This window comes from Natator depressus, chromosome 26 (assembly GCF_965152275.1).
Source record: "Natator depressus isolate rNatDep1 chromosome 26, rNatDep2.hap1, whole genome shotgun sequence".
Taxonomy (NCBI): Eukaryota; Metazoa; Chordata; order Testudines; family Cheloniidae; genus Natator; species Natator depressus.
The window spans coordinates 15328219-15457666 of record NC_134259.1 but is presented as its reverse complement, the minus strand read 5'-3'; the positions used below and the strand labels follow the sequence as shown (position 1 = coordinate 15457666).

At 58.2% G+C, this 129448-nt stretch overlaps 5 protein-coding genes across 12 annotated transcripts; 3 read left to right on the top strand and 2 right to left on the bottom strand.

Annotated features, from left to right (window-relative positions):
- Positions 1-10088: 10088 nt before the first annotated feature.
- DDX56 (DEAD-box helicase 56) lies at positions 10089-19749 on the bottom strand. Of its 2 annotated transcripts, none has more exons than XM_074939891.1 (14): positions 19669-19749; positions 17792-17953; positions 17139-17299; positions 15710-15880; positions 15171-15261; positions 14649-14893; positions 14372-14491; positions 13817-13930; positions 13099-13193; positions 12743-12816; positions 12256-12345; positions 11771-11905; positions 11190-11290; positions 10089-10496 (listed from the first exon to the last, which is right to left on the bottom strand). In XM_074939891.1, exons 1-14 carry the CDS (start codon positions 19720-19722, stop codon positions 10433-10435), a joined length of 1677 nt encoding a protein of 558 aa, XP_074795992.1. In that variant the 5' UTR covers positions 19723-19749; the 3' UTR covers positions 10089-10432. The 2 variants fall into 2 exon arrangements, with proteins under 2 accessions (XP_074795992.1, XP_074795993.1); XM_074939892.1 differs by having other exon boundaries at positions 10091-10496; positions 11771-11876.
- Positions 19750-26118: 6369 nt separating this feature from the next.
- TMED4 (transmembrane p24 trafficking protein 4) lies at positions 26119-30031 on the bottom strand. The gene is made up of 5 exons (XM_074940005.1): positions 29713-30031; positions 29222-29322; positions 28791-28916; positions 28192-28338; positions 26119-27492 (listed from the first exon to the last, which is right to left on the bottom strand). The coding sequence occupies exons 1-5, from the start codon at positions 30029-30031 to the stop codon at positions 27343-27345; spliced, it is 843 nt and encodes a 280-aa protein (XP_074796106.1). The 3' UTR covers positions 26119-27342.
- A 17415-nt stretch (positions 30032-47446) lies between these two features.
- On the top strand, positions 47447-56199 carry LOC141978216 (interleukin-1 receptor antagonist protein-like). 2 transcript variants are annotated; one of them, XM_074940141.1, is made up of 5 exons: positions 47447-47829; positions 52711-52771; positions 53940-54028; positions 54558-54682; positions 54981-56199. In XM_074940141.1, exons 2-5 carry the CDS (start codon positions 52752-52754, stop codon positions 55188-55190), a joined length of 444 nt encoding a protein of 147 aa, XP_074796242.1. In that variant the 5' UTR covers positions 47447-47829; positions 52711-52751; the 3' UTR covers positions 55191-56199. The 2 variants fall into 2 exon arrangements, with proteins under 2 accessions (XP_074796242.1, XP_074796241.1); XM_074940140.1 differs by lacking the exon at positions 47447-47829 and adding an exon at positions 51369-51970.
- Positions 47846-79929, top strand: LOC141978215 (interleukin-36 receptor antagonist protein-like). 3 transcript variants are annotated; one of them, XM_074940139.1, is made up of 6 exons: positions 58954-58997; positions 70883-70928; positions 71447-71573; positions 76986-77183; positions 78056-78180; positions 78883-79929. In XM_074940139.1, exons 3-6 carry the CDS (start codon positions 71504-71506, stop codon positions 79090-79092), a joined length of 603 nt encoding a protein of 200 aa, XP_074796240.1. In that variant the 5' UTR covers positions 58954-58997; positions 70883-70928; positions 71447-71503; the 3' UTR covers positions 79093-79929. The 3 variants fall into 3 exon arrangements, with proteins under 3 accessions (XP_074796238.1, XP_074796239.1, XP_074796240.1); XM_074940137.1 differs by lacking the exons at positions 58954-58997; positions 70883-70928 and adding an exon at positions 47846-48537; XM_074940138.1 differs by lacking the exons at positions 58954-58997; positions 70883-70928 and adding an exon at positions 58033-58182.
- Positions 79930-90784: 10855 nt separating this feature from the next.
- Positions 90785-127976, top strand: PSD4 (pleckstrin and Sec7 domain containing 4). Of its 4 annotated transcripts, XM_074940192.1 has the most exons (17): positions 90785-91125; positions 94760-95030; positions 103411-104576; positions 109023-109101; positions 110256-110709; positions 117120-117299; positions 117568-117648; positions 118165-118277; positions 119047-119105; positions 120855-120944; positions 121823-121866; positions 122136-122302; positions 122780-122850; positions 123246-123391; positions 124019-124163; positions 125548-125691; positions 127289-127976. In XM_074940192.1, exons 3-17 carry the CDS (start codon positions 103569-103571, stop codon positions 127538-127540), a joined length of 3033 nt encoding a protein of 1010 aa, XP_074796293.1. In that variant the 5' UTR covers positions 90785-91125; positions 94760-95030; positions 103411-103568; the 3' UTR covers positions 127541-127976. The 4 variants fall into 4 exon arrangements, with proteins under 4 accessions (XP_074796293.1, XP_074796294.1, XP_074796296.1 ...); XM_074940193.1 differs by lacking the exon at positions 94760-95030; XM_074940195.1 differs by lacking the exons at positions 90785-91125; positions 94760-95030 and adding an exon at positions 97870-97936.
- Positions 127977-129448: the final 1472 nt, after the last annotated feature.

Sequence of the window (129448 nt, the reverse complement as noted above, 5' to 3'; positions counted from 1 at the left end):
CGCAGAGCCCCAGCCCGGCCGTCTCGTGGGGTCCCCGGCACACGGACGGCGTGTGAGCGACCTGATCGCACAGAGCACGTGGGCCCCTGCCCAGCCCCTGCGCCCGGCGCTGACAATCAGTCTCCCCGGGGGCCGAGCACCGTCCCGCAGAGCGTCCCGCAGAGCGTCCCGGGGCACCCGGAGCACCCAGCCAGACGCTTTGCACAGAGTCTAGCCTGTCATTTTGCTCTTCACTTAACAGCCAACCAGACAGATCACCTGGAACCCACCCCACGCAGGGCCCCACCTCGCCCCCCTTCCCTGGGCAGCGCAGGGGGGCCAGCTGTGGCCCCCTCCCCATGCAGCTCCTGCACGTGGCTGCACTCAGCGTGGGCAGGGGAGAATGGCTGAAGAGACCGAGGCCCGCCAGGGCCTGCCAGTCCAGGACAAGCCCCCAGGTGTCCTCCTTGTAGACGAGCACTTAAGTCAATGACTCTTTTGTTAGCCCTTTGCCACCGGCCTTCGGGGTCTCCGCAGGGTTGCCAGCTTTCTAACTACACAAAACCGAACCCCCTTTCCCCTCTCCCCACTCTGCCCCTCCTCCAAGGCCCTGCTCCTGCCCCGCCCCTTCGCTGAGGCCCCGCCCCTGCTCACTCCATCCCCCCTCCCTCTGTCACTCGCTCTCCCCACCCTCACTCACTTGCTCATTTTAACCGGGCTGGGGCGCAGGGTGGGGCCAGAAATGAGTTCAGGGTGCTGGAGGCAGGGGGTTGGGGTGTGGGGGGATGTGGCACAGGTGAGGGCTCTGGCTGGGGGTGCAGGCTCTGGGGGGGGGCAGGGATGAGGGGTTTGGGGTGCAGGAGGGATCTCTGGGCTGGGGCAGGGAGTTGGAGTGCGGGGCAGGGGGTGAGGGCTCTGGCTGGGGGTGCAGATTCTGGGGGGGGCAGGGATGAGGGGTTTGGGGTGCGGGAGGGATCTCTGGGCTGGAGCAGGGAGTTGGAGTGTGGGGCGGGGGGTGAGGGCTTTGGCTTGGGGTGCAGATTCTGGGGTGGGGCTGGAGATGAGGGGGTTGGGATGCAGGAGGGGGCTTTGGACTGGGATCAAGGGGTTTGGAGGGTGGGACAGGGATCAGGGCAGGGGCAGGGAGTTGGGGCATGGGAGGGGGTCAGGGGTGCAAGCTCCGGGTGGTGCTTACCTCAAGCAACTCCCGGAAGCAGTCCCTGCCCCCGCCCCCAGTTCCCGGCCAATGGGAGCTGTGGGGGCAGTGCTTGGGGCGGGGCCAGCGCTTGGGGCGGGGCCAGCATGTGGAGCCGCCTGACTGCCCCTACGCACAGGAGCCAGAGGCAGGACATGCCGCTGCTTCTGGAAGCTGCACAGTGCCACAGCAGGCAGGGAGCCTGCTTTAGACCCACCGCTGAACGGAGCCACCAGGGTCCCTTTTCGAGCGGATGTTCCTGGCAACCCTAGATCCCTGTCCAACATGGAGGCACCCCACCACATTCCCAACAGGGTTTGTAGCTTTGTGGGGATCCATATAATGTGTTCACAATGGCCCCTGTACAGGTGTGGGGTTGGGGGGGGCTGGTTTCTTGTACGGTGTGTGAGGCTATGGGGGGTTGGTTTGTTGTCTGACGGGTGGGTGTGGGGCTGCGGTGGGACCATGTTGGGGGTTGGGGGTTGGTTGCCCCTCTTGCCCCGGGCTGGTGCTGGTCTTTGGTTCATGTCCCTCCATAGGTGTAATGCACCGCTCTCCCCCCCCGTCAGCAGGGCCAGATTAGGACATTCTGAGGCTCTAAATTCTGTCAAGTGTAAGAGGGCCCATACTATTAAAAAAAAATTTAATTTGTTATTTTCACAGAAAGGACATTGAACACATAACACGAAGGCTTTATAGTTGCATATATACAAAGGCGAAGTTGTAAAAATAGAATAATAATCTAACTAAAACACGTCTTGCAATATTCCTGTTTGCATTATAAAAAATAGTTTCAAATTAACATTTTCATCTTAATTAGTAGATATGAAAACTTTATATCTACAGCAACACAAAAGCAATTAGTTACGCAGACCAGCTTACTTAATAGAAGCAGTACAACCCGCAGTATGTCTGTTTGCACATCACATTAATTTTAACACTGAAATTTAAAATATTTTCTTTTGTGATTCTGGGAAAGCAAAGTCATTGATGATGTCCTCAAATGATAAGCTATGGCATTTGTCACTTTTGATGGCTGTATTATAAAGAATCCTTATTGAGGTTGCAGGAACAAACCATCCCACTGTGGAGAAAGAATAGTAAATATGGCAGGCGACCAGCTTGGCTTAACAGTGAAGTCCTTGCTGATCTTAAACACAAAAAAGAAGCTTACAAGAAGGGGAAGACTGGACAAATGACCAGGGAGGAGTATAAAAATATTGCTCAGACATGCAGGAGTGAAATCAGGAAGGCCAAATCACAATTGGAGTTGCAGCTAGCAAGGGATGTTAAGAGTAACAAGAAGGGTTTCTACAGGTATGTTGGCAACAAGAAAAAGGTCAAGGAAAGTGTGGGCCCCTTACTGAATGAGGGTGGCAACCTAGTGACAGAGGATGTGGAAAAAGCTAATGTACTCAATGCTTTTTTCATCTCTGTGTTCACAACCAAGGTCAGCTCCCAGACTGCTGCACTGAGCAGCACAGCATGGGGAGGAGGTGACCAGCCCTCTGTGAAGGAAGAAGTGGTTCGGGACTATTTAGAAAAGCTGGACGAGCACAAGTCCATGGGGCCGGATGCGCTGCATCCGAGAGTGCTAAAGGAGTTGGTGGATGTGATTGCAGAGCCATTGGCCATTATCTTTGAAAACTCATGGCGATCGGGGGAGGTCCCGGACGACTGGAAAAAGGCTAATGTAGTGCCCATCTTTAAAAAAGGGAAGAAGGAGGATCCTGGGAACTACATGCCAGCCAGCCTCACCTCAGTCCCTGGAAAAATCATGGAGCAGGTCCTCAAGGAATCAATTCTGAAGCACTTAGAGGAAAGTGATCAGGAACAGTCAGCATGGATTCACCAAGGGCAAGTCATGCCTGACTAACCTAATTGCCTTCTATGACGAGATAACTGGCTCTGTGGATGAGGGGAAAGCAGTGGACGTGTTGTTCCTTGACTTTAGCAAAACTTTTGACACGGTTTCCCACAGTATTCTTGCCAGCAAGTTAAAGAAGTATGGGCTGGATGAATGGACTATAAGGTGGATAGAAAGCGGCTAGATCGTCGGGCTCAACGGGTAGTGATCAATGGCTCCATGTCTAGTTGGCAGCCGGTATCAAGCAGAGTGCCCTAAGGGTTGATCCTGGGGCCAGTTTTGTTCAATATCTTCATAAATGATCTGGAGGATGGTGTGGATTGCACCCTCAGTAAGTTTGCGGATGACACTAAACTGGGAGGAGAGGTAGATATGCTGGAGGGGAGGGATAGGATACAGAGGGACCTAGACAAATTAGAGGATTGGGCCAAAAGAAATCTGATGAGGTTCAACAAGGACAAGTGCAGAGTCCTGCACTTAGGACAGAAGAATCCCATGCACCGCTACAGACTAGGGACCGAGTGGCTCGGCAGCAGTTCTGCAGAAAAGGACCTAGGGGTGACAGTGGACGAGAAGCTGGATATGAGTCAACAGTGGGCCCGTGTTGCCAAGAAGGCCAATGGCATTTTGGGATGTATAAGTAGGGGCATTGCCAGCAGAGCGAGGGACGTGATCGTTCCCCTCTATTGGACATTGGTGAGGCCTCATCTGGAGTACTGTGTCCAGTTTTGGGCCCCACACTACAAGAAGGATGTGGAAAAATTGGAAAGAGTCCAGCGGAGGGCAACAAAAATGATTAGAGGACTGGAGCACATGACTCATGAGGAGAGGCTGAGGGAACTGGGATTGTTTAGTCTGCGGAAGAGAAGAGTGAGGGGGGATTTGATAGCTGCTTTCAACTACCTGAAAGGGGGTTCCAAAGAGGATGGATCTAGACTGTTCTCAGTGGTAGCTGATGACAGAACAAGGAGTACTGGTCTCAAGTTGCAGTGGGGGAGGTTTAGGTTGGATATTAGGAAAAACTTTTTCACTAGGAGGGTGGTGAAGCACTGGAATGGGTTCCCTAGGGAGGTGGTGGAATCTCCTTCCTTAGAGGTTTTTAAGGTCAGGCTTGACTAAGCCCTGGCTGGGATGCTTTAGTTGGGGATTGGTCCTGCTTTGAGCAGGGGGTTGGACTAGATGACCTCCTGAGGTCCCTTCCAACCCTGATACTCTATGATTCTATGATGCACAGAATGCTTAGGACAGATAGCTTTTCTTGCAGCATTGTTGTCCACAGTTCATTCTTGATATATTTCAGTTGCAAAATGACCTTTCTTCTGAGTAGTTTACCATTAGACTAAAAGAAGCTGCAAAATCGCTTCCAAAAACCAGTAAAAAATTTTATATTATAAATGTTGAGATTCATATATCTATACAACAAATAATATTTTTGTTAATATATATATTATGCTGAAAACCTGTGTTACTTTACCAGGATATTTCTGTGAAAGTTAGTTCTATTTTGTTTATGTTCTCACAGGAAAACAAGAGAGGTTATATGATTTTTTTACACCATGAATAAATGAAAAAACGTTTGATTAATTTTGTTAGGGAAATACAAAGTTTATCCAGACTATATAAAATATATTTACAAATGTTTATTCCGATTCATTTTTGCTAAGAAACAATGAATTGTTGGGATTTTTCTTGCCATACTATAAAGATACAATGTATTATGCATATGGTATGTGATTTGTAAGTCTATATATTAATTTTTACATAGCATACCACCCATAATAAAATATTATCTTGTGCGCTCCAAACCCATCGAGCAGAATATCCGAGTCTTTTTTCTAGGCAGACATCTCTCTTTGCGTTCGCTTCTCTGTCCTCTGTCTCCCCCAGGGCCACTAATCAATCTCGAGCGAACTGCTCGGACACACAGAGTGACAACAAGCAATATGTGAAAGAGAAAGAATGTACCAGAAAGAAGACTGGTAATCTCTTGACAGGCATTGAGAAAGTCAGGAAAATCTAGCCTATACTCAAGCAAATATAATCAATATTTAATAGCCTGTAAATCATATATGCACATAGTTTGAAATAACTTGCTCACCAAGTGCTCAGAATATTTTGATATAGATGTATATCTGCCTTCTCTTCTCTCAAAACCTTCTATTTATCCTTTCATCAGCACTCTCTGATATTTATTGGGAAGGTTCCCGAAACTGACGGAGGAAAGCCAACACAAATGTATCCTCCTCAAGATCCACTCGACCATAGTTCATCAGACGATCACCTGCAAACTCAATCATGTGAAGCATGGATAGCGCATGGAGCAGAAAGCGGTGTGCTCACTAAAATACTGTGGCAGGGTCAGGCCAGATGGCTACAGGAGAGTAATCCTATTGGGATCCGGGAAGTGGGCGGGCAAAGCCTGCCCACTGCTAAAGGATCCCCCCACAGCCTAAGAGGGGGGTCCACAGGACCTGGAAAACCAAATAATTACAGAGGACAACTAATGAACAACAGGGACAGGAGTGCGGTCAAAGGGTCAAACGAAGGGAACCGGATGGGGACCCCGAGCAGAGAACCCCGGACAGCGCCCACTGCTCCTCAAAGAAGTCAAGGGAGTCAGTGGATGCTGCCCAGAGGAACTCTGCCCGGAGGCGTGAACAGACGGAGGATTGGAAATAGGCCCCACAGTCACAGCTACAGGAAAGTGATAGAAGGTAGATATATTAGCCCCAGATTAAGCTGATCCCTTTTCCTTGAGTAAGATAATGGGCTGTTCCAGAACAATCAGGAAGTTGCTGGAACCAATTAAGGCAGGCTAATTAGGACACCTGGAGCCAATTAAGAAGCTACCAGAATCAATTAGGACAGGCAGGCTAATCAGGGTACCTGGTTTTAAAAAGGACCTCACTTCAGTTTGTAGTGTGTGGGAGGAGCTGGGAGCAAGAAGCTGAGAGTGAGAAGGCATACTGCTGGAGGACTGAGAAGTACAAGCATCTTCAGACATCAGGAGGAAGATCCTGTGGTGAGGGTAAAGAAGGTGTTGGGAGGAGGCCATGGGGAAGTAGTCCAGGGAGTTGTAGCTGTCACGCAACTGTTCCAGGAGCCACTGTAGACCGCTGCGATCCACAGGGCCCTGGGCTGGAACCTGGAGTAGAGGACGGGCCCGGGTTTCCCCCCATCCCCTATTTGATATAAGAGGAGTTGATCTAGACTCTAGGTCCCACCAGAGGGGAAGGTCTCCGGCCTGTCCCCCGACCCATTAGGTGGGCCAACAGAGACTGCGGGGATTGTCCTCCTCCCTTTCCCCATGCTGGCCAGCGATGAGGTTAGCTGAGTGAACGGCAGGTTTGTGCCACTAACAAAAGGAGCCAAACTGAGGGCGGCCGTAAACCTCTGAGGCGAGCAAATCCGCCAGAAAGCACAGAACCACCAAGACAGAGGAGGAACTTTGTCACAACACACAATGGTCCCTATGTACAGATCAGAAGAGGAAAGAATATGCTAATAGTTAAGAAAACGAAGAAAAACAGGAGCGAGGGCACTATACAACTGAGTGTGCTGGACCATAAGCAAAAGATGGTGGCCTTCTGGCTATTACCAGCCAAGAGGGATGCTGTATGTGACATCACTCTTAGGACAAATCCCATCCAACTAGGAGCGTGGCAGGATTGCTTCACACACGGCCATCTCCAACCGCACATTTTCCCCGATTTTATTGGCAGGGGGGTCATTTATTTATTTAAATAAGTTCTGAAGGCGCGGTCAGAATTTTACCCGTAGCAGCTGGCCAACAAAACGCTGCCTTGGGAGACTGACAGCAGACTTACTCCTAGACATACTAATTTTACAAGTGCAATTATGGCTTTTTTCTCAGCCCTGGCCTCCCTCCTCTCAGTAATGAACAATTAGTGAAGGGTGAGGGTAGTGTAAGGGTATTTGTGTAGCCATTGTGTACATTTTGTCATATTTGCACAAAAATGCATTGAGAGAATCTTCTCTTCCCCTATGTCCTTTAGTTATCACCCAATTTTCATGAAATTGGAGATAGAGTCAGATTTTTCTTTTTTAGAGGTCCCAAGCTGTAGTTCAGTCAGTTTATGCATTAATCTGGCGCTGCGTGTCAGGGACTGCGGGTGCCCTCTGCCCCATCCTGTTATCACCCAGCTAACCAACGCCTATGGCCTTGGAGCACAGTCCCAGGCCCCAATAAGGCTGATGCAGCAGCAGATACGGGGAGCCTGGTCGATGTGCCAAGGACACCGCTTGCTCTGTCAGGCAGCCTGTGAATATACAGACAAGGGCCCTGGGCAACCCAGACCCCGCCCTGCTGTTCCCCAGGCAACCCTGACCGCACCCACCCATCCCCCAGGTAACGGGAACTTGCCCTCCTGTCCCCCAGGCAACCCTGACCCCATCCTCCTGTTCCCCAGGTAACAGGACCCCCTTCTGTCCCTCAGGCGACTCCAACCCCACCTTTGTGCCCCCAGCACACTTGCCCCCCCACCCCCACAAGACCTGTTGCTGTCTGGGATCTACCAGTCACCCCAAGCTGCAATATGGACGCAGAAAGCCCCATAGATCGGTTGAGCCCTGCCCAGCGCATGCAGCATGGCCCCAGCCTGAGCCCCGGGTGTGTGGGGCTGAGCCAGGCCATGAAGCCAGCGCACCCCTGAGCATGGGCTTTCCCTTGTCAGGCAGAGGGCCCTGGAGGAGGCTCACAGGTGGTGAGCTGGGTCCTGCCCCCATGGACACCCCCAGCGCAGGGCAGGGCCCAGTTCCAGGTAGCAGAGCTCTGGCTTTCTGGGCTGCAGTTGTACTGGCCACCCCGGTGAGACACCCTGACCACAGAACCCCCAGCAGGACAACGCCTTAACCTCGACCCCCAGCCCTGCCCAGCGATGAATGTGCCAGGGCCTGCTCAGGACATGAGCCTGCTGGGATCCCAGCCCGGACTGAGGGAGCCAGACAGGTGCCCCCGGCCTCTCTATCTAAACCAGGAGAGTGAAATAACCAGGCTCCCTTGGCAAAGTGGCCCTGGGGCATTAGCCCATGGGCCCTGTGGGCCTGGATTGATGCAAGGACTGCGGCCCTGTCAGCATGGGTGGAGACAGGCAGCAATAATTTCCCTGAAAGCAGCATGGCTGGGGGGGACAAAGAAAGGTCAGGCAGGGCAGATGGAACATCCCCCTGATGCCCCCCAATCTCCGTAACTGTTAGAGGTACCCACCTGTCCCTGGGGACACACTTTCAACGCAGTCAGAACAGCCCCCTGCACAAGCCAGAGAAATGAAGGGCTGAAAGGTTCAGTACTCTGATTGCCCCAAGAAATCCAGCCCAGGCCCAGTCCGCTGGCCTGCCATACAGGTGAGGAGAGTCTGGCTCGTTCCTTTAATCCCAGCTCTTGTTCTGCAGCAAGCAGGGAAGGGGAAGGCCTCGGTGTACTCAGCTGGCCTGCACCCTGGGCACTGAACAGAGGGGCCGGTCTTCTTGCTGACTGCTGGCTGTGTTGGGGGTGATGGCACCGACTGGCCCAGGGGAGATACAAGCAGCTGATGCGGTTTTTACTTTGAAAGGTGAAGACAACTTGCTCTAAAAGGTGGTGGTGGGCATCCTCTGGGGCCACAGAGAAGCACAATCCTTGGCCATAACTAAATGTGGAATCCCCCCCTACGGCTCACGGCTGCCTCCTCTGCCACCCCTACCCCTCCCCCGACACCAGGGTATGAAACCCGAGGCCACCGCACAAAGTGGGTTTGCCAAAGCCCCCAGTGCTGTATGCTGCTGGATGCTAGTCCAGCCCCAAGGACGCTGCCAGAGCAGGGTCCCTGGAGGGGGCAGCACACGCCTGGAGCCTGGCTCGGTTCGAAGCCAGGGCATGTCCCCCCCGTGTGAGTCCAAGCGAGTGGGCCAGAGAGCCTCACACCGTAACCAGGAGCCACTGCAGGCGATGGCTTAAAGTGGAACCTCTTGTCCCCAAGTCCGGGGGAACGGGACCTTCTGCCCAGTGCAGCCTGGCCCCTGCAGCAGGGCTTGCTGGGGCCAACACTAGCTGAGACTGAGCAACCATGGTCAGAAAGCTGGGTCCTCTGTATTAGCCCGCACCAGCTGCGGTCCCCACAGGCTGGGTAACTCTGGCCAGATGGCCCCTGGGGGTGATGCCGCACTCGCTTACTAACGGAGCCAAGGCCAGAGCCGCGGGGGCTAAGCAGAGCCAGGCGAGCCAGCGTGCGTGCCAAGGAGCCATCATTACAATTAGTGAGCGGCTGGACAGGATGAAACATGGAAATAGAGGCCTGATTCCCCAGCCTGCGGGGTGTTGGCCCTCACCCAACCCTGTGCCTGGGATGGAGCCAGTCCTGCCCATCCCTGGCTGTCAGAGGGAGAGGGGGGCCCGAGACACAGAGCTGGCACAGGTAGGAGCAGCCCTGCCCTGGGGACACAAGGCCAGCCCTGACCAGAGCCCCCTCCTTCCTGTAGCTGTAAGGCCAGGCCTTGAGTCAGCACCAAGGGGTTGGGGGGCACCAGCAGGGCAGTGCATGAACTTCCAGCTCCCCCGTGCCCAGGGAGAGGTGCCTGCTCCTCATTAACCCCTAGAACACTAGGGGAGCCCTCGCCCTTCACCTGCAGATGGCCAGTACCACCCCGTCGCTCTGGCAGAGGGAGCGCCAAGAGCAAGGGCAGCTGCCCAAACACCCTCCCTCGCTCGGCACCTCCCAGTACCAGGAGGAGCAGGGGTTCTGCTGGCCGTGGAAAAGACCACCCAGGCTGGGCTTTCCAGACATGGTTCCACCCTCTATGGCAGCATAGCAGCCATGGGATGAGCATGGGCACTCTCAGCTGGGCAGAGAGGCCAGCACTGCGCCAGGCCTGGCGAGACACCCCCGCAAAAGACACATCCAGCCCCCGCCATCCCAGCATCCCAGCCAGAGCAGGCCGGGGGCGAGGGGACAGAGCAGTTTCCCCTCCTCCATGCTGCTCAGAGCAACCCCCAGCTGTTCCCTGGCTGGTGCCTCCATGGGAGCAGTGGGTGGCCCAGCCCCAAGAGAGAGAACCAGCCAAGTGGAGCCAGCATTGAGCTTTACTGGGGTCAGCTGCCGTCCGCAACCCTTCGGCCCCAGCCCCCTTTCCCCACAGCCAGACTCAGGCTCCCGGGGGCTGGCACCGGGATGTGGCTGACGCCAGCAGTAGAAGATGCCCACGCCCAGCCACAGGTGCCCCAGAAGATCCCTGTTCGGAGAGCGGAGCCAGGCAGGGGCGCAGGGGGAGCACGTGTCTCCTCTCGGCCCAGCGGGGGCATCGGCCCCAGCCACACAGGACATTGTCTGTTCTGAGTCCAGCCAGGTGCTGTCACTGACGGGGGCCCACGGCTCAGGATGTCTCCCCTTTGCTGGCTAGGTGCCGGGGTCTCCTCCCCATGTACCGGAAGCTCCGCAGAGGGTTGCGCCCCCCCTGGGCCTAGGAGAGAAGCAGGGGGGGTTAGGGACAGCAGCTAGGAGTCGGGGGGGGGGGGGGGAGAGGGGGGCTCCACCTCCCTCCCACCACTGGCTGCGTCCCCTGCATTGGGGCCCCATTCCCAGGCAATGCAGTGGGGCTGGCTCCCCGGTGACCCCTGCTGGCTGGAGGCAGCTCTGCCTCCCTGGATCAAGAAGAACTTGGGCTGTTAGGACCCACTGGCTCCCAGAATCTCCTGCTGCCTTGGGGACCCCCCCCCCCGAATACTCCTCCACCTGCTACAATGTGGGTCCCCATGCCCAGCACATGGCGGTGCCAGGAACCGAGCCCCAAGGATAAGGCCCTCTCGGGCTGGGTGGGCACCATCACAGCCCCTCCCACTCCTGGGCCCGTGGGGCTCTGCCTTGGCCTCGACTCCATGCTGGGGGCCCTGTGGGAAACTGCCCCTCCAGCCATCACCCCCAGCATACAGGGCAGTGCCTGTTGAGGGCAGCAGGCAGGGTGCCCCCAGCTCCCATGCAGCGGGAAGGGGCACTGCAAAGCTCCATCCCACCTCAGACTGGCACTGCTGTGGCCAATCCCTCCCTCCAGTCCCGGGGCAGGGCTCGGAGTTCCCCTTGCGCACCCTCACACTCTCCCGACACGGCCGCCCCCAGTGCTCTTGGGCTCGGGGAGGAGCCCAGCCCGGACACCCACCTGGAAGCCCCCCCTGGGTCGGCTGCTGCTGGGGGCCAAGTGTTTCCGTCGTTTGCGCTTGTTGAGCAGGGGCTGGGCGATGGCACGCAGGGTGGGGGGCACTGCCAGCAGAGAAGACAGGTCAGGAACGGCGGCTGAGGCTGGCTGGGCCCTGAACTTGGAACTCCCTGCCCCATCCAGCGAGGCCAGGACGGAGCTGGGGGAACCCTACAGCCTGGATATCCCTGCTGCAGGGCCAGGCCCCCCCCAGTCCTGCCCCAAACTGGCAGGAGACTGTGCCCTGGGGCTAACAGCCCTCGCGCCCCACCCCAGATGGGCTGCATCTCGATGACGGGTCCCTTTATAACCAGCTCCCATGCCCCACCCCAGCGGAGCTGGGTAAGGGGTCGCTATACAACCAGGGCAAGGGGTCCCTATAAAGGGTCTGGAGGACCTTTGGGATCATGCTGGGTGAAAGGCACTAGAGAAGCAACAAGGGATCCCAGAAGTGCCCCTGTCCCTGCTCCCCTCTTCCCCCGGCTGGGAACCTGTGAGAACAGCCAGCCCCAGGCCTGGGCAAGCCCGCAGCGGGCGGCACTGACCCAGGTACTCGGGAACGTTGCGCAGGTGCGGTTTGATGATGGCTGGGTGCAGGGGCCGGTCGTGGCGCAGCAGCCGCAGGTCGTGGGGATTGTCCTCAAAGTACGTCTGCGGGGACACACTGAGTCTAGACCCAGCTGCAGAGACACAGGGCCCCTCTGAACTGCCCGCCCCAGGGTTCAGTGCACCCCGCCCAGAGCCTGTCACAGGAGTCAGTGCCCCCCAGGGGTTCCCTGCCCCCCCACCCCCTGCAGCTCACCCCACCCCAGGGGTTCCCTGCCCCCCCACCCCCTGCAGCTTACCCCACCCCACTCAATATGGGGCTAAGTGCCCACCCCCCAGGATAGAGACAAGGCCATGCCTAGGCACACCCCACTGCAGCCAGCCCGTCTGTGCACACTGGGGAGCCGACCCCTCAGAGCAGTGGGTTCACTCCCTGCAGAGGGAGGGGCCACATTCTGCTTCATTCCCAACCCCACCCACCCACCTTCAGCTTTTCCGAGTTGAGTAGCTCCTCCTTGATCTCCCGCAGCCGCGCCTCCTTGATGGCCTGCTTGGTGACAGAGCGCATGGCGTCCTGGGGAGAAGGGGGGGAGGTCAGAGCCCCCTGCACAGACAGCTCCCCCAGATCCCAACGCCTGCTCCTTCACCCACCCTTCTCCCCATGGCTCCCGCCCTCTGGTGGGACTTCAAGGCTGGAGTTGGGGTGTAGCTGTGCCAACCCCATGGGCCCTGGCAACTCCCCCAACCCCTGGCACCTGCTCCAAGCCCCCCTGCTCTGGCCAAGCTGCCTTGGGCCCCACTGTCCCTTCCCCGGCGCTGATATGGGGAGGGTCCCCCAGGTGTGGGGGGAGGCAGGGGGAGGGAAGGGGTGTTTCCCGCCCAGCCCCCGGCTACTTGGCAGGCTGGGCCCTGTTTTGAGCTGGTCTCTCTGCCCGTGCCCCTCTCCTGCCCGCCCGCCCCCCTCCACTGACCCGGCATCTGTAGCGGAGCCCCTCGACTTCCTCCATCCGGAACTGGTAGGGGCGCAGCACGGGCTCGGTGCTCTCTGTGGGGACAGAGGGGGCCTGTCAGGGCCAGGGACCCTGGCACCATGGCCCAGGAGGGGACCCACAGCCCCCGACACCCTGGGGAGCGGGGGAGGGGCTGGGGCAGGACTCAGCCGGTGTGGTAGATACAGGGAGATGCCCCCCCCACCCAGCCCCCACCTGGTAGCCGTGCCTGTCCCCAAGAATGGCAGCTCAAACCCTTTCCCAGCTGGGCAGCCAGTCGAGCTGCGTGCCCCGATCTCCCCACCCCTCATCGGGCCTCAGCCCCAGAGCTCACTGACCTCCTGCAAGAGCCTCCTCGATCTCGGCCAGCAAGGGGCACTCTGGGTGTGTCACGAAAGTCAGGGCTGTGCCAGGGTTGTCAGCGCGGGCTGTCCTGCAGGGGGCAGAGGGGAGAACGTCGGGGGGGTTCTCCTGCCAGGCCTAGGACCCAACAGCTCCCGCCTGCCCCACTGCGCAGAAGGGCCCTACCGCCCTGCCCCATGGGTAGGCAATCAGCCCCAGGGACAGGGACCCACGTGGGAGGTACCAAGGCCAGGGCTGTGCCCTCTCCATAGCACTGGCTAGGCTGGACCTGTCCCGGACTGGGCCCAGTTAGGCAGGTGTACTGGCCTCGCCGATGGGACGGGGCAGGGCCTGGGTCGCAGGAGACAGCCCTAGGGATTTCAAGAGGCCTCAGCACCGGCTCCCAGATCCCTGGGCCCCCTTGCTGTCTCCCCCAGCCCCACCTGACCCGAGAGCCTAGAGACAGAACACCCTGACTTGGGGGCTGGGGCTAGTGCGGCCCCAGTGAGCTCAGTGCCACCCAGGTGCCCTACACACGTGGGCACCACAGGAAGAGCCAGAGAAGCCCAGCCTGGTGCCTCTGGCAGGAGGCCCAGCTGTGGGAGAGTGCCCCTTGGGGACACCCTGGGGCTCCACAGCCAGGTAGCTGGGCGCTACCAGCCAATACGGACCAGAGCAGAACCTCCCACCCCTCCCCTCAGCCCGAGACCCTACCTGCCGGCCCGGTGGATGTAGGACTCAACCGAGGCGGGCGGGTCAAAGTTGATGACTGTGGCAACATTCTGGAAGTCGATGCCCCGTGCCACGCCGTACTCTGGGTCTTTGCCCCTGCAAGGGAAGGGGAAGGGGCACCTCAGGGCACAGCCAACCCACCAGCCCAAGCCCCAGCCTGCCCAACCAGAGACCCAGGAGAACAGCCCGCTAGACAGCTCCCTAGAGCTCTTCCTCCAGGGCAGGGCCGGGATCGCGGGGAGCGAGGGGCCCCGGCAGAGCTGGGGGTGGGCTGGGATGGCAGGGAGCTGCGGGTCAGGAGCAAGGGGTACTGGCAGAGCTGGGGGTGGGGCTGGATGGCAGAGGGCTGGGAGTGAGGGGCCCTGGCAGAGCTGGGGGGCAGAGCTCGGAATAAGGCAGGGGCAGCACGGCACAGTCAGATGCCCCCTGCTGGTGACAGAGGCTGTTGCTGCCGGGCCTGGCTACCATGGACACGGACCAAGAGTCTGGTCTCTGTTGCCAGTGCTGGCCAGCCCAGGGGTCCTGACGGGTCCTTACTTCTCTGACTTGGCGCCCTTCTTCCTCCTGGCCCGGACTGCAGGCTCCGCCAGCACCTGCTCGTCAGTGGCGACGATGTAGTCGTAGAAGCCCCGGTTGAACTGGCTGATGATGTGGCACCTGGAGTCCAAGCAAAGGCGCCAGTGAGAGCCGCAGGGACCAACCCCTGATCTATCCTGCCACAGTGGGCTGCCCCTCCCCAGGGCTCACTCCCAATCCCCCAGGGCTGCATGGGCCTCCCCTCCCCTCCCCTCCCGACTCCCCCCCGCCCCCTCACCGGGACTGCACGGGCAGCTCTGCGTTGAGCACGCAGGCCGGGATGCTGAACTGCTCCAGGAAGAGCTTGAGGCGGTAGCCGCGCTCCACAGTGCTGACGAAGAGGATGGCCTTGCCCCGCACCAGCCCCAGCTTGAGCAGTGCGTAGAGCAGCAGGAACTTGTCCTCCTCAGTCGCGCAGCGGATCTGGTACTGGCACAGCTGGGCTGCCTCCGGCAGCTGGGACTCCCGCAGCTTCAGGGTCACCTGCGGGCGGGGCAAGGTTTAGCGCTCAGCCCAAACCCTGCCCCTTGGGGAGGGGGCCCAGCCCTCACGCAGCAGTGGGGGATCTTACCCCCCCCCATCCCACAGACCCGCAGGATAACAGGCCAGGATGGTTGAGTGAGGAGCCCCCTGCCCCCCATAGGGATTTAACCCCTTGTGCAGCAGCCAGGCCGCAGAGCAGAGCTGCCCAAGGCAATGGGGGAAGACGCTGAACCGGCCTGGCGCCAGGCCAGCCGAGCCACCCCCGGGTCCCCCTTACTGGGTTGTGTAGCACCAGCTCCTTCAGCGCCTGCACCTCCTCGCTGAAGGTGGCCGACATCAGGAAGCTCTGGTAGATCTTGGGGAAGTGGCTGCCAAGGAACCAGAGACCAGCTCAGAGCCTCCTCCCGGCCCCAGAGTGACACCCCCTACGGGCTTCAGGAGGGGCTGGCCACCCTGCTGCCAAGGCCTCTGTTCACAGCCCACACAAGAGGGGCCTGAACCTCCCCCTCCCTACAACAGCAGTCGCTGTCTCCTGGCCTTGAGCCTTAGCCAGGACAAGGGAGCCTTGGCTGGGCCTTGTAGGCAGTACAGACCCTCAGCCAACAGGCAGCAAAGCAAATTTCCCTCCCCACAGCCCCCCCCAATCAACCCCACTCACTGGGACCCCCCCATCCCCCAGATCACATCCGTTCCCCAGGGACCCCCCGCCCCCAGAACACACCCACTCCCGAGGACCCCCAACCCCACAGAGCACATCCACTCCCCTGGGCCCCCTGGCTCAGGCTGGGGGCAGGCTGGCCAGCCCTAGCAGCTCACCACAACAGGCTCTTCAGATCCTCCTCAAAGCCAAAGGAGAAGAGTAGGTCAGCCTCGTCCAGGACCAGCACCTCCAGGGAGTGGCGCAGGCTCAGGCTGTGGCCCTGCAGATGAGCCAGGACCCGCGACGGCGTCCCCACCACCACGTCCGGCTTCTCCATCAGGATGGGCCTACCAGGGGCACAGAGCGAGCGTGAGGGGCTGGGCCACGCGGGGCTGGGGGTCACCACCAGGCCAGGTACACAGTGATTGCCAGCACCTCCTACGAGGGCGGGAGGGAATGGAACTACCCCCGGGAGGTAACCGGGAGGAAACGGTCACACAGCAAGTCTGGGACAGCCAGGAAAAAAACCCAGGAGTCCTGCTCCTTGTCCCCTACCCCAACCACTTTATCTCGCTGCCTGCCTGCAGGGTTCTAGTACAACAGCATTCCCCAGAGTGCAGCCAAGAGCCAGCCTGGGCACACACGCCCCCAGGCCAGGCCCCCGCACACACACGCCCCCGGGCTCTACCTCTTACAGTTGCAAAGAAAACCTTGTAGCCCAGGATTCCAGTGCAACTGGGACAGCATCTGCCTGGGTTCGCAGGGAGCCCGACCGGCCCCGCTCCTTTCCCCAAGGATGACACAGCTCCTAGGGCCTGTTCCCCACAGCTGGTCAGAGAGCAGGAGGGGCCGGAGCAGAAGAGGCCCCAGGCACTGGCAGCGTCTACCAGCTGGGGGTGGAGGTGGGTGGGTGGGGGGGTGAGAATGGGGTAACTGCCCCAGGGGCTCCGCTCTCAGGAGCTGCTGGCCAGTGATCCTCACTGAGCAGAGAGGCTGTGCTCCCAGCCCCGGGTCCCACCCCAAGTGGAGCTGGTCGATAGCCTGGGCTGGCCCAGCCAGGTCCATGCTGGTCCCGGTAGCCAGCCTGGCTCTGATCACAGCCGGGCTTAGCTAGTCACCGCACCGCAGAGCCCCTACCCCCGACCAGGGAGGTGTCCCCGAAACCCCTTCATGGGGAGTCCGTGAGCCTACAGAGCTCCCAGGGCTCCTGCCCAGGGGGAAGGGAAGGGAAGCACCCACATCAGGGCAGGAAAGGGCCAAACCACATGGAGAGCAGCTGCCCACAGCGGGGCCCCTGTCTGACGCATTGCCACTGGCTCACGTGGGCCGTCTAGTCTCTCCAGGGCAGCAGGGCCCCTGGGGTTGGGAGGGGACAATAGCTCCCCGTCGTGTATCCCCAGATATGCTCCAAGCCAGCCAGCCCGTTGGCTCCATGGTGGACCTGGGGTGCATCGGGTCCCACAAGTGACTGGCACTCAGGGCACAGGCTGCTCCCAGGGAGCAGGCAGCTTGGACCACTGATATGGGTGGGCACCAGGCCCCCCAACCCCACTCCCTTCCCCCTCCCATCCGCCCCAGCCTGCCCCTTCTCCCCGGGGCTCTCACCTCTGGGCAGACATGTCCACCTGCCCGGAGATGTCGGCGACACGGACATCACGGGAGCAGTACGCCATCAGCTGCCGGATCATCTGCAGCACCTGCTGGCCCAGCTCCTTGGTGGGCACCAGGACCAGCGCGCGCACGGCCTGCTCTGTCACCAAGGGGGACTGGAGGATAAGGGGCAGGGTCAGAAGCCAGCTGGGCACCTGCTGCCATACCCCGGTGCCCACGGCCTGCCATGTGCTCAGTGGGATGTCCCAGGTTATCGCGCTGGAGAAAATACAATGCCTGTGCCCCAGAGATGGACACTGCCTTGAGCCATTCCAGGGCAGCCCTCCTAGGAGCTACTGTCTCCTGTTACACAACAACTGCGTTGAGGCTTGAGAGGGCCCCAAGGCTGCTAGAGAGCCAGGTTCTGATCCGATGCACTTGGGCCCCCCATCCCTCCACTCGGGGCACCTTGGCATAAGCAGCAAAGGGGGCCCATGTGGGCTGAGAGGCAGAAGGGCCCCAGCTGCTCCCCCAGGGACTCAGGGTCCCACTGCCCAAGCCAGTGGGGTTCCTAACAGGATCAGGACCCAGTGCAGTGTGGGGCTGGCTGGCCCCTGGCTCGGAGACAGTCCCGAGAAGGGAGCCCTACCCCCGAGAGGCAGACGTACCATCTTCACTTGGAGCAAGTGCTGGATGAGGGGGATGGCATAGGCGGCCGTCTTCCCAGAGCCTGTCCTAGCCCGGGCTAGCAGGTCTTTGCCCTCCAGGGCCAGCGGAATGGCCTTCTCCTGGATCAGCGTGGGCTTGGCCCAGCCCAGCTCAGCAATGGCCTGTAGGGAGGGATGGAGGGAGCCTGGTAGGGACCCCAGAGAGCAGCCAAAACATCTGGGGCACAAGGAGGGGTGGCGCTGCAGGGCCCTTCCAGCCCCTCGGTGGGCTGCGACTAGAGCACTCGGTGCCCTGGGTTCTCCCCACTAGGGGTTGACGGCACGCGAGTAACCAAACTCTATGCCCAAGTCTTGGGGTCTCCGCCACCTGCCAAGGCCAGCGGCTGGCAGCCGAGATCACACGAAAGGGGAAGAGGGTCTAGTGGTTAGAGTGGGGGAGGGCTGGGAGCCGGGACTCCTGGGTTCTCTCCCCGGCCCGGGGGCGGGATCCTGGGGGACTCAAGTGGTTAGAGCCGGGGGGGGGGGGCGGGGGGGGGTTGGGAGCCAGGACTCCTGGGTTCTCTCCCCGGCCCGGGGGCGGGATCCTGGGGGACTCGAGTGGTTAGAGCCAGGACTCCTGGGTTCTCTCCCCGGCCCGGGGGCGGGATCCTGGGGGACTTGAGTGCTTAGAGCCGGGGGGGGAGTTGGGAGCCGGGACTCCTGGGTTCTCTGCGCGGCCCGGGGGCGGGATCCTGGGGGACTCGAGTGGTTAGAGCCGGGGGTGCGGGGGGGGTTGGGAGCCGGGACTCCTGGGTTCTCTCCCCGGCCCGGGGGCGGGATCCTGGGGGACTCGAGTGGTTAGAGCCGGGGGTGCGGGGGGGGGGTGGGAGCCGGGACTCCTGGATTCTCTCCCCGGCCCGGGGGCGGGATCCTGGGGGACTCGAGTGGTTAGAGCCGGGGGGGCGGGGGGGAGTTGGGAGCCGGGACTCCTGGGTTCTCTCCCCGGCCCGGGGGCGGGATCCTGGGGGACTCGAGTGCTTAGAGCCGGGGGGGGGAGTTGGGAGCCGGGACTCCTGGGTTCTCTGCGCGGCCCGGGGGCGGGATCCTGGGGGACTCGAGTGGTTAGAGCCGGGGGGGCGGGGGGGGGGTTGGGAGCCGGGACTCCTGGGTTCTCTCCCCGGCCCGGGGGCGGGATCCTGGGGGACTCGAGTGCTTAGAGCCGGGGGGGCGGGGGGGAGTTGGGAGCCGGGACTCCTGGGTTCTCTGCGCGGCCCGGGGGCGGGATCCTGGGGGACTCGAGTGGTTAGAGCCGGGGGGGGCGGAGGGGGGTTGGGAGCCGGGACTCCTGGGTTCTCTCCCCGGCCCGGGGGCGGGATCCTGGGGGACTCGAGTGGTTAGAGCCGGGGGTGCGGGGGGGGGTTGGGAGCCGGGACTCCTGGGTTCTCTCCCCGGCCCGGGGGCGGGATCCTGGGGGACTCGAGTGGTTAGGGGCGGGGGGGAGTTGGGAGCCGGGACTCCTGGGTTCTCTGCGCGGCCCGGGGGCGGGATCCTGGGGGACTCGAGTGGTTAGAGCCGGGGGGGCGGGGGGGAGTTGGGAGCCGGGACTCCTGGGTTCTCTGCGCGGCCCGGGGGCGGGATCCTGGGGGACTCGAGTGGTTAGAGCCGGGGGTGCGGGGGGGGTTGGGAGCCGGGACTCCTGGGTTCTCTCCCCGGCCCGGGGGCGGGATCCTGGGGGACTCGAGTGGTTAGAGCCGGGGGTGCGGGGGGGGGTGGGAGCCGGGACTCCTGGGTTCTCTCCCCGGCCCGGGGGCGGGATCCTGGGGGACTCGAGTGGTTAGGGGCGGGGGGGAGTTGGGAGCCGGGACTCCTGGGTTCTCTCCCCGGCCCGGGGGCGGTACCTGCAGCAGCCGCCCGTCCAGCCCCATGTGCGCGAAGCTCGACTCAGGCTCCATCTCCAGCCGGCGCGGCCCGCCCGCCCCCGACTCAGAGCGCATGCGCCGCTCGCCCTGCGGAAGCACCATAAAGGCGCAGCCACGAGACTAGCGCGCCCTCCCCTTCCGTCTGCTGCCCCCTAGGCAGGAAGAGAGTCCTGCACCCCGGGGGGCGGAGCCTGGGGGAGGGGGCAGGAGCAGAGCTTTGGAGAGCCCATGGCCAAGGAGGGGGAGCCTCCTGCTCTGACCCCTGGCCCCCACTCCCCTCCCAGAGCCAGGGAGAGAACCCAGGAGTCCCGGCTCCCAGCCCCCCCCACTCTAACCACTAGACCCTCCTCCCCTCCCAGCACTGGGATAGTAGGGCTTGGCCCTTCTTGGCCTCAGTCCCCAGAGCAGGGCTCAGGAGGCAAAAGGGCCATTAATGACCCTTTGGCTCAGGCTTTGAGATCCAGGGATGCTGGGTTCCACCCCCAAACACAGCTGGCTGGGGTGGCATCAAAGGCATTGCTGCAAGCAAGGGCCCGCCCAGGGAGAAACCACAGGATGGTGGCTGGTTCTGACGCCCGGCTCCACCCCAGCCATTCCCCCAGGGCTGGTTCCAACACCCAGCTCCACCTTAGCTGCTCCTCGGGGGTCTGTTCCAACACCCGGCTCCAACCCAGCTGCCCCCACCCCCGAGGCTAGTTCCAGCACAGCCACTCCTCACTCCAGTGTTGTCAACTCTCAGCAGTCTGGTGATACCTGATGTTTAGTAAAGCACCTGCTCATGGAGTCAGGTGATTGTGTGAGTACGTTTCTACCAGCCACGTTGGTAGAGAAAAACTGGGAAATGCCTTGCCTAACGGCTCAGAGATATGAGGGCGAAGAAAAATGCTCAGAGTTGGTTCTTTTGGTTAAGCTGGGGCCAGACTCATGGTTCTTAGGCACCAGGGGCTGACTCCAGGTGGATCCAGGCCATTTTACAACTAGTTTACTTGTTTCGTGGCAGTACCCAAATGCCATTAGAGATCAGGGCCCCCCACTGCTTTGTAGATTTCAAGGCCAGAAGGAACCAATGTGAGCAGCTAGGCTGACCCCCGCATAACCCAGGCCCTAAAACTACCCCGAATTAATTCCTGTTTGAAGTAGAGCAGATCTTGTAGAAACACATCCAGTCTGGATTTAAACGTTGCCGGTGATGGAGAATGCACCATGACCCTTAGGAAATTGTTCTAGTGGTTAATTATCCTATTCATTGAAAAGAAAAGGAGGACTTGTGGCACCTTAGAGACTAACCAATTTATTTGAGCATGAGCTTTCGTGAGCTACAGCTCACTTCATCGGATGCATACTGTGGAAACTGCAGAAGACATTACATACACAGAGACCATGAAACAACACCTCCTCCCACCCCACCCCCCTACATACCACACAGATTATGCTGACAGCTTGTGCCACACGCTCTCAAAGAAACTGCGGAATCACCTGATCAACATCCTCTACAGCAAACAGGGAAAGATTAAGAATGAGCTCTCAAAACTGGATACTCTCATAAAAAACCAACCTTCCACACAAACTTCCTCGTGGCTGGACTTTACTAAAACTAGACAAGCCATTTACAACACACACTTTGCTTCTCTACAAAAGAAAAAGGACACTAAACTTTCTAAACTACTACATGCCACAAGGGGCCACAGCAATGGTCCCCTCAACCCACCCAGCAATATTGTTAACCTATCCAACTATACTCTCAGCCCAGCAGAAGCAGCTGTCCTATCTCGGGGCCTCTCCTTCTGCCCTCCACCCCCATGAACATGATACAGTTCTGTGGTGACCTAGAATCCTATTTTCAACGTCTCCAACTCAAGGAATATTTCCAAAATACCTCTGAACAACATACTAATCCACAGAGGCCTCCCTACCAACATTACAAAAAGAAGGATTCTAGGTGGACTCCTCCTGAAGGTCGAAACAGCAGACTGGACTTCTACATAGAGTGCTTCCGCCGACGTGCACGGGCTGAAATTGTGGAAAAGCAGCATCACTTGCCCCATAACCTCAGCCGTGCGGAACACAAAGCCATCCACAGCCTCAGAAACAACTCTGACATCATAATCAAAAAGGCTGACAAAGGAGGTGCTGTTGTCATCATGAATAGGTCAGAATATGATCAAGAGGCTGCTCGGCAGCTCTCCAACACCACTTTCTACAAGCCATTACCCTCTGATCCCACTGAGAGTTACCAAAAGCATCTACAGCATTTGCTCAAGAAACTTCCTGAAAAAGCGCAAGATCAAATCCGCACAGACACACCCCTGGAACCCCGACCTGGGATATTCTATCTACTACCCAAGATCCATAAACCTGGAAATCCTGGGCTCCCCATCATCTCAGGCATTGGCACCCTGACAGCAGGATTGTCTGGCTATGTAGACTCCCTCCTCAGGCCCTACGCTACCAACACTCCCAGCTACCTTCGAGACACCACTGACTTCCTGAGGAAACTACAATCCATCGGTGATCTTCCTGATAACACCATCCTGGCCACTATGGATGTAGAAGCCCTCTACACCAACTTTCCACACAAAGATGGACTACAAGCCATCAAGAACACTATCCCCGATAATGTCACGGCTAACCTGGTGGCTGAACTTTGTGACTTTGTCCTTACCCATAACTATTTTACATTTGGGGACAATGTATACCTTCAGATCAGCGGCACTGCTATGGGTACCCGCATGGCCCCACAGTATGCCAATGTTTTTATGGCTGACTTAGAACAACGCTTCCTCAGCTCTCATCCCCTAACGCCCATACTCTACTTGCGCTATATTGATGACATCTTCATCATCTGGACCCATGGAAAAGAAGCCCTTGAGGAATTCCACCATGATTTCAACAATTTCCATCCCACCATCAACCTCAGCCTGGTCCAGTCCACACAAGAGATCCACTTCCTGGACTCTACAGTGCTAATAAACAATGGTCACATAAAAACCACCCTATACCGGAAACCTACTGACCGCTATTCCTACCTACATGCCTCCAGCTTTCACCCTGACCACACCACACAATCCATCGTCTACAGCCAAGCTCTGCGATACACCCTCAGACAGAGACAAACACCTACAAGATCTCTATCAAGCATTCTTACAACTACAATACCCACCTGCGGAAGAGAAGAAACAGATTGATAGAGCCAGAAGAGTTCCCAGAAGTCACCTACTACAGGACAGGCCTAACAAAGAAAATAACAGAACGCCACTAGCCGTCACCTTCAGCCCCCAACTAAAACTCCTCCAACGCATTATTAAGGATCTACAACCTATCCTGAAGGATGACCCAACACTCTCACAAATCTTGGGAGACAGGCCAGTCCTTGCCTACAGACAGCCCCCCAACCTGAAGCAAATACTCACCAACAACCACATACCACACAACAGAACCACTAACCCAGGAACCTATCCTTGCAACAAAGCCCGTTGCCAACTGTGCCCACATATCTATTCAGGGGACACCATCACAGGGCCTAATAACATCAGCCACACTATCAGAGGCTCGTTCACCTGCACATCCACCAATGTGATATATGCCATCATGTGCCAGCAATGCCCCTCTGCCATGTACATTGGTCAAACTGGACAGTCTCTACGTAAAAGAATAAATGGACACAAATCAGATGTCAAGAATTATAACATTCATAAACCAGTCGGAGAACACTTCAATCTCTCTGGTCACGCAATCACAGACATGAAGGTGGCTATCTTACAACAAAAAAACTTCAAATCCAGACTCCAGCGAGAAACTGCTGAATTGGAATTCATTTGCAAATTGCATACTATTAATTTAGGCTTAAATAGAGACTGGGAGTGGCTAAGTCATTATGCAAGGTAGCCTATTTCCCCTTGTTTTTTCCTACGCCCCCCCCCCCCCCCCAGACGTTCTGGTTAAACTTGGATTTATGCTGGAAATGGCCCACCTTGATTGTCATGCACATTGTGGGGAGAGTGGTCAGTTTGGATGAGCTATTGCCAGCAGGAAAGTGAGTTTGTGTGTGTATGGGGGTGGGGGGGCGAGAAAACCTGGATTTGTGCTGGAAATGGCCCACCTTGATTTTCATGCACGTTGTAAGGAGAGTGGTCACTTTGGATAGGCTATTACCAGCAGGAGAGTGAGTTTGTGTGTGTGGTTTTTGGAGGGGGGTAAGGGGGTGAGAGAACCTGGATTTGTGCAGGAAATGGCCCACCTTGATTATCATACACATTGTGAAGAGAGTGGTCACTTTGGATGGGCTATTACTAGCAGGAGAGTGAGTTGGGGGGGGGGGGGGGCAGAGGGTGAGAAAACCTGGATTTGTGCTGGAAATGGCCCAACTTGATGATCACTTTAGATAAGCTATTGCCAGTGGGGGGGTGGGGTGGGAGGAGGTGTTGTTTCATGGTCTCTGTGTATATAATGTCTTCTGCAGTTTCCACAGTATGCATCCGATGAAGTGAGCTGTAGCTCACGAAAGCTTATGCTCAAATAAATTGGTTAGTCTCTAAGGTGCCACAAGTACTCCTTTTCTTTTTGTGAATACAGGCTAACACGGCTGTTACTCTGAAACCTTTCATTAAAAACGTGCATCTTATTTCCAGTCTGAATTTGTCTAGCTTCAACTTCCAACCCTTGCACTGTTACATCTTTCCCTGCTAGATTGACAAGCCTCATTGAATTTGTTCCCCATGTAGATGCTTATAGACTATGATCCAATCACCCCTTAGCCTTCTCTTTGTTGAGCTAAATAGATTGAGCTCCTTGAGTCTATCATTACAAAGCAGGTTTTCTAATCCTTTAATCAATGTCTTGGCTCTTCTCTGATCCCGCTCCAATTAATCACCATCCTTCTTGAACTGCGGGCACCAGAACTGGGTGCTGGATTCCAGCAGCGCTTGCACCAGTGCTCTGTGCTCCAGATGTTTATGCATCCCAGGATCACATTAGCTCTTTTGGCCCCAGTGTCACTGGGAGCTCATGTTCAGCTGATTTTGCACCATGCCCCCCCCCAAGTCCTTTTCAGTCACTGCTTCCCAGGATGGAATCCCCTCTCACGTAAGTATGACCTGCATTCTTTGTTGCTAGATGTAGGACTTTATATTCACTCATATTAAAATGTGTATTGCTTGTGTCCAGCTTACCAAGCAATCCAGTTGGCTCTGTACCAGTGACCTGTCCTCTTCATTACTTACCACTCCCCCACCCTTTGGGGCACCTGCAAACTTCATCAGTGATTTTATTCTCTTTTCCAGGTCATTGATAAAAATATGAAACTGCCCAGGGCCAAGAACTGATCCCTGCAGGACCCCACAGGAAACACCAGTGATCCCCCACAAGGGGAGGATGTACTCTAGCATGTACCTCACCACGTACCCCCTTTGCTGTTCTTACTGTGCATCAGTTATGAGTGATTCACACTCGGGGTCACGGTGGCTGCGAGTGTATCTACATTCAGGGGTCATGTCCATAGGTGAGCACAGGCATCTCCCCTCTCTTCCCACATGCTTTGTGGGCCAGCTGTTGAGCTCAGACAGCTCCCGTTGTGACCCAAGACCTTCGTAATGGCACTGACAAGGGGGTTACAGGTATATCCTGACTGGTCTGTACATGCTGGTTCACCAACAGATGTCAGGTACAGTTTCATATGAAAGCTAGGGTCATGCAGTTCCTTAGCATCGGCATGAAATGTACGCCCAGATAGCCCCTAAGGAGTTATGTACATAGACTGAAAATATGTTCTCAGAGTCTGCAGCAAAGTACGAGTCACTGGCAGAGGTGAAAAGCAGGACTGGGATGTAATTAAAGCATTGGAAGCTAACGCAGTGGGTGCCCAGCTAAACACACTCAAACGTTAACAAACAGATGTGACCTCAACAGGAATGGAGCACGCAAGCCCGGTGGCAAGGGGAGATTATCCTGTCCATAAGCAAAGACAACTAACTTGGGGGGGATTTCTTGACGGCAAAGAACATTCCCCACCTGGGAAGTAAACAGACAGCACGATTACATTCATGAAAACTGGCTCAGCCAACCTTGGCCGAAATGCTGCAGAGGGCTTTGGGTGAGAGAAACTTCTCGAGAGAGGAAGTTAAGCTGGTGGGAGGCTCTAGAAAGCAGGTTATGACTGTGTTGCGTGTGTAACCATTTGCTCCTGTGTTCTTGTTCACTGTCACTTGAATCTCACATCTTTGAAAACAAGACCATCTTTACAAAACCTAGATCCATTTTCTTCACAGCATGTTGGGGTGGGGCTCGGTGCTAGGCACCGTACACATGGGCCTCCCCAAAGAATTTACTGGGGTTATTTTTCTAGGATCTCCCCCATTTCCCCACCAGTAGAAGCAGCCAGACAGAGAGCTCAGAAACCGGCCCCAGTCCAATAACCATCCCCCAGCACATGAGTTACCAGAAGAGGTTTTATTTCACTCCAAAATTGTAACAAAGAACATCTGTTATGAATTCTCCCTGCAGCACGGGGGCTGGGCCCAGACAGAACCAACCCAATTTGGTAGTACCATGGGGGAAGGAGAAAACAACAAACTGCATTTCAGATTTACTGCATCTTAACTATACCAGGGCAGCCCCACACCCATCTGCCTTCACCACCATAAATACCAAAAGGGAGGGGGGTGTCCACTGGCACCAGCCGCTTCCCCCTGCCATGCAACAAAGCTGGCAAAGCACCCACCACAATGTACTTCACCCCCTGAATAGATCCAGCTGAGGGAGGGTGCGTGGAGCCTGGGATCTCAGACAGAACTGAACAGGTCATGTGCCGGGGGCAAGACAGGACGATACAGCCTGGCATATGGCCGGCCCCAGAGGGCTAAATTCAGCTCTCCCTTCCTGAGCGCTCCTGGCCACAGTCAGAGCATCTCTGGTCTCCTATGGGGGACTGGAGCAGATGAAGGGGAGAGAGGAGGTGGGGTCTGGCCTCCCCTGCAGATAAGGGGCAGGGCACCAGGGGAAAAAAGAGGCCGGGCCACTGTCTTGGGCTGCAGTTATCAAAATAGATTCTGGTATAAAATAGCGGCTGCCCCTCACCTCTCCTCGCACCCGAGGGCTGAAACACACATGCTGGGTGCAGAGCCGCCGACCAAATGCACCTCACTCCCGAATGCCTCAGCTATCGACCACAGGCGGGATGAACCAGAGTGAAACAGGTGCCAGGTGGGTAAAGGACAGGGCAGCAGGGCCCCAGCAACTGGAGGGAGAGCAGCACCGATGGCACTCGTGTGCGAGGACAGAGCGGCCTCTGCCCAGGCTGGCATACCCCTGATGCCCTGTCAGTAGCAGGGCAGATCAGTGCCAAGCCCCCAGGAGGAGCTGCTAGCCCCAGCTGGCGAAGCACCAGAGGCACCTCCTGGAGTCAGCAAGACAGCCAGGATCTGGCCTCTTCCTGCCTGTCTGCTGGCAACACGGCAAGATGCCTGGTGGCCAGGCTGGCTAATCATGGCCCCCCAGGGGCTTGGGAGCACGGTGGTGTGACAGCCAGCAGGTACCCGTGCTTCCCAGTTCCAGTGCAATTCAGTGCCTACCTATGCCCAGAGGGGGAGGGGCAGCGAGGGGCATGCCAGTGTGGGGGAGAGTGGAGGGCGCTGCAGTGGTGATTGGAAAGGTAGGGGATTAAACCAGTTTCTTGGCCTCGAAGAAGCTCTTGAGGTGTCTCATTTGCCAGATGCCGGTGAGGATGAGGATGATGGTCTGGGCGATGGACCACCACAGCACCCGCTGGTTGGTGCTCTCACTGGTCATGCGGAACCGCTCCTCCCGGTACTGTGCAGGGAGCACATGGGAAGAGGAGTCAGAGCGGGTGGGGAATCCTCCTCAACCCCTGCCTCCCAGGCACAATGCCACCCCCTGTTGGCAGGCCCCCTCCATCTTGCCCTAAAGGGGATCACGACCCCTGCTACTGCGCAGCCAGTGTATGGCGCCCTCTTCACGTGCACAAGCAGGCATGCACCCACACTTACTGCCCCCCACCAATGGCTTCCAAACCGGGCAGGTCTCCCACACGCACACTTACATCCCCTGCCAACAGCTTCCAGATTAGGCAGGCACCAACCCACTCAGTCCCCAATGGTCCCAGGTGTGACACAGACCAGGATCAGGTGAAGCAGAGGGGGTGGCCATGGACATCCTCTGCCCAGCTGCCTCATGCCACCCCCACTCCTCACAAATCCCCCCTCACCCAGCCACAACCCGAAGCACATCTTGTATTGCCCCTTTGGCAGAACATGAGGCCAAGTGTGTGTTTTCAGCCTGTAGGTCCCCTGATGAGCCCTCTCTGCCACTGGGATGGCTTTCCTGCCACGGTTCCCTATCCCAGCCCTATGCCGATTCCAAGAATGCAAACCAGCACTCAGCAAGCAGGTCTTACAGCCCTGAACTCTTTGGAGAGGATTGAGGGGAGAATGGACAGTCACCTCAGTAACCCTCAAGAGCCCCACATCCACGTACCCCAGGGCCCCTTACCCTTTGGTAGTTCTGCTCCTTCTGGATCTGCTCCACTTGGTCCAGCAGCTGCCGGGCTCGGAGCTGCAGCTCTGTCAGCTTGTCCTTGGCTGCAATCTCGGGGTAGTTGTTGGTGTGCTCTCCAACCTGGATGTCCAGGTGCACGCGCTGCACATGGCACACATGGGGTCAGAGGCATGGGGCTCCCAGCAACACAGCACACGCGGTTACAGGTTAAGGCCCCAGAGAATCTGTCTTTCAGCTTCCACACACCCCCTGGCCCCCTCCCTCCAGCATCGGAGAGCACTTTACACATATCAGAGAGACCCACTTCACCTTCCCACAAGCAGTAGGCATTACCCCTGTGCTATAGCTGGAGAAACTGAGGCACAAAGAGGGCAGGCAATGGCCCATGGTGATCATCCTGGGAGAGAGTGGCAGAGCCAGGATTGGAGCCCAGGGATCCCAGTCAGGCACGTTAGGCAGACAGCCCTTCCTCTCGGCCAACAGGCAGTGTTCCAACTGCTTTCCCGGAAGAAACGGACAACCTGCACCCTAAGCCCTCCACCCCGCTGGGTTCAGAGGCAGAGATCGGGTGAAGCACTGGGGGATTCTCTTACCAGCTTGCCACCTGCGAAGAGCGCCATGCGCGTGGAGTTGGAGTGCAGGCAGATCTGGTGCTCGCCTGGGGTGTGCGAGGTGAAGGTGAAGCGGCCCTCTGAGCCATACTGCCGGGACAGAACTACCTGGAACCACCAGCGACAGAGCTGTGAGTGCCAAGCAAGACCCACCATCCCACCCCACAGTGCCAGCATGCTGCTGATCTCACTTTCCTAGGGCAAGGGAAACCCTGGGCCAGCAAAGCCTGCAGCCCCTGAGATCTGGCCCCAAAGGCCTTACCAAAGGGAGGCACCAGGATCTGGGCAGGAGAAAGGGAGAGGGCACACGAAGATGCCCCGGTGCAGGATAACTGGGCTCTGTCCAAAGCAGCAGGACGAGTCCAGGCAAGAGGCGCTGCCACCCCCAGCCCTGCGCCCACCGGCAGCATTACCTTTCCATCAGGATCCTTCACTTCCACGTGCATGCCCAGCCCCGGCGTGGAGGGCAGGAACGACTCCGACTGCTTGTCCCACAGCTGCGTGCGGTAATTCCCTGCACACCAGAGATGGGGATCAGGGCAGGGGGCTGCCGTCATACCCCTAGCTAGCCCTGACCCCACCCCCAACTCCCTTATCCTGCACTGCCCTGTGCTACTCCACCCCCACGGCCCTCTCACCCCCTGCTGCCCATCACGCCAACCACCCCACCCCACATCAAACCCAGCCCCCCGCCCACCTCCCCGCCTCGTGTCAAGCCCCCTGCCTCCCCCCGCCGGCTGGTCTCGCCCCCCTCCCCCATCGCCCCCCTCCCCCCGCCGGCTGGTCTCGCCCCCCCCTCCCCCATCGCCCTGCCTCCCCCCGCCCGCTGGTCTCGCCCCCCCCCATCGCCCTGCCTCCCCCCGCCGGCTGGTCTCGCCCCCCCCATCGCCCCGCCCCCCCTCACCGATCACCATGGTCTCGTCTGGGATCTCCTCGATGAAGCAGCGCTTCTCGGTCTCCCCAATGTGGAAGTAGAGCGCATGCGCCCCCCGGCCCGCCAGCTGCGCCAGCAGCACCAAGGCTGCCACTGTCCGCAGCATCCCGGGTACCCACTCCCCACCGCCGCCGACCATGGACAGCCCCGCTCCCTCTCCCGACCTACAGCGCATGCGCTGCCACGGCCCCCTGGGGATTGAGGACGACGCGCATGCGCAATCACTCAGATGCCCGGCCCTGGAGGAGAACTGCGCAAGCGCCATGCCTGGGAGAAGGGTTCTGAGCATGCGCAGCGTACAACCACCAGTCACGCACCCACACGCCACAGGTACGGGTGCGCGCGGGGATGCGGAGCGTCCTTCAGCTCCACCCCTAAACCTGTTGAGGGAGGGGGTCGCGCATGCGTATCAACTGTTAGCGCCTGAGTGTGGTGAGCATGCGTCCAGTAAGCTCGCTGCCTGGCGGGTTGGTTTAGTGGCTTTAGCCCCCTGCTCACAACGGGGGAGCTGCGGGTTCGAGGCTGGTGCCGTCGGCCAGGGCGCCTGGCTCCTGTCTGCAGGGCTCCTAGATCCCATACCGTCTCTGCTATTGCTCTGCAGCCTGCTAGCAGGGGAGCGCGGGGTCAGAGTTCAGGTGTTCCTGTTCTGGAAAGCTGCTTGTTGCTCACTGATTTTCCTGCTGTTTTCATACCCTGCCAGAGTCCACCCAGCTGGCCCAGGGTAGACTATTCCTGGACACTTGGAGCCAAACCAGAAGGGGGGTGGGGCTCCATTTTGGAAGCTCTTCCCAAGGTTTTATTGACTCAGGCAAAGCTGCTTGGCTGAGAAACTCTGATCTTGATCTCCCTGGCGAGGGGACGTTGACCAGGACCGGGGAGGGTGTGTGGCCCAGTTAAAGTCAACAGGGGCTGGTGCAGACTTGTGAAGTACACGTGGCCCAGGAGAGGCTCTGCTATAAATTCTGAATGGCCTAAATGCAGACGGGGTGGAATTACACAGGCACTAGCCTGGAAGGAACAAGAAGAGGACTAGCTTATAGGAAGCGCAGGGTTGGAACTGTACAGGCAGGAAATTGTCACATGGAGGTTGGGGGGTCCTGCAAAGGAATGGGTTCAATCCAGCATGGGTACTGCATGGCTAAGAGTCCACTAGGATCCGTGAGTGAGTTGGAAGATGTAGTTCACGGGAGGCAGTGGGGTGTCCAGTGCCTGACCTTGCAGCACTCAAACGAATGTTCAATTCAGGATGGCCACAAGGTGCTGTTGTTGTAGGTTTTAGATATGTGGACACAGATGTGACTACATGTCTCGAACGCCGGATCTCCCAAGTACTAGGGAGCAAATTAATCCCCCCCCACCCCCCCAGTGGACAACGAGGCCAAGATGACAGGCACAGTCACACAAATAGCTCATAAAAATCTTACAGAATATTTCCTCCTCTGTCACAAGTCAATCAGGGCCCAGCAGGCAGGATTAAAAGGATTGGCTGCATCTTCTAGGGGCCCATTCTGAGTGATGCTGGGACAGGATAGGCAGTATGTCTTCTGTCTTAACCCAAAACACCTGCCCTGGCCTGCTCAGAACCGAACCCTAACGGCACCTTAGTGGCCATCCTGAATTGAACATTCGTTTGAGTGCAATATTTGGCTTTGTTGCCTGAGCAAACCCAGTTTGTCTGGTGTGTCCCATTGATCCTATTGTCTTTCCTGCAGCAATAGCTCTCTCTAGCATTGGTCCTTCTTAATTGTCCTCTGGGCAGCTTATACCATGGTGAGAATGGCCAGATGGGGCGGTGGGAGTGTTCTGTGGTATGGAAGCTGTAAACATTGGGCGTCCCTACCTAGGTACGGCCATAAGGCAAGTGCAGTATATATTGGCACTGGTTTCACAGGCCGTGGTGATTCTGGTGTGGGTAACAAAGCCAGAGGACCCAGTTTATGCCGTTCACCTGTTTGCTGCTGTGGCACTATGGCGGGGGAAGAAACAAGACTGCATTCCCTAGCAGAGAGGGTCATGGAGGATCTCCATGCAAGCTTCTTGGAGATCTCTCAAGATGACCCAAGAGACAAAGGAATGAACAAAGCGCTTCACACAGCACCCCCTGTCTGGCTCAACAAGCCAAAGAACTGAAAAGTGGATGGGGACTCTACCGTGGGTCTCTGCCCGAGCACAGGACTCTGCAGATGTGGGCTGTGTAATCGGGCTGCCATCCTGCCCTTTTTGAATGTATTCCCTAACATTTCAGTGTAACATGAAACCCATAAAGCAATCTAAATGCAACACCTCTGTGATAAATGAAAAGGGATGGAGGGTAGCTCCCTTTTATGGACACCCAGCCAGCCAGTAGCTATAAAATCCCGCTTAGTAGCTGTTCTCTAATTGCTTTACCTGTAAAGGGTTAAAAAGTCTCCCTGCTATTCATAGGTAAAAGGAAGTGAGTGAGCACCTGGCCAAAAGAGCCAATGGAAAGGCTAGAACTTTTTAAAATGGAAACAAGACTCCCCTTTTGCTCTCCGGGGAGAGGTGGCCAGGGAGCAGCTATGCTGTAAGAAACTTAGACCAGGTATGAAAAAATCATAAGTATCATACCTAGAAACTACTCATTTAAAACCCCAAATATGTAAGGTTTCAGAGTAACAGCCGTGTTAGTCTGTATTCGCAAAAAGAAAAGGAGTACTTGTGGCACCTTAGAGACTAACCAATTTATTTGAGCATAAGCTTTCGTGAGCTACAGCTCACTTCATCGGATGCATACTGTGGAAAGTGTAGAAGATCTTTTTATATACACACAAAGCATGAAAAAATACCTGGCTATTACCAGCAGGAGAGTGGGGTGGGAGGAGGTATTTTTTCATGCTTTGTGTGTATTTAAAAAGATCTTCTACACTTTCCACAGTATGCATCCGATGAAGTGAGCTGTAGCTCACAAAAGCTTATGCTCAAATAAATTGGTTAGTCTCTAAGGTGCCACAAGTACTCCTTTTCTTTTTCCCAAATATGTAAGTAGATCAGGAAATGTTTAGGAAAACACGGTTAGGTTTATTCCTTTTATTTCGTTATGGCTTGTGGATTCCTCTGTGCTAACCCCAGGTGCTTTTGTTTTGCTTGTAGCCTTTAAGCTGGACCTCAAGAAAGCGATTCTTGATGCTTAATCCTTGTAGCTGTGTGACATTACTGACATAACCTGTGACCGTATAGATCATTGTTGCAACCACTGTTATATATTTGCAGCAAATATTGTACAAAGGCTGTCATATAAGGAGTATATGGAGAGGTTATGATTTGCTGATTATGATTATGCTATCTGTATGGTGTATCATTTTTGTAGTTGAAGTTATGAATATTAGCTATGTACTTGTAAATCAATTTGTTTTGATTCTAAGTAGCCTCAGTGAAGTATTTGGTCAGCTTCTTGAGAAGGGACTATTCTCAGTAAGTGCCCAATCAAGAAACACTTAACTGACAGTGGACTTTGGGAGACTCCAATCCACATCTGAGCTTTCATGGGAACATTCAAACTAACATGTAAACAATGGCGTTGGCCTGTAAACTGAGTCATGCATGGACATGTGACTTGCCCATGTGACTCCGAGCTCCATCTTTCTGCTGTAATTTTCCACAGTAAGAACAAAGAGGTGCCCTTCCACCTGGAAGAGACTATAAAAGGCAGCTGCCTCATCTCCATTTTGTCTTGAATCCTGCTTCATACCCTTGGAGGAAGCTTGCTACAAACTGAAGCTCTGAACAAAGGACTGAATGACCTATCCCAGCTGTGGATGTTCTCCAGAGACTTGATTTGAACCTGCAGTTTATTCCATCACTGCTACAAGCCTGAACCAAGAACTTTGCCATCACTGTATGTCATTGATTCCATGTAACCAATCCTAGCTCTCATCTCTATCTTTTTCCTTTTATGAATAAACCTTTAGATTTTAGATTCTAAAGGATGGGCAACCGCGTGATTTGTGGGTAAGATCTAACTTGTATATTGACCTGGGTCTGGGGCTTGGTCCTTTGGGATCTGGAGAACATTTTTCTTTTACTGGGGTATTGGTTTTCGTAACCATTCGTCCCCATAATGAGTGGCACCGGTGATAATACTGGGAAACTGGAGTGTCTAAGGGAATTGCTTGTATGACTTATGGTTGGCCAATGGGGTAAAACCAAAGTCTTCTCTGTCTGGCTGGTTTGGTTTGCCTTGGTGTGCAAAGGAACCCCAGCCTTGGGCTGTAACTGCCCTGCTCTCAGCAATTTGTCCTGAATTGGCACTCTCCGTTGGGTCCCACCAAGGGCAGCATTGTTACAGTGGCATAGTCCTGCTTGGCTCCACAGGTCAGTTAAGCTTTGGGTCAGAACCCCACACTATCCAAGTTGAATTTTGGAATTGAGAGTTTGGTTGGTTAAAGAGCACTTGCAGTGAGTGAGCAAAGAGCATATGAGGGCCTTGACAAAAAAGCCCTGGAAGATTTGTGTTCAGAAAAGGAGATAAGCTTTAAAAAGAAAGCTACAAATCAAGAACTGAGAGATCTGTTAATGGCCAGTCATCAGAAGGCAGGAGCACAGCCCTCACCTGATACTGCAGAAGCAATTAGAATGCAAAAGTCAGCAAATAAACTGCAACTTGAGCATGAACAGAAACCAGCGGACATTTGATTGCTGGAAAAGGAAAAGAATGCTGAATTAAAAAGAGAGGCTTCTGAGAGAGAGGAAGGACTCCTAGAGAGCGTATTGAGCTGCTCACTGCTGAGGAGACAGCTTACCAAATCATAGAACATCGGGGTTGGACTAGATGACCTCCTGAGGTCCTTTCCAACCCCCTGCTCAAAGCAGGACCAATCCCGAACTAAATCATCCCAGGCAGGGCTTTGTCAAGCCTGACCTTAAAAACCTCTAAGGAAGGAGATTCCACCACCTCCCTAGGTAACCCATTCCAGTGCTTCACCACCCTCCTAGTGAAAAAGTTTTTCCTAATATCCAACCTAAACCTCCCACACTGCAACTTGAGACCATTACTCCTTGTTTTGTCATCTGCCACCACTGAGAAGAGCTGAGCTCCATCCTCTTTGGAAACCCCTTTCAGGTAGTTGAAAACCGCTATCAAATCCCCCCTCATTCTTCTCTTCTTCAGACTAAACAATCCCAGTTCCCTCAGTCTCTCCTCATAAGTCATGTGCTTCAGCCTCCTAATCATTTTTGTTGCCCTCCGCTGGACTCTTTCCAATTTTTCCACATCCTTCTTGTAGTGTGGGGCCCAAAACTGGACACAGTACGCCAGATGAGGCCTCACCAATGTCGAATAGAGGGGAACGATCACATCCCTCGATCTGCTGGCAATGCCCCTACTTATACAGCCCAAAATGCCGTTAGCCTTCTTGGCAACAAGGGCCCACTGTTGACTCATATCCAGCTTCTTGTCCACCGTAACCCCTAGGTTCTTTTTCTGCAGAACTGCTGCCTAGCCACTCGGTCCCTAGTCTGTAGTGGTGCATGGGATTCTTCCATCCTAAGTGCAGGCCTCTGCACTTGTCCTTGTTGAACCTCATCAGATTTCTTTTGGCCCAATCCTCCAATTTGTCTAGGTCCCTCAGTATTCTATCCCTACCCTCCATCATATCTACCACTCCTCCCAGTTTAGTGTCATCTGCAAACTTGCTGAGGGTGCAATCCATGCCATCCTCCAGATCATTAATGATATTGAACAAAACCGGCCCCAGGACTGACCCTTGGGGCACTCCGCTTGATACCGGCTGCCAACTAGACAATGTAGAACTGATCAATGAAATTGTTTTTAATTGTTCACTTTATTAATATAACTTCATAAGCAAAGTTTTATGAATGAAACAACATTCATTCATAAAACCAGTTACCCCAATAACTGGCTAATTGAGTTTCACTTTCAATTCAGTTGCTGCTCAAATCACTTGAACTGTTTCAACATCAGAGGGGTAGCCGTGTTAGTCTGGATCTGTAAAAGAGGCAAAGAGTCCTGTGGTACCTTATAGACGAACAGGCTTATTGGAGAATACCCACTTCAAGCTTATGCTCCAATACGTCTGTTCGTCTGTAAGGTGCCACAGAACTCTTTGCTGCTGTTTCAACATTGTAACTTCTGCTCACTGTTTGCCATTCCTTACACTTGTCCATATTGTAACTCAAACTCCATTTTAACTTGTCCCAAACTCCATTTTAAAATGCTCACTCCATTTTGTAAACCCTGCTGCACCCTTCGTTTTGCAAAACCCAGCTGTAATCTGATTAGTGTAGTTTAGATGTGGGAATGAGGGATGGATGCATGATGGAATCAACCTCCAGCCCCAGCCTGTCCTGATGAAATAAGTGTAAACACCAACGGCTGAAGATGCAGACAACAGCCCTGACAAAGCAAGAAGAGTCCACCCTGAAAAGAAAAGGACAAAAGTACAACTGAAGAAACATCAAAGCTGAAAGTCATGTCTGCAATTGACGGATGATCAGTCACACCGACCCCAGAGGCAGCGTGACACAGCAAGACCTATAGACTCTGGATTCAAACTGAAGCCTAAAAAAAGGATGGATGAGATGGAAGACTTTGGAGGGTAACATTCTGCTGCCAACATGGAAGGGCATCGGTGCATGCCCCACAGAGACCCAGCCCTTCCTTGTGCCCGGCTTTCCTGGCCAGTTAGCCGCCACAAGCTACGAACCCAAGCCACGAACTCAAGCTACATTCAGGACTGGTAACTATACAGCAGCTGCAGAACATTTGGGTGTGTGTGTGTGTGTGTGTGTGTGTGTGTGTGTGTACATAGGTATTAGATATTAGTTATTGGCCATAAATCAAATTGTGTTATAATAAACGTGACGTCTTGTTTTGTCCCCTGAAACGATCCTGTGTAGTTTTGTCTGCATAACACATGGAGCCATTGATCGCTACCCTTTGAGCCCGATGACCTGGCCAGCTTTCTATCCACCTTGTAGTCCATTCACGCAGCCCATACTTCTTTAACTTGCTAGCAAGAATACTGTGGGAGACCATATCAAAAGCAGATGCAACAGAAGATTCACCAGATGCAACAGGAGACAGCCAGACTTCAGATCCAAGTATTGGAAGAGCAGAGAAAGTCCTCGTCACCTTGTACTCCGCTTCCCCACCATAACGAAAGAAACTGGGAAAGGATCTTTCCCATTTACAAAGATACTGAAGACACAGAGGAGTTTTTGTCTACCTTCGAACATCTGTGCACTCTGCATGGGATCCCAGATGAGCAGCAAATGCCTGTCCTGCTGACCAGATTGACTGACTGGAAAAGCCAGGGAAGTATTTAATTAATTGAGGGAACAAGAAGCCTTAGATTATGTGCTGTTTAAAGATTCTGTGTTAAGGCGATTCAAGGTCACTCCTGAGTCTTACAGGGTTAAGTTTAGAAATTTTAAAATGTCTCATGATTGTACTTTTGTAGAATGTGCTCATAAGCTGATGGGTTTTGTTAAAAAGTCGATTGTGGGAGCAAAGGAGCTTGGGAGTTTTGAAAAACTGCTGGATTTAATAATTTTAGAACAGTTCTTGGACATTGTTCCTGACCATGTGAGAGCAGCTGTGTGAGGGATAGGAACCCTGAGTCAGTCCTACAGGCTGTGGAATTTGCAGGTGCCCATACTCAAAACAGGGCTCGGGAAGGGTATAAACCCCAGGGGAAAATTAATGACCTCCCCACTTCAAGGGGAGGGAAGGATTTAAAAGTAAACCTGGCCCTGACTCTTATAAAGGAGCTCAAGGGGGCCCAGAGGGTAGGAACTCTCACCACAAGAATAAACAGGTTAAATGCTATCACTGTGGTGTGCTTGGCCACATGAGACCAGATTGCCCGACCAGCAGCCCCAAAAGCCACGGTAAATGCCAACTCCATTACTCTGAGAACCCAGGCTGAACCAAGCCACAACAGCACCACCTTGAGTCCAGGTGCAAGCACAGCAGTGACTAATGACAACCCCTTAGTCTCTAGTAGTATGGGAGGAGGTGGTGAGCTCACCAGTTATGTTAGGACTGAGGCATGGCAAGGGAGTGAGAGATTTATTAAGGAGGCAAAGGTCAATGGTGTTGAATGCATGGGATGGCGAGATACTGGCTCTGATGTGACTATAGTTAAGGGACATCTGGTGAAGCCAGAGGACATAGTGCCATTACCGTCCCATACTCCCCTGGCAACATCGGAGTACTCTGTGGACCTGCCGATGGCTAGAATCCATCTTGAGTGGGATGGCTTTACAGGGGATGTGAATGCTGCTGTCTGGGATTTAATTCCGGCTGATTGGTAGGAAATAACCTATTGAAGGTGCCTGTCTGAGTTAAGGTGGTAACCAGGTCACAAAGAGAGTTTGGGTCTGTGCAGATACCCTAACTGATGGCAGCGAGGGGGACTGCAAACAGACAGAGAGGGTCTCCCAGGATGGATCAGGTGAGGGTTTATCTGAGGTATCAGAGATGGTTCTGAATTCGAATGAAACCCAGAAGGAATTCATTATGGCCCAGCAGAGTGATGTATTACTAGAGAGAGCCAGGAATGATGCTCAAAGTCAGATCCCAGCTAGTGAAGAGAGAGGCAGGTTTTTCATGTAGGACGTGCTGTTGTATAGGGAGCCTCCTAGGGGAAGGAAGCATTCCCAAGCAGCAGTTCGCAAACAGCTTGTGGTACCTGAGAGTTATCGCAATGATTTGTTGAAGTTGGCTCATGATGGTCCATTTGCAGGACAGCTGGGTATAGGCAAAACACGTGACAGGCTAGAGCAAAATTTTCACTGGCCTCACCTCTTTAGATCAGTGAGAGAGTACTGCAGGAGCTGTGAACTGTGTCAGAAGCGTAAGGGGTTAAGGGGGCCTAGCAAGGTGCCCCTCCAGCCTCTGCCCATTATTGGGGAGGCTTTTGCCAGGGTGTCTGTGGATATTGTGGGACCACTCCCAAAACCTTCAAGGAATGGGAAAAAATACATCCTTGTATTGTTAGATTTTGCTACCAGATACCTTGAGGCTGTAGCATTGTCTAATATTGAGGCAGAGACAGTGGCAAGAGCCTTGTTCTCTATTTTTAGCAGGGTGGGTTTTCTCAAGGAAATATTGTCTGACTGTGGCTCTAATTTTATGTCTGTGGTTTTCAAGCAGTTGTGGGAGTTATGTGGGGTGAAGCACCTGAAAACTGCTCTTTACCACTCTCAGACTAATGGTCTGGTGGAAAGGTCCAATGGAACCCTGAAGTCAATGTTGAAAATGTGTATGGATAGATGCCAGAATGACTGGGATGTTATGCAGCCATATCTACTCTATGCATTGTGATAAACTCAGGACAGATGGCTGCAAGGGGAGGTGGGGTAGAAAACAGTCCCAGAAGGTTAAAAGGCCCTCCTCCCTATCAACTGGGGAGGGGTGACTACAGGTCAATCAGATTCACCTGAGAAGAGGGTTAACAGAGATCAGGTAGGATCAGCTGAGAGGGAATTAACCTGAGGTCAGTTAGGATCAGCTGATTCCAACTAAGGGCTGTGTCAAGGTTCCTTCCCCACTCTGAACTCTAGGGTACAGATGTGGGGACCTGCATGAAAACCTCCTAAGCTTACTTTTACCAGCTTAGGTTAAAACTTTCCCAAGGTACAAACTATTTTACCTTTTGCCCTTGGACTTTCGCTGCCACCACCAAACGTCTAACCGGGTTTATTATTGGGAAAGAGCCGTTTGGAAACGTCTTTCCCCCAAAAAATCCTCACCAAAACCTTGCACCCCCCTTCTGGGGAAGGCTTGATAAAAATCCTCACCAATTTGCATCGGTGACCACAGACCCAAACCCCTGGATCTTAAGAACAATGAAAAAGCAATCAGGTTCTTAAAAGAAGAATTTTAATAGAAGTAAAAAGAATCACCTCTGTAAAATCAGGATGGTAAATACCTTACAGGGTAATCAGATTCAAAACATAGAGAATCCCTCTAGGCAAAACCTTAAGTTACAAAAAGATACAAAGACAGGAATATCCATTCTATTCAGCACAGCTTATTTCCTCAGCCATTTAAAGAAATCATAATCTAACTCATATCTAGCTAGATTACTTACTAAGTTCTAAGACTCCATTCCTGTTCTGTCCCTGGCAAAAGCATCACACAGACAGACAGACCCTTTGTTTCTCCCTCCCTCCAGCATTGAAAATATCTTGTCTCCTCACTGGTCATTTTGGTCAGGTGCCAGCGAGGTTATCCTAGCTTCTTCACCCTTTACAGGTGAAAGGGTTTTTCCTCTGGCCAGGAGGGATTTTAAAGGTGTTTACCCTTCCCTTTATATTTTTGACAGGCTGCCTGAGACCTATTTAAACCTGCCCCTGATGGGAGAAGAGTGGGAGAGAGAGAAGGAGTCAAGTTGCCAGTAGGAACAGCAAGACAGCAAGCCCCACCATGGGGGAGAGAGGCTGCATTCCCTCCCATAAGGGAGAAAAACAAGCCCAAAAGACTGGCGGAGAGAAGGAACAGACTGCCCCTGTGCAGCCAAGAGGAACTATTTTACCCCAAGCCCATCTCACCAAGGCTAGAAACAGCTGAGTGAGTCCGGTGCCACCAAGAAGGTGCCTTGCCACAGCATACAGAAGCGTGCCCCAAGAGTCTATAGGGTTTGGGAGGCAGGTCTGGGGGCCCCTAGATCTGATTCGTGACTCATGGGAAGGAATGTTGAGAAGGCAGCGCAGCCAGGGGCTGAGTATGTGGCTCAGTTCAAGGAGAGTTTGCAGGAGACGACGAAGTTGGTTCAGCAGAATCTGAAGGAGAGCTAGGGTACTCAGAAAGCCTGGTATGACGGAGCTGCTAAGGAAAGAGCATTTGAAATAGGGGACATGGTGTTGGTGCTAGATCCTGTCGGGAAGAACATAGTGAAAGATGTTTGGACTGGACCCTTGGAGATAGTGGAAAGGATTAATGAGGGCACCTATGATGTGAGGAAACCCCAGGGCCGGGGAAGTGTGCAGACCGTGCGTGTGGACAAAAGGAAGGCCTACCATGAAAGGGAGGTAAATGTGAATGTGATTTGCTGTGCTGAGGAACAGGCAGTGTCCGTCCCTTTGACTGACGTGGTGGTGGAAAGCCAGGAGGAGACACCCCTTGAGAGCACTGAGATGGGAAAGGGTTTGACCGCCGCCCCCTCCCGCCCCAAAAGGAAGGAGTTGCTAATGATGTGGAAACACCACAAGCGAACATTCTCCAACAGGCCAGGGCTCACTGATAGGATGACATGCTCCATTCAGACAGTGGGTCCCCGCCCAGCTCCTAGCAGAGCTTACAGGGCCAAGGGAGAGATGCAGAGACCGATCCAGGAGGAGGTGGAAAGCATGTTAACAATGGGAGTAATCACCAAATCCAAGAGCCCCTGGGCTTCTCCCATTGTGATGGTGCCCAAAAGGATAAAACCATGAGATTTTGTGTGGATTATAGGAAGCTAAATCCTCTAACTCAGCCCGACCCTTACCCCACACCCAGAATAGAGGATCTATTAGATACACTGGGGAGGGGGGCGAAGTTTATAAGCACCCTGGACCTGACTAGGGGGTACTGGCAAATACCCCTAGATGCTGATGCAGGAGAAAAGTCTGCTCTCATAGAGGAATCTGGCCTGTATGAGTTCAAAGTGCTGCCTTTGGGATGTGAAATTCAGGGGCTACTTTCATGAGACTTATAAACAAGGTCCTACAGGGATTTGAATCTTTTGCAAGGGCCTATATAGACGACCTAGACATCTTCAGCAATTCATGGCAAGTTCATCTGAACCACATAGGGATTGTGTTGCACTGGCTCAGGGAGGCCAACCTAACCGTTAAAGTTTCTAAATGCAGAGTGGGAGCTGCTGAGGTGACCTACCTGGGGCACAGGGTGGGCAATGGGCAACTGTACCCTGAGCCTTTGAAGGTGGAGGCCATTAAAAATTGGCCTACCTCTAGAATTAAAAAGCAGGTCCAATCGTTCATTGGTCTGGCCAGCTATTACAGGAGGTTTGTAAAAGGATTCAGTGACATTGTTGCACCCATCGCAGACCTGATGAAAAAGGAAAAGCCAGACTGGGTGCAATGGATGGAGGCCTGTGAGCAGGGATTTCAAAGCATAAAGAGTGCTTTGGCCAAATTTTGCTGATGCCAGATGCTGACTCAGGCCACGTCTGATGCTACAGCACTGTAGGTGCTTCCTGCGGCAACAGAAGGGGTAATCCACCTCTCCACGCGTGTGCCAGCAGCTAGGCTGGTGGAAGTGTTCTTCTGTCGCCCGAGCCATATCTACAGCGGGGGTGAGATTGGCACAGCAGGGGAGTGCTGTGCTGTGGCACCCTAACTTTTAAGTGTAGACAAGGCCTTGGAGCATTGGGCCCGGAAAGAGCAGAACAGGGCTCCCGCAGGGGTCTGGCCTGCTGGACTCACGGTCAGAGATAGGGAACGCTGGCACCAAAGGTCCTGTGGTGGAGGCCGTGGCCCTGCCCCTGTGGAGCTGTGTGGATTCCTGAGCCCTGGTACACTAAACTGGTCACTCCCAAAACTGGTTACAGGCCTGGCATCAACCCTGTGAATTCAGCCGGCTGGCTCCCAGCCCCTCTAGTTACTGGAGGAATAATACTCATTGCTAGGGTTGCCAGGAGTCCAGCTTTAGACCGGAATGCCTGGTCGAAAAGGGACCTTGGTGGCTGTGGTCAGCAGCGCTGTCCGGGCCATTAAAGGTCCGGTCGGCGGCTCAGCAGGCCTAAGGCAGGCTCCCAGAAGCAGCAGCATGTCCCTGCTCCGGCTCCTGCACATAGGAGCAGCCAGGGGGCTCCGCATGCTGCCCCTGCCCCAAGCACCGCCCCTGCAGCTCCCCTTGGCCGGGAACCGCAGCCAAGGAGAGCTGTGGGGGCAGTGCCTGTGGGCAGGGCAGCGTGCAGAGCTGCCTGGCCGCGTCTCTGCATTGGAGACGGAGGGGGACATGCTGCTGCTTCCGCAAGCTGCTTGACGTAAGTGCCACCCAGAGCCTGCACCCCTGAGCCCCACCCGTGCCCCGACCCCGTGCCCCAGCCCTGATTCCCCCTCCTGCTCTCTGAACTCCTCTATTCCAGCCTGGAGCACACTTCTGCACCCTAAACCCCTCGTCCCCAGCCCCACCCCAGAGCCCTCACCCCCAGCCAGAGCCCTCACCTCCTCCCGCACCCCGGCCCCCTGAGCCAGCCCAGTGAAAATGAGCAAGTGAGTGAGGGTGGGGAATGCGAGCGACAGAGAAAAGGGGGAGTGGAGTGAGCTGGGGCGAGGCCTTGGGGCAGGGATGTTCGATTTTGTGCAAGTAGCCCAGGGGTGGCCAACCTGTGGCTCCGGAGCCCCATGCGGCTTTTCAGAAGTTAATAGGTGGCTCCTTGTCTAGGCACCGACTCCGGGGCTGGAGCTACAGGCGCCAACTTTCCAATGTGCGGGATAGTGCTCACTGCTCCACCCCTGGCTCTGCCACAGCCCTGCCCCCACTCCACCCCTTCCTGCCCCCTCCCCGAGCCTGCAGTGCCCTTGCTCCTCCTCCCCAGAGCCTCCTGCATGCCACGAAACAGCTGATCTGGAGGTGTGGGGTGGGAGAGGGAGGCGCTGATTGGTGGAACTGCTGGTGGGTGGGAGGCACTGGGAGCCGGGGGGAGTGGGAGCTGATGGGGGCTGCTGACATATTACTGTGGCTCTTTGGCAATGTATAGTGGTAAATTCTGGCTCCTTCTCCGGCTCAGGTTGGCCACCCCTGAAGTAGAAAGTTGGCAACCCTACTCATAGCTGATGCCCGATGTCCTTTCTGGGCAGATCTTGGAGGACTAAATTCACTGCTCTTTTCCACCAAAAGGACATCTCCTCCGGGCAGGGGGTGCCAAGGCAGCAGGGCCTCGCCAGCACCTGCTCTGCCCTGTTGCAATGTCACCTGGGCCCTCACAGCTTGTGTGATCCACCCACGTCCCAGGGTGGTTTACAAGACCCACTGAGGTTGCTGCCAGGCAGGTCCCCATGCAGCACACCAGGGCCGGGCTCTGTCACCAAACGAGCCTGAAATATTTATTAGATACAAAGGGAATTTCCTGGCCCACAACTCCGCTCCTCCTGTGTTGTGACTGGCCAGAGCTAGCCGTCGCCTGGAGAGAGGGGACTGAGACGGGGGCTGTTTAAAATGAAAGCTGAACTTAGCATGTCTGGAAAAACAATATTAAGGTTCCTAGTTACACAACCCTCGAACCCTGGGCGGGCTGGGAATGCCCCATTTGCGCCTGCAACACAAAGTCTGGATCTGGTGTTTCCCAGTCTTCACTAGCCCACCCTGCCTTCTGATGAGAAGGATACACTTCAACCTAGCTGGAAATAACCTCCAACGAGTGGCGAAATCGGATACTGCTCCTACTGCCCGGAGAGTTGTTTAAGAAACTAGCTGTTTCGCCCCAGAATGGCTTCACTCAGGAAACACCCGGGGGCAGTCTCCTAGGGGAGAAGTTGATTTGCATCCCTGCTGTAGCACGTACAGTCGGCAAGCTTCGCGGGTGACTCTGTGCTTTGCAACACAATAAAACCTCAGTCCTCTCTGCCTTGAAATCAGCAATGTTCCCTAGGCCTCCAATGTCTGGGGCACAGTCATAGTGACAGTCACGCCCCTGTGGCCTTGTGCAGGGCCTGACAAGACACTTCTCACAGGATGTGACGGGCGGATGCAGCAGTGACTGCTGTGGCAATCTCAGTTCCTGTGGGACCAGGCCAGCTCTTCCCCTTTGGGCAGGAGCAGCAGACAAGGCTCTGCATAAATAAGACATTCCTTTTGCATCTGTGTTGCTGGGGAATTGAGGGTTGGGTAGCAGGTTCCCAGCCGTTCTCCTGGGAACAGAGTAGCAGCCGTGTTAGTCTGTATTCACAAAAAGAAAAGGAGGACTTGTGGCACCTTAGAGACTAACACATTTATTTGAGCATAAGCTTTCGTGAGCGACAGCTCACTTCATCGGACGCATTCACGAAAGCTTGTGCTCAAATAAATGTGTTAGTCTCTAAGGTGCCACAAGTCCTCCTTTTCTTTCTCCTGGGAACATGTCACAATTCTAGATCTCAGGTCATTTATTCATAAGTCAAGGCAACGTTCTGAAATCGAGCCAGAGACTTGTACTGGCTCATCTCTCCTCCCTTCCCCACCCCGTCCCGCCACTTTTGATTCATCCCCCACTGGCTCTTTTCGGCCCTGCCTTGAATCATAGCCTCAATCCCATTTCCTTCCTCTGTGCCCCTGCCCAGGTCTGATTCATGGCCCCGCTCTGCTCGTGGCAGGGGGCCACTGCTGTCCAAACAAATCTTCCGCCTGCCCACTAGCGAAGGAGATTGCTCAGGCAGGGAGGAAGACTAGACATGGCATGGAGGGCTCGATCTTGTGCTCACAGATATCAGTGAGAGCTTTGACGCTAACAAATTGGCTGTCTGAAATTCCCAGGCCCCTTGTGCCCCTCACCCCTCTGGCAGACGGGCATTGGACAGAATCACAGCTGTGTTCATCTGGAGGACATCTAGCTTTGCTGATATGACCACTATTACCTGGATTGGGGTAGCACCTAGTTACGGACCAGGCCCCCATGTGCCAGGCGCTGTACATTATTAGGTGTATTACGGTAGAGCCTAGGTGCCCCAGTCACAGAGAGAAAACCTCAGAGAGGTTGAGGCCTGACTATGTGCCTCCCAGCCGAGATCTGCTGCTTATTCCAAGCTCTGAAGCAAAGATAATGGCCCCGTGGTGAGGTCCTTCCGCGGCGGTGACAACAGTAGGAACTAGGGACTATTTAACCAGACAACCAGGGGAAAAAAGAACAACTAATTTAGCACATACATTTGCTGAAGTCCTGGAAAGCCAGGGAAGGCCTCTTCATTCTGCCGCATCCTGAGGAACTGGATCCAGGACTCCAAATTAACAATTGCCTGCAAGGACGCTCAGTGCCCCTCAGAGAGAAGCAAAAGGAACAGGTGCTCCAACTGGTGGCCACTTTTCCAAAGGTATTCGCAGCTCGTCCGTGGCCCAGCATCACATTAATGCAGAACCTGGTAAAGTAATACAGGATGGGTTCCAACCAATCCCCGACAAATTGAGGGGGGCTGTCAAGGCCATGTTAGAACTCGGGGTAATAGAGGAATCCCTGAGCGACTGGAGGAGTCCTGTTGTGCTGGTTGCAAAGCCGGATGGCTCCCTGTGTTTCTGGGAGGACTTCGTTCCTACTCCATGTTGTGGATGGACGAACTCTTAGGCCAGCTGGGAGAAGCCCAGTGCATCACCACTCTGGATTTGACAAAGGGATACTGGAACATCCCCTTATCACTGGGCTCTCGGAAGAAGACGGCTTCCCCTACACCACTTGGCCTAATTCATTTTAAGACGATGCTCTTTGGGTTACAGGGGGCAGTGGCCCCCTTTTCAATGTTTGGTGGACCAATTACTCCAACCACATAATCAACATGCAGCTGCAAACTTGGACAATGTAGTCATCTCCAGCAAGGATTGGGATTCCCATCTGGACAAATAGCTGCCCTTCCCCGATCACTGAGGGAAGCTGGGTTAATGGCTAACCCAGTTTGTAATAGGGAAAACAGGAATCCCATTATCTGGGATACATGGTTCGGTGGAGGGCAAGTCCACCCCTAGATGGATAAGGTCTATGCCCAATGGGCACACAAGTTCGGGTCTTCCTAGGCCTAGCTGGCTACTATGACCGATTCATACCACGTTCACCACTATAGCAGCCCCACTGACTGACCTAACCAAGGACACTGCCATCAGGGTCGGAGCAGTGCCCGGACGTGCTGGGGACATGCTCTGCATGGGGGCGGGTACCCGAGGAGCAGTGGGCGGTCCCAGGCCTTCCAGCCATTGGGACGACTGTTGCTGGTGTGATGCCATCTGCATGAGCAGTTGTTGTGCTGGCGAGTCCGCCGGCCAGTGCAGGAGCCGGTTCACCGCCCTCACTCTTTGCACTGCAGTGATGGTTACAGTCCTCCCCACTTCTGAGACTGCCTCGTCAGCTGCTCTCCGGCCGTCTCCTGACTGTCTCCCTCTAGCCACCTCCAATTGGCCCAGCCCTAAAACTGCAGGGCGTTTGTTGTCTCCCCATCAGTTCCTTAGAGGCAGCCTGGCCCGGTTGTTGCTCCTCCACTATCCCAGGCCTTTCTGCCTCCCCATCTCGCTCTGCCCTCCCTCCTTCACAGCTGTGGCTGCCTGCCTGTCAGCCTGGTGCCTCTCTCCCTGGGCTGCACCTGGGCACCCGTAATGGGGCTCACAAAGCCCAGGGCTGTGCCGGAGTGCTGAGTGTATTGTTGTGACGAAGTGGGACTGTTCTTAATGGTTCCTCCGAATATTGTGGGGGTGCCTCAATTTCCCTTATGCAGTTCTTAAGTATCTAGGTGGTGGGGTAAGGGTGTATGATCACTGCAGAGCCCTAGAGGGCAGGTGTGTGCAGGGGTCTGGACACAGAGAATGGCCGACACCCTGTTTCCTGGCAACTGATGGCCTGGACCCTTCCCCCCTGCAAGGTGAGAGCTAAAGGGTTGGAGAACAAAGGAATCAGGTGACCTCCTGGCCTGGGAAAGGAACAAAACCCAGAGGAGGAGGGGCTGGAGGGAGTTTCAGTTTGGGGCTGGCTAGGACATGGAGTGAAGTGCAGATGTGGTTGTCTGGCTCACTGCCCTCCAAAATGGACCCAGCTGAGGGGTCCTGTTCTCTGCACCTGCAAGCTCTGTTTTAGACCATGTTCCTGTCGTCTAATAAACCTCTGTTTTACTGGCTGGCTGAGAGTCCCGTCTGACTGCGGAGTTGGGGTGCAGGACCCTCTGGCTTCCCCAGGAGCCCCGCCTGAGCGGTCTCGCTGTGGGAAGCACACGGAGGGGCAGAGGATGCTGAATGCTCCGAGGTCAGACCCAGGAAGGTGGAAGCCGTGTGAGCTGTTTGCCCTGCGGACAGGCTGCTCACCGGAAGGCGACTGCCCCAGAGTCCTGACTGGCTTCATAGGGAGCAGTTCCAGAGCATCGCCCGGGCACTCCGTGACAACTGGTGGCAGTGGTGGGATCTACTGCACCCCGTGGATGGCGCTTCCTGCAGTAAGTGACTGGGGAGCAGTAAAACAAAGGGGGATTGATGGGGACTAGGCGTGCTGAAGATTCAGAGAGAGACGGTTTCAGGGGGCGGTTAACCCCTAGGATTGTGTGACCAGAGAAAAGGACTTTTGCAGTAACAGGGTCCCCCGGGGGACTGCAGCGAGCGGTCCCAGGGGCGGAGGAGTCTGCAGCTCGACCCTGGCAAAGAGGTGGTGACCTCGAGAAGGGCTGGCACACTAGGGGTTCTCCCTGGAAACCGTGGGGAGCTGCGAGCACACAGGCCTGTGAGTCCACAACAACTTGGGAAGAGTGGAGTGATGGTCTGTCACCGTCTTCTTAAGAAGGACATTGTAACCCTGTGCAGAAAGAGAGGGTTGAGCATTGGAAAGTTCACCAAAGCACAGTTAATCGTGCAGCTGGAGGAGGATGACCGCTCTAAGGGACAGATTCCTGACCCCAAATGGGGCTATAGCAGGATCTGGGAGCAGCTGGAGTAGTAGCCAGGCATCGCCAAGACTCCTGTCCCCGACCAGACGAGGGTCTTCACGATCGGGTTCCCCATCCGGGGATCGGAGATGGACGGGATTGGAGCTGAGTCCGAGAGAGCAAGAGGACTGTGAGAGACAGCGAGAGCCCGAGAAAGAGCTGCAGAAGCAGCAGCAGCATGAACTGGCGGTGGGGGAGCGGAGAGGCCTAGGGAACCTCCCCGGGGTGAGTGGGGATAGACCCCGGGGGGCCAGTTCCGCAGGGAACCTCGAGACTAAATTGCTGCCCCTGGTTAAGGAGGGGGGGGATGTGGATGCCCACCTCACTGCCTTTGAGCAGGCTGGAGATTTGAACCAGGGGGACCCTGCGGAAAAGCCCCGGTGTCTAGCTCCCTTGCTGGGTCCCAAGGCCATAGACTCTGTCGGCCAGATGGGTGGGGAGGTGGACAGGCTCCCACTCCTGACCCCAACCTATATGTCTGTGTGGAGTTTCCTGGGGCCAGGCCCCTCGGACCCCCAGTGGGAGCGGAAGGTGATGGTCAATGGGGAGACATTCCTGGGGTGGCGAGATCCTGGGACAGAGAGAACTGTTGTCAGGCCCTGGGTGGTGCAGCCTCAGAGGTTGAGGGGCTGTGTGAGCTGGGTGAGGGTCCCAGGGACGAAGCCCCTCGCCCTGCCTATGGCCCAGATCCCTGTGCAGACCCAGGAGGGGTGGGGCTGGCTGGTCTTTGGGGTGCTCCAGGACACCAGCTGCGAGACCCTGTTGTGGGGCAACTGTGTCTCTTTGGGACAGGATCCAGGCCCTGCTCCTGTAACGGCCAAGGGTTTGAATTTGAATCCAGGGAACCAATCGGTGGAGAGGGAAACGGTCAGTGAAAATGCAGATGACCTGGCTGGCAGCAGGGAGGAGCCGCTAGGCTCAGGCTACCTGCCTGCCTGTAAGCAGACCCCTGGGGCTGGGTGGGACAGAGAGATGCTCCCTGTGCCCTTGCACTCCGGAGAGGGGGCTCACGCTGGCTCTGATGCAGTGAGGAAAGCAGCGAGCTCGCTGCCTACCCCCACTGGCACAGCAAGGGCAGCGCTGAGCACAGGGGGAGCTGAGACCCCAGCTGAGTGGGGGGAGACACAGGCAGGGGAGGGGATCTGTGGGGAGTGGCAAGGTGCTTGGTAAGGAAAGTTTGGATGAGCCTAGGCAGCCTTGTGATCTGATGGCTTTGTCCAGTCATCAGGGTGGGAAGGCGAGGAGAGTGGAAGATGAGTGTCCCTGGACCTTACCTGTTAGCTGGGTGGAGAATTGGGACAGTGAAGGAAACGTGCCTGTGCCTGTCAGAGGTATTGACTTGCCTGTGGAGGGAGCTACCCTGATCTCCAAGCAGGTGTCTGTGACCAGCCTTGTGTGCTGGGACAAGGGGAATGAGATCCCAAGCTGTGTGTCTGGTAAAGGAGAAAGTGTGTCCAGCTCTTCTTGGTCTGTGGAGCAGACAGAAGGGGCCTTGCAGCCTGTGATGGTTGAGCGTTGTGCAGTTGTCTCAGAGCTGGTTCTGGATTCAGCTAAAGCCCAGGAAGGGAATGGTCCTAAGTTTGTGTCTGCTCAGGAGAATGGCCCTGTAACTAGGTCGCATCCAGTTAGTGTCTATGTAAAATCCCAGAGACCAGACAATTCTGGTGCTTGTATTTTGCCTGTTGCTCGTGTGTGGTTGGGAAAGGGTGTCGCAACTCTGTCTAATCAGGGTGAGATCCTAGCCAGGGCACAAGGAGAGCGTGAAGGTGATGTGATTGTGTTACCTATGGAGGGTGTGGAAACCTGTAGCAAGAAGGAAAAGATTCCTGAACTTGTGTGTGGCAAAGGGAAGGAGAAGGCTTCTGACCATTTATCTAGGAAGTCTGTCAGTTTGCCTGAAAGGGGATTGTGTAGGAATCCACCGGACGGGCCATAGGTAATTCTGGATGTAAGGGAGACCCAGAAAGAGTCTGTTGTTGCTCAGGAACGTGTTCCTCTAGAGCAAGCCCTAGGTAAAGAGGGTAAGAGCAGAATTTCTGGGAGGGGTGAATTGTTGCATAGAAAAGCCCTAGGGAAAGGAATCCTCATGGAGTCTTTGCAAGCAGTTTACTGCAACTGAAGGGTGTGAAAGTGATTTAATCAAGAAAGTTTCAGTTCCTAACAGCCAGAAATTTTCTGTTGTGAATGGATCCACTGACTGTCCTGTTGAAAGACCCAGTGTGGATAGCTTTGAGAAGGTCTCAGATGGAGTGAAAGCTGTTAAGAAACTTAAACAGTCCTATAACCAAGTGGCTGTGTTTGGCCAGCTTGTTGGGGAGAAGACCCAATCCAAGTTTGACCCCCTGGGGTTTTGGGGTGGCCAAAGGGCGGGCCGCAGAAACCTTCCCACATGCGGCCTGCGAGTGCTATCGACCACCCCCGACCTAAGGGAGGGCGTGAAACTGGAAGGGCCTGGTGTAACTCCTACCAAGGAATGGCAGAGACGCTGGGGCATCCATGGGAACGTTGGTGGCTTCGAACTTCCCCAGGTCACCGCCTAAAGTGACCCCGCTCAGTTCGATCTCGAAGGGGGGAGAGATGTGACGAAGTGGGACTGTTCTTAATGGTTCCTCCGAATATTGTGGGGGTGCCTCAATTTCCCTTATGCAGTTCTTAAGTATCTAGGTGGTGGGGTAAGGGTGTATGATCACTGCAGAGCCCTAGAGGGCAGGTGTGTGCAGGGGTCTGGACACAGAGAATGGCCGACACCCTGTTTCCTGGCAACTGATGGCCTGGACCCTTCCCCCCTGCAAGGTGAGAGCTAAAGGGTTGGAGAACAAAGGAATCAGGTGACCTCCTGGCCTGGGAAAGGAACAAAACCCAGAGGAGGAGGGGCTGGAGGGAGTTTCAGTTTGGAGGCTGGCTAGGACATGGAGTGAAGTGCAGACGTGGTTGTCTGGCTCACTGCCCTCCAAAATGGACCCAGCTGAGGGGTCCTGTTCTCTGCACCTGCAAGCTCTGTTTTAGACCATGTTCCTGTCGTCTAATAAACCTCTGTTTTACTGGCTGGCTGAGAGTCCCGTCTGACTGCGGAGTTGGGGTGCAGGACCCTCTGGCTTCCCCAGGAGCCCCGCCTGAGCGGTCTCGCTGTGGGAAGCACACGGAGGGGCAGAGGATGCTGAATGCTCCGAGGTCAGACCCAGGAAGGTGGAAGCCGTGTGAGCTGTTTGCCCTGCGGACAGGCTGCTCACCGGAAGGCGACTGCCCCAGAGTCCTGACTGGCTTCATAGGGAGCAGTTCCAGAGCATCGCCCGGGCACTCCGTGACAATTGTCTTGCGGCCCTAGTGCCTGGGGAGAGGCGCCCAACTGCCGGCCCCAGTTTGCCAGCCTGGGAGATTCTGGCAATGTCTTCTCCCCGAGTTGGCAGCTCTAGCTTCCTGCCCAGCATGGTTTGCATGTGAAGCTGAGTGTGCTCAAAGACAGGCTGGTCACACTCGAAGGCCTCCCTCCTGCCTGGAGCAACATTGTGCAACAACAGCTCCCCGCGGAGCCAGCCTTCCCAGGTGTGACCCCGCCTCCTCTCGCTCCAAGCAGCATAAATAGGCGGGCGAAGCTCAGCAAGAAATCAGACTGGAGGCAGGTGAAGAATGGGCGACTCGGAGCCACGGGCGGGCCTGGGTACTGTATTGCCATCAGCAAGCTACGGCTGCGAAGGGCTCTCTCTTCTGCTACTGCTCTGCTGGGCTTTGTGGCTCTCCGGGGCTTTTCTCCTTCCTCTTTTGCCAAGAGTGCATTTGATCTCCTTGTAGCTGGATCCCGGAGGCAGGCTGCCCCGCCCGCCCGAGACGCAGCGCCCAGGCAGGACAGGCGTTTGCAGCGCGACCACTGTGTTTTCAAGCCAGAGAATGGGCTGATATATTGAGACCTCGGTGGCGGGCAAGCGAGCGGCTCCACAGAGCCAGCCCGCGGCCAATCAGGGTCATTTGATTTTCTTTGAATAAGTGACTGTTTCGTTGTAAACAGGTGAAACCCCAGCTCATTTCTAAACAAGTCCCCTCCAGCTTGAATTTTAGCTGCGTTTCTCTGACCATAGTTTTCATTCCCTCCAAGGCGACACACAGGAAACAAAGGTCACCGCAGTGCGGAAGTTGCAGCGCAGCTGGTTACGACACCGGCTGCAAGGCGTGCAGGTTGACAATTACGCTAGTGGAAATTTTGATACCACAGAATGAGTTACGCTGTAGAGCAATGATGTACATTGCGGGCATGCGGGAGCATGTGACGGCCTCTATAAAGAGACCCATACTGGCCCAATGGCAGAGTAGATCCACAGAGCAGGGGCAGCTGGTGCAGGATGGGTTGTCAGGTGTGTTGGCTCAGTTACCTGATAGTGCTTTTTCTCTGCGGTTTCTGTTCAGAGGCACATCCGTCTGAGATTCATGAAAAGCCAGCCGCCCAGATGAAAGTCTTCAAGTACCGGTAAGTGATTTCTGCATCCTGGCAGCACAGGGCTGCAGAGTTCAGATCCGTGGCCGAGCGTCAAATTGGCCGATTGTGAGGATTTTCACAAGGCGGACTGGTTCCCTGTGGTGGTTGCTCTCTGTATTGTGGTAGGGCCTTGGAGCCCCGGTCATGGAGCAGGGCCGCGTTGTGCGAGGTGCTGCACAGACACGGATCAAAAAGATGGTCCCTGTCTCAGGTGGTTCACAAGGGACTGGGCGGCTTGTGAAAACGAGCGCAGATCCTAGAAGGGCAGGGAATTTTGGTCCCCACCGCCTCTGAAACTTTGTGCTGTTTACTGTCCTGTGGTGCTCAAAACCAGTCTCAGCCTCCCAGGCAGGGTGGGCACGGCCCCACGCAGCATAGGCCGCCGAGCACACAGCTCAAAGAGCAGGTGAGGGGGGAGGCAGGCGTGCGTTGGCGGTGACAGGCGGGACGGGTTGGGTGTGACAAAGGGGATGTTCATTGGGACCAGGCACCCATCAGCTCCTCAGCAATCCAGGAGCAGGATCCCTGAGCTCACTGCCAGCAGAGTGGGGCCTATGGGAGGCCCGGGGCTGGCGGGTCCATGGGGCCATCGGCCCGTGTTGTCTTGTGGCACTGCTGGGTCCAGGGGCACTGAGGGCTGTGCAGAGAGAGGCTGGCACGGCCCTGCGTGAATGCTTTCATTTGGGCTTGGAGCAGGTTATATCTGTTTAGTTTAGATCAGTTGGGAACTGGTGCTGGGACGGGGTATGGGGGGGTAGGGGTTTGGAGGGGCAGCGCAGGGTGCTGGGCATTGGAGGGAATGGGCAGGGTGCTGGGGGGGTTCAGTGCTAGGGGCGGGGTGTTGGGGGGCTCAGTGCTGGGGATGGAGTGCTGGGGTAGGATGGTTGGGGCACTGGGGGGTTGGAGGGGCGGGGCAGGGCAGGGTGCTTGGCGTTGGAGGGGAGGGGCGGAGTGCTGGGGTTTGGATGGTTGGGGCACTGGGGGGTTGGAGGGGCAGGGCAGGGTGCTGGGTGTTGGAGGGGAGGGGCGGAGTGCCGGGGTTTGGATGGTTGGGGCACAGGGGGGTTGGACGGGCAGGGCAGGGCACTGGGGGGTTGGAGGGGAGGGGCGGAGTGCTGGGGCTGGATCTAGTTTGCGGCTCACACTCGCTGCCTTTCAGCCTTTGGGATGTGGCCCAGAAGTCTCTCTACCTGCGGAACAATCAGCTGGTCGCTGGCTATTTGCAAGGGCCCAACTCTGCGCTGGAAGGTGGGTCGCACCTGTTGCCCCCCGCCCCCCCTGCTTCCCCTGCCCTGGGCGGGCGAGGGGCTGGGAGCCTCCTGGGCAGATCTTCTGCTGGGCACCGTGCCACCACCCTCGCCTGGCAGCCAGAGCCTCCAGCTGGGCCTGGCCAGGCCCGCCCTGCCCTGGATGCCTCAGCCTGGCTCTATCTCCCCGAGCTCCGTGCAGTTTGCAGCCATTGAGCAGTGATGCTAGAGCTCTAGGCCCGTGGCCCCGGGGCTGGCAGCGCAGACCCCCCTCTCCCACTTGCCATGCTAAGTGCTAACCAGGCCAGTCTGGTTTTATTCCCCGTGGGCCAAATCCGGCCCCTTTGGCATGCTGGGGGCTCTGGCAGTTAGGTCACCTGGGTGGTCTGAGAGCTAGCTGGGCTCTCCCACCCTGGGACTCGCCGGGGCGGTAATTTCAGCTGATGGGCGAGGGGCCTGAGCCGAGTGGGGCCTTGTGAGGGGCAGGAGGATCTGTCCTAGGGCTCACCCTCCTTCCCTTCTCCCCACAGAGAAAATTTGCTGGGTCCCCAACCGCTCCTTCGAGCGGGAGAAGTTCCCCATCATCCTGGGCATCCAGGACGGGCGCCGCAGCCTGGCGTGTGGGACAGGCGCCCTGCCCGCGCTGCAGCTGGAGGTGAGTGGGGACCCCACCTCCGATCTCTCTGTCCTACACCCTCTTTCCCTTGCCACAGGACCCCTCCCTGCCAGGGCTCCATTCCCCCGGCCCAGGCCTGGCTGCCGCGCAGGCTGGTGGCGGGTGCTCCCATCCTGCCCTGCTCCACTGGAGTCCAGATCTCTGCCCACCCCATTGGCGACCTCCCTGCCCGGCACCAGTCCAAGCCCCTCCCCGCTCAGTACAGACCAGCCCCAGGCCCTGGCTGGCCCCCGCGGGAGAGTCTCCGTCCCTCACCAGCCTCTCCCCTCCTGCGCAGGACGTGAACATCACGGAGCTGTCCCGGGGCGGTGAGGAAACCACCCGCTTCACCTTCTTCCGCTCCTACAAGGACGGCATGTGGCGCTTCGAGTCGGCTGCCAACCCAGGCTGGCTGCTCTGCACCTCCGCCCAGTCCAACGAGCCCCTGGGCCTCACCACCAGCCCGGACGCTGCCCATATCGTTGACTTCTACTTCCAGCTGTGCTGAGCCCAGCCGCCCGGGAGTGTGCCCCGGCCCAGCCTCCCCCCGGCTGTGTAGGAGGAGACCAGCTGGGTCGGGAAGGGCTGCACGACCTCTCCCTGACTCAGCCGCAACCTGCTGGAGCACAGGAGACAGAGCCATGTCCCTAGGACTCCTGAGTCCCAGCAGGAGGGCACCGGGGCCTGATCCTGCCAGGAACTGAGCGCCCTCCCGGTGGGGGTGTTTCAGGGCACCCAGCCCCTTGTAGAGCCAGGCCGTACGCTTCAGCCAACGTGCCCCAAAGGGGGGCCCGATCCTGGGGGCCCCTCTCCAGAGCCGTGGAGCCTTTCCAAAGGGGCCTGCAGGCGTCCAGTGGCAAGATGGCCTAGCGGTTCGAGCACTAGCCGGGGACTTGGAAAACCCTGCTCTGCCAGACTCCCTTGGGCATGTCCTGGAGCCGCTCCGTGCCTTAATTTCCCCCCCTGTACAATGGGGACACCAGCCCTGCCCCCCGGGGTGTGTGAGGGTAACTCCATGGGGGGGGAGGGATTTCTCAGTGGTTTGAGCATTGGCCTGCTAAACCCAGGGTGGTGAGTTCAATCCTTGGGGGGGGCCATTTAGGGATCTGGGGCAAAAATTGGGGATTGGTCCTGCTTTGAGCAGGGCGTTGGACTAGATGACGTCCTGACGTCCCTTTCAACCCTGATAGTCTATGATTCTATGATTCATTAGCCACAGGCTCCGGTGCTGGGGGCCAGACAGGGCCCATGGACAGGAATCCCAGAGCAGGCGGGTGTCTGGCCGTGGGCCCGACAGGGCCGCAGCAGGGTGTTGCCATGGCAGCACTGTTCCAGCTGGGCTCAGTGTCTCCAGCGGTTCTGCTCTGCATGGCTGCGGAAGGGCCGGCTGCCCTGGAAGGAGATCTGGATGCACGCCCTCGCTGTGTGACTAGCTCGTCCCACTGGAGAGCTCTGGCCCCATGGATCCCCCCAACCCCAGCCTGGCTTTGAATAAACGTGGAAAGTAGCTACCCATGCCTGAGCGACACTGTTGAGTTGAGATGCACCTGCCACCCTCTGGGCCGAACTCCCATCAAACGCCCCAGCTGGGCCATGCTGGAGCCCGGGGCTGGCCCCCCCCCTCCCCCAGCCTGCTCCCACGGCTTCCAGGCTGGATAAACACAGGGGCTGATTCCCTGCAGGGCTTTGCTGGAGTAAGGAATGAAAGAGGCAAAGACAAGCAGGACTCCTGGGTTCCATTCCCTACTCGGCCACCCACTTGCTTCCCCACTCAGTGCCTCAGTTTCCCCAGCGGTCACATGAGACTAGTGCTCCAGGTCTATAGCCAGGTCCTGAGCTGGTGTCCATGGGTGCTGCTCCATCAGAGTCAAGGGGGCTGCGCCAGTCACATCTCCCACACATACAGTGCTCACTCCATGTTACCATTCCCCTCCACCCCCCGGGGGGATCCCATGTGCAGAGGAGAGCTGGCATGTTCCAGCTCTCCTCGCTCCCTGGGCCCATGTGGGATATGTTCCCCCTGCAGGGAAAGCGCCCAGTGCACTCTACCATCCCAGCTTTACAGGCGGGCATGGGAGCACTGTGGAATAAGCCTGTTGAACACAGGGGCTAGTGCATGGTGGGGGGCAGAGGAGCTGCCCCAGGGAATGGGACTGTTCAGGTACCGAAACCAGGGGAAGGGATTTTATACAATGCACCTTCAGCCTGGGGAACTCACTGCCACATGATGTCATAGAGGCCAAGAGCTTGGTGAGGTTCCACCAAGGATCCATTTATCCTGAGTGAGACTGTTCAAAGCTACAGAACTGAGCCACTTCAGGGGCTGGATTCATCCAGGAGAGGGGCTAACACAGCAGCTGGGATCTGAGCCCCTTGCCCCTGGGTCTGACAGGGTCAGGGGGAAACGGCTCCCAGGGACGGGTGGTCTGGAATGGCCCCTGGAGCAGCTGGGAGCGGCCCCATGGCAGACAGGCCCCGGGGTGGGCTGGGCATGGGTGCAATGTCCGCGCCCTTTGTGGATAGAATCTGGGAAGGGGCTTGGCACAGACGCCACTGCTGATAAACGAGTTGGGCCAGTTTGCAGGCAGGGGACTGGGGCAAGAGAGGGGAGCGTGTGTGCCACACCCAGCCCCACAGCGTCAGTGGGAGCGCTGGGCACGTGAGGAACATGGGGGGCTAGCACTCCCAGTGAGCTGTGGGGAGTCCCTGGGACGCTGGGCGCCCAGGTGCCTAAGGTTGCAGACTGACCTTGTTGCTGGGCAGAGGCTTCCCAGGCCTCCCTGGGACACACATGTCCTTCCTTGTGTGTTTATTCCCCTCATGGGCTGCTCCTCCAGCCCCCCATCCATGGGGAACCACTGAGCCTGCCCCAGGGTTTGGAACAAAAGTCCAATGGCTCAGGGAAACCAGGAGCCTTTCCCAGCCAGCTCTGCCCACAGCCCGGGCACCCATGACTCCTGGGAACCAGGGCGCTGCTGAAATCCATGGGGGGCTGGGTCACTCCCCACCCTGGCAGGGACTCGATGCACCCGCCTAGGGGTGGGAGCGCAGATTCATTTGGGGAGGGGCCTCTACTTGTGCTGTGCATGGAGGGCCAGCCCCATGGCAGCTGGGGCATTTCACCCATCATTGCACCCTGATCCCCGGGGCAATGCTACCCACGGCTCTGGCATCACACCAGGGCCAATCTGCATGCCCAACCTGCTTGGCAGGTTCCATTAATTCCACCCACTGACGTGTCAACAGCAAGATTTCAACATCCCCCAGCTTTCGCAGCTGCCTCCTCCTGGCCTGAGGCGGGGACCGGCCCAGCATGAGTATGCCATAGCTCCCCAGAGCCAGCTGCACAACACTGGACTCCCCAGCTCTGTATGCTTCTGACACCCCAAGTACCCCTCCCCACAGATCTGCGATAGCACCAGCCACTACAGGACGGCAGCTGGCAAGGGACACAGCAGGGACAGCTGGGTTCGTGACTCAGGCGCTGGGCTGCAGCTGAGGTGAGCTGGATTCTGTGTCGGTCTGTCTGGCCTTCAGCTTCCCCATCTCGGTTGGGGTCTGTCATGGAGTGTGCGGGAGTCCGGGGCCTGTACCCCTCTTCCTGGGATTCACTGAGACTCTCAGCCAGCCAGTAAAACAGAAGGTTTATTGGACAAGAGGAACACCATCCAAAACAGAGCTTGTGGGTACAACCAGGACCAGTCAGTCAAGTCCTTCTGGGGGAGCAGGGAGCTTAGACCCCAGCCCTGGGGTTCCCTGCGGTCCACCACCCAGACCCAAACTGAAACCAACCACCCCCCCCCCCCCCCCGCAGCAGGCTCCCTTCTGCAACCTCTGTTCACATTCCCAGGCAGAGGTGTTACCTCCCCCTCCTGCTCCTGGCTCAGGTTACAGGCTCTCAGATCTTCCCTCCCCCAAAACTCCCCTGCCACATTCCCAGGTCAACACTCCCCCATCCCTGCTGCGTCACATCTCTCCCCCCTTCGAGACTGAACTGAGCGGGGTCACTGTGACCAGTGACCTGGGGAAGTTCGGGGCCCCCTCTCTGGGACAACGCATCCGCTATCAGGTTGGCACTTCCCTTCAGGTGGACCACGTCCATGTCGTAATCCTGCAGAACCAGGCTCCACCTCAGGAGCTTGGCGTTGGCTCCTTTCATCTGGTGCAGCCAGGTCAGGGGAGAGTGGTCGGTGTAGACGGTGAAGTGTCGCCCGAAGAGATAGGGCTCCAGTTTCTTGAGGGCCCACACCATGGCCAGGCACTCCTTCTCGATGGCTGCGTAGTGTTGCTCCCGGGGTAGCAACTTCTTGCTCAGGTACACGATGGGGTGTCTCTCCCCCTTTTCATCCTCCTGCATTAACACCGCCCCCAGTCCCATGTCTGAGGCGTCGGTGAACACCACAAAGGGCTTGTCAAAGTCTGGGTTTGCCAGAACTGGGCCACTGCCCAGAGCCTCCTTCAGCGCCCGGAAAGCCTCCTGGCACTGCTCGGTCCAGACCACCTTGTCTGGCTTCCCCTTCTTGCATAGCTCAGTGATGGGGGTGGCTATGGCGCTAAAGCGGGGCACAAACCTTCGGTAGTATCCTGCCATCCCAATAAAGGCTTGGACCTGCTTTTTGGTGTGGGGAGCGGGCCAGTCTCTGATCACCTCCACCTTGGCTGGTTCTGGCTTTAGGCGGCCGCTCCCCACCCGATGGCCCAGGTAAGATACTTCAGCCATCCCCACCTTGCACTTCTCCGCTTTTACAGTCAGCCCAGCCCCCTGGAGTCGGTCCAGCACTTGTCTAACCTGGGACACGTGGTCCTCCCAGGTCTGGCTAAAGACACAGATGTCACCAATATACGCCACGGCAAAGCTCTCCATCCCCCTCAGTAGCTGATCCACCAGGCGCTGGAAGGTGGCCGGCGCTCCCTTGAGAAAGGCAGGGTCAGGAACTCATAGAGCCCCAGAGGGGTGATAAAGGCCGATTTCAGCCGGGCATCTGCATCCAGCGGCACTTGCCAGTAGCCCTTTGTAAGGTCCATGGTGGTAAGGTACCGAGCTCCTCCCAGCTTGTCTAGGAGCTCGTCAGGCCTGGGCATGGGGAAGCCAACAGATACAGTGATGGCATTGAGCTTCCGATAGTCCACACAGAACCGGACAGACCCGTCCTTTTTGGGGACCAGCACCACGGGCGAGGCCCAAGGGCTGGCAGATGGCTGGATCACCCCCAAAGCCAGCATGTCCCGGACCTCTCTTTCCAGGTCCTGAGCAGTTTTCCCCATGACTCGGAAGGGGGAGCATCTTATCGGCGGGTGCGACCCTGTCTGCACCCTGTGGACAGTCAGATTAGTGCGTCCAGGCTGGTTGGAAAACAGCTGTCGGTAAGGATGCAGCACCGCCCTGACCTCAGCTTGCTGGGCAGGGGTTAGCTGATCCGAGAGGGGAATTGTTTCCAGGGGGGAACCAGCTCTGGTCCCAGGGAACAGATCTACTAAAGGGTCATCCCCCTGCTCCTCCCACTGTCCACACACGGCCAACACCACATTCCCCCTGGCATAATATGGCTTCATCATATTCACATGGTACACCCGGCGGTGGTGCGCCCGGTTAGACAGCTCCACCACATAGTTTACCTCATTGAGCTGCTTGACAACCTTGAAAGGGCCCTCCCAGGCGGCCTGTAGTTTGTTCTTTCTCACGGGGATGAGAACCATCACAGGATCCCCGGTGGCGTCGGCACGGGCCCGCGCCGTGCGGTCATACCAGACCTTCTGCTTCTTCTGAGCTCTGGCCAGATTCTCCCTGGCCAGGCCCATGAGCTCAGCCAGTCTCTCTCGGAAGATCAGGACATGCTCCACCACTGACTCTCCATCGGGAGTGGCCTTCCCCTCCCACTCGTCTCTCATCAGGTCCAGGGGGCCCCTCACCCTCCTTCCATATAACAGTTCAAAAGGCGAAAATCCGGTAGACTCCTGGGGCACCTCCCTGTACGCGAACAGCAGGTGAGGTAAGTACTTGTCCCAATCCTGCGGGTGCTGGCTCATAAAGGTTTTTAGCATCATCTTTAGCGTCCCATTGAACCTCTCCACCAGCCCATTGGACAGGGGGTGATAAGCTGAGGCCCAGTCGTGCCGGACCCCACATTTCTCCCACAAGCACCGGAGCAGGGCCGACATGAAGTTGGACCCTTGGTCTGTCAAGACTTCCTTGGGGAACCCCACCCGGCTGAGAATGGTCTCAGCCACGGTGTCTGCTTCAATGGAAGCTAAGGGCACTGCCTCGGGGTAGCGGGTGGCAAAATCTACCACCACCAGAATGTATTTCTTCCCCGACCGGGTCGTCTTGCTGAGAGGCCCCACGATGTCCATGGCCACCTTCTGGAAAGGCTCCTCTATGATGGGCAAAGGTCTCAAAGCCGCTTTCCCCTTGTCCCGGGCCTTCCCCACCCTCTGACAGGGGTCACAGGATCGGCAATACTGCCGGACCATGGTAAAGACCCCAGGCCAGTAAAAGTTCTGTAGCAACCTCTGCCGGGTGCGCCGGATTCCCTGGTGCCCTGCGAGGGGGCTGTCATGGGCCAGGTACAGGAGCTTGCGGCGATACTTCTGGGGGACCATAGAATCATAGAATATCAGGGTTGGAAGGGACCTCAGGAGGTCATCTAGTCCAACCCTCTGCTCAAAGCAGGACCAATCCCCAACTAAATCATCCCAGCCAGGGCTTTGTCAAGCCTGACCTTAAAAACTTCTAAGGAAGGAGATTCCACCACCTCCCTAGGTAACGCATTCCAGTGTTTCACCACCCTCCTAGTGAAAAAGTTTTTCCTAATATCCAACGTAAATCTCCCCCACTGCAACTTGAGACCATTACTCCTTGATACCACCAGCTGCCTCCTGATCCCACAGGACTCCACTTCCCCTGGGGGAGCCCATTCTTGGTACAGGAACCCCTTCTCCCACAGGAACCTCTCCTGGCAACCTCTCCTCATGGTCCGTACCACACTGAGGTCGGCCAGGTCCCTGAGCTTCCGCAAGGAGGGATCTTTCCTCAACTCGGCCTGCAACTCAGCAGCTGGCAAAGAGATGGGGACCGGTTCCCTCTCATTGGCCGGGTCTGAGGCCACAGCCTCTCTGAGCCGTGCCCCTCGGCGCTCCCTCCCCACCAGGGTAGGGTCCTGCGCCTCCGGTGTGGTACCCTCCCCAAGGTCGGGGTGCAGTGCCCCTCGCCAACTCTGGCTACTGGTCACAACCAGGGCGGTCTGGGGGTTGCTTAGCCAGTCCTCTAGGTCCCCCCCCATCAAAACCTCAGTGGGCAAATGGTGGTGCACCCCCACATCCTTGGGGCCCTCCATGGCCCCCATTTCAGGGGTACCCTTGCCACGGGCACCTTGAATGGGGCCCGCCCACCCCCGTCAGGGTCAGGTAGGTGTTGGGCGATGTGACGAAGTGGGACTGTTCTTAATGGTTCCTCCGAATATTGTGGGGGTGCCTCAATTTCCCTTATGCAGTTCTTAAGTATCTAGGTGGTGGGGTAAGGGTGTATGATCACTGCAGAGCCCTAGAGGGCAGGTGTGTGCAGGGGTCTGGACACAGAGAATGGCCGACACCCTGTTTCCTGGCAACTGATGGCCTGGACCCTTCCCCCCTGCAAGGTGAGAGCTAAAGGGTTGGAGAACAAAGGAATCAGGTGACCTCCTGGCCTGGGAAAGGAACAAAGCCCAGAGGAGGGGGGGCTGGAGGGAGTTTCAGTTTGGGGCTGGCTAGGACATGGAGTGAAGTGCAGACGTGGTTGTCTGGCTCACTGCCCTCCAAAATGGACCCAGCTGAGGGGTCCTGTTCTCTGCACCTGCAAGCTCTGTTTTAGACCATGTTCCTGTCGTCTAATAAACCTCTGTTTTACTGGCTGGCTGAGAGTCCCGTCTGACTGCGAAGTTGGGGTGCAGGACCCTCTGGCTTCCCCAGGAGCCCCGCCTGAGCGGTCTCGCTGTGGGAAGCACACGGAGGGGCAGAGGATGCTGAATGCTCCGAGGTCAGACCCAGGAAGGTGGAAGCCGTGTGAGCTGTTTGCCCTGCGGACAGGCTGCTCACCGGAAGGCGACTGCCCCAGAGTCCTGACTGGCTTCATAGGGAGCAGTTCCAGAGCATCGCCCGGGCACTCCGTGACAACTGGTGGCAGCGGTGGGATCTACTGCACCCCGTGGATGGCGCTTCCTGCAGTAAGTGACTGGGGAGCAGTAAAACAAAGGGGGATTGATGGGGACTAGGCGTGCTGAAGATTCAGAGAGAGACGGTTTCAGGGGGCGGTTAACCCCTAGGATTGTGTGACCAGAGAAAAGGACTTTTGCAGTAACAGGGTCCCCCGGGGGACTGCAGCGAGCGGTCCCAGGGGCGGAGGAGTCTGCAGCTCGACCCTGGCAAAGAGGTGGTGACCTCGAGAAGGGCTGGCACACTAGGGGTTCTCCCTGGAAACCGTGGGGAGCTGCGAGCACACAGGCCTGTGAGTCCACAACAACTTGGGAAGAGTGGAGTGATGGTCTGTCACCGTCTTCTTAAGAAGGACATTGTAACCCTGTGCAGAAAGAGAGGGTTGAGCATTGGAAAGTTCACCAAAGCACAGTTAATCGTGCAGCTGGAGGAGGATGACCGCTCTAAGGGACAGATTCCTGACCCCAAATGGGGCTATAGCAGGATCTGGGAGCAGCTGGAGTAGTAGCCAGGCATCGCCAAGACTCCTGTCCCCGACCAGACGAGGGTCTTCACGATCGGGTTCCCCATCCGGGGATCGGAGATGGACGGGATTGGAGCTGAGTCCGAGAGAGCAAGAGGACTGTGAGAGACAGCGAGAGCCCGAGAAAGAGCTGCTTCACATGAACTGGCGGTGGGGGAGCGGAGAGGCCTAGGGAACCTCCCCGGGGTGAGTGGGGATAGACCCCGGGGGGCCAGTTCCGCAGGGAACCTCGAGACTAAATTGCTGCCCCTGGTTAAGGAGGGGGGGGGTGTGGATGCCCACCTCACTGCCTTTGAGCAGGCTGGAGATTTGAACCAGGGGGACCCTGCGGAAAAGCCCCGGTGTCTAGCTCCCTTGCTGGGTCCCAAGGCCATAGACTCTGTCGGCCAGATGGGTGGGGAGGTGGACAGGCTCCCACTCCTGACCCCAACCTATATGTCTGTGTGGAGTTTCCTGGGGCCAGGCCCCTCGGACCCCCAGTGGGAGCGGAAGGTGATGGTCAATGGGGAGACATTCCTGGGGTGGCGAGATCCTGGGACAGAGAGAACTGTTGTCAGGCCCTGGGTGGTGCAGCCTCAGAGGTTGAGGGGCTGTGTGAGCTGGGTGAGGGTCCCAGGGACGAAGCCCCTCGCCCTGCCTATGGCCCAGATCCCTGTGCAGACCCAGGAGGGGTGGGGCTGGCTGGTTGTTGGGGTTCTCCAGGATATCGGCTGCGAGACCCTGTTGTGGGGTGACTGTGTCTCTTTGCGACAGGATCCAGGCCCTGCTCCTGTAACGGCCAAGGGTTTGAATTTGAATCCAGGGAACCAATCGGTGGAGAGGGAAATGGTCAGTGAAAATGCAGATGACCTGGCTGGCAGCAGGGAGGAGCCGCTAGGCTCAGGCTACCTGCCTGCCTGTAAGCAGACCCCTGGGGCTGGGTGGGACAGAGAGATGCTCCCTGCGCCCTTGCACTCCGGAGAGGGGGCTCACGCTGGCTCTGATGCAGTGAGGAAAGCAGCGAGCTCGCTGCCTACCCCCACTGGCACAGCAAGGGCAGCGCTGAGCACAGGGGGAGCTGAGACCCCAGCTGAGTGGGGGGAGACACAGGCAGGGGAGGGGATCTGTGGGGAGTGGCAAGGTGCTTGGTAAGGAAAGTTTGGATGAGCCTAGGCAGCCTTGTGAGCTGATGGCTTTGTCTAGTCAGCAGGGTGGGAAGGCGAGGAGAGTGGAAGATGAGTGTCCCTGGACCTTACCTGTTAGCTGGGTGGAGAATTGGGACAGTGAAGGAAACGTGCCTGTGCCTGTCAGAGGTATTGACTTGCCTGTGGAGGGAGCTACCCTGATCTCCAAGCAGGTGTCTGTGATCAGCCTTGTGTGCTGGGACAAGGGGAATGAGATCCCAAGCTGTGTGTCTGGGAAAGGAGAAAGTGTGTCCGGCTCTTCTTGGTCTGTGGAGCAGACAGAAGGGGCCTTGCAGCCTGTGATGGTTGAGCGTTGTGCAGTTGTCTCAGAGCTGGTTCTGGATTCAGCTAAAGCCCAGGAAGGGAATGGTCCTAAGTTTGTGTCTGCTCAGGAGAATGGCCCTGTAACTAGGTCGCATCCAGTTAGTGTCTATGTAAAATCCCAGAGACCAGACAATTCTGGTGCTTGTATTTTGCCTGTTGCTCGTGTGTGGTTGGGAAAGGGTGTCGCAACTCTGTCTAATCAGGGTGAGATCCTAGCCAGGGCACAAGGAGAGCGTGAAGGTGATGTGATTGTGTTACCTATGGAGGGTGTGGAAACCTGTAGCAAGAAGGAAAAGATTCCTGAACTTGTGTGTGGCAAAGGGAAGGAGAAGGCTTCTGACCATTTATCTAGGAAGTCTGTCAGTTTGCCTGAAAGGGGATTGTGTAGGAATCCACCGGACGGGCCATAGGTAATTCTGGATGTAAGGGAGACCCAGAAAGAGTCTGTTGTTGCTCAGGAACGTGTTCCTCTAGAGCAAGCCCTAGGTAAAGAGGGTAAGAGCAGAATTTCTGGGAGGGGTGAATTGTTGCATAGAAAAGCCCTAGGGAAAGGAATCCTCATGGAGTCTTTGCAAGCAGTTTACTGCAACTGAAGGGTGTGAAAGTGATTTAATCAAGAAAGTTTCAGTTCCTAACAGCCAGAAATTTTCTGTTGTGAATGGATCCACTGACTGTCCTGTTGAAAGACCCAGTGTGGATAGCTTTGAGAAGGTCTCAGATGGAGTGAAAGCTGTTAAGAAACTTAAACAGTCCTATAACCAAGTGGCTGTGTTTGGCCAGCTTGTTGGGGAGAAGACCCAATCCAAGTTTGACCCCCTGGGGTTTTGGGGTGGCCAAAGGGCGGGCCGCAGAAACCTTCCCACATGCGGCCTGCGAGTGCTATCGACCACCCCCGACCTAAGGGAGGGCGTGAAACTGGAAGGGCCTGGTGTAACTCCTACCAAGGAATGGCAGAGACGCTGGGGCATCCATGGGAACGTTGGTGGCTTCGAACTTCCCCAGGTCACCGCCTAAAGTGACCCCGCTCAGTTCGATCTCGAAGGGGGGAGAGATGTGACGAAGTGGGACTGTTCTTAATGGTTCCTCCGAATATTGTGGGGGTGCCTCAATTTCCCTTATGCAGTTCTTAAGTATCTAGGTGGTGGGGTAAGGGTGTATGATCACTGCAGAGCCCTAGAGGGCAGGTGTGTGCAGGGGTCTGGACACAGAGAATGGCCGACACCCTGTTTCCTGGCAACTGATGGCCTGGACCCTTCCCCCCTGCAAGGTGAGAGCTAAAGGGTTGGAGAACAAAGGAATCAGGTGACCTCCTGGCCTGGGAAAGGAACAAAGCCCAGAGGAGGGGGGGCTGGAGGGAGTTTCAGTTTGGGGCTGGCTAGGACATGGAGTGAAGTGCAGACGTGGTTGTCTGGCTCACTGCCCTCCAAAATGGACCCAGCTGAGGGGTCCTGTTCTCTGCACCTGCAAGCTCTGTTTTAGACCATGTTCCTGTCGTCTAATAAACCTCTGTTTTACTGGCTGGCTGAGAGTCCCGTCTGACTGCGAAGTTGGGGTGCAGGACCCTCTGGCTTCCCCAGGAGCCCCGCCTGAGCGGTCTCGCTGTGGGAAGCACACGGAGGGGCAGAGGATGCTGAATGCTCCGAGGTCAGACCCAGGAAGGTGGAAGCCGTGTGAGCTGTTTGCCCTGCGGACAGGCTGCTCACCGGAAGGCGACTGCCCCAGAGTCCTGACTGGCTTCATAGGGAGCAGTTCCAGAGCATCGCCCGGGCACTCCGTGACAGGCACCACCCGATCTGGGGCCACCACCTCGGGCCAGGCCAGCCTCACCTCTGCCCCCGTATCCCAGTATCCATTGACCTTCCTCCCATCCACCTCCAGGGGAACAAGGCACTCTCCCCGAAGGGACAGCCCCTCGCCCACCCTGTAAGCCGAGGACCCTGAGTCCAGCCCTCTGGAAGAGCTGGGCTGGGGTACTCTTCCCTCCTGAGCAGGTGGTAAGCTGGCAGCCCCCCTTGCCTGGGCCGTCTGCCCTTCGTCCAGCTGGGTCCCTGTCCAGTTAACCCTGGGTAGGTTGGGTCTGCTCAGTCTGTCCCTGAGCCTGGGGCACTGGGTCCGTATGTGGCCTCTCTGGCCACAGTGATAGCAGCTCAGGTCACGTTGGTCCCCTTGAGCGGGTCGGAGGGTCCCAACGCCAGGCGTTCCCCTTGGGAGGGGGTTCTCCACATTTCCCCGCTGGGAGGTCCCATGGTGACACTCTCTCTGCATCGTGGAGGGGGCCTGTTCTTTTGGGACTCCTCCCGGTTACCCCGTGACCGACTGTTCACAAACTCGTCGACCTGCGTGCTGGGGGTTCTCGAGCTTTTTGTCCACCAGCCACAGCCTCAGGTCGGAAGGGCACTGTTCATACAGCTGCTCCAGTACGATCAGGTCAAGCAGGTCCTCTTTAGCTTGGGCCCCAGCTGTCCACTTGCGGGCATATCCCTGCATCCTGTTGACCAGTTGTAGGTAGGTGACCTCAGGCGTTTTACCTGACTCCGGAACCTTCTCCGGTACATCTCGGGGGTCAGCCCAAACTCACGGAGCAGGGCCTGTTTGAACAGTTCATAGTCCCCTGCCTCTGCCCCTGTCATCCGGCTGTAGACCTCCACGGCTTTGGGGTCCAGTAAGGGGGTGAGGAACTGGAGTCTGTCTGCAGGGTCAACCCTGTGCATCTCGTAGGCATTCTCAAAGGCCGTCAGGAAGCTATCTATGTCCTCCCGCTCCTTCCGCTGGGCCAGGAAGCACTTATCAAAGCTCCTTGCAGTCTTGGGTCCCCCCTCACTCACTGCAGCCGGGGTCCCACTGCTCCTCAGCCTGGCCAGCTCCAGTTCATGCTGTCTTTGTTTCTCCTTCTCCTGACGCTCCCTCTCCTTCTCCTCCTGCTCATGCTTACGTTGCCTCTCCTTCTCCTCCTGTTTATGCTGACGTTGTTTCTCCTTCTCCTCCCGCTCATGCTGACGTTGCTTTTCATGATCCTCCAGCTCCCTCATTTTCGTCTCCCTCTCCCATTCCAGCCGCCTCCGCTCCAGGGATGGGGAGCTCCGCCGGGAGCTTCCCCCAACCCCTCCCCCAGGCCTAGGTAGGAAGGGTCTCGGGATGTCCTCGGCAGCAGTCTGACCCCTCCCAGCCCGGTCAGGCCCCAGGGCCCACGCTGCGTCCGCCAGGCGGCTTCCCTCAGGGACAGGGATCGGGTCCTCCAAGCGATCCCTCTCCTCCAACTGGGCAATCAGCTGTTCCTTGGTGGACCTCCCAGTGCGCAGCCCCCTCTGCCTGCACAGCTCCACCAGGTTGCTCTTAAGGCGTTTAGCGTACGTCTCCCTGCTGGCCACTCGGTTTCCAGGAAAAACCCCTCGTGAGTCAGTCCTTCTTGAGGTCACCACCTCTTTGCCAGGGTCGAGCTGCAGACTCCTCCGCCCCTGGGACCGCTCGCTGCAATCCCCCGGGGGACCCTGTTACTGCAAAAGTCCTTCTCTCTGGTCACACACTCCCAGGGGTTAACCGCCCCCTGAAACCGTCTCTCTCTGAATCTTCAGCACGCCTGGTCCCCGTCAATCCCCCTTCGTTTTACTGTTCCCCAGTCACTTACTGCAGGAAGCGCCGTTCATGGGGTGCAGTAGATCCCACCTCTGCCACCAGTTGTCACGGAGTGTGGGGGAGTCCAGGCCCTGCACCCCTCTTCCTGGGATTCACTGAGACTCTCAGCCAGCCAGTAAAACAGAAGGTTTATTGGACAACAGGGACACAGTCTCAAACATCGGTTGCATCTGATGAAGTGAGCTGTAGCTCACGAAAGCTCATGCTCAAATAAATTGGTTAGTCTCTAAGGTGCCACAAGTCCTCCTTTTCTTTTAGTCTCAAACAGAGCTTGTGGATACAACCAGGACCCCTCAGTCAAGTCCTTCTGGGGGAGCAGGGAGCTTAGACCCCAGCCCTGGGGTTCCCTGCGTTCCTCCACCCAGCCCCAAACTGAAACCAACCCCCCCACCCCCAGCAGGCTCTCTCTTCCAGCCCTTGTCCAGTTTCCCGGGCAGAGGTGTTACCTCCCCTCTCCCCCTCCTGGCTCAGGTGACAGGCTCTCAGGTCTCCCACCCCCAGTGAAACTCCCTTGCCACATTCCCAGGTCAACACTCCCCCCTCCCTGCAGCGTCACAGGGTCTGCACAGCCCCCAGGACAATGGGTCCCAGATCTCAGTTGGGGTTTTGCCTGACACGATGGGGCCCTGATCTCAGTCGGGGTCTGGGCAGTGCCCGGCCCGACGGGGCCCCAGTCTCAGGTTTCTATCTGAGGATTCCTGCATTGGGGTTTCCAGACTGACCCAATCCCTGCCCATACGTCACTCAGTTCATGGGCTCTCCCCAGCCCTATTGTCCGGGACTGGGTGTTGCCCCTTCCTGGAAGCCACCATGTGTCAGCTGAATTTGCATGTTACATCAGCGCTGTCCTCTCCCAGGCCCATTATCCCAGGTGTAACCGACACTCCCTGCGCAGCAGGGCCCATAAGTAGCTGTGGAGCTGCCAGGCTGGTGCGACGGCACGCTCCAGAACTCACAGGAACTTGTGGACTGCAGGTACCGCTCTCCCCTGGGTTCCCAGTGCCACAGGCCTCCTCTGCCAGCTTGCTGCCCTAGCGCCCGGTGGGTCCTCTGGTTTCTCTTCTGGCTGGGATGGGGCTGATGGCGTATGGGCATATTCCCAGGGGCAACAGGGAAGGGCAGGAATCCAGTGCTTTACCAGGTGGGCACTGGGGCTGGGTTCAGCTAGGATTTACCAGCTGCTGGCTGAACAGAGAGACCTTTGCAGTCTTCATGGCTGGGGAGTTACCTGGGTACAGGGGCCTGCCAGGGCTGGCCCAGGCCCAAGCCCAAAGCCTTCGGTGTCACCGGCAGGTCTCCCCTTGGGTTGGCACCTCAGCTGCTGTAAAGCAGCAGAGCTCCACCGACTCCCCTGGGCTCAGGCCTCCACGGTCAGAAAGAAAGCCTAGGAGGACTATGACCTGCCACCATCCTGCACAGCCAGGCATTCACTCTGAAACCTAGTGATGACCGCAGGCATGTCACCATTGCAGACTAAAGTCTCTGCTGTTGCACATGTGGCCGTCCTGGGACTGTGGGCAGATCCTGGCACTATAGGCTCTGTTGGAGAAGGATGCCCCCCTCTGCCCCAGTCTGAATCCTGGCTCCCTGGTTAGAGACACACTGATGCGGCCCATCTCGAAGCCCCACTGTTGGGGCTTGGTCCCAGCCACAGGCAGGGTCAGGCCTTTGTGATAGCCAGGAATCCTGCCCATTCCAGACCGACGCCAGGTGCCAGCCTCTCCCCCCAAGGCTCAGCCATGTCTGGCACCCCGGAGTCACATGTAGGTTGAGGGACACCCCGCAGGTGAGTCCCAGCCCCCAAGCTGTACATGGAGGCTGGCCATGTGTGGGATCCCTGCCTTTCCGGGCTCCACGGGGCATGGGCAGGTGGCTGTGAGCACAGCTCGTGAGCCGTGTCTACACCCTCCACCCACGCGCCCCAGGAGAACCGGGCTGGCTGGAGCTGTAAGCTGGACGTGCCCGCACCTGGGCTTGGACTGGCCTTGGGAGCCTTCCAACATGGGCTAACACTGAGGGATGGCACCAGCAGGCCCCACCTCCGTGCCCAGTTCACACCGCTGGCAATCAGCAGTGGCTCCATGGGCATCAATGGGCCAGATCCTCTGCTGGTGTCAATTGGTATCGCTCCACTGCTGTGTGGGGAGTCCAGGGCTGGGCTAGCAGGGGCTGCGGGTTGGGAGTGAGGGGCACCAGCGAAGCGGGGAGGGGGAGTCCAGGGCTGGGCTGGCAGGGGGCTGCGGGTCGGGAGTGAGGGGCACTGGCAGGGCTAGTGCAGGGAGCCCAGGGCATCCTGAGAGGTCAGCAGCCTGGGGAAAAAATCTGGCCGTGATGCTGCTGTCTCTGGTCACCATCTCCCTTTGTTGACAGTGAAGCCACAGGAGGAGGGGAGCCAGCTGCAGACTGTGCACGTGGGGTAAGGGCTGGGGTTGGGCTGGGGTCTCCCTTTGGCGGATACATTGTGCCTGGGGTGGGGAACTCAGCGTTTTCTGCCCTGTCCCAGCCACCATCGCCCCCAAGGAGCTCTGCCTCCCCTTCAGCTGGGGCTGAGAGTGCAATGGTGTTGACAGCCAAATAGCTTGTGGAACTCCCTGCTACTGGATGTCAGCTAAGACCCCCAGCTGCACAAGCTGCTGCCCCCTGAATCAGCCAGGTGCCCCCTGTGTGCTACGGAGTGTATCTGCCCCCATGGCCAGCCCTTCCAGGGGCACATTGGGGTTGATGCTTTTCCCAGGAGGCTGTGATTGGGAGCGGGGGTGCAGAGAAGGGGGTGAGAATGCCCCCCTGCCAAGCTTATGAGTCAAATGTGGGTAGATGACTCCATGGGGCAGGGTCCCCCGCAGCAGGATCTAGCTCTGAGACTGCTGATCTGTGCACGGGGGTGGCTACGGTGCGGGACAACTGAGATCACTGACCTCAGTCTCTCCTCTCCAGCTGGAGAGCGCTGCAGGAACACCGCTGTCCAGGCTGGGCTCAGGGGACGGGCTGAGGATGGAGCCGGTTTCGGAGTCGGTCGTGGACCCCGACATGGAGGAGCTGTTCAGACTTTTCTTGGATGAAGGTAGCGACCCAGGGGCTCAGGGCAGCTGCGCCAGAGGGGGAGACGTGGATGCTGCTTAGCAACTGTCACGGAGTCCCCGGGTGATGCTCAGGAATTGCTCCCTATGAAGCCAGGCAGGACTCTGGTGAAGTCTCCTCTCTGAGAGCAGCCTGTCTGCAGGACACACAGCTCCCCCGGCTCCACCTTCCTGGGTCTGACCTCGGAGCATTCAGCATCCTCTGCCCCTCCATGCGCTTCCCACAGCAAGTCCGCCCAGGCGGGGTCCTGGGGAAGCCAGAGGGTCCTGCCCCCCAACTCCGCAGTCAGACGGGACTCTCAGCCAGCCAGTAAAACAGAAGGTTTATTAGACAACAGGAACATGGTCTAACACAGAGCTTGTAGGTGCAGAGAACAGGACCCCTCAGCTGGGTCCATTTTGGGGGGCAGTGAGCCAGACAACCACGGCTGCACTTCACTCCTCGTCCCCAGCCAGCCCCAAACTGAAATCCTCTCCAGCCCCCCTTCCTCTGGGCTTAGTCCCTTTCCCGGGCCAGGAGGTCACCGGATTCCTTTGTTCTCCAACCCTTTAGTTCTCACCTTGCAGGGAGGAAGGGCCAGGCCATCAGTGGCCAGGAAACAGGGTGTCGGCCATTCTCTGTGTCCAGACCCCTGCACACCCCTGCCCTCTAGGGCTCTGCAACGATCATACACCCTTATCCCACCCCCTAGATACTTAAGAACTGCCTAGGGGAAACTGAGGCACCCCCACACTATTCAGAGGAAACATTAAGAACAGTCCCACTTTGTCACATCTCTCCCCCCTTCGAGACCGAACTGAGCGAGGTCACGTTAGCCGGTGACCTGGGGAAGTTCGACCCCACCAACGTTTCCATGGATGTCCCAGCATTTCTCCCATTCCTTAGCATTGGCTTGCATCAGCCCCGCACCTAGCCCTGTGTCTGAGGTGTCGGTGAACACTATAAAGACCTTGGCAAAGTCTGGGTTTACCAGATTTACTGGGCCCTGGATTAGAGCCTCCTTCAAAGCACAGAGAGCCCTCTGGCACTGCTCGGTCCAGACCAGCTCGTCTGGCTTCCCCTTCTTACATAGCTCAGTGATGGGGCAGCTAGGGAGCTCAAGAGGGGTACAAACCTCCAGTAGTACCCCACCATCCCAATAAAGGCCTGGACCTGTTTCTTGGTCTGGGGAACAGGCCACTCTCTGATTATCTCCACCTTACACTTTTCAGCTTTTACCGTCAGTCCTGCCTCCTTGAGGCAGCCCAGCACCCTCTTCATTTGGGACACAGACTGTTCATTTACAGAATTAGGATGGAGACATCCCTTTCTCAACAACCTTGTCTCCCCAACAAGCTGGCCAAACACAGCCACTTGGTTATAGGACTGTTTAACTTTCTTAACAGCTTTCACTTCATCTGAGACCTTCTCAAAGCTATCCACACTGGATCTTTCAACAGGACAGTCAGTGGATCCATTTACAACAGAAAATTTCTGGCTGTTAGGAACTGAGACTTTCTTGATTAAATCACTTTCACACCCTTCAGTTGCAGTAAACTGCTTGCAAAGACTCCATGAGGATTCCTTTCCCTAGGGGCTTTTCTATGCAACAATTCACCCTTCACAGAAATTCTGCCCTTACCCTCTTCACCTAGGGCTTGCTCTAGAGGAACACTTTCCTGAACAACAACAGACTCTTTCTGGGTCTCCCTTACATCCAGAATTACCTCTGGCCCATCCGGCGGATTCCTACACAATCCCCTTTCAGGCAAACTGACAGACTTCCTAGATAAAAGGTCAGAAGCATTCTCCTTCCCTTTGCCACACACAAGTTCAGGAATCTTTTCCTTCTTGCTACAGGTTTCCAGACCCTCCGTAGGTAACACAATCACATCACCTTCATGCTCTCCTTGTGCCCTGGCTAGGATCTCACCCTGATTAGACAGAGTTGCTGCACCCTTTCCAACAACACACTAGCAACAGGCAAAATACAAGCACCAGAATTGTCTGGTCTCTGGGATTTTGCATAGACACTAACTGGATGCGACCTAGTTACAGGGCCATTCTCCCGAGCAGACAGAAATTTAGGACCCTTCCCTTCCTGGGCTTTAGCTGAATCCAGAACCAACTCTGAGACAACTGCACTACCCTCAACCATCACAGGCTGAAAGGCCCCTTCTGTCTGCTCCACAGACAAAGAAGAGCCGGACACACTTTCTCCTTTACCAGACACACAGCTTGGGATCTCATTCCCCTTGTCCCAGCACACAGGGCTGGTCACAGACAACTGCTTGGAGTCCGGGGTAGCTCCCTCCATAGGCAAGTCAATACCCCAGACAGACACAGGCACATTCCCTTCACTGTCACAATTCTCCACCCAGCTAACAGGTAAGGTCCAGGGACACTCGTCTTCCACTCTCCTCGCCTTCCCACCCTGCTGACTAGACACAGCCATCAGCTCACAAGGCTGCCTAGGCTCATCCAGACTTTCCTTACCCAGCACCTTGCCACTCCCAACAGATCCCCTGCCCTGCCTGTGTCTCCCCTCACTCAGCTGGGGTCTCAGCTCCCACTGTGCTCAGCACTGCCCTTGCTGTCCCAGTGTGGGCAGGCAGCGAGCTCACTGCTTTCCTCACAGCATCAGAGCCAGCGTGAGCCCCCTCTCTGGTGTGCAAGGGGGCGGGGAGCATCTCTCTGTCCCACCCAGCCCCAGGGGGCTGGTTATAGGCAGGCAGGTATCCTGAGTTTAGCCGCTCCTCCCCCCTGCCAGCCAGGTCCTCTGCATTTTCACTGACAATTTCCATCCTAGTCAATTGGTTCCTTGGATTCAAATTCAAATCCTCGGCCGTTACAGGAGCAGGGCCTGGATCCTGTCCCGAAGAGACACAGTCGTCCCCCAACAGGGTCTCACAGCCGATATCCTGGAGAACCCCAACAACCAGCCAGCCCGACCCCTCCTGTGTCTGCACAGGGATCGGGGCCATAGACAGGGTGAGGGGCTTCATCCCTGGGACCCTCACCCAGCTCACCCAGCCCCTCAGCATCTAAGGCTTCACCACCAGGGGCCTGATAACAGTTCTCTCTGTCCCAGGATCTCGCCACCCCAGGAATGTCTCCCCATTGACCATCACCTTCCGCTCCCACTGTGGGTCCGATAGGCCTGAGCCCAGGAGACTCCACACAGACATATAGTCTACGGCCCGAGACCCAGCAAGGGAGCTAGACACCGGGGCTTTTCTGCAGGGTCTCCGTGGTTCAAATCACCAACCTGCTCAAAGGCAGTGAGGTGGGCATCCACATCCCCCCCTCCTTAACCAGGGGCAGCAATTTAGTCTCGAGGTTCCCTGCAGAGCTGGCACCCTGGGATCTATCCCCACTCACCCCGGGCAGGTCCCCTAGGCCTCTCCGCTCCACCATCCCCAGTTCATGCTGCTGCTGCTTCTGCAGCTCTTTCTCGGGCTCTCGCTGTCTCTCACAGTCCTCTTGCTCTCGGACTCAGCTCCAATCCCGTCCGTCTCCGATCCCCGGATGGGGCACCCGATCGTGAAGACCCCCGTCTGGTCGGGGACAGGAGTCTTGGCGATGCCTGGCTACCACTCCAGCTGCTCCCAGATCCTGCTATAGCCCCATTTGGGTCAGGAATCTCCTGGTCATCCTCCTCCAGTTGCACGATTAACTGTGCTTTGGTGAACTTCCCAATGCTCAACCCTCTCTTTCTGCACAGGGTTACAATGTCCTTCTTAAGGAGACGGTGACAGGATCACTCCGCTGTTCCCAAGTTGTCATGGACTCACAGGCCTGTGTGCTCTCAGCTCCCCACGGTTTCCAGGGAGAACCCCTAGTGTGCCAGCCCTTCTCGAGGTCACCCCCTCTTTGCCAGCGTCGAGCTGCAGACTCCTCCGCCCCGAGACCGCTCGCTGCAATCCCCAGGGGAACCCTGTTACTGCAGAAGTCCTTCTCTCTCCCAGAGCCAAGCTGCAGGCTCCTCTGCCCCCGAGACTGCTCACCGCAGTTCCCAGGGGGACCCCATTACTGCACAGTCCTTCTCGCTGGTCACACACTCCCAGGGGTTAACCGCCCCCCGAAACCGCCCCTCTCTGAGCCTTCAGCACGCCTGGTCCTTGTCAATCCCCCTTTGTTTTACTGCTCCCCAGTCAGTGACTGCAGGAACCGCCATCCACGGGGTGCAGTACATCCCACTTCTGCCACCAGTTGTCACGGAGTCCCCAGGCGATGCTTGGGAACTGTTCCCTACGAAGCCAGGCAGGACTCTTGTGAAGTCTCCTCTCTGATAGCAGCCCGTCTCCAGGGCAAGAAGCTCACACAGCTTCCACCTTCCTGGGTCTGACCTAGGAGCATTCAGCATCCTCTGCCCCTCCGTGCGCTTCCCACAGCGAGTCCGCCCAGGCGGGGTCCTGGGGAAGCCAGAGGGTCCTGCCCCCCAACTTCGCAGTCAGATGGGACTCTTAGCCAGCCAGTAAAACAGAGGTTTATTAGACGACAGGAACATGGTCTAAACCAGAGCTTGTAGGTGCAGAGAACAGGACCCCTCAGCTGGGTCCATTTTGGGGGCAGTGAGCCAGACAACCACGTCTGCACTTCACTCCTCGTCCCCAGCCAGCCCCAAACTGAAACTCCCTCCAGCCCCTCCTCCTCTGGGCTTTGTCCCTTTCCCGGGCCAGGAGGTCACCTGATTCCTTTGTTCTCCAACCCCTTTAGCTCTCACCTTGCAGGGGGGAAGGGCCCAGGCCATCAGTTGCCAGGAGACAGAGTGTCGGCCATTCTCTGTGTCCAGACCCCTGCACACCTGCCCTCTAGGGCTCTGCAATGATCATATACCCTTATCCCCCCACCTAGAAGATTAAGAACTGCCTAGGGGAAACTGAGGCACCCCCACAATATTCAGAGAAAACATTAAGAACAGTCCCACTTCATCAAAGCAACTTGTCTGCAGTGTCCCATGCCCCCCATGCCCACAGGGTCCATCACAGCCCAGGGCCCATCCAGTGAGGCAGAGGCTGGGGTCCCTACAGGCCTCTGGTGGGAAAATGACCCGAGAGACCAGCAGTTGGAGGTCCAGGGGGGAGTCTGGTATTAGCAACGGTGTAGCCACAGCTAGAGAAGCTGGCTGAGAACAGGGTGCTGCCCAGACCCCGTCCGAGATCAGGGCCCCGTCGTGCTGGGCGCTGCCCAGACCTGACCAAGATCAGGGCCCTGTCGTGCTGGGGATCCCGGTGGCAGGGGGATAGGGACCCCAACCATGGGAGTGCGGGGGCAGGGAGGGGGACTCCAGCGACAGAGTTGCGAGGCAGGGAGGGGGATCCGCAGGCAGGGGGATCCCAGTGGCAGATTTAGGGAGGCTGGGGGGGGTCACACAGCAGCACCTGGGTAATGGACTTGTTGGTTTGTTTCCCAGCTGCCGAGGGCGGGGAAGGGACGTCCAACACAGAGATAATGAATTTACCCAGCCCTGGCTTCCGGCCCAGCCCTGGCTTCCGGCCGGCCAAACAGCCGCTCCACTACTGGATCCGCGACACCAGGCAGAAGGCCTTCTACCTGCGGGACAACAGGCTGGTGGCCGCGAACCTGCAGGGCGAAAATGCCAGCCAGGAAGGTTGGTTGCCCCCAGGGTACCTGCTGGGGGTTCACAGTTAGTGACTTCACGCCACCCCCTTCCCAAAGCCCCCTCCGCACCTGGCTGTGGCCTCCTTGGTCCATTTGGCTCCCGGGCGCTGGGAGACGCCAGGCAGGGCTCTGTCCCCACAGAAGGCTCCTGGTAGTTTGCAGCCAGCGATGCCCACCCCAAGGGGCTGAGATAGCAGCAGAGCCAGGTGCCCCCTACCCCACTCGCTTTGCTGGTCTCCCAGTCTCTTTCCAGTGGCTGGCACGTTGCACACTAATGGAACAGCTGCTCAGGGGAACCCTTTGCAACAAGCATTATTGGTCCTACAACCCCAGGAAGGGCGGAGCATGGTCCTGAGCCCCCACCCAGACCCTCCACTGTTCCTAGGGCCAATGGGAAATCAGGTCCCAGCCTGGGGAAATTCCCACCTTTCGAATTTCGTTTCCATCCCGAGTTGGGGTGAACAGTCCAAATCTTGCCCAGAGGGGAGGGGCAGGTTGGGAACGGGGGGAAGTTTGGTGTCACTTTGCCAGCAGGGATTGAACCGCGACTGCCCTAGCTGCTGTAGGGCCTCGTGGGGGCTGTAGTTCACTCGCCTCATTCTCCTCTTCTCCTCTCTGGGCCGGTCTCTCCAGTTGGACTACAGCTCCCAGGATGCACTGCCATGCAAGACCCATGATTCTACCACGGTGCATCCTGGGAGATGTAGTCCAGCCAGGGAGCCTAGCCCATGGAGGACAATGGGGCCACAAGGCAGTGAGGGGGGACCAGGAGCAACCCATGCTGGGAGGTCAGTGACCTGGCCTGCAGGGGGCCCTGGCCATGCTTTGATCACATTTCCCCCTCCTGATCTCCCTCTGCAGAGAAGGTCAGCGTGGTCCCCAACAGGGGGCTGGAGCGCAAGAGGTGTCCCCTGATCCTGGGCATCAAAGGCGGCAGGCAGGGCCTGTCGTGTGGAACAGCCAAGCAGCCCCGGCTGCAGCTGGAGGTGAGTGCCATGCCAGGGACCCCCTGCCGGCCCCTCCCTGAGTCTCCGCTGCGGGGTTCTCAAAGCCCTGCTCAGAGCCAGGGCTGGACCAGGGCGTAGGCCCTACCAGCCAGCATCCGGAGCCCACCTCCTGGGGTCACGGGAGTGCCCCACACTCTCAGCATTCATCACAGAAAAGTTTCAGAGTAGCAGCTGTGTTAGTCTGTATTCACAAAAAGAAAAGGAGGACTTGTGGCACCTTAGAGACTAACCAATTTATTTGAGCATAAGCTTTCATGAGCTACAGCTCACTTCATCGGATGCATTCATGAATGCATCCGATGAAGTGGGCTGTAGCTCACGAAAGCTTATGCTCAAATAAATTTGTTAGTCTCTCAGGTGCCACAAGTCCTCCTGTTCTTATCACAGAAAAGGTTCATCTCCAGCCATCCTGGCTGTGCAGAATGGAACTGAAGCAGAGCCAATGCCTGAGTTTGCAGAGAGCCTGAGCCCACAGGTCAGAGAGGAGGGAACAGCCCTGGCCTCTCAATGGGCCTGGCTGGGTTTTGGCCAGTAGGCCCCAATCCCCCTCCCTAGTCAATACAAATAGTCACCCCTGGGGCCCAGCTCAGCCTCCCAGCCCCACACCCATCCCAGCGCCAAGGGCGTTGTGTCCGGCTGTCCCGCTTGTTCTAACCTCTTCCCCGCGCCCTCCCCCCGCAGGACGTGCACCTCACTGAGCTCTTCGACAAGTATGAGGAGGCCAAGCGCTTCACCTTCTTCAAGACCTACAATGGCAGCACGCACCGCTTCGAGGCGGCCGCCTACCCAGGCTGGTTCCTCTGCACCTCAGCCCAGGCCAACGAGCCCATCGGCCTCACCGCCCGCCCAGGGGAAGCTGCTATCACCGACTTCTATTTCAAGCGCAAATAGGCCCCGAGTGGGGGCCGAGCAGCAGGAGCCAGAAACCAGCCCTACCCTGGGGGCACGGTGCTGCTTCAGCTCTGCCCTCTCGGTGGCTAGCCGTGGCGGGGGGTTAGAGCTACCCACCCCCAATGGGAACCCCAGGAGGGCGTGGCAGCCTCAGTTCCCCTGTCTTCCCTGGGCCTGTCAGCTCTTTGACTGGTCGGTGCCTGAGCCCCTAGCGTAGCACTGACCCGTACATGCGACGGGGCTCAGTTTTTCTCCCGGCCCCAGCACCTTCCCAGGGTTGAAGTCTTAGCTGGCATGAGAAGCAAGCGACTGATTTGTACCGGATCCCATGTGGGAGTGACACAGCCACTTCTCAGGGCGCACGAGGCCTGGCCCAGCCTTGCTCCCGGTCCCGTTAGAGGGGCTGACGGGGGCACTGCTCCGTACTGCTGATGGAAAGAGATCTCGGATTCTAGCCTGAGGCCTGTGTACCTGGCCCGGCCAGTGGGGGATCTATGCACCAGCCAGCAGAGAACCAGGGTCACCCGTAGCTGGAAGGACCTTTGGGGGTCGTCTGCTTCAGCTGCTGCCCTGAGGCAGGATTGAGTCTGACGGGTTTCTCCAGCCTGCTCTTAACCCTCTGGTGCCGGGGGTCCCACAGCCTGTAACCACTGGGGACCTGCTCCGGCACTGGGCCAGCCGCGGTGCTAGGAACTGTCACTCTTGTGTGGCTGATTTTGGATGCAGCTGCCCCCTGGGGTTACCCTTGCTAACCCCCTGCCCCCCCCAAAAAAAGCTAGGGCCAGAAGAGGCTGGCGTGTGGGTCCTTGGGGGCCGTATTCGAGGCACAAGAGGCTAAGTGGCAGGGCCTGGAGGAGTTGGAGACTTTGGGGTTCATTTCGGTCTCTTGCTTCATAATGGCCCCCAACCCCCATCTGTGGATCTGGCTTTCCCCTCTCTTTGTACAAGCTGCTTTGAGAAATAAAATGGCTCGAAATGCCCAGGGAATCGCTGCCAAACACACGAGTGCCGGGCGGGCCGGGGAACGGGGGGAATTCGGCTGAGTGTGTGGTCGACGTTTGAAAATGGGGGAGGGGGGTGAACCAATGGGCAGTGGGCTGGAGGAGGGAAATCCAGGGACAGTGGTTGGTCAGGCAGGGGGTGGCTGGGGGATAACTGGATGGGGGGACCCCAGGAACCGAAGGGGGCCGGGGATGCAGGAGGTAACGGTGGGGGGCAGTGTAAGCGGGACTGGGCTGGGGATCCATGGGGGAGGGCCGGATCCCCCAGCTCCATATACACAGCTGTAGGAGCCAGGCTCCCTGGCCGTCTCCGGGCCTCTCTCCAGGTCGCTGGGCAGAGAGAAGGGGCAGGAGGGTGCTCCTGGCGGCAAGGCAGGTGTCCCGGACTCCCGGGCCCCGTGCTCTCTCGGCTCCATATGGCCCGTCGGTCTGACAGCCCTCCCCGGGGGTTCACTCTCGGGGATTAAACCCCACTTCCTGGCCCGCACCTCTCTGAGCCATCAGCACACCTGGCTCTGCCGTGGGCCCCCGGGGCCGCCACACTCAGGGGAGCAATGCCCCCCGATCTCTAGCCTGCCGTGACAGGTGGGTTCATTGTATGTCTGAACACAGCACAGGCTGTCCTCAGGGGCCTGGCCAGTCTTAGCCCTGTCCATGTGTCCCCATTCCCATGGCCTCCCGCTGCTCTTTGTCCCCAGTCCAGCAACCCCCTCCTCCGCCCTTTGTCTTTGTTCCTGGGCAAAGAGATCACCTGGGCCCTCTCTCTTCCCTCCTTACACCCCTGACCTGGTGCCCCATGCCCAGACACGCCCCCTGCAGCTGTCCCTCCCCAGCATGCACTGGCTGGGCAGACAGCAGTGCTGGGTCACCAGGAGGCACCAGGGCTCTGTGTGCCCAGGCAGGGCCGCCCAGGGGATGCAGGGGGCCTGGGGTCGGCGGCGGCGGGGGTCCTTCCGCTCCAGGTCTTTGGGGCACTTCGCTGAAGACATGGAGCGGAAGAAGCAGTGGTGGGTCCTTCACTCCGGGTGTGTTCGGCGGCACTGAAGGACCCGCCACCGTTGAAGTGCCACCGAAAACTCTCGTGGGAGCCCCTGAAAACTCTCATGGGGGCCCCAGCGGGGCCCAGGGCCTGGGGAAAATTGCCCCCTTGCCCCCGCGATCGGCAGGCCACAGGGATGGCGCTGGGAGCCTGGCTGGGAGCAGGGCCCAGGGGGCCAGTTTCTGTCCCAGGCTCTGGGGCCAGACCAATGGGCCAGACTGTGGCCCTGGCTGGAGGTGCTGCCTGTGTCCCTTTGCCCCAGGCTGTGTCTCCCCCAGCTTTGATTTCCTGAACACCAAGACGTGGGCTTCCCTCGGCCAGGGTCTGGGCCGCCAGCTCTTCAGGTCAATGAGCATCCGCCCCACTGAGCGGTGCCCTCCTCGGCTGCCTCCCAAAAATGCCATTGGCCTTCTTGGCAACAAGGGCACACTGTTGACTCTCATCCAGCTTCTCGTCCACTGTCATCCCTAGGCCCTTTTCTGCAGAACTGCTGCCGAGCTATTCGGTCCCTAGTCTGTAGCGGTGCATGGGATTCTTCCATCCTAAGTGCAGGACTCTGCACTTGTCCTTGTTGAGCCTCATCAGATTTCCTTTGGCCCAATCCTCCAATTTGTCTAGGGCCCTCTGTATCCTATCCCGACCCTCCAGCGTATCTACCACTCCTCCCAGTTTAGTGTCATCTGCAAACTTGCTGAGGGTGCAATCCACGCCGTCCTCCAGATCATTTATGAAGATATTGAACAAAACCGGCCCCAGGACCAACCCTTGGGGCACTCCACTTGATACCAGCTGCCAACTAGACATGGAGCCATTGATCACTACCCGTTGAGCCCGACAATCTAGCCAACTTTCTACCCACCTTGTAGTGCATCCATCCAGCCCATACTTCTTTAACTTGCTGGCAAGAATACTGTGGGAAACCGTGTCAAAGGCTTTGCTAAAGTCAAGGAACAACACGTCCACCACTTTCCCTTCATCCACAGAGCCAGTTATCTCGTCATAGAAGGCAATTAGATTAGTCAGGCATGACTTGCCCTTGGTGAATCCATGCTGACTGTTCCTGATCACTTTCCTCTCCTCTAAGTGCTTCAGAATTGATTCCTTGAGAACCTGCTCCATGATTTTTCCAGGGACTTAGGTGAGGTTGACTGGCCTGTAGTTCCCAGGATCCTCCTTCTTCCCTTTCTTAAAGATGGGCACTACATTAGCCTTTTTCCAGTTGTCCGGGACCTCCCCCGATCGCCATGAGTTTTCAAAGATAATGGCCAATGGCTCTGCAATCACAGCCGCCAACTCCTTTAGCACCCTCAGTTGCAGCGCATCCAGCCCCATGGACTTGTGCACATCCAGCTTTTCTAAATAGTCCCGAACCACTTCTTTCTCCACAGAGGGCTGGCCGCCTCCTCCCCATGCTGTGCTGCCCAGTGCAGCAGTCTGGGAGCTGACCTTGTTCGTGAAGACAGAGGCAAAAAAAGCATTGAGTACATTAGCTTTTTCCACATCCTCCCTCACTAGGTTGCCTCCCTCATTCATAGAATCATAGAATCATAGAAAATCAGGGTTGGAAGGGACCTCAGGAGGTCATCTAGTCCAACCCCCTGCTCAAAGCAGGACCAATCCCCAATTAAATCATCCCAGCCAGGGCTTTGTCAAGCCTGACCTTAAAAACTTCTAGGGAAGGAGATTCTACCACCTCCCTAGGTAACGCATTCCAGTGTTTCACCACCCTCCTAGTGAAAAAGTTTTTCCTAATATCCAACCTAAACCTCCCCCACTGCAACTTGAGACCATTACTCCTTGTCCTGTCCTCTTCTACCACTGAGAATAGTCTAGAACCATCCTCTCTGGAACCACCTCTCAGGTAGTTGAAAGCAGCTATCAAATCCCCCCTCATTCTTCTCTTCTGCAGACTAAACAATCCCAGTTCCCTCAGCCTCTCCTCATAAGTCATGTGTTCCAGACCCCTAATCATTTTTGTTGCCCTTCAGTAAGGGGCCCACACTTTCCTTGACTTTCTTCTTGATGCTAACATACCTGAAGAAACCCTTCTTGTTACTCTTAACATCCTTTGCTAGCTGCAACTCCAATTGTGATTTGGCCTTCCTGATTTCACTCCTGCATGCCTGAGCAATATTTTTATACTCATCCCTGGTCATTTGTCCAATCTTCCACTTCTTGTAAGCTTCTTTTTTGTATTTAAGATCAGCAAGGATTTCACTGTTAAGCCAAGCCAGTTGCCTGCCATATTTACTATTCTTTCTACACATCGGGATGGTTTGTCCCTGTAACCTCAATAAGGATTCTTTAAATACAGCCAGCTCTCCTGGACTCCTTTCCCCCTCATGTTATTCTCCCAGGGGATCTTGCCCATCAGCTCCCTGAGGGAGTCAAAGTCTGCTTTTCTGAAGTCCAGGGTCCGTATTCTGCTGCTTTCCTTTCTTCCTTGTGTCAGGATCCTGAACTCGACCATCTCATGGTCACTGCCTCCCAGGTTCCCCTCCACTTTAGCTTCCCCTACTAATTCTTCCCAGTTTGTGAGCAGCAGGTCAAGAAGAGCTCTGCCCCTAGTTGGTTCCTCCAGCACTTGCACCAGGAAATTGTCCCCTACACTTTCCAAAAACTTCCTGGATTGCCTGTGCACCGCTGTATTGCTCTCCCAGCAGATATCAGGGTGGTTGAAGTCTCCCATGAGAACCAGGGCGTGCGATCTAGTAACTTCTGCGAGTTGCCGGAAGAAAGCCTCGTCCACCTCATCCCCCTGGTCCGGTGGTCTATAGCAGACTCCCACCACGACATCACCTTGTTGCTCACACTTCTGAACTTAATCCAGAGACTCTCAGGTTTTTCTGCATTTTCATACTTGAGCTCTGAGCAGTAATACTGCTCTCTTACATACAATGCAACTCCCCCACCTTTTCTGCCCTGCCTGTCCTTCCTGAACAGCTTATATCCATCCATGACAGTACTCCAGTCATGTGAGTTATTCCACCAAGTCTCTGTTATTCCAATCACATCATAATTCCTTGACTTGACCTTGACCATCACCATCATAATTCCTTGACCTTGGCTTGGCCCGTTGCTTTGATGGCCCGCTGGGGTCAGCTTACCACTTCTTTGGGCCTCCGCATGGCACGGCCAGGAGACCTTCCCCACAGGCCCTGCCTGTGGCTCTGGGCTTGGCATCCTTGGCACTCTGCAGAGAGCTGGGGGTCTCCAGGCAACCTTCGCACCAATTTGTAGGGAGGGGATCCCTCAAGGGCAGCAAGCTCCTTCCCTACCCTGGGTGCACGAGCCTGTGATATCTGTGGGACACTCTTCTTCTGTGACCTTAGCAGCTCTGTGGGGCAGGACCAGCCCTCTCTTCTGCTTTGGACCGCGCCTGGCACAACGCCTGGGCTATGGCTCGTGCTCTCATGTGCCGTGGTGACACAATGCTATATCACAGCTGTCGGGCAGGCTCCTCCCCATCCTGCAAAGGGCCCCCTGGTCGCAGCCCAAGGTGGAGCTGCACAAGGCAGGCCTGTGCCCAAGGCTGGAGATGCCCAGCCAGGAGGCCCCTGGAGCTGATGCTGTGGCATTGGCTCTGGTGCTCCGTGAGCGGCTTTGCTTCCCAAAGCCCGGGGCTCAGCTCTCCCTTGTGCCGCTGCTACGCTGGGGGATCCGTCTAGGCTGGACATTAGGAAACACTGTTTCGCTAGGAGGGTGGTGAAGCACTGGAATGGGTTACCTAGGGAGGTGGTAGAATCTCCTTCCTTAGAGGTGTTTAAGGCCTGGCTTGACAAAGCCCTGGCTGGGATGATTTAGTTGGCGTTGTGACGTTACACTCCACGTTCTTTATGGCAATATGTTTATGAGATGGATATGACAGAACTGAGATGTACTTTATGCAAGATGGCTTCTGTGAGGTATCATTGGAAAGGTTCTGATTTACTGAATGTGATTATCCAATGTGTATGCATGTATCGTTTCTGTATCTGACCATGTCTCTGTATTTCAAATGTGCTACATTGGAAGAGGCCAAACAATGTTAATGGCTTACTGAGGAAATGCACACAAGCATAAGGATTACCTCAGGAACAGCGAACACTAGAAAACTCTCAGAGATAGCCCTGCACAATGGGAACTGTTTGACCCAGGTCAGAGCAAAAAAGCTTTCCAGCAAGTTGGGGGGAAGATATAAGAGAGGGACAATGACAACATGAGGTGGCCTCACTCTCCCTACAACAAAACACTGGAAAACACCTGAGAAACAAAGACTGAACTATGAGAAGTGCTGGTCCCAGACTAAGATCTTTAGCCTGTGTATGAAAACCTGGGAAAGCCAAGGCAGCTTGGGCCTTAAGACTCTGCCAGCCTGTTTATCACTCAGGGTGAGAATTTGCTAATTTGTATCCTGCCTATTGAGTGTGTCAAGCTCAGTTTGCATGTTTTGTTTCATTTTTTTAGTAATCTGCTTTGTTCTGTTTGCTCTCCCTTTAACCACTTAAAATCTACCTTTTGTAGTTAATAAATGTATTTTGTTTATTATTAAACCCAGTTTATGTCATTTCTAACTGGGGAGGGCAAGAAATCATGCACATCTCTCTTAGAATCATAGAATATCAGGGTTGGAAGGGACCTCAGGAGGTCATCTAGTCCAACCCCCTGCTCAAAGCAGGACCAATCCCCAATTAAATCATCCCAGCCAGGGCTTTGTCAAGCCTGACCTTAAAAACTTCTAGGGAAGGAGATTCCACCACCTCCCTAGGTAACGCATTCCAGTGTTTCACCACCCTCCTAGTGAAAAAGTTTTTCCTAATATCCAACCTAAACCTCCCCCACTGCAACTTGAGACCATTACTCCTTGTCCTGTCCTCTTTTACCACTGAGAATAGTCTAGAACCATCCTCTCTGGAACCACCTCTCAGGTAGTTGAAAGCAGCTATCAAATCCCCCCTCATTCTTCTCTTCTGCAGACTAAACAATCCCAGTTCCCTCAGCCTCTCCTCATAAGTCATGTGTTCCAGACCCCTAATCATTTTTGTTGCCCTTCGCTGGACTCTCTCCAATTTATCCACATCCTTCTTGTAGTGTGGGGCCCAAAACTGGACACAGTACTTCAGATGAGGCCTCATCAATGTCGAATAGAGGGGAACGATCACGTCCCTCGATCTGCTCACTATGCCCCTACTTATACATCCCAAAATGCCATTGGCCTTCTTGGCAACAAGGGCACACTGCTGACTCATATCCAGCTTCTCGTCCACTGTAACCCCTAGGTCCCTTTCCGCAGAACTGCTGCCGAGCCATTCGGTCCCTAGTCTGTAGCTGTGCATTGGGTTCTTCCATCCTAAGTGCAGGACCCTGCACTTATCCTTATTGAACCTCATCAGGTTTCTTTTGGCCCAATCCTCCAATTTGTCTAGGGCCCTCTGTATCCTATCCCTGCCCTCCAGCGTATCTACCACTCCTCCCAGTTTAGTATCATCCGCAAATTTGCTGAGAGTGCAATCCACACCATCCTCCAGATCATTTATGAAGATATTGAACAAAACCGGCCCCAGGACCGACCCCTGGGGCACTCCACTTGGTACCGGTTGCCAACTAGACATGGAGCCATTGATCACTACCCGCTGAGCCCGACAATCTAGCCAACTTTCTACCCACCTTATAGTCCATTCATCCAGCCCATACTTCTTTAACTTGCTGACAAGAATACTGTGGGAGACCATGTCAAAAGCTTTGCTAAAGTCAAGAAACAATACATTCTATGATCCGTGCTGAGTTCTCTGGTCACCAACTGCCTCTCCAACACACAGCGTCAGCCTGGGGGGAGCTCTCCACTGCCTGGACCCCCACTCCCTGTTTCACCCCCAAACCCTGGCACTCCCCCAGCTCCCCACCCCCTTGCTGCACCATCCCCTGGGTCGCATGCACCTGAACAGGAGCCTACTACCAACCCCCCAGCATCCTCTAACACCACTTCCCCTGCCCATGCTCTCCACCCTTAAGCGAGCGTCCGGGGTACCCAGGCATTGGGCAGGCCCTCGGGAGGGAATTTTATCCTGTAGCACTGAGGGTGAGACACCTGGTCTTTCAGGGGTCCGGCTGGCTGGGGTGCCCAGCTGTGGGCATGGTGCAAGCCTGCAGGGACTCTGGGGTTCACACCCCCGGAGTGTTGGAATCTGGGCACTGGATGAAAATGAATCCACTAAGCAAATTGTGAGGCTCATGTGGGACCTAACTGTGAGCCTGCAAGGGGGCTGGGGACAGGGCTGGCTATTTAAACCCAGACCATAATTGGAGCCTAATTAGGCTCCCAACCTAAGACAGCTTCCCTTATTATTAGCATCTCTCCTGTGGTGAATGATTCTGGGTCATTCCCAGCTCCTCAGCTGGGGTAACCGGGCCCAGAGCTGCAGGAGGCCCCCCAGCTGGAGGCCCAGCAACCGTCCCCACCACCCAGGTGTACAGGGGATGGAGCACCAGATCCAAGAGGTGTTTCGGTGCCTAACTCCCTTGGGGAGGATGCAGAGGGGTGACTGGGCCAAATCAGTGTGATGGTGCAACCCCATGCACTGGCTCTGTCTCCATCTGCAGAGGGCAGACAGGGCAAACCTGGGGGTGCTGAGATCTGCTTCAGGCACTGCAAAGGCTAGGAGGTATTTGCCTGACACCTCTGAGCTCCCCGCCAGTCCAGCTGCCCCCTGCGCCCCTCCATCTGCCGCTGATCCGGCTGCCCCCCCCACCTCCCCTGCCCATCCAGTTGCTCCCTGTGCTCCCCCCCAGCCTCCCCACAGCTGATCTGGCTGCCCCCACCTCAACCTCCCCTGCCAGTCCAGCTTCCCCCTGTGCCTCCAGATGCCCCCTGTGCCCCCAGATGACCCTGCGCTCCCCCTGGCTGATCCGGCTGCCCCCCTGCACCCTCCCAGACAGTCCACCTGCCCCCCATACCCACCTGGCCAGACCAGCTGCCGCCTGCACCCCCCCCCCCAGCTGCCCCCTAGCTGATCCGGCTGCCCCCCCGCACCGCCCCTGCCAGTCCAGCTGCCCCCCGTACCCACCTGGCCAGACCATATGCCCCCTGCACTCCCTCTGGCTGATCCAGCTGCCCCCTGACTCCCCACCCCCAGTCAGCCCAGCTGCCTCCCTGTGCCCCCTGCCCGGACCAGCTGAAACCCCTGCGTGCCCCTGCCATCCATCTGCCTCCCTCCCCCACCCCATTCCATGGCTGGTCCAGCTGACATCCCTCTGTCCTGCTGCCCCCATGCCCCTGCCAGCATGCCAGGTGCTTACTTGTGCTGCCATCTACAGGCCAGTGCCCAGCACAGCACCCTGCCACCCAGGCCCCAGGGCTGCAGCTGTCCTGACTCAGAGCTTGGGGGCAGAGCCTGGAGGGTTGCTCTTCGCTGGCCTGGGTACTGCAGCTCCTGGGGCTCAGCCCTGCCCAGGAGACGGGGCCCCACAGCCACAGGACGAACACAGACCTAGAGACCCCAGGTCACTGCAGGCAGCAGGGGCCAGAGCCAGGGGCCAGGCTGATGCAGCTGCTGTCTGCAATGGGAGCCGGGGCCAGTGGAGCGCAGGGACCTGTCCCTGGCTGTGAATAAGGAGCAGAGGGCTCTGCACACACTAGGCATGAGAGCACGGCCTTGCTGGGGGGACATGCGATCCTGGGGTTGAGCAGGGGACAGCAAAGGGGACAGAGTCAGGGCGGCAGGGGCCCCTGTAGGGAGCTGCAGCTAGGAGAGAGGCTGGATGTGTGCGGCAGTGCAGGAGAATTGCCCAGCCTCAGGGCCATAGCTTCACTGACCAGAGAGGCAACAAGGGGATCGGATAGAGCCAATCAGGGATGGGAAGAGGCAGGGGGATCGGGTAGAGCCCGTCGGGGATGGGAAGAGGCAGGGGGATCAGATAGAGCCTGTCGGGGTTGGGAAGAGGCAGCAGGGATCAGGTAGAACCCACTGGGAATGGGACGAGGCAGGGGGATCAGGTAGAGCCCATTGGGGATGGGACGAGGCAGGGGGATCAGGTAGAACCCATTGGGGATGGGACAAGGCAGGGGGATCGGGTAGAGCCAATCAGGGATGGGAAGAGGCAGGGGGATCGGGTAGAGCCCGTCGGGGATGGGAAGAGGCAGCAGGGATCAGGTAGAACCCATTGGGGATGGGACGAGGCAGGGGGATCGGGTAGAGCCAATCGGGGATGGCAAGGCAGCAGGCAGAGGCACCCTAGAAGGCCACCAGGCTGTGTTTTTATGTGTCCTGTCCAGGGGCTCCCCTCACCGCTGCTCCCTGGCCACGGGGCCCCTGGAGCTGCCCCTGCCCCCGAGCCTCGGCCAGGGTTCCCGGCAGGACGGTACTGCCAGGTGCAGAGATGGGGCTGGCCCAGGTGTGGCTTGCTGCCTTGGCCAGCCCAGGCCCATCTTGTGAAAGGTATCTGGGCACATGGAGGTTAAGGGGAGTTGGGCACCCAACTAGTTTTAAGGCTCTGGACCCAATGGCTCCACGCATGTGCTCTGACCTGGCTGAGGACAGGGGAAGGCAGCACCAGCTGGGGAGTCACCTATGTGCAGCCCAGCCCCGTCTGCTCTCCTGGGTCAGGCCTGGAGACCAGCCCTCCATCTGTCCCAACTGGCGAAAACAAGGCACAGGCCCTGCTGAGCCAGGCCCAGGCGCCAGCGGAGCCTTGGGAGGGTGATGGCCTCACTCCTGATTTACACCAGTGTCACTGGCTGCAGGGTGGGGCAGGCCGCCTGCCCCTCACCCTGCACCTTGCTGCTGGTGCCTGCACCAGGGCAAAGTGGGTGCACGGAGCTGCCCCTTCTAGGCTGGCAGCATGTAACCCTGGCAGGGCAGCTGTGTCAGCGACAACACCAGGCGCTGGGAGCTGGGAGAATAGGGTCCTCAGTGGAGTGGCAGGGGAGGATCGGGCCCACAGTGCAGGTGCAGGGGAGGATCAGGCCCACAGAACCAGGGCAGGGGAGGATTGGGACCAGAAAGCCAGGGCCGAGGAGAATTGGGACCACGGAGCCAGGACAGGGGAGGATCAGGCCTGTGGTGCTGAGGCAGGGGAGGATCAGGCCCACAGTGCCAGGGTCATAGAATCATAGACTATCAGGGTTGGAAGGGACCTCAGGAGGTCATCTAGTCCAACCCCCTGCTCAAAGCAGGACCAACCCCCAATTTTTGCCCCAGATCCCTAAATGGCCCCCTCAAGGATTGAACTCACAACCCTGGGTTTAGCAGGTCAATTCTCAAACCACTGAGCTATCCCACCCCCCCCCCCGGGAGGATCGGGCCCACCGAGCCAGGGCAGGGAGGATCGGGCCCAAGGTGCTGGGTCAAGGGAGGATCAGGCCCACAGAGCCATGCAGAGGAGGATCGGGCCCACAGAGCCGAAGGATCGGGCCCAGCGCATTCCCAGGCCTAGACACGCCCATCCCCAGCCCGGCTCAGCTCCTGACAGCCTCTGGCTGAGCTGGGCCGCCAGCCCCGTTCATGGGGGTCAGGGAGAGCCAAGTTGGGGGCCAGCCGCAGCAGCTCCTTCCCCTGTGCTGTGGGGAGGGGCAGGGGTCTGGGGCTGGGACGCGGATCTCCCAGTCTCCAGCACCCCTCCTGCCCCTGCTCCTCCCCAGGCTGGAGCGCAGCTCTCCGGCCCCGGGGGCCAAAGGTCAGTCACTCTGCACACAGGGGCCGGGGCTCCAGAGTGGGCACCGAGCCGCAGCGGCTGTCTGGGCTTGCTGCTGTCAAACCTGTCCGGCAGCCCTGTGCTGGCTCCTCCTCGTCCCAGAGCCGGGCTCAGGCTCTTCCGCTCCGCCGGCCCGCGTTTCTGGAGCCGGCGGCAGGTCCCGTCGCGCTCCCCACACACCTGCGCCCCACAACCCTGGGCCTGGGGGAGAGCAGCCCTGAGGCCCCCGGCCTTGGAGACGGAGCCATGAGCCTGCCGGGCCGGGGGAGGCAGAACCAAGCGGCCCGGGCCTGAGCACCTGCACCGAGCCCTGCCACGAGATGGGTAAGGAGAGAGCTGCCTTGCCCGCAGCATGGAGGGGACGGGCTGGTTGGCAGGGGTGAAAGGGATTGTGGGACAACCTCCCAGCATGCGCTGAGGTCCCTGACTCCAGTCTAGCCCCCCCACCCTCCGCCAACACCTAGGTCCTCGGAGGAAGGGTTTAGGGGGCTTTCCACAGCACCAGGCCCTGCTAGCACTCATGCCCTGACATGGCCGGGGTGGGGGGGGAATGCAGGTGGGCCCCCTGTGTGCTGGGAGGAGCTGTCCTGGGGGTGGTTGGGGGGTTGGAGAGGGAGGTCCTTGTTGGCTCCCCACTCTGCTCTAAGGCCCGGACCCCGGGGCTCAGAGCTGGGAAAGACCCATTTGGTGCATCCTCTCTTTCGAGCCCGGCCGGCACGTGAGGCCCCCAGGCGGGGTCGCGGACAGGCTAGAGGGAGTGAGGGGCTCGCCCAGCGCCCATCATCGGGGTATCTGGCAACCGCTGAGAATTTAAATCTAGATAGAGCATGAAATCCCTGCCCCCTCCCCACCTGCATGGGGCTGTGCGCTGGGTGGGTGCAGGATGCGTCTGTGGGGGTGCATGTCCTGCCCACGCGGGTCAGTGTGACGGGGTCTCTAGGTGAGCGTGGTTGGGGCTGCCCAGGGTCTGTCATGCCCATGCCAGACCCATGTCCATGGGGCAAGCCTGGCCCAGGCTGTGACAAGCCTGTTCCGACTGCAGCCCAGGCCCCTGGCATCCATGGGGCAAGAGCGTTAATAGTGTGATCAGAACAACAGGGTGACACCTCCGCCCGCTGGCCCCGGGGCTGAGACGCGCCGCCCACACCTGGAGGGGGGTCCTGACGGAGGCTGGGAGGAGCTGGCAGGGCCAGGAAGCACTTCCCCTTGCGTTTGGCCGCGCATGGACCACAGGGGCCCGGACGCTCACAGGCGCCACAGGGAACCTGCTCTTGGTGGTAGGCTTGGGGAAGCCCCCACCAAAGTCAAGCTTTGTCCTGCCAGGCGCTGCCCAGCCCCCGCCCGAGATCAGGGCCCGGTCGTGCCGGGCGCTGCCCAGACCCCGCCCGAGATCAGGGCCCGGTCGTGCCGGGCGCTGCCCAGCCCCCGCCCGAGATCAGGGCCCCGTTGTGCCGGGCGCTGCCCAGCCCCCGGTCGAGATCAGGGCCCGGTCGTGCCGGGCGCTGCCCAGACCCCGCCCGAGATCAGGGCCCCGTCGTGCCGGGCGCTGCCCAGCCCCTGCCCGAGATCAGGGCCCGGTCGTGCCAGGCACTGTCCAGACTCCGCCCGAGTTCAGAGCCGTGTCGTGCCGGGCACTGCCCAGACATACCATGTGACAGCTCCTGCCCAAGGATCTCCCAGTCTATACAGACCAAGCATTGTTACAAACAGGCACAGAGAGGGGATGGGACCGGCCTGTGCTCACATGGGGTCGGTAGCAGAGCCAGGAACCCTGATGTCCCAAGCACTAAGCTGGCGCCAGTCATTAGGCCATGCTCCCTTCCTGTGGCAGCGTGGGGCCCTGTTGGTCTGGTGTTGCAAGATCCAGCCCTGCCTCAGAGTAGGGAGTGAAAGTCTGGGCTGGAGACACACGGAGCCTGTCTCAGGAGGGGCTGGGGTGAGCTAGGGACAAGTGCCCGTGTTGAGTGCTGGCACCGTGCCTGGCATTAGACTGGCCGAGGCAGCTGCAGCCCCAGCTGGGGCGTTCACCATCCATGGGTCGGAGCCTGGACCAATGCAAAACTCCCACGGATGCCAGTTAGGGTCATGGCAGAGTGAGGGGCTGGGGGACCTGGCCTGGAGCCCTGGTCCCTGCCCACGGTGCTGGCACGGCAGGCCGGGCACGCAGCTGTCTTGTGGCACAGAGGGCTGGGTGAGGGTGGTTCTGTGGGTCTCTTTATTTGTGCTGGGACTTGCTAATGCCTGGCCTGTCTGGGTCTGCAGCCGCCGAGCCTGGCCACACAGCGTCCCTGGGTGTGTTAGTGTTGGCATGGATCCTCGCTGCCACCCACACCAGCCTAGTAGCTGGCTGGGGAGGCAAAGGCCGGCTGGCTTCATCCAGCCAGGTGCCCCCTGGCCCTGCTCACAGTCAGGATCTAGGCACATGTGTGTGTGGGGGCTTGGGGGGAATCTCACCCCCTCTGGGGCACCAGCAGTATCATAGAATCATAGAATATCAGGGTTGGAAGGGACCTCAGGAGGCCATCTAGTCCAACCCCCTGCTCAAAGCAGGACCAATCCCCAATTTTTGCCCCAGAGTCCCTAGGCCCCTTCAAGGATTGAACTCACAACCCTGGGTTTAGCAGGCCAATGCTCAAACCACTGAGCTATCCCTCCCCCCCCAAGTAGCCTCATGCCAGTGCAGGGCCAGAGTAGCCAGCAGAGTCTGTCTCTAGGAGTCGGTGATGTGGCATGTGGGGTTTCCTCGGTGGCAGCTGCGTGGCAGGGGATCGGTCCCGAGGCCTCTCCCTGCACGCAGCCTTGGCGTCACTGGGGGTCCATAGCTCCTTGGTGCCGTCTGCAGGGGGCTGCAGCCAGAGACGCCGAGGAACCAGGCATGCTGGGTGGCGGGAGGGGATCCAGGCAGGGAGAGATCCCCGAACCTGAACCCGTCAAACCCCAAATGGCACCAGAATAAACCAGTGCAGAGAGAGCATGTTAGCAGGGCCTGCAGCCCTTGGGCACAGGCCGCCCTCAGGAGCCAGGCTGTGTGGCCCAGTGGTTAGCACTCACACTGGGAGGCTGGTGGGGCGGGTGCTTGCCCTACTTGGAGTGGAGGGAAAGGGTTGGCTGGGCTCTGCCGTAGCTGGAACTCGGAAGCGGGGGCGGGGCTGGAGGGAAAATTGGGATGGCTGTGACCAAGGGGCATCATCTGCGGGAGCATGTTTCTGTGAGCTTCCCCTGCCTCCCCAGGATTACTCCTTCTCTCAGCCCCACAACCCATGAAGACAGCTCTCCCCTCCCCCCACCCAGCCCCATGGAGTAGCAACCAAAGGAGTTGCCCAAGGTCATGCAGAAGCTCAGTGGCAGACCCAGGAACTGAATGCCTAGTCCAGGACCAGCCTTCTGCCACAGGACAGCTAGCCGGCTTTCGCAGGGCGGAGAGATGGGTGCGCGGCTGGTGGGGACCCAGGCGAGCTGCTCTGGGGCCAGAGAAGAGCAGTCAGGGCGGTTCCCGTCTGTGTCAGGATGATGGCACAGATGTGTCGGAATAGGGGAATAGCGCAGGTGGGTGGGATCCAGGCACAGCTCAGCGTGTGTGTCCATGTCTGTGCGTGTGTGTCCGTGTGTGCCCGGCTCAGCGTGTGTGTCCATGTCTGTACATGTGTGTCTGTGTGTGCCCGGGTCAGAGTGTGCGTGTCCATGTCTGTGCGTGTGTGTCCGTGAGTGCCCGGCTCAGCGTGTGTGTGTCCATGTCTGTACGTGTGTGTCCGTGTGTGCCTGGCTCAGCGTGTGCGTGTCCATGTCTGTGCGTGTGTGTCCGTGTGTGCCTGGCTCAGCGTGTGCGTGTCCATGTCTGTGCGTGTGTGTCCGTGTGTGCCCAGGTCAGCGTGTGCGTGTCCATGTCTGTGCGTGTTCAGGGGGCAGCAAATCAGAGACCTGCCTCCTTAGGCAATTTCCCCTCTTCTCCACTCTGCAGCCGTGCTACCAGCAGCTCAGCCAGCCTCCTGTCCCTGCTGGCGCGTGGCGGTAGCCGTGGCATCGTGGCAGTGTTGGGAGCAGGCAGGGCTGTTCCCCAGGGCCTTGCTGTGTGCCCAGAGATTGCAGCCCCTGGGGAACGCTGCACCTGCCTGCGCGTTTCCTGCCCCTGCAGGAGGAGCCGGCTCGCGCTGTGCAGCAAACAGGAAGCCGCTGGCTGCCCCATGGCACCGGAAGCAGGTGAAGGCCGGGCGGCTGCAGGGCTGTGCTGGGTGAGTTGTTGTGACACTTCCCAAGCTGTTCTCTCGGGGGCCCGGGTGGGATTGAACCAGCACGTTCGCTTCCCCTCCCCCATGCCTGCCGCTGGCAGCGGCCTAGGGCTGGGGTTGGCGGGACCCATGGCCGAGCTCTGGCGCGGAGGCCTTCGGGGGGTAGGCCCCGTCTGCACGCCCTGCGTGCTGTGGCCTTGGGAGGGCTAGTGCGAGCGGCCCAGCCAAGAGAATCTCTCCACCCCAGCCACGGGCCAGGGCTGGCTCAGCAGGTGTGAGCCAGGCAGGGTGGTGCCTGCTCATGGCCTGGCCTGCTGCTAGCCACAGGCAGGGGAGCCCCTCTCTGTAGCGCTCTTGGGCTGGGGTTCTAATCCCAGCCCCCTAAGGTGTGTGTGTTGTTCTGTGTCTTCTCCCCATTCAGCTCTTTGTACTGCTCCCATGCCCGGCGGCAGGGGCTCTTTGTCTCCTTCCAGTGGCTGGCAAAAGGATAAGGATCTACTATAAGCGCTAGCTAGTGGAGCCAGTCCTTTGGCTCCAGTGGGAGAGACTCAGGCTTTTAGTGAAGGTGGTCCCAGGTTCGTTCTCCCGCTGCTGGCCCAGGTGGGGTTGGTCACGCAGCCTCCAGGGGCCCAGCGCTGTGTGCTGTCAGTGGGCTGGTGGCCCAGGCTGGCTGGCCATGGAAGTGCAAGTGGGGCGGCCTGGCCTGCTCCATGGCAGGGAGAGGTGGTGACAGCCTGGTACCGATGGAGGGAAGCGAGCTGGGTGGGCTGAAAAAGCCCTGTGGGGGTGGGAATGGCGCTTGCTCTGTAAAGCATCCCAGGCGGGCTATGGCCTAGAATCTGGCCTCTCAGGCTTGGGCTGGTGACCCCAAGTGGGGTCATGGCCACAGGCCAGGGGATCACAGCCACCCCACTCCCCCAACATCATTGAACGGTGCCAGGGATGGGAGTGGACGCCCCGGGCAGGGCAGCCTGTCTGTTTTAGCACCGAGGGGAGGGAAGTTGTGGACACACGACCAAGCGGCTGGGCCTGGAGGGAAAATGTTGGGGGCTAGTGTGGGCCAGGCTGCCCCCGAGGCTGGTCCCGAGGCTTCCTCTGGCTTCCCTCTGAGTTTCTCTCCCTGGACCCAGCGGCGTCTCCATCGCCATCCCTGGGGAGGCCTGTGAGTGGGAGCAGTTTGAGCGCTGCTTGTGACTGCGTCGGGCAGGGCAGTGCCAGGAACCCCGCTGGGTGCAGGCCTGTACCCCAATGAGAGTGTGTTACAGCACGCTGGAGGGGGGGCAAAGAAGCGAAGCAGGAGGGATAGGGGCAAAGCACAAGTGCTTGTGTGGTGAGACCTGGCTGCATCCCCAGGGCACAGCACAGCGGCAGGGAACTGTCATCAGTCCCTCTGTCGGGAGACACTGTGCCCTCACCCTTCCCGTGGGGGGCCTCTGCCCACAGGAGCTGTCAGCTCTGCCAGGGATCAGTCCCCCAGGAGATTTAAGCCTGGAAATCAGCACGTCCACAGTGGAGACCCTCACCCCCACACTCATCCCTCCGAAGCACTAGGGCTGGGGGTGCCCCTGGGTGCTCAGGAGGGTGGCACAGTGCCGCTGCTCCTCTCCTTCCTGCGGGGGCAGGTGGGGGCTGCCCATGCTGCCCCCCCCCCATGGGAGGGTTTGGGGTTTGAGCCCAGGTGGCGGGTGGCTGGGCAACACCCTTGTGGATGGACACCGACAGACCGCGGGTTGGCATCGGTCACAAATGTGTCATGGGATCCCAGTGCGATGCTGTGGCCAAAGGGCTGATGGGGGGTATAAAGGGGCATCTCGAGTAGGAGCAGAGAGGTGATTTGCCCTCTGGATTTGGCACGGCTGCAGTCCTGGTGCCTGGGAGGGGTCAGAGAAGAGCCATGGGAAGGATGAAAAGGTTGGAAAATCTGCCTTGTAGTGATAGGCTCTGAGGGCCAGTCTGCACAGCAAAGGGAAACCAGCAGACTCGGGCTCACGGGGCTGTTTCATCGCTGTGTACACTTCGGGGTCGGGCTTGTGCCCAAGCTCTGGGACCCTCCCATCTTGCAGGTCCTAGAGCCTGGATGTCTACACAGCAATGAACCAGACCCACAGCCCGAGCCCCATGAGCCTGAGCCGGCTGGTACAAGCCAGCCATGGGTGTCTAGGTGCTGTGTAGGCAGACCCGAAGAGCTCAATCTCTTTAGCCTAGCACAGAGATGGAGAAGCAGTATCTACAGGTGGGGAACAGAAAGTTGTTGTTTAAAATCAAATTTACACAAGTTAAGAGGAAAGGTACTGTACATCTGGTGTCGGGCTTGGGTTACGGGGAATTGCAAATATCGGTTGCAAGGTTCACGAGGTACATACATATCACATAACCAGCACAGATCCAAATTGAGGTGTTGGAGTTTTTAAAGCATCAGTGGATAAATGGGCTCGGTACGCCACCCATGGAATGTATTAAGAGTCCAAGTCAGTACCAGTGTAGAGAATAAGTACATGGGTGGGGTGCGTCCCTCCCTTCATCAGGGAAGGAAGTGGGTTATTTCCCTGGTTGGTGTTCTCGGTTACTCCACCGGGTACTGTCTAATAAAGGGCTGTTCAGTCTAGCAGGCCACCATCCAAAGGCTGGAAGTCAAAGCTAGACAAATTCCGACTGGGAACCAGGCGTAAATGTTTAACAGGGAGGGGAATTACCATGGGAGCAATTTCCCAAGGGTCAGAGCAGAGTCTCCGTCACTGACCATTTCAAACCAGGCTGGGATGTTTTCTTGCGGATCTGCTCGAGCTCAAACAGGGATGAAGTCCAGGCCGTGGGAGGGGTGGTGTGAGGGGCTCAGGCTAGATTCGGCCCTGAGAATTGATGCTGGCAGCTGGTACGGCTCTGGGCTTCACGCATCACCAGCAATCGAGGTTTGAGGCCTGGGGGGCAGGGCTGTCAGCGGGCACCTTCCCCAGGTGACCCGGGCACGGACAGGGAGCGGCATTGCCTAGGACTCGGCTGCTGCTCGGTGCCAGGGCAGCTCGTGAGCGAGCGGCTGAGTCCCGCGATCGGTCCCCACCCGGGGTGGCACCACGGGCCACGCTTGGGGAGCCCAGCCAGGCGCACGTGTCCATCCCATCCCGGGCGTGCAGGGGACCGGCCGGCTTCCCCCTCCTGGGAGCCGATCTCGCGGTAAAAATAGCGCCCTCGCAAGGCCCGGCGGCGGCCTGGGCGGACTTCGGGCCCGGCGCGGGGCGGGCTTTGCTGCTGCTCTTTCATTACCAGGAGGTGTCCCCCTCCGAGCCAGGTGGGGCGCGGGATTGCAGGGGAGACCCTGCCTGGGGGCGCCCGGAGAGACCGTAACCAGCTCGCCGCAGGGAGCAGCCGCGGTGCACTGGCGGTTCCGGGGGCTGGAGCCGTTTTCCCGCAGGCCCCGGGCTGAATGCAGCCGGGCTTAGCGTGGCCAGTGGCCCCCCTCCCCGGGGCGCTCTGTGAGCGGCCCAGGTGCCGAACGCCCGGCGCGTGGCGCTCAGCTGGGCAGGGACCCGCGCCCGGTGTCCGCACAGCGCCTGGCCGCGGCGGGCGCCCCGCTCCGCCCCGCCCCATTCTGCCGCGGCGGAGCCCGAAATCCGCTCGCCTGCCCGGTGCTTGGGAGCAGTGACGCCAGCGCGCGGGGCGGGGGCGGGAGGAATTAGCCCCGCCGCAAACCGTGCCTGGATTTCTTTTTCATGGTGCAATTTTTTGGAGGGGGGGGGGAATCTTCTGAGCGCTGGGGGGGGTCTGAGCCATGAGGCTTGGCCAAACAGCAGGCCCCGCTCCCACCCTGGGACACGCCCCTGGGGCGGGGGCCAGTGCCAGCGCTGGGAGAGGGGCCCCCCCGCATCGGCACCTCTCAGCGCCCCGCTGCTGCGGGGCTGCAACCAAACGCGCCGGAAGCTGCCGAGAGCAGTGTGTCAGCGAGTGGGGGAGGGAGGTGGAGCAGAACTCCCCAGCCCCGTGCCCCCCCGGCCCTGCCCCAGGGCTGTGGGGGAAGGGGGGGTCGTGCCCCCCCATCTGTGCAGCTGTTTGCATGCCCTTAGCTTAGCCAGCAGTGGGAGGCCAGGAGGGCCTGGGCCAGGCTGCGGGGGGGGCGCTCCCCCCGTTTCTAAACCCCGTGGGCAGGAAGTGTGCAGGCAAGTGACAGCAGCAGAGCGAATGCGGGGGGGCGGGAGGAGAGAGGCCCAGCCGCCCGGGCCAGCAAGGATGGCCGGGCGTCCCCAGGCTCCCCCCCTCGGGCAGGGGCTGGCCCGCTCCCCGGCGCAGAGAGAAGCCCCTGGTAGGTGCCTCTGGCGGGGGCTGCTGGGCCGGGAGCCAGGGCAGTGGGCTGGGGAAGGCGCCGGGCCGCTTCGCTTGGAGGGGAAAGTCCTGGCAGGAGCGTGGGGGGAGCTTGGAGCGAGTTGTGGGGACCCCAGAAGGGGGTGGGGGGGCGGGATCCAGGGCGGCACACACACCCCGGCGCTGCTTGCCCCCCCCGGAGCTTAGGGCTGTGACACGACTCAGGACGGACGGGAGGAGGCTGACGGAGCCGTGCCCCTGTCTATGAATGGGGCGTCTGTTCTCCGCTGGCCCTGCCCGGCCGGGCGTGGGGCTGGACAAGACTCACACAGGGGCAAAGAGATGGACAGACAGACAGCCCAGCCCCCGACGTACCCAGACCCACGGCTGGCTGGGGCTGTCACAGTCCAGCTGGCAGTGAGCTGCCCAGCCTGGGGAACCAGCCGCATGCTAGCTCAGCTAACAAAGCGGGGGGTGGCTTGGGTTAGCCACTCGAGGTCCAGCCCGCCTGCCCCCCTGGATCTGTGCTCGGGTGGCTAGCCCCTGCCATCACCCCTGCCGCAAGGGCCATGCTGCCCGAGCTGGAGCGGGGCTCTTTCCCCGGGCTGCTCCCAACGCCTGTGCAGACACACAGACACAGCCATGCAAACCGAGATCCAGACACACAGACCCCTCTGCAGGCAGACACACAGACAGACACAAAGACACTTACACACACACCCCTTCCTCAGACAGACACACACACAGACAGACACTCCCCTCCACAGACAGACAGACACACACAGGCACCTCTGCAGACAGACAGACAGATGCACACAGACACCTCCTCAGACAGACACACACGCACACAGACACCGCCCTCTGCAGACAGACAGAGACAGACACCTCTGCAGACAGACAGACGCACACAGACACCCATGGACACCTCCGCAGACAGACATGGACACACACAGCAAGGCTGGGCACTCATGACACCCATGGACATTAGCAAGAGCCAGCGCCCTGGAAATCGGGCTCAGGGGCACGTGGACGACAGTCCCCAGAAGCAGACAGACAGACAGATACAGAGAGGGGAAGCCAGACATTTTTGGTCTGGCTGCTCGGGGGGGGGGGGGGGGGTTGGTTCGCTCCCTCCAGTGACAGTGAACTGTGGCTTTCCACCCAGCCTCACCCCTTCACACTCAATGCCCGCATTGTGCTGATGGGGAACCTGAGGCACAGAGAGTGACAAGGACTGCACTGAGGTGACAAAGGGAGTCAGTGATAGAGCCAGGAAAGTAACCCAGGAATCCTGACTCCCCAATCAGTGCTCTAGTTATTGGACCACGCTGCCTCTTATCAAACCATCGAGCCCATACTGACCACTTCTGGGAGATCGGTTTACCTATCTATCTATCCATCCCCATCCACCCCCTCTATCTATCCCCATACACCCTCAGCCTTGCCGAATCCATGACGTTCCCCTTCCAGAGCCGGGGTGGGGGGCAGTGGCCCCAAGTGAGGTGCCAGCATCCAGAGGTGACTCTCTCCCTGTGCTGCTCTGTCTCATTAGCTGTGCAGCTAGGCCTGCCCAACCCACGCTAGTTTCACAAATGCTGCGATTCTGATGTGCTCCCGTGACTCCAGGAGCTGGGGCTTTATGGGGCAGGGAGCCTGCAGGAGAACGGGCTCTTTGCCAGCACCCAGCCTTTTTGCAGGAATGTATCAGGTTTGATTAAACTTTGGTCGTGCCGCTTCTCAGACCCAGGATGGAATTTCTGGTCAGGTCACAGCAGTGAGCGAGCCCCAGAAGAGCCAGTAACCCAGTGCTCGTGGCACTCACCAGGCAGGTCAGAGACACAGGGTGAGTGCCTTAAGCCCGGGGCTGTAGAATCTCTCTCTTTGGTGAATATTTGTTATGGCACCGCAGTGATGGACAGATTCTGTAGCCTGGTGCTTAGGATGCTCAGGTGGGAGATGCGGGTTCAGCTGTCCGTTCCCCGTGAGCAGGGGTTTGAACCCAGCTTTCCCACCCCGCAGGGGAGGGCCCCCTAACCATGCTAGTTTTCTGGGAAAGGTCTCATGTTCATCCAGAACGGGAGAAATATATGCAATCTGGACATTTTTCATGGGACTGGAAAAACCATTCCCCCCGCCCCCCGGCTCTAGAGACACCCTGAAAATCACAAGCCTGGCTTGAGCATTGGCAGCACTGCAACCTTGGCTAGGGGCTCCAAGCGCTCTCTCTTTGTACAGCACCCGGCACACCGGGGCCATGTTCCACGAGGGGGCTCTGGGCGCTACCCTAATACAGATGACGAGTACACAAGTGCTAATAACAGAATTTCTTTGGGGTAGTGATTTTTAATGAGCAACATATAGATTAGCAAGCCTGATCATTCAGTTATGGGGATCTTTTCTATGCGACTGTGTCAGTCCTATATGTCTCTGGTTAGTCGCGTAAGCTGTGACTTCACATGCATCAAGCAGACACCGGAAATACTGTGGCTGAGTGTAACACTCTTCTGCCTCGGGCTTTGCAATTGTGGTCACTCTCCCAGCATTGGAGTGTGTGCGTGCGTGCCCCTCTGTGGTCTAGTCTCTAGCTAGCTCTCAGTGTTACGGGGCGAGCAGAAGTGGAGCCCACAGATGCTAGGTCAGAGGTATCTGTCTGTCTGCAGGTTGTCACGTACGGCCAGCTTCAGAGGTGGGAGAACTCTGTGGACTTCAGGGACTCAGGCCTGCAGGTGCGATGCAGGGGCCAAAAGGGCAAATGTGATCCCGGGATGTGTAGAGGAATCTTGGGTAGGAGCAGAGCACTTATTTTCCCTCTGTATTTCGCCCTCATGTGACTGCTGCTGGGATCCTGTGTCCAGTTCTGGTGTCCCCAATTCAGGAAGGATGTTGATAAATTGGAGAGGGGTCAGAGAAGAGCCATGAGAATGATTAAAGGATTAGAAAACCTGCCTGAGAGGGAGAGACCCAAGGAGCTCCATCCATTTAGCTTAACAAAGAAAGTTAAGGGGACTTGATCACTGTCTATCAGGGAACAAATATTTAATACTGGGCTCTTCAGTCTAGCAGAGGAAGATGTAACATGATGCAAGGGTTGGAAGTTGAAGCTAGACAAATACAGACTGGAAATAAGGTGTAAATTTTTAATGGTAAGAGTAATTAACCATGGGAACACTTTACCCAGGGTCATGGTGGATTCTCCATCACTGACAATTTTTAAACCAAGATTGGCGGGACTCAAGTCCTGTTAAGTAGCATCTAGGCTTTGTGCAGTCCTGCACCAGGGTGATCTCCATCCTTAGCCCAGATGCCAGGCATTTCCCCTCCAAGTTACTGCACATTTGTATGTAGCTTCTACACTCTTAGGGGCGGTCCTTTCTCCCTGTGTGGTACAGCACCAAGCACACTGTGGGTGCCAGAAGCATGACAGATAACACTCCTCGTCTGAGCACTTCAACGCAGGCCGTTGTCATTATCCCCATTTTACAGGTGGGGAAACTGAGGCACAGAGCAGGGCCATGGTCACCCAGAGAGTCAGTTGCAGAGCTGGGATTAGAACTCAAGTCTTCCAAGCGTGTGCCCCACTCACTAGCCTACACTCTGAGTGCCGCCAATTCCTAGCTCTTTTCCTCATTGGATTCCAAAGAGCTCAGTATCAATGTCCAGAGGGGGAAACTGAGGCGTGAGGTGGGGCTGTGACCTATCCAAGGTCACCCAGGCCAGTGGCTCAGCTAGGATTTGAACCACTTCCTTTAAAAATGAATTTCCCACGCAGCCCTTGACATCAGCAGACACTGCTAACCAAACAGAAAAAACCCCTCTGTTCTGCCCCTGTTTGTCTGCTGTGCCCCCACGTGTCTGGGCTCCTGGTGTGATAAATAAATCGTCACCACCGTTTGTACGGTACAAACCCTGTGACCTCCAGATGGATTTCCCTACTTTCGGTATTGCTGGTAATTCCTGATCCAGGTTGCAGCGTCTCTCGCCCCCAGTGGCTTGCGTTGTCCTTTCCTGGGGTTGTCTAACGTGCCCATTTCCAGCCCATTTCGTTGAACGTTAACTTGTGGTTTTGTTTGCTTGCCCTCCTCTGCTCCAGGGTAGACCCGAGTGCCATGGGGAGCCTCTCTAGAGAGCCGGCTGCTCACCGCTTAGCAAACAAGATGGGAGAAGAGCCCACCTTGGCTTAACTGAACCTTTCAAAGCAAAGGCAGGCGTATCGGGAACCCCAGTGCGTGGTTCCTGGTGGATGGTGACATGGATGCGGCCGGCCCTTCCAGCCACACGGAGCCCGTGGACCTCCTGGCTCCTTATGCCGCAGAAGCTCCAAACTGTAGGCCTGGAGAAAGCCTCTTTAGGATTCAAGACGCAATTGTGTTCTCTGATAATTATACAGACCCGGGCAGTGCCTTATACGCCCAGTGCCCTGAGGTCCCGGAGGGCCACAGTGCTGGCAGCTGCTCCTTGGAAGTCATTGCCGGGGACTGCGAGACATCTCTGGAAGAATTTGCTGGCCTTGGGGGTGGAGGGACGCCGGGCGCCGTGGGCAATGCACTTGGTTCGGAGATCCCCGCTGTGGAATCTCCGCCCCCTCCAGCAGAGAACCTGAATGCCCAGGACGAGGAGAAGAATGACGCTGCCCAAGCACTGTTCTGGGCTGGGATCCTCCAAGCTCAGCTGTGTGTGCTGGACCTGCAAGGGGAGCTGGAGAAGCAAGAAGAGCCTGTCGCTGAGCTAAGCAGCTGGTCCCGGGGCCCCGAGGATGCACAGAGCTGCGCCCCAACTGCACAGGGCTTGCCCATCTCCTGGGAGCCGCTGGACGAAAGAGCCACCGGGGCCAGTGACAGCGATGATGGGCAAGAGGGCGGCCCGGGGAGGCAGGAGGAGGAGAGCTTGTCATCCGAGGAGGAGGAGGGGGAGGAGGAGGAAGAACAGTGCCTCTTCTACAACAACCCACTCTTCCAGGAGAGCCCGTGCCCCACAGGGCCCAGCCCCTCTGACGGCCCTGCCTTGTGGAGCACTGCCGAGGGGTATCACGCTGGTTCCAGCGATGAGACCCACAGGGCTCCCCAGGACGAGCCGGTGTCGGGCAGCCAGCAGGAGGAAGTGCTCTGGTGCCCATTGGCCGAGGCGGATGAACCGGGAGCTGAGGATGAAGTGCCGTGCGATGTCCCCGCCTACACGATGCACTGCAGCACCTGGGCCCCCTTGGTGATCACGGAACGGGACATCGACGGGTCCCGCTCGATGGCCGAGGACCTGGAGGTAAGCAGCGAGCAGCCCATTCGCCTTTTGTCAACTTCCTTCTGGAGGCCAGCCTTGGGGGGACCGTCTCTGGTGGCCAGGCTGGAGGGAGGGGCTTAGCGGAAGGATGGCCCATGTCTCCCCCTTTACCCCGCCCGCTCAGGCCAAACTGAGTGATCTCAGTTTGGAGATAGCCCCCTTGGCCTGCCCGGCCACTCCCGGCACTGCGGAGCTGTGAGATGGGGGGCACGAAGGGGCACTGGCTGTGCCCGCCTGGGTCCGTACTGAGCTGCAGTATTGACCCCCACCAGCCCATCCCATCCGACCTGCTGCATAGCCCTGGCCGGGGAACGTTGCCAGAGGGAATTATTCTTCCCTGCTCTGCATAAGCCTCGCAAACCAGGCTGCCGGGGTCTGGTGGGAGGTGAATTACCTCCAGCGGTGGGAAAAGCCCTCCCCTTGGCGTAGGCAGCATGCTGCAGTCGCATCTTGGGTGTAGACAGCTTCAGTAATTTGGAGGCGTGGCCCGTGGGAACTACATGTCCCAAGATGCAGTGCTCCAGGGCACCCTGGACAGGGGCCAGCGCAGTCAAAGCATGTTCTGGGACCAGCTCCAGGGCCTGGCCCCTGGGATAGGAGCAGCCACTTTGCACATGGATTCGCTCGTGCATCTTCCACGATTGTGTTCACAGACCAGACCATGGCATTGCCCTCACACTCGTGCTCATGAGGGGTGTGAACGGCAGCATCCATGCAGACACTGCGGTGCTGCTGTGGGGTGTGGATGCCTTGGGGGCTGCATCCCCTCTCGCTTGCACTGGTGTCACTCCCTTGCTTTCTGTGGAGTGACTCCTGATTGACATTGGTGGAAGAGAGAGGACAGGCTCTGGGGAATGGGGATATACACCGGGTGTAAAACTACACTGTGGGTCCAAACTCCCTCGGGTGCACACAGGCATGCAAGGGAGGCAGGCTGGAGTAATGTCCCCGCTGAGAAGGTGGAAAGCAGCGTGGCCTAGCGGACAGAGTACTACACTGGGACTTGGGAGCCCCAGCTCTGCTGCTGCATAACTTTTATGGCCCCTCGCTGTGCCTCAGTTCCCCACTTGTGAAGTGAAGCTGATGCCGCTGACCTCCTTGGAGATCAACTGCTGGGAGGTGCTGGATGAGAGCTCGGTATGAGTAACGTGGAGGGCAGACCACTTCAGCCCACACCCCCTTACCTCCCCTCCTGTCAGTGGCTTTCTTTGCCACATTACAGGGGCATTCTGTGGCCATGTACAGGTAAATGGTGAATAGAGAAGGTGCCAGCAGGGGGTGCTCCAGAGCAGGCACCTTCCTGCTGGGTTCTGCAGGACCAATCAAACGGGCTGCCGTGCTGCTGCCACCCAGCTCCTCCCTGGGGCCGGGGGCCTGGGCTCTGCTCGGCCACATGCGGGGCGGGCGGTAGGGTGAAGGCTGCTGTCACCCCCCCCCCCCCTTCTCTTCTGCAGACTAGACAAGCCCAGGTCCCTCCGCCTCTCCTCGCCAGCCATGTGCCCCAGCCCCTGATCATTTCCATTGCCCTCCGCTGGACTCTCTCCAATTTGTCCACGTCCCTTCTGTAGCAGGGGGCCCAAAGCTGGACGCCGCACTCCAGATGAGGCCTCGCCAGGGCCAAATAGAGGGGAACGATCCCGTCCCTCGATCTGCTGGCAATGCCCCCACGAATGCAGCCCAATGTGCCGGTGGCCTTCTTGGCAGCAAGGGCCCACTGCTGACTCATATCCAGCTTCTTGGTCACTGTAACCCCCAGGTTCTGGGGCCATGCAGGGACCTGCCCAGCCCCTGGGGTCGGTTAGAGAAACCTCCAGGCTGCTCCAACTCATGATCTGTTTTTCATAGCATCCAATGAGCCCTCGGGGTAGAGAACAGCCTCAGTGCAGTGTGCCCCCCCTCCGATCTGCCCCCCTAGGGATCCTGGGGGCTCAAGAACAGATACAGTGCAGGTGCCTCAGCCATATCCCCAATCCACCCCCATGAGCCCTGGGAGCAGAGAATAGCCACAGTGCAGGCCACACTGACCATGCCCCCATCCACCCCCTATAGGCCCTAGGGGGCAGAGAACAGCCACAGTGCAATGCCCCCCAGTCACACCCCTGATCCGCCCCTTATGGGCCCTGGGGGGCAGAGAACAGCTACAGCACAGGGTGCTCTGGCCATGCCCCCGACCCACCCCCTATGGGCCCTGGGGGGCAGGGAATAGCCACAGCGCAGGGTGCCCCAGCCATGACCCTGATCCACCCCCTATGGCCCTAGGGGCAGGGCTCCACACCAGCTGGGGAGGCCCCTACAGAGGCGGGAGCCCGAGGGGGCCATTTACACCCACCCTAAGGCCTGTTTAGTGTGTCAAACCAGTGCGAGGGGAAACCGGGCCAGGGAATGGGGTTTGGGCCAGCCCCTCAGCACCGGCACCGTGGGGCAGCCCCTGACGCGCGGCTTGCCTGGGCTGAATTCTGACCTCAGCTCCATGGAGGGCCCAGATCGCTGTGCCTGTCGGGCTGTGTGCTCGGCCCTCCCCGAAGGCCGGGGTGCCCTGCCCCTCCGCAAGCCCTCTGGCCAGGGCTCTAAGTTTAAAGGTGGCCTGGCGTGGCTGGAGCCTGGCTCCAACAGGGCACTGCTCAGCATGTACCTTCCTGTGGATTGCTTGCAGCCGGTGGCTTGGCGTCTGGCCAGTCTCCAGCATGGGGCTGGGGATGAGGCAGCCGGCCTCGTGCGTCAGGCTTTGCCGTGGGGGTGGGGTGTCAGCCATCCTGCCGGGGCAGGGGGGTGTCGGGGGGCAGGGTGACACATTTCTGGAATATTTCCCAGGAGCAGCACCAGGAGGAGCTTGGGGTAGCTCCAGTGTTGGCTTTCCTGCTATTGCAGTGACCGGGGGAGGGGGATGACCAGGTTGGGGTGCTGAGGCTGGAGTGATGGGGTCGCTTGGTTCAGGGGCCTGGTTCTCAACCAAGAGGAGCAGCGGGCACTGAGCGCCTCTGGATGATGCTGCCCAGCGTCTGTCAGTCTACAGGGATGCTGCTGGGTAAAACCCGAGGGTGTCAAAACCAGACACATCCCCCGAGCTGCTACTGACCCAGGATTGCTAGCTGGGGGAGGAGTTCCTCAGAGCTGATTCTCACCACTCCCACCAGGACTGGTCATGTTTGTATTACCATTACCCTTCGGGGCCCCAGTCACAGACCAGCACCCCTCTATGCTAGGCGCTGTACTTTTCTATTGCTATTAGAGGTATTATGGTAGTGCTTAGGCGCCCCAGTCACAGACCAGGCCCCCATTGTATGTTCCATTTTCCCCTATGTGCCAGGCTCCCTGGATGAACTACATCTCCCATGATTCATCATGGTTTCACCTCTGACTGAACCACATGCTGTCTCATGGGAATCATATGAGTGCAGGTGCATGCTGGGCGATGTAGTCCAGCCAGGGAGCCCCGCCCATCCAGCACAATTGAACAAGAGGTACGAGAACTATAACTCCCATGAGGCACCGTGGCTCCATAGACAGATGTGGTTGAATGTTGAACCTACCCGAAATGTTTCAGCATTTCCAAATTGACATTTTTCTGACCTTTTCATTCTGCAAAAAACATCAGCATTTTCGCCTTCCGTCCCAATTCAGGAGCAAAACCGATGTCGAAATACCAGGATACTGCAATTTCTGCTCAGCTCCCATCCAGCCCTGTGGGTCAGCTGGGGTCAGGTCAGCCTGTCGCCAAAGAGTACAGAGCAGAAACAGAGATGGGCAAGGACTGGGCTGTTGCTTTAGAGAGGAGAAGAAGGAGGGAGATGGCAGAGGGCTGTAAAATAGAGTGAGAGAGAGATGGGGAGAACAGCAGGACCTGCCCTATTGCGTAATGCCCCTGCCAGGAGACAGGTGTTAAATGGTGTTAAAGGCAGCGAATGAAAAACACACACCGTGCCTAGTTAACCTGTGGAATTCCCTGCCACAAGAGATCACAAACAAAAGAGGCTCAGCAGCAAATCAGGCTTGGTTACCTTCAGTCATGTTATAAACCCTCCTGCATCAGGGCGTGAGCCAGCCACTCATTAGCAGGGCCTGGCAGAAACTTCCCCTCCGGGTCAGTGATTTCAGAGTCGGTTATTGTGGAAGTTTCGCTGGTGCCAGCCATGGTCGGGGCCAGGAGCGTGGGCTGGAAGGCCCAGTGCACGTCGTTCCCGGGGAGGAGGGTTAAGTAGGCGTGGGGATGGGATGGATCCCCCCACAGTGTTTTCCAATGGAGCTTGGGCGTCTCTTTCTAAAATCTTTGTGCCCTGGGCTAGATTGTCCACCTGCGTTGTGCAGGAGGCCAAGCTGGATCAGAGAAGCCCCACCCGGCCTTACCAGCCAACTCCCTGGCCCCTGCTCTGTTCCCGGCAGTTCTTGGGCTCCTGCAGATCTTCTAATGTGTCTTTCCTTGTTCTCCAGGTGCCGGCCCCCCCCCCCGACCAGCTGGCAGATGGAGCCATCTGCCACCCCCCGGTTCTCCTGTGCAGTGTGGAGTCAGGTGAGTCCTGGGACCATTCGGGGACGAGCCAGCTGACTCACGGGTGAAACCCAGCTGTTCTGCGATGGCTCCTACCTGGCCTACAGGGGGTGGGGGGCTGGCTGTGAGACCGAATGTGGGGGGCAGACTGTACCCCACCTGCTGCTGGTTCCTGTGCCTCTCTGCAGCAGCTGGTGCAGCCCCTGTCCCAGACGACACTAGGCTGGGTGGGCCATGGGTCTGAGCCAGTCGGGCCAGGCCTGTGTGCCGTGCTTAAAGCGGGGGGTCTGTCATATTCTACGGAAAAGAAAGGGAAGGGACGGGACGGGACATCACATCTGCCTGCCTGCCTGCCTGCCTACTTCCCCTCTGTCCTGCCCCCACCTCATCTGTTCTGCCCCCCCACCTTGGGGGAGGTGCTGCAGGGCTCTTTAGCTGCCCCCTGCCCTTATGTGAGAATGGTGTCAGCTCCTGGGGCGGGGGGGGAAGAGCTTTGCCAGATTTCTATTGGCTGCTCTTGCGGAGGAGTCAGTACTGAGGGGAAAGCAGCCAATCCGAGGGTCCCCGGGCAGGGCTGGCATGGGCTCAGCTGGCTGGAGATGCAGGGATGTAGCTGCGGGGTCTGTGGCTCCATGAGCCCAGCCCCTGGCTGCTCCCTGCCCTGACAGCTCCATGGCTGGGGTGGGGCTAGCGGAGAGACGGGGGCTGGATCCCTGCAGCCTGATCTGACCCCTCTGGCCTAGCCACTGCTCCCCGGCTGGACCCATACCCTCCTGCATGGTGCCACACCCGCTTGGGATTTGGCCCTGTATCGCAGGCGGGAGGCTGGCTGGGGCCAGGGCAGCTGGGGGTCTGGCCCCATATCTCAGGCAGGAGGATGGCTGGGGTCACGGCAGCTGGGGGTCTGGCCCCGTATTGCAGGCGAGAGGCTGGCTGGGGCCACACCCACTACGGATCTGGCCCGTATCGCAAGCAGGAGGCTGGCTGGGGCCACACCAGCTGGGGGTCTGGCCCATTTCGCAGGCGGGAGACTGGCTGTGGCTACGCCAGTGGGGGGGTCTGTCCCCGTATCGCAGGTAGGAGGCTGGCTGGGGCCACGGCAGGAGGGGTCTGGCCACAGTAGTGGGGGTGCAGGGGCTGTGCTGGGACCATTGGTAACTGGACTCTTCCCGCAGGTCTCAGTGGTGCTCTGGACCCACCTGAGGGCGGCTTGCTGTTTTCAGCTTCCGGCACCTCTGTGATATCGGCCCTGCTGCACGAGGAAGACTGGGACCACCCCAGCCCCTGCAAGCTCCGGCCCCCGAGTCCCCCTGCGGGCGGAGGCAGCTGGAGCCCCCAGGTCTCCCAGCAGCACACCGTGGAACCTGCTCAGTGCCAGGAGGTGGATTTGGGGCTGCCAGCCCCTGGCTGTGGCAGCCCGGCTCCCCCCTGCCTGGTGGCGAAGGCATCCCAGAGCACTTCCTGCCCGCGAGGGGAAGTCACTGAGGCTGAGTCTCCGGCTGAGACGCTTGACGCAGCGGAGGGGAAGCCGGGCGGCGCGGCACAGGGGCAGGAGATGGAGGAACTATCCCCCGCACCTGGAGATGAGCCTGTGCTGGAGGAGGAGGGCAGGCCGGAGCCCACCTCGGGGTAAGCCAGCTCGCGAGTCCGGCCACGGGGAACCAGGCGGGAGGTTGTGGGGCTCTGGCAGCCACGACATCCTCCGGCTGTGGTTAGGCGCCGGGGCTGAGCTGAGCTTTGCACTGTGAGGGCTGAGATGAGAGCTGGCAGCCATTTGGTGAGCGCTCCAAGAGGTAGAGATAGCTGAGAGCTAATGGAACTTGCTACCCATCCGTCCATCCATCTGTCTATCCAGCCATCCCCAGACCCCGCCCCCCTTGATCTAGCTATCACATGGGGGAGGGATAGCTCAGTGGTTTGAGCATTGGCCTGCTAAACCCAGGGTTGTGAGTTCAATCCTTGAGAAGGCTATTTAGAGATCTGGGGCAAAAATGGGATTGGTCCTGCTTTGAGCAGGGGGTTGGACTAGATGACCTCCTGAGGTCCCTTCCAACCCTGATATTCTATGATTCTATGTTACTAGCTATCCAATGCATCTGTCTTTCTCTAATGAGGTGCCCATCCCCGGGGCCTCTGGGCTCCAGCCCTGCTGCCTCTCACTATGACCAGCTCTCTGCTTTCTCCCACCTTCTGCTGCCCTTTCTCTCTCCCTGGCTCTGTCTCACCCTCACATCTGACCAGCCTGATGCAACCTCCAGGCTGGCTGCTGGTCCCTGCTGGGCTGGGCTGTGGGCGGGTGCAGGCTGTCCTGGCCAAGCCCTTCCAGGGCAGTGAATCTGAGCTGTGGGCTCCCAGGAGACATTGACCCTGTAGGCTTTGCCAGACGATGCCTCACTGACTCCAGCCTCAAGCATTGACTTCGTAGGGTGCTGCAGGGCACCCAGCCAGCCCCCACGCTCCAGCCACAGCATCGCTGTCTGTAGCGCAAATCCCCTCAGCTGGGGGGCTGTCAGCCACCAGCCAGACTGGTACGGACAGGTCACTCACTGGGCTGGCATCATGCTCAGCACCTTGCCCCGGCACCAGTGAGGTTATTGTTCTTATTTACTAGGTGTATTATGGTAGCACCTAGGCACCTCAGTCAAGGGCCAGGCCCCCATAGAGCAAGGACTGTATCTGATTTATTAGGTGTATGTTGGTAGTGCCTAGCAGCCCCACACATGTGATTTATTAGGTGTATTACGGTAGTGCCCAGGTGTCTAAGCCCCAGGCCACGCCCCCATGGTGCTAAGCACTGTAGGTGACTTATTAGGTCTATTACGGCAGTGCCCAGGCCAGGTCCCCCGTGGCACCTGGCACTGTACATTATTAGGTGTATTAGGTAGTGCCTAGCAGCCCTGGTCTCAGGCCAGGCCCCCATGGCGCCAGGCGCTGAACAGACCCAGAGCAGAGACGGTCCCCGCCCTGAGAGCTGACAGGCCCTGCGCAATGGTGCACAGGACCCATCCAGAGTGCTGTGCAGAGTTCTGGGAATGCCAGGAGGGGAGCCGGTCCCATGGCCCCCCTGGGCTGGATGGTGTTTGGGGAGCCCGGCCCTCCAGGCCAGGCCGAGGGGCAAGTAGAGCTGTGAAGCGGGGCAGCACCCAGCCCTTTCCCAGCAGTGCTGCTGCCCCCTGCCTGTGGGGCCATGCTCCTCCCCAGAGCCCGGTGTATTGCCCAGTGCATTGCCCAGCCCTGCGGCCCCAGGCTGTTAGCCCTTTGGAGCTGGTGCACCTTGGAAGTGGGGCGTAGAGAGCATGGTGCGGAGGGTTGCCATGCTCCCACCCCAGGGCTGGGCTGCCTCTTCTCCCTCACCAGCCTGTCTCTGGCCATCACCCCACACGCAGCCCCCAGCCACGCTGCTGATCTAGCTGCTGACAACCCCCCACACTCAACCCCTCCCCTGCTCCCAGCCATTTGCCCGCCTCTTCACCCCACGTTCCCTCAAGAGGGTCCAGCCCCCGCCCCACAGCTGGCCCCCATGCAGTGTCCTGGGGCCTTCCGGCCCAAGAACCCAGCTGCGGGCCATGTGGGTTTAGCCCAGGCTGTGGGGGATGCCCATGCATCCTGGCAAAGTGGGTAGCCCGCATCTCCTCCGTTCGATGCCAAGAGCTCCCACCGGGTCCAGCAGGGCACAGAGCGCCCCCAGCAGCCCTACGCATGCGCTGCAAGGGTTAACGTCCAAACCAGTCAGCCAGATCCCTGAGTCAGCGCAGCAGGCCAGTGACCCAAGCAGCTTTGCTTTCTCTTTCTCTCTGGGATATCCACCCCAGCCGGTGCCAGCCCCCTGTTGGCTGCTGCTCTAATCCCTGGTTATGCCCCAGGGTGTAACCGCATGGTGCTGGTTCAGAAGGGCGCAGGGGGAGGGGCTTTGCTGCTGTTAGGATTATTCTCCCAGGCAGGACTTTGTCCCGTGCCCCCAGTCACACCCTTCCTCTCCCCCCCCCCCCCCCGCCAGTTTTGCTTGGCTCACAAGCTGAGCTGGGTGGAGAGGGGAGATTAACGCCAGGTGACATCGCTGTGAATTCCTCCTCAGGGCAGCGCAAGGCAGAACACCAGGGCTAAGCACAAAGCCAGGCTAGGGCTGTGAGGATGGATGCAAGACAGCTCTCTCTGTTAGCCAAAGACTCAAAAAGTAATAGCAGGTTTTTTTTAAAGTCCATCAGAAGCAGGAAGCTGCTTAACAACCAGTGGGGCCACTGGACGATCGAGACGCTAAAGGAGCACTCAAGGACGATAAGGCCATTGCAGAGAAACTAAATGAATTCTTTGCATCGGTCTTCACAGCTGAGGATGTGAGGGAGATTCCCAAACCTGAGCCATTCCTTTTAGGTGACAGATTCGAGGAACTGTCCAAGATGGAGGTATCATTAGAAGAGGTTTTGGAACAAATTGATAAATTAAACATGAGTAAGTCACCAGGACCAGATGGTATCACCCAAGAGTTCGGAAGGAACTCAGATGTGAAATTGCAGAACTACTAACTGTGGTCTGTGACCTATCATTTAAATCAGCTTCTGTACCAGATGCCTGGAGGCTAGCTAACGTGACGCCAAATTTTAGAAAGGGCTCCAGGGCTGCGGGGGCGGTGCCTGCGGGCACAAGGGCAGCAAGCGGAGCCTCCCTGCTGCCCATGCGCCTAGGGCTGCACTGCAGGGACCTGGCGGCCGCTTTCTGGGAGCCGCGGTAAGTGCCGCCAGGACCTGCACCCCGAACCCCCAGCCCAGCCCGGAGTCCCCTCCCACACCCAAACTGCCTCCGGAGCCCACACCCCCCAACACCCGAACCCCCTGCCCAGCGGCTTATTAACGCCTAGGCTGACAAATTTGCAGGGGCAGCAAATTTATAATAGCAGCCAGAGGCTGCTTCCCCCGGCCCCGGTTTGCGCCCCCGGCTCCACCCCAACTCCACCCCTTCCCCGCCCCCATTCCCCACCCCCTCCCTGCCCCTATTGGTCCCCTTGCCCAGATCCCCGCCCCGGCCCCACCTTTGCTCCTGAATGCGCCACCTTCCCCCCCTTCGCAAACCTGTTTCCCGCATAAGCCCTGGCAGGGAGCGGGGAGAAGCAGGACCCGGTGGCGTGCTCAGGGGCGGAGGCGAAGCGGAGGTGAGCTGGGGCGGGGCAGGGGGGCACCAATTATTTCAGGGCCTAGGGGCAGCAAAATCATTAATCTGCCACTGTCCCTGCCCCAGGCCTGAGTCCCCTCCTGCACCCCAAACCCCTCCTCCCCAGCCTCACCCAGAGCCCGCACCCCCAGCCAGAGCCCTCACCGTTACCCTGAACCCCTCATTTCTGGCCCAACCCGAAGCCTGCATCCCCAGCCTAGAGCCCGCACCCCAACTCCCATGCCACAGCCCGGTGAAAGTGAGTGAGGGTCAGGGAGAGCGACTGACGGAGGGAAGAGGGATGGAGTGAGTGGGGGCAGGTCTTCGGGGCAGGGGTGTTTCATAGAGTCATAGAATCATAGAATATCAGAGTTGGAAGGGACCTCAGGAGGTCATCTAGTCCAACCCCCTGCCCAGAGCAGGACCAATCCCAACTAAATCATCCCAGCCAGGGCTTTGTCAAGCCTGACCTTAAAAACTTCTAAGGAAGGGGATTCCACCACCTCCCTAGGTAATGCATTCCAGTGTTTCACCACCTTCCTAGTGAAAAAGTTTGTCCTAATATCCAACCTAAATCTTCCCCACTGCAACTTGAGACCATTACTCCTTGTCCCTTCATCAGCTATCACTGGGAATAGTCTAGATCCATCCTCTTTGGATCCACCTTTCAGGTACTTAAAAGCAGCTATCCAATCCCCCCTCATTCTTCTCTTCCGTAGACTGAACAATCCCAGTTCCCTCAGCCTCTCCTCATCAGTCATGTGTTCCAGACCCCTAATCATTTTTGTTGCCCTTCGCTGGACTCTCTCCAATTTATCCACATCCTTCTTGTAGTGTGGGGCCCAAAACTGGACACAGTACTCCAGATGAGGCCTCACCAATGTCGAATAGAGGGGAACGATCTCGTCCCTCAATCTGCTGGCAATGCCCCTACTTATACACCCCAAAATGCCATTGGCCTTCTTGGCAACAAGGGCACACTGTTGACTCATATCCAGCTTCTCGTCCACTGTCACCCCTAGGTCCTTCTCTGCAGAACTGCTGCCGAGCCATTCGGTCCCTAGTCTGTAGTGGTGCATGGGATTCTTCCGTCCTAAGTGCAGGACTCTGCACTTGTCCTTGTTGAACCTCATCAGATCTCTTTTGGCCCAATCCTCCAATTTGTCTAGGTCCCTCTGTATCCTATCCCTACCCTCCAGCGTATCTACCACTCCTCCCAGTTTAGTGTCATCCGCAAACTTGCTGAGGGTGCAATCCACACCATCCTCCAGATCATTAATGAAGATATTGAACAAAACCGGCCCCAGGACCGACCCTTCGGGCACTCCGCCAGATACCGGCTGCCAACTAGACATGGATCCATTGATCACTACCCGTTGAGCCCGACAATCTAGCCAACTTTCTACCCACCTTGTAGTGCATCCATCCAGCCCATACTTCTTTAACTTGCTGGCAAGAATACTGTGGGAGACCGTGTCAAAAGCTTTGCTAAAATTGAGAAATAGCATGTCCACTGCTTTCCCTTCATCCACAGAACCAGTTATCTCATCATAGAAGGCAATTAGGTTAGTCAGGCATGACTTGCCCTTGGTGAATCCATGCTGACTGTTCCTGATCACTTTCCTCTCCTCTAAGTGCTTCAGAATTGATTCCTTGAGGACCTGCTCCATGATTTTTCCGGGGACTGAGGTGAGGCTGACTGGCCTGTAGTTCCCAGGATCCTCCTCCTTCCCTTTTTTGAAGATGGGCACTACATTAGCCTTTTTCCAGTCGTCCAGGAGCTCCCCGATCGCCATGAGTTTTCAAAGATAATGGCCAATGGCTCTGCAATCAAATCCGCCAACTCCTTTAGCACTCTCGGATGCAGCGCATCCGGTCCCATGGACTTGTGCATGTCCAGCTTTTCTAAATAGTCCCGAACCACTTCTTCCTTCACAGAGGGCTGGCCACCTCCTCCCCATGCTGTGCTGCCCAGTGCAGTAGTCTGGGAGCTGACCTTGTTCGTGAAGACAGAGGCAAAAAAAGCATTGAGTACATTAGCTTTTTCCACATCCTCTGTCACTAGGTTGCCTCCCTCATTCAGTAAGGGGCTCACACTTTCCTTGGCTTTCTTCTTATTGCTAACATACCTGAAGAAACCCTTCTTGTTACTCTTAACATCCCTCGCTAGCTGCAACTCCGGGTGTGATTTAGCCTTCCTGATTTCACTCCTGCATGCCCGAGCAATATTTATATACTCATCCCTGGTCATTTGTCCAATCTTCCACTTCTTGTAAGCCTCTTTTTTGTGTTTTGTGTTTGATTTTGTGCAATTAGAAAATTGGCAACCCTAGTGGGGCCTGAGGCCCAGATCCTCAGAGATATCTAGGCTCCTGATTGCCAAGGGGAATTAGGACCCTAACATGGAGGATCTGGGTCTAAGTAAGGTCACATGGGGAATTGAACCCAGGTTTCAGGCTAACCACTTGACCAGCCTTCCTTTCACAGACTGCAGGTGTGCGCTCCTCCCAGCCCTACTCCCTGACGGCTCTTTGATGCACACATGAGCTGATATAGGATTTGCTCACCCCTAATGGGGAAGCAGGATGAGAACCCAGCTTCCAAACCGCGGCCTTGGCCCCATGAGCTAACAAAGAGAGCTCAGAGGCAGCAGCAGCAGTAGTAGGACTCTTAACCTCACTTACCACAGACCCGTGTCTGAGCGCCGAGGGGCAGATCACAAGGTCCCACGCGCCACTTACACTGCCCAGCGCGGGGGGGGGGAGAGCTGGGCCTCGCAGCCAGTGCCTCCCCTCACAGCAGGCTGCTGCAGGAGAGGGCTGGACTCAGCCATGGGGAGGGCAGTGATGGGAGGGGCCCCCCCTTGCTGCTGACACCCCCGTACGCCCCCTCAGATGTCCCAAGGAGGAGGACGCAGGGGAGAAGCCAGGAGACCCGGAAGTGTTGCAGCCCGACGGGGCCCTCCTTGCCAACGGGGCCTCCGGGGACCAGGGGGCAGCTCAGCGGCTGGCAGCAAGGCTTTACCACCTGGACGGCTTCAAGAGGTCGCAGGTGGCCTCCTACCTCAGGAAGAAGTAAGGACTTAAGTTACGTTTTGGGCAAGATGGATGGTGTTCTGGAGTGCCCCCTACTGGGAGGGCTGGAGTAGCCAGGAGCTCCCCCCATAGCCAGCGCCCTGCCCCACTCCCCACAGTGCCCAAGGCTGGGGCTGGAGTAGCTGGGAGCTTCCCCCACAGCCAGTGCCCTGCCCCCCCCACAGCGCCCCCTGCTGGGAGAGGCTGGGGCTGGAGTAGCCCGGAGCTCAGCTCTGCACTGCTCTGATTTGCATGTGTTGGTTCCCAGCAACGAGTTCAGCCGGCAGGTGGCGGAGGAGTACCTCGCCTTCTTCCAGTTCAGCGGGCAGACTCTGGACCGGGCCCTCAGGTAAGGGCACCGCAGACCCTTCCAGAGCGTTTCCCAGGGGAGCAGCGTGGGACGAAAGCCTGCAGGGAGGGGGGCAGAGGGAGGGGACGCTCAGGGCAGCGCTATTAATTCCTCATCTCAGCATCGGACCATGCTGCTGACGACCGGACCTAAGGCCAGCCAGAGAGGGCCCCGTGGTGCCAGGCCCTGGACACACAGCATAGTGGACAGTTCCCACCCCAAAGAGCTGACAAGCTAAATAGGGCAGATGTGGGGAGGGGGGGGCGGGGATTGGAGCAAACAGCTGATCAGCCCCAGGCAGAGAAAGCCCCCAGGCTACACATCTCTGGGTCCGGGGGGGCAGAGTCCCTGTTGCACGGGCCTGGGGCCACAGGGGGCCAAGGGCTGTACAAACATACCTGGGGCTGCAGTGGCAGCAGACGAGCGGCATGCGCAGGGTGGGGAGAGGAGAGGATCCAGCCAGTCCAGGTGCCAGCTGCAAGTCTCCCCGGGTGGTGTCTCCTGTGTGCCGGGCAGGTCCTTCCTCAAGGCCTTCGTGCTGACTGGGGAGACGCAGGAGCGGGAGCGGATCCTCAGACACTTCTCTAAGCGCTACCACCTCAGCAACCCCGACGCCTTTCCCTCGGCAGGTGAGCTCCCCGGGCCCCCCACATCCCCGCCCCGGCTCACAGGCACCCTAGGGTCTGACGCATCCTGGACCTGACACTGTCACTCACTCCCCACGGGACCAGTGCTGCTCTGTGCCTCAGTTTCCCCACCCACAGTAGGAGACAGTGATTCCCATCCCTCCTCTACAGGGTGCTTGAGAGGTAGGACCACCATGCCTCTAAAGAGCGGCAATGCACCCAGGCCAGCGCCTGGCAGCCATGAACCCGCCCAGCTCCCAGGCCATTCAGAGTGCTCACGGCACCTGCCACCTCTGGGCTGGAACCAGGCAGCTGTTTAATGGTACCACAAGGCTGCAGGCCAGTTTAAGACAGGAAGTGAAGAGTGCCGCACCACAGGAAGCTGCGAGGGCGGGGTGAGGGTTAGGGTTAGGGGTGGTGGGGATGAATGGAGCTGGAGTTTGGCTGGGATGCCCAGGTTTTACTTCGGAGCCCCGGGATGAAGGCGTTTTGGGATTCCCCACTGCCCCCACTCAAATGCCCATGATTGCCCCGCCCTACCGCCACCCCAGCACTCAGTAGATGGCGGGGGAGGAGCTGTGCCACTGAGAGCTGGGATCGCTTACCAGGAGGTTGCCACAGTGCCTGCCTGGGAGAGGTGCCGGGTGGGGCGATCTGTGCCCTGGAGGGGTGTGGGACCCCTGCTGTCCACACACAGTGGGCTCTGCAGATCTCTCCTGCCAAGGACCCCCAGGCTGGCTCCATGCCAAACACGCTCCCTCTCTGCCCCTAGATGCTGTGCACACCTTGACCTGTGCCGTCATGCTGCTCAATACGGACCTGCACGGGCAGGTAAGCCCAGGGGCACGGAGGGGTGGGGGGGTTCAATGGGGATCTCACCAACCAAGCCCAGAGTGTGGCCCGACTGGCCATGCCAGGGTGGTGTCCAGAGCTGGGCTGTTTCGTGCAGCTGGGCACAGAGGGGGAAAGGGGTTGGTAGCAGGACGTGCCCTCCCCCGGTGGTTCCCATCGGTGAGTGCTTTGGTGCGAGTGTGCAATGAGATGGGGGGCTCAGCCCATCTCCAGCAGGGAGGGCTCACGAGGTCCTGGGCCATGGAGACAGAGCTCCGCCTCGAAGGGCGGGGTGAGGACTGGGGTCAGGTGGCTGTGCATCTTCTGGGATTCAGCAGCGGGGGGAAGGGATGGTCCGTCCATCTGGCCCTTTTCGCCAGCGCCACAGTCACTAAGGGAACCGATTGCGTTGAAAAGCAAGGCTAAAAAGCTTGTTAGCAAATCGGCAGGCTCAGTCCGGGGCGGGACAGGCCTCCAGTTAGCGCGCACATGCATGGACACAGGCTCCGTGATCTCACACATACTCGTGTGCCCAGCCGTCTGGGGGCCTGCCCAGGCGTGTGCTCATGGGCTTGTGCATGCTAGAGTATGCCCGTGTCACAGGGGAGGGAAATCCTTGGAGCTGGGGCTGCCCACTGGTTTTGGCTGGCATTTCACTTTACTGGGTGGGTCTCCTTGGCCCTCACCTAGCTGTCCCTGGTCACACTGTGGGTGCCCCAGGGACACCCACTCTAATCCCAGCCCTGCTCAAGGGTCCCATCAGCCTTTGGCTGATCTGGGGAGTTGGGCAGTGCAGCAACTGGTCCTGCAAACTCCCCTTCTTCTGCTGCTCTGGGAGTCACCCCTGGTGCCTGACCGTGCCCAGCTGTGCCCCGGCAGCTGTTCTGTGTGGGACCCCAGGCCTCGTACCCAGGAGGAGCTGTGCCAATGATTCACCCTGGGGCAGGGGGAAGGTCACCCCTGAGAACAGCAGCCCCCGCCCAGATGCATCATGGCTCCATGCTGCAGCTCCAGGGCAAAATGCTGTGTGAGTGTGGGCACAAGGTCCTGGGTGTGCACGCATGTGAATCCACACAGGTTGTTTGCCCAAGATCAAGCATGTGTGTGAACAGGGGAGTGCCTGTGTGCAGAAACACGGGCGTGGAGGGATGTGCCAAAGCAGGCTCCAGCACAGACCTGGCCCCCGGACTCCTGGGTTCTGCTCCTTCCTGCCACCCCCCCCTCGCTTTGTACACTTAGGGGCAAGGAGTGATTTAAGGGGAGGCTGCCCGTCACTGGGATAGCCATGTTGTCACTGGCAGGCTAGCAGTGAGAGGGGTGCAGGGCCCACCCCCCAGCTGAGTTGTCAGCCGGCAGGATGGAACCCTGGGCGCCTCCTCCGTCAGCCTGTGTTCGTGGCCCTGGCCAGCACTACAGGGGGCCAGACAAGGCACAGCTGCCCTCTGCTGGCTGGATGTAGCACCATGTAACAGTGTGTCATAACCCCGGCGCAGCTCCCCTCCAGGGCTTTGGGAGCAGCAGGCTCTGAGTGCTAGAAAGATCATTTGGCTCCATTATCCAGGCTGTGTGGGGTCAGTGCCCCTGGCCCTGGTGCTGGCCCTGGCCTGGGGTGGGGAGGACATGTGTGGGAGCCATGTGCGCTGGGCAGCGCGAAGTGCCACACGGGCACAAACCCAGCCCTGTTCTCACTGTGATCCATGTTTCTTCCATCCCTGTGTGCGTCGCACCATCGCCCCCTTGTGGCTGCAGAACATCGGCCGCAGCATGACCTGCCACGAGTTTGTAACCAACCTTGATGGTATGAGGGACGGGCAGAACTTCCCCAAAGATCAGCTCAAGGTACTGAACCCCTCGGCCGGGCGAGCTGGTGCTGCTGGTGTCAAGAGCTTCTGGCCTGCATGCCAGCTGAGGGCCTGGCGGGCCCCAATACCTACCCAGCTGTGTGTCCACCCACCGGTCACCTGTCTGTCTGTCCATCCTGCTACAAATCTGTCCATCCACCCCCGTATCTATCTACCCTACACACTCCCTCTATCTATCTATCTATCTATCTATCTATCTATCTATCTATCTCCATCGACCCCCTCTATCTAATCTATCTGTCTATCCCCATCGATCCCCTCTAGCTAGCTATCCACCTATCTATCCTCATCGACCCCCTCCAGCTATCTATACCCATCGACCCTCTCTGTCTAATCTATCTAGCTATCCCCATCGATCCCCTCTAGCTAGCTATCCAGCTATCTATCCCCATCGACCCCCTCTATCTAATCTATCTATCTATCCCCTTCCCCCCCCCTCTAGCTATCTCTACCTATCCCTGGCACCCTGCCCCCAGTGTCTCAGTGCTGCATGGGGTCGGGAGGGTGACAGGGCTCCGCGTGGCCCTGTGTAGGGGGGAGGAACCCGGCTAATCCCGGAGCCCAGGCCCATTCCTGCCATGCCCTTGGGGAGACAGCCCAGGGAACGGCCGTGAGGTCGTGGTGATTGCAGCGAGGGTGACACCCCCTCCGATGGGGGTGCCCAGCAGTCCTGGCGAGGGCTGTCCCTGCAGAGCCTGGCTGCGGAAGGAAGAGCCCTGCCCAGGATAGCGCCGGAGGGAGGCAGGGACCCCCGGCTCTGTGGCTGCTAGGGGGCAGCATGCGGCCTGCCCCAGGCAGGGGGCGGGGCTCTCACGGGGGCGTGGCCGCTCTGACGCCCTGTTGCTCTCCCGGCAGGCCCTGTATTACTCCATCCGCAACGAGAAGCTGGAGTGGGCCATGTGAGTACCCGGGACCCCGCCAGCCTCCCACTGCCCCCGCTGCCTGCAATGGTCCCTCCCGGGAGCCACACAGCCTGGTCCAGCCCCCATTCCACCCGCTGGTCAATGGCATGTTCCATTCTGATGGGGGGGGAGCCACAATCTGTTCCATTCTGACCGTGGGGAGGCGAGGGGGGGGGACACAAACCCCGGCCTGTTCCATTCTGACCCCGGGGGGGGCACCTTGCCAGCCCAGCCTGTAATGCTGGGCGCCGTGGCTCCCCCTGCAGGGATGAGGAGGAGCTGGTCAGTGCCCTGACACCCCGGCCGCCCAGCACCCCGTCCAGCCGGAAGAAAAGTAACCCCTTCCTGACGCTGACCCAGGACGCCAAGGCCGCCACATACAAGGAGGGGCAGCTCTCCCGCAAGGTGCACGCTGAAGCCGATGGCAAGAAGAGTGAGTGTCATCCGTCTCCCCGGCAACCAGCAGGGGGCGGAGCAGTGACACCCATTGCCTGGCAACCAGCATGGGGGGAGTGACATCCGTTGCCTGGCAATCAGCATGGGGGCAGGAGTGACACCACCAGCGCAGTGGGGCGGGGTGATGCCTGTCGCCCCAGCAACCAGCACGGGACAGTGACACCCATCACCTGGCAACCAGCGCAGGGGGGAGGGGTGATGCCTGTTGCCCCAGCAACCAGCACGGGACAGTGACACCCATCACCTGGCAACCAGCGCAGGGGGGAGGGGTGTTGCCTCTCACCCCAGCAACCAGCATATGTGTGTGGGGGTGTGTGTGTGTGTGACGCTTGTCACCCCGGGAAACCAGCATTGGGGGGGTGACACCCATCACGGGCTGGGGCGGGTGGAGGTCTCACCCTCCCTGGGGCGGGAGGGGCTGGGGTCTCACCCTGCATGACCTTTGCCCTTCCAGCACCCTGGGGGAAGCGAGGCTGGAAAACCTTCTACACGGTGCTCAAGGGGATGGTGCTCTACTTCCTCAAGGTAATGCTGGGGTCCTGCTTTGGGGCTGGGGTGTGGGGAGCGGTGGGCAGCGCCGTGGGGCTGGAGACGTGGGGAGAGCAGCCCTTAAGGGTCTAGTCCCCAGCCCCATCCCATGGCTGGGGGATACCATATCTAATGTGGCTTTGGGGGCTCTTTGTGGCTCAGATCCGTGTCTCCCTGATGGCCAGTGGGAGCCCCCAGCAGACACCAGCCAGGCCCAGCGCCCCTGGCCCAACCCACAGAGCAGGAGCCGCCCTGGGAGAGAGTCCCTGGCATGGGGGCACAAGGGGCAGGCAGTGGGGGCAGACAGGCTGTACCACGCGGGGGCTAGGGCTCCGGGTAGGGAAGTCTGCTCCCGCCTCTTGGCTCATGCTCCGTGTGCCCCTCCCTCACAGGATGAGACCCGGGTTGACGTGCCAGGCATGGAGGAGCCGATCGGTGTGCACCATGCACTAGCCGAGAGAGCCTCCAAGTACAACAAGCGGCCACATGTCTTCCGCCTCCAGACGGCCGACTGGCGCATCTTCCTCTTCCAGGCGCTGTGAGTGCCCCCTCAGGCATGGGACCTCCCGCCCTGGGTACACTGTCCCCATCCCGGGCATGTGGCCCCATCCCCCCGCCCAGGGGATGCTGCCCTCTTCCCCGCCCTGGGCACGATGCCCCCCGCCCTGACCTTCTCCCCTGGGTCAGGGCACACTGCTCCCCCCCAACCTGGGCATGCTGCCCTCCCCACCTGAGTACACTGCCCCCATCCTGGGCATGCAGCCCCATCCCCCTGCCCTGGGGAAGCTGCCCCCTGCCCCGACCTGGGCACGCTGCCCTCCCCACCCTGTCCTGGACATTCTGCCCCCGCTCCCCCACACTCCGCGGCACACTCTCCCTGCTCCTTTACATCAGTCCCCCCTGTCCTGGGGCCTGCTGCCCATGCCACCCCGGGGGCACTGCATGTTACATGGCTCTGCCTTCCTAGCGGGAGCTCTGCCCATGCCCCTCACTCCCGACCCGCAGCCCCCACTGCATCTGCCCTGGGAGCTGACCACAGACTGGGACCCAGCCAGGGGCAGCCAGTTGGAGCCTTCACCCCTGAGAGTCTCTGCTCCCGCTCAGGCCCCAGGGCGTGGCCTCCTCCCAGAGCCCACACCACAGTCTCTCCCTCTCTCCTCCCCAGAAGCGCCGAGGAGATGAGCTCCTGGATCTCCCGCATCAACCTGGTGGCCGCCATGTTCTCATCTCCGCCCTTCCCGGCGGCTGTGGGCTCCCAGCGCAAGTTCATCCGGCCCATCCTGCCCACAGCACAGAGCCGCAGCTCCCTGGTGAGCTCCCCAGTGCCGTCACCCGTGGGCATGGGGCAGGGCTGCCCCAGCGACTGCCAGTGACGGGACCCCCAGGGCCCCTCCGCGACTGACAGCCACGGGACCCCCAGCGACAGGCCCCCCAGGCCCCCAGTGACTACCAGCCATGGGACCCCCAGGGCCCTCAGCGATTCCCCAGTGAAAGGACTCCCAGAGCCCTCAGCGACTGCCAGCCACAGGATCCCCCACGGCCCTCAGCGATTCCACAGTGACGGGACCCCCAGGTCCCTCAGCAACTCCCAGCCACGGGACCCCCAGGGTCCCTCAGCGATTCCCCAGTGAAAGGACCCCCAGAGCCCTCAGCGACTGCTAGCCACAGGATCCCGCAGTGATGGGACCCCCAGGGCCCTCAGCGATTCCACAGTGATGGGACCCCCAGGCCCCCAGCGATTGCCAGCCACAGACCCCCAGTGACTGCCAGCCATGGGACCCCCAGCCACGGTACCCCCAGGCCCCTCCACGACTGCCAGCCATGGGACCCCCAGCCACGGGACTCCCAGGCCCCCAGCGACTGCCAGCCATAGGATGCCCCAGTGACGGGACCCCCAGGGCTCCTCTGCGACTGCCAGCCACGGGACCCCCAGCCACGGGACCCCCAGGCCCCCAGCGACTGCCAGCCATGGAACCCCCAGTGACGGGACCCCCAGGGCCCTCAGCGACTCCCTGCCATGGGACCCCCCAGTGATGGGACCCCCAGACCCATCAGCGACTGCCAGCCATGGGACCCCCAGGACCGTCAGCGATTCCCCAGTGAAAGGACCCCCAGAGCCCTCAGCGACTGCCAGCCACGGGACCCCCAGGGCCCCTCTGCGACTCCCAGCCACGGGACCCCCCAGTGATGGGACCCCCAGACCCATCAGCGACTGCCAGCCATGGGACCCCCAGGGCCCTCAGCGATTCCCCAGTGAAAGGACCCGCAGAACCCTCAGCGACTGCCAGCCACAGGATCCTCCAGTGATGGGACCCCCAGGGTCCCTCACTGATTCCCCAGCAACGGGACCTCCAGGCCCCTCAGCGACTCCCAGCCATGGGACCCCAGGCCCTCTGGGGGTTTTCTCCCCAGCCTGAGGGTCTCACTGACAGGGGCATTTTCCTTGGCTCAGTTTTGCCCCCTGGTGCCCCCCCCAAGTGCCTCCCATGGGCTCTGCCCCTTCGTGGATTTGTGGGCCCATCAGAGCACCATAGGTGGTGGCTGGATCAGCTTCCCGGCTCAGCCCATGGCGGCCCCGTGCCCCATCGATTGGCTGCTTGTCATGGCCATCCCCTCCGCCTCAGTGGCTGTGGTTCCCGTGGAGGGTTCCTGGCGTGTGTGGGGGACCCCTTGACTGAGCCCGTGTCCCGGCAGGAGGAGCAGCACCAGGCCCACGAGGGGTGGATGGACAAGTTCTCCGACGAGCTGGGCGAGCACCAGCGGAACCTGCCCGACAAGCGGGGCCGGGGTCGCGACCTGGAGGAGTATCGGCTCAAGAAGGAGTATCTGCTCTATGAGGTGGGCACCGCCCTGGGGGCGGGCACGGAGGTCGCTGTGTCATAGAATCACAGAATATCAGGGTTGGAAGGGACCTCAGGAGGTCATCTAGTCCAACCCCCTGCTCAAAGCAGGACCAATCCCCAATTAAATCATCCCAGCCAGGGCTTTGTCAAGCCTGACCTTAAAAACCTCTAAGGAAGGAGATTCCACCACCTCCCTAGGTAATGCATTCCAGTGCTTCACCACCCTCCTAGTGAAAAAGTTTGTCCTAATATCGAACCTAAACCTCCCCCACTGCAACTTGAGACCATTACCCCTTGTTCTGTCATCTGCTACCACTGAGAACAGTGTAGATCCATCCTCTATGGAACCCCCTTTCAGGTAGCTGAAAGCAGCTATCAAATCCCCCCTCATTCTTCTCTTCTGCAGACTAAACAATCCCAGTTCCCTCAGCCTCTCCTCATAAGTCATGTGTTCCAGACCCCTAATCATTTTTGTTGCTCTTCGCTGGACTCTCTCCAATTTATCCACGTCCTTCTTGTAGCATGGGGCCCAAAACTGGACACAGTACTCCAGATGAGGCCTCACCAATGTCGAATAGAGGGGAACGATCACGTCCCTCGATCTGCTGGCAATGCCCCTACTTATACAGCCCAAAATGCCATTGGCCTTCTTGGCAACAAGGGCACACTGTTGACTCATATCCAGCTTCTCGTCCACTGTCACCCCTAGGTCCTTTTCCGCAGAACTGCTGCCTAGCCATTCGGTCCCTAGTCTGTAGCTGTGCATTGGGTTCTTCTGTCCTAAGTGCAGGACTCTTGTCCTTGTTGAACCTCATCAGATTTCTTTTGGCCCAGTCCTCTAATTAGTCTAGGTCCCTCTGTATCCCATCCCTACCCTCCAGCGTATCTACCACTCCTGCCAGTTTAGTGTCATCTGCAAACTTGCTGAGGGTGCAATCCACACCATCCTCCAGATCATTAATGAAGATATTGAACAAAGCCGGCCCCAGGACCGACCCTTGGGGCACTCCACTTGATACCGGCTGCCAACTAGACATGGAGCCATTGATCACTCCCCTTTGAGCCTGACGATCTAGCCAACTTTCTATCCACCTTATAGTGTCCTCAGTAGGGACAGCTCAGAGCCAGGGGGCTCGACCGGGGTGCTGTGCTGAGGGGAGCAGTGGGCGGGGGCTCAGCAGGGGGGTGCTGTGCTGCAGGGTGTGGAGTGGGCGGCTCAGCAGGGGGCAGAGTGGGGGCTCAGCAGGGGGCACTGGGCTTCGGGGGCAGGGTTGGGGCTCAGCAGGCGGCGCTATGCTGCTGGGGGAAGGGCAGGAGCTCAGCAGGGCGTGGGGTGGGGCCTCAGCAGGGGGCACCGGGCTGTGGGGGGCGGGCTCAGCAGGGGGTGCTGGGTGGAAGGGGGTGAGGTGGGGGCTCAGCAGGGGGCACTGTGCTGCTGGGGAAGGGACTAGCACTAAAGGGAAGATCTCAGGGCACCCCAGGCTGGGGACCCGTGCCCCACCCCCGCCATGCTGTGTGGCTGTTCCCCTGCCTGGCGTGTTGCCCCCCAGAGCTGGCTGCAGCCAGGGCTCACGCTGCGCTCGCCCTTGCAGAAGCGCCGCTATGAGACCTACGTGAAGCTGCTGGAGGCGCGGCTGTGCGGGGGCTCCGAGGAGCTGGAGCAGTGGGAGGCACGGCTCGGGGGCTCCGACTCGGCTGACGAGGGGCTCGGCCTCATCAAGTCGCACTCCAGCCCCTCGCTCAACCTGGACCCGCCGCCTGCCGGCGTGAAGGTCAAACGCAACATCTCGGAGCGCAGGACGGTCCGGAAGATCATCCCCAAGCGCAACAAGCAGCTGCTGTGACCCCCGCCAGGGCGCCCAGGGACACCCCCCGGGCACTCGCCCCAGCACAAGGTACGAGCTGTCGCCCGGACTTGAACCCATGGCTCATGGGACACGATGGCACCGACAGCATGGAGCCCCCAGGTGGCGCCAGCATCTCAGCAATGGGGGGTGATGAAGGCACCAAGGGTGGGTGCCCCCCCCGGGGGTCCCAGCCCAGGACTCTGAGCCACCCTGCCCTTGGAAAGGGAGCGGCACCGGGCTCTGTCCATGTGTCCCCCCCAGGAGGCAGCGCTGCCTCGATGGACCTGGACTGGACTGGGGGGCACCTGGTGCAGGACGGTCCATCCCGCCGGCTGAGCTGGGCTCTGGGGCCCCCCCAGGGCACTGCCCCCCCACGCCGTCTCCTGATTCCTGTTCTCAGAGACTGGCAGCCGCCAGAGCAATAAACCAGAGCGAGCCATGGAACCGTGCCCAGGCTGCATGGGGAGGGGCGGGGACACGGGGCTGTTCCCTGCCTGGGCAGCATACCCCACATAATGCGGGGCAGCGGGGCTGGGGAGGAGAGAGGGGACAGCCAGAGCTCTGGAGGAGCTTGGTCAGCCCATGGACCTGCCTTGGCAAACTCCCACGCTGCCCCATCGCCATGGACCCAGTCCTGCAGCTAGGGCTGGGCAGCATGTCACACTGATGGGCGATGGGCCTATGGGTGCTGCGATGCCCTGGTGATGTGTGCCGGATGGATATGGACTCCCCACCCTCGCCCCACTCTGCCCCCACTGGGCCGGAGCCGGGTGCCTGGGCCCCTCCCCGGCTGGAGAGCCCTCCAGTGATCAGCAGGGCGGAGCCGAGCTGCAGGGGCAGGAGCAGTGTGAAGGGGGGTGGGGCCGGCTACTAATGGACTGAAGAGCCCAGCTGGGAATTCGGAGGTGCCTGGGCATCTGGGCTGAACCGGCTGCAGCCAGGAGGGGCTGGGAGCCAGGGGGAGAAGGCCCTGGCTACTCCACCATGAGCTGCCCCCCAGCTCTGCCGGTGCCCCGCACTCCTGACCCACAGGTTTTGCTACTCCAGCCCTGGGCTCCCCACCCCCCCCGCTCTGCCGATGCTCCTCACTCTTGACCTACAGGCCCCTGCTGTCTCAGCCCTGGGCTCCCCGTCTCCCACCCCCATCCCCAGCGTGGCCTGTGCCCCTCAGTCCTGACCCGCAGCCCCTGATATCCCAGACCTGGGCTCCCCATCCCCAACCCTGGGCTCCCCCTCAGCTCTGCTGGTGCCCCTCACTCCTGACCCGCAGCCCCCTGCTAGCCCAGCCCTGGGCTCCCCCATCCAGGGCAGATGGTCCTGTTTTCCTATCCAACTAGCTGCTCCCCTGGTTTTGTGGCCCTGCCGCAGGGCTGCTAATGGCCCGTGACCCCTTCCCCAGCCCTGACTGCCCCCTGGGCTCTGGCAGTGCCTGGCCGGGGGTCTCAGGTTGATCCCTGGGGGCCTGGGCCCATGTTGAGGAACTCCCTCGCCCACAAACAGGCACCCACTGCCCTGTCCAGAGTGAGGCGTTCTCTGGTTCCCCAGGCATTCAGGGGTGTGGGGCCAGGAGCCAGGACTCCTGGGTTCTCTCCCTGGCTCTGACATCCTGCAGCCAAGCTGTCCTAGAAGAAGGGTGGGGGCTGCTGGAACTCCCGGCCCAGGGCCGTCCTTACTCATACGCAAAGCACGCAGCTGCGTAGGGCACCAGGAAATTTGGGGCACCAAATTGCCTGAAATTTCCTGGTGCCCAGCGCAGCAGCGTGCTGCTCCAGCCCCTGCTCCGGCTCTTCCCCAGGCCCCGCCCCTGCTCTGCCCCAGCCCTGCCCCCACTCCCCTGAAGGCTGCAGCCAGGCCCAACCCTGCACTCACTGTGTGGGAAGTGGAGGGACCCCGCCCCAGGCTGCT

Excerpts from the sequence above, each read along its gene's own strand:
- DDX56 (XM_074939891.1), bottom strand. The coding sequence starts at position 19,722 with ATGGAGCCTGAGTCGAGCTTCGCGCACATGGGGCTGGACGGGCGGCTG. Across the intron at positions 14,894-15,170 it reads AGCTGGTGCTACACAACCCA|GTGACCCTGAAGCTGCGGGA; the intron begins GTAAGGGGGACC and ends CCCCGCCCGCAG. Across the intron at positions 13,194-13,816 it reads TACATCCACCGGGCCGGCAG|GACAGCCCGCGCTGACAACC; the intron begins GTAGGGTCTCGG and ends TGCCCCCTGCAG.
- PSD4 (XM_074940193.1), top strand. The coding sequence starts at position 103,569 with ATGGATGCGGCCGGCCCTTCCAGCCACACGGAGCCCGTGGACCTCCTG. Across the intron at positions 104,577-109,022 it reads CGATGGCCGAGGACCTGGAG|GTGCCGGCCCCCCCCCCCGA; the intron begins GTAAGCAGCGAG and ends CTTGTTCTCCAG. Across the intron at positions 124,164-125,547 it reads CACAGAGCCGCAGCTCCCTG|GAGGAGCAGCACCAGGCCCA; the intron begins GTGAGCTCCCCA and ends GTGTCCCGGCAG.
- LOC141978216 (XM_074940140.1), top strand. The coding sequence starts at position 51,940 with ATGGGCGACTCGGAGCCACGGGCGGGCCTGG. Across the intron at positions 52,772-53,939 it reads ATGAAAGTCTTCAAGTACCG|CCTTTGGGATGTGGCCCAGA; the intron begins GTAAGTGATTTC and ends GCTGCCTTTCAG. Across the intron at positions 54,683-54,980 it reads TGCCCGCGCTGCAGCTGGAG|GACGTGAACATCACGGAGCT; the intron begins GTGAGTGGGGAC and ends CCTCCTGCGCAG.
- TMED4 (XM_074940005.1), bottom strand. The coding sequence starts at position 30,031 with ATGCTCAGAACCCTTCTCCCAGGCATGGCGCTTGCGCAGTTCTCCTCC. Across the intron at positions 29,323-29,712 it reads AGACGAGACCATGGTGATCG|GGAATTACCGCACGCAGCTG; the intron begins GTGAGGGGGGGC and ends TCTGGTGTGCAG. Across the intron at positions 27,493-28,191 it reads AGGAGCAGAACTACCAAAGG|TACCGGGAGGAGCGGTTCCG; the intron begins GTAAGGGGCCCT and ends CTCCCTGCACAG.
- LOC141978215 (XM_074940137.1), top strand. The coding sequence starts at position 48,253 with ATGACCGCTCTAAGGGACAGATTCCTGACCCCAAATGGGGCTATAGCA. Across the intron at positions 48,538-71,446 it reads GCCTAGGGAACCTCCCCGGG|CTGGAGAGCGCTGCAGGAAC; the intron begins GTGAGTGGGGAT and ends TCTCCTCTCCAG. Across the intron at positions 77,184-78,055 it reads CGAAAATGCCAGCCAGGAAG|AGAAGGTCAGCGTGGTCCCC; the intron begins GTTGGTTGCCCC and ends CTCCCTCTGCAG.